The sequence below is a fragment of the Labrus bergylta genome, chromosome 5, assembly GCF_963930695.1.
Source record: "Labrus bergylta chromosome 5, fLabBer1.1, whole genome shotgun sequence".
Classification (NCBI taxonomy): Eukaryota; Metazoa; Chordata; class Actinopteri; order Labriformes; family Labridae; genus Labrus; species Labrus bergylta.
Genome location: NC_089199.1, coordinates 17,066,170 through 17,205,231, shown reverse-complemented (window position 1 = coordinate 17,205,231; position 139,062 = coordinate 17,066,170). Strand labels below are relative to the sequence as shown.

Genomic DNA, 139,062 nt, shown 5'->3' with positions numbered 1-139,062 from the left:
TGGCCCTCATCTGTGCATTGGACTATTAAACACAAATACACACATTTTTCCTTAAACAAGAAAAAACACCTGTGGTGACTGTGTCTTTATTTTAAAGCTCACATGGTAAAAATGGGAAATGGGCTTGAGTTGTATAGCTCTTTTCTAGTCTTCTGACTACTCCAAGTGCTTTTACACCGCATGTCACACCTACCCATACACACGCTGATGGCAGAGGTTGCTATGTAGCGAGATCATCAGAAGTAACTAATCCCATTCATACACATGCATACGCCGCAGGAAAGTGTCTTGCCTAAGGACACATTGGACATGTTGCTGCAGGAGCTGGGGATCGAACCCTCAATCGTTCCACTTGAGAGACTATGACCTGTAGTTTAAAAGACTAGAAAAGCACAATACAACTCAAGTCTATTTACCATTTCCTTCTCTGTGACTTTATACATCCACATAGCCTACATCTCCTCCTTTAACGACCAGTTGTAGCTGTTATCAGATGTTGAGAAAAGATTCAGAAGCGTTACAGAAATTAAGGATGGTGAAGAAAAACTTATCATAAGAGTAACATCTTCAAGTTAGTCTAAAATATATAAGAAAAGTAAAAGAAACACATATTGAGCAAATAACTCTGGGAAAACATAAACTTATAGCGTATTATTTGTGTAAAAACATTTTATTCTGAAACACGGGGTTACTGTATCCTACTTTATTTAAGTATTCTGTGTTATTAATATTCTGTCTTGAAGATGTTTTGAGAAGTCAAAACTGCTATTTCTCATTTCGCTTTTCTTTTAAGAATGGTGGTAAAATAAAGTTCAAAATGACAGCCAAAGAAAATGGTCAAGTGTTAGACAACACATCTTAACTGATCTCTCACACACCTGCTTCAGTAATAATTATGGCAACAGAATGAGAGCCTCAGGCCTTTCCAAATTTCTCATTTGCTCTCAAACTTGACCCAAGTTTCAAGATTTCAAAAACCTCTCAGCAAAGAAATTGGAAATCCTTATCCTGAACTTTGTCTGCAAGACAAAATCTCGAACCCCTGAAGAGAAGAAGACCACCTGACTGAAAAATCATCAAATGACTTTTCAGCTAAACTCACCGGCTGGACCCCCTGTGGAGGAGACCCTGCAGACCAAAGTCAGAGCTGCTGATTGTCACTCACTGTGGTTGAAAAAAAGATGAGTATGAGTTTCTGACTGAAATAAAAAATGAAGTACTCCAAATGCTAATCGTGTTTGAGTGGATTTCATCACTAGTGAAATACTTCTTTTCAACTTTCACCCTATAATATTATTGTATTTTAATCTGGTGCTTGTTCATCATTCTAACATTTTTTTTCCTACTCCACCACCATGCTGCTGCCATTCACTGTACATACAGGAAGAATGAGCTACTACTTTGTGAAGAAAAAAGTAACGCAGAATACTTTAAACCAGCATAGCCTGGTTATTTATGTGATATAACTGATTAACAAACTCAGAGATTATAAATCTGACTAATCATCATTTATTTTTCTCTCCTTTTATCTTACTCGACCTCATGAGCAGCGGACCAGTTCTAGCCCCTGATTTAGCTCTCACTGTAAGTTTAATTATAAAGACAAACCTGTTTATTCATGTAAAAGTAAATTTAATCAATCACATTTTTTTTCTCATCTTACTCCATCACAGCCAGAGCTCCTGCAGTTCCCTTGTGGTGGTCAAAACAGTAAAACAGGATGGTATACAAGGACAGCAAATTCAGCACATCCATGATTTGCTTGATGGCAAAGATAAAGCAATGACCTCTGACCTGCAGGAGTAGTATACTGATGATTTTTCTAATACCTAACCTCTCTCTCTGGACATGTGATTGCTCCAATCGTCAGTGCAAAAGATAAGGCCTGAGTCGCCGTTGGTGTAGTGGTAAGTTTGCGTGCCCAATGTACAGAGGTCCTGGAACCACACGGCACAGGTTCATATCCAGCCTGTGGCTCCTCTCCTGCATGTCATTTCCACATCTTTCTCTCTCCCTGATTTCTATCCACTGCCCTGTCCCTCAAAAACCATAGAAATTGCAGATCATTTTTTTCCTGGATTCTCTAAATTAATAGTCCATTTCGTATAAATTATTTTATATTAACTTATTGTTGAATACAAATGGCTAAGAAATATGTATTTCTTGTTTTCTTCTATTTCATAGATCTGGACTTGATCCTGGATCCCCTGTGATTGGACGTCAATCGAACTACACAAAGCATGTATGTCATCATTCTTTCTAAACCTAACTGGTTTGTTTTAAATTCAATAATGCACTCACACATCTGAAGGAGTATTGGTATTTGGTGAATTGATTTCCCTCGAGGGTGTTTGGCTGGTTGAAGATTTGAAGATGTAATCAGTTGAAAGTGTTACAAAAATGTGTAGTGGTTAAACTACTCCTAAAGTCCTCTTTTCAACAAGAAGTTACACAGAGTCATCTAGATCACTTTGTAGAACTCTGAACAGATCTATTTAAATCATTACTGCACAGAATGAAAGCATAGAAACAAATCAACAGTTCAGAGGAATCATCACAAATCAGTGCAATTCTTTATTTCAAATGTTATTGCATAGAAATGTTTTGGTGCATGCAGTTGTCCCCTGTATAAAGAAAAATAACATTTCCTCTAGCTTCCCATCATTGAGCCTGATTAAGCATCCCTGGCTGGCTGATGGTCTGATGGTTCTCAAAGCTTGTTTGATGTTAGCTGCAAAAAACCTGGCGTGGACTGAGTGAAAAAACATCCTCATGTTATCTTTGTGCATTTTACACCTGATGTTTGTGCTCTTAATGATGTATCAACCATTTCAAATTTCAAAGTTTTTCCTTCCTTGCTGTGATTCCCGGACTGTGGGAATTGTCATGACACACTTGGTCACAACTTCAAACACTTCATAGAATTTGAGTTAAGGTGTTTTTGTTTTTTACATACAGCACATCTGCTATTGATCATGACCTGTAGGATGTGACTCATGAACAGTCCACTCTTTATTGTACTATGAAAGTTTGAGTTTGTTTTGTTTCTTTATCTATTACAGTTATTTCCAACACATGTTGGGTAATACATGAAAAGTTATTGGCTCATCCTTATGAAAGTGTTTTGTAATCGTGTCTGTCCTTTATTACACTTTTTGTTTTAGCAGGATTTTGTCATAGGACAACAATATAAGAGTCAGAGTGAAAATCACAATCCCATGGGTTGCAGGCTGGATGAGAAAAATGGTGACAGTCATGCTCCACAAAAGCTTTGCTGCAAGGACAAAGTGTCTTACATAAAGAACACTATTAAAAACACAATGATTTATTCCATCCTTCCTTAAATCTCCAAACCAACAAAGCTCACTGGACACTAAACATAACATACGTCCTGCTCCTTTAAGACGACCGCATAGTGGCTGTTGAGAAATATGACTTAACTGTAGGTGGGTGGTGCTTAAATCAGCAGTGACAGTGACTGGCCATGTGAACACAACCACAGGACTCCCGGTGAACGGGAAGCTGAGCTCACCAGGATCAACAGAAAATCCCCACTGTTGCTGTCTCCTCCACATACTGACTGGAATTATCCTTTTGAGACTTTCAGATGTTTACTGTCTTTGGATTTCTATGAAGAGACACATTTGACAAAGAATACTTCTTAGGTAGATGGACAAATATTTAAGTCGGAAGAGAATGAATAGTTATTATTAAGTTGTGCAAACAATGTTATTGGTTTTCTGTGCTACACTCTAGGTTCATTTGAATTAACCTCTGGAGTCCTCACAAGTCTGCGGCGCCAGGACAAGCAGACGCACCAGCGGGTTCTCCCTCGCAGCTTTTACAAAATTACCGGAGGACAGCAGGAGTCATCGCATTGATTGACTCACGCTTTCTTCCTCTGCTGGTAAAAACAAGCCGGTGTGACCATGCTACAAAATGAAAACGAAAAGGACAAACCGCTGCAGGCGCCGAAGGCTGAACCTGAACCCGACTCCCCGGCCGACGGCCCGCAAAAGCAGCAGCCCGCTCCTCCAGCTGCCGAGGGAGAGGACGCAGACTGCGGCTCCGCTCACTTCCCCTTGCCCGTTCATCCTAAACTTGAGATAAAGCGCAACGCAGTGACAGACGATTATAAGATCTCCACTCAGGTCCTGGGCTTAGGGATCAACGGAAAAGTCCTGCAATGCTTCAACAAGAAGACAGGAGAGAAGTGCGCACTGAAGGTAGGTTACTCATGTCACCTGACACTATTAGGCTTTCAGGAGTTTATGATAAACAAGTTAGAAAACAGAAGAGTCCTCAGCTTAAATCCTCTTGTAAAAAATGCACTAGAGTAGAGGCCAGTCTTTGACTATAGCCTAAAACTTAATGATTCAATCGTTTATTTACTTTTGGGATATAAACCTGCATCTCTCTTGAAGATAAATCATCTTTCTTTATTTCCTAGATTGTCCTCTTTGGAAGTAGACATTGTTAGCTGTGCTTTTACAAACACCAAGGTGTTCATCTGTGTGAGAACTACTTTCAGTTTCTCTCGGTTGTCTTTTCCTGTTAATCAGTTCAAAATAACAAGCTGCAGACAAGTTTTTATATTTGTTGTAGTGAATTAATACATCAGTTTTAACTGAGGAAATCCAATTATCCTTCAAAACAACCAACACTTGGCTACATTCCAAGTATTGGTTTCCTATCTTTAGTGCTTTATATCTTGATGAAGAATCATGTTTGGCCTGTAATTACCAGTTGAGAACTAAACTTGTACATCTAGCTGAGATTAAAAATCTTTGACCTTTATTGAGGTCGGCGTTGTGTAACAGAGCTACAGGACTCAAACCATCACCAAGGCTTCAAGCTGTGTCTACAGACTGGTGTAGGTGCATGTCATGTACATGCTCTGCATATGTGAAGGCTAAAAGTGACCACAGCGCTGTGTTTCGTGGAATCTCAGCCTATCTTTGGAGCAGATGGAAGTTGTGGGGCACACAGTCACACAGCCACATGCTTTAACATGTTACTCTGCTCCATCGAGGCACATGGATTTTGACAGTGGCACCAAATACTTGGAGTAGTGGTAACTTGGGTACGCCTTAAATCACGTCTAAATGCAAACAAGCATGGGTCGTAAGGCTGTCACCACAGACTCGAAGATTTACTGGCTTACAGTAATCTTTCCTAACCAGGCCACAGTGTCACAGGCAGAGCTGTTGGCCCCGTCTCTGTGATAGAGACAGAGGATGAGAAAAACTGCAGCAGAAAATAGGGAGTCACAAACAAAAGGCCAAAAGGGGTAGAATGCTCGATAGCATCATGTCAGACTGGGAGAGAGAAGAACACAATTAGTGTCGGAAAACAGCAGCAGGGAGACAATGATATGTTGCTGAAAAACCTTGAGGCAACTTGGTGGATTGGATCTGAGATATATTTTTATATCATAGACCAAAGCACAAGCTTCAATTTTTAAGAGAACACTGGAGTGAACCTGATACCTGTCAGCTGATATTATCATGCTCACATGGACATATCATAGCACTCATGGTCTCAGATATTCCCTGAAATGAACTTTTTTCTTCACAGAAAAATAAAATGCAGAACATAATGCTTGGAAGGGTTTTTGAGAAGGTTTCATAACAAAGTAAGTCAAGTGGAACTCTCAGCAATGTTTGCAGCCCATGAAGCAGAACAACACAGTCGACAAGACAGCACACAACACTAAACAATTTGAGCTTGTATACGATTTTCTAGTCTTCTGACTACTCAAAGCACTTTTACACCGCTGGTCACACCTACCCATTCACACCCATTCACACACTGATGTCAGAGGCTGCTATGGAAAGTGACTGTCAGAAGTAACTAATCACTTTCATACACTGCTAGACTTTTTGGACAATGTATAATAACATTACATGTTCTCCTTTCAAAGTTTTTTGGTTAAGAAATATGCTGTCTGAGCACATTTGAATAGTTAAATCTTAAAAAGGGTCCTTAAACTTGATATGTTGGAAGCCTTTTCTTTGCTATCATGAAAAAAAATGTGTTTTTCTGTCTCACAAAAATCTGTTCAGTCATGTAATGGCCGACTGCTTTCATATTGCATCACCTGGTGCTTGACTTCAGCTTCCAGCATAGTTGGTGGACAGGAGGTCAAGGTGACCCAAGCTTAGAGAACAACACAAACCCCTCATATTTATAATTCTTTTCCCAATAGTTCTTACTGACATGCGTGCTGTTCTGAACAAGAGGCAGTGTTTGAGTGTACCTGATAGGGAATTTATTCTGCTTTATTGCTATTTAAGCTCATTTAAGACTTCCCCTGAGTTTTTTAATCTCAAGGCAAAAGGAAATAATGGAGAGTGCTGAGGAGAATTGACCCGCTCACTTGCTTTTTAATTAAGTGTTGCTCTGAGCGCTAAACGTAATGGATGGGGATAGGTTTAATCCACTTTGCAACAGCGCTGGAGAGTAGCCATCCTTTTAATGTAATGCTGTTATAGTCATCAGGATTCTTTTAACTTGTGTGACTCCTGGGAGGAGAGGGACCTAGGAGAGCCCTGAAATCTAAGCAGTCCATTTGACAACCATTATACCGCTGGAAGCACTTCTTTGGCCTGTGATTGTTGAATTTCAGTGTTTCAACCGTTGTTTCAAAGCAAGATGTACAACCTACAGGCCTATGTACAGCTTATGTTGTCAAAGTCTTCCCTTGGACTTGTTTGTGTGTGTTGTTCATCTCTGGACTGTGGAGCCATTTGATATGCTGGTGGCACAACTGGGTTTCCTGTTGGATCCACAGAGAATAAACTGAGGTGAGATTTTTCAGTGTGGTGGTCTGTTTCCGCTGAAAACTTTACTCTGATCTTATGCAGGCTCACTTTAGGCAGCTGGGGCTGAGCTAATTGGTCTCAGAGTTTTGGGCTTAATCGTCTCCATTGACTTTAAGGCTTCAGCTACTTGTTGCTCACTTCAAGTGCATTTTGTGCACTATGGAGAAAAGCTCTACAAGGTTGTCTTAAATGAAAATAACAGGAGGTCCCTCATGGCTGAGGATCTTCTTGGTACTCTTTGTACTTTGTACACACCAGTTGTCTGATGTTTTTGTGTGCTGTAGGTATAAACTAAGTATTTTTCTCACAGGGTTACCTTTGATGTTTAGGATAAACTTGTATTGTGTGTTTTACTTACTTAAAGTGAAATGTTGAAGTGTTTTGAGTATGTCATGTGAGATTTAATATTAGTTTAAGTTAATAGGTGCTTTCGGACCGCGTAGTTCTGGGGACTGTTTGAAGAGGAACTATCCACTAGGCAGTTCCCTGAGAACTTCACACCATGGGGACTTTTTTTTTCTGTCTGCATTTGCACCGCCATGGTGCTGGGAGAGTGAGGCTGGAGCTAAAAAGATCCTTCAAATGGGTTTCAAGGACCTAAAATAGTGAATAGTTCCTGCGGTCAAGAATCAATAAAAAAGGGGCAGGGTTCCAATACTTCCTAAGACTATGAAAAAGTACCTGCAGTCTGAAAACGCCTTATCAGTTTAAGTGTTAAAAGTCTATAGTAATTCTGAGAGGTTCAGACAATCATTACACACTTCATAGACCACTTGTTGTAGACTTTATGAGGGAGGCTTTATTGCTTTCAGTTGTAAAGATAAAGCAGTTTTTTTTTTAGATAAAGACTACAGCGCTCTGACGGCTGCTAATATTAAATACAGAGTAAACATGTTGGAGCAGTGACCTGTTTGTGTGTAGTAAGAGGGATCGAGGGAGAGTTGCTGTTCTGCTGAACTCATCGTCCATCATTCAGATGTGTGTGTGTGTCCCAGACTGTCCATCAAAGACACAGATCTGAATGGTTAAGAGGAGTGAAAGGTTGCGGTTCAGTGGTTTACAGCAGATTTTTTCCAATACTTCCTAAGACTATGAAAAAGTACCTGCAGTCTGAAAACGCCTTATCAGTTTAAGTGTTAAAAGTCTATAGTAATATCTTATCATCCAAGCTATGCTAGCTATTGGGTTGGTCTGAATGTCAGTCTGTCCAACCAAATACCTGTTAAGTATTTAAGTAAAAAAACGAAACAAACAAAAACAGACAGAGCACTTCCTGCGGGGGAAACTACAACGCTAGTTTCTCATATTTTCGACGACTGAAGCTACAGACCTATCACAGATCAGTGGGTGGGAAACACTCCCAGAATCTAAACTTAACGTCCGCCATATTGCTTTGAAGCTATGCTAACAGGCTCTATGGAGAAAGCTGATAATGGTGAAAAAAGCTGATATGGATGAAGGGGATTTTGTAGGTCTTGGTCTTTTGCTCGAATCGGATGTTCGTGACTATCTCTACGAGCCGCAATATTGCAGCGAGACGGCTGCTGCTATATTGCTGGATCCCGCCGGGGCGGACTGATAGTGTCGGTGCTCTCACTGTTTGCCTGGGGGCAAACAGGGAATTTGCTCCGTCTGTAGGGACTTGGGTTGGGAATCGGAGAGGCACCAGTTCAAGTCCCGGTGCGGACCAAAAATGGAAGTTGGTCTGGTAGCTGGAGAGGTGCCAGATCACCTGCTGAGCACTGCCGAGGTGCCCCCGAGCAAGGCACGAAACCCCCTCCCCACCATCAGCCCAGGAGTGCCCGCTGTGGGCCGCTGTGTGACTCTGACATCTCTCCATCTATAGGATCCTGTTTGTGCATGTGTGTATATTTCAACCTATGTGTGTACATATATGTACATTTCTACTACATATATGACCCAATGTCAATACAGATTCATGTTTCAACGGGTGAAGTATCCCTTGAAGTTTTTATTTGTCCACACTGAAACAAATTTACCTTTGAAACCTATGGTATTTCCATCAGGTTCATCTACCCTCTGCGCTAAGTGCTAATAAAAGTTAGCATGATGAACTAAGCTAGAAACCTAGGAGGCATCCATAGACTGTACATAAACATGGATAAAGCCTGAGTGACGCCACCTATTGGTTACTCAAGTGGGCTTTTGAAGCCCATTGATGGCCGTCGCCATGCTGGAAATGCAGTCTCAACTTTATTTTCAGTCAAACATAGACAGTGTAAAGAGCTCGAGCTGAGGCTTGTTTTAACCCTCCTGACAAACAGCTACAATGCGAAGTTCCCGATAAAGACATGAACTATTTTGTAAAATAGTAAAAACAGGCATTACAAATGGGTGTGTATGTGACATGGGGCTTCTGCAGCCCGCTTTAAGTGGACACTCCGTGAACTGCAGGGTTTTGCACTTCCCTATTGGCTTCATTTATCAACACCACAGGTTGCTGCTTGTAGACATCACATTAACATGCTGGATGCTACCTCAGCTAGCCTCCAGCTGACATGCCTATGTTAAGCCTGACAGAGCTGCTAATTACTGTGGACAAGTGTATTTAAAAACACATTTTTTAACAATGTATCAATCTTACATTTTATTAGTGGTTTTATGAAATAACCCTTACTTATCAGCTAAATGTAGTGGAGTTGTAGAGCGTTACCTTCAAATGCTTTAATTCTGAGAGGTTCAGACAATCATTACACACTTCATAGACCACTTGTTGTAGACTTTATGAGGGAGGCTTTATTGCTTTCAGTTGTAAAGATAAAGCAGTTTTTATTTTTTAGATAAAGACTACAGCGCTCTGACGGCTGCTAATATTAAATACAGAGTAAACATGTTGGAGCAGTGACCTGTTTGTGTGTAGTAAGAGGGATCGAGGGAGAGTTGCTGTTCTGCTGAACTCATCGTCCATCATTCAGATGTGTGTGTGTGTCCCAGACTGTCCATCAAAGACACAGATCTGAATGGTTAAGAGGAGTGAAAGGTTGCGGTTTAGTGGTTTACAGCAGATTTAGTGACCCTGCATTAAGTCCCAATAATGCTGCCTCATAAAATAAAAGAGTCCTTTAGAAGATTGACTGTACGTCCCTCTCATTCCTCTCTCTCTCTCTCTCTCTGCCTCATGTTGTCTCTGTTTGTGTTTAATCCACATAGTCCTTTTTTTATTGTAGGCTGTTCTGGTTCAGTGCAGGAAATTAAGGAAACCAGCTCACATGCTCTCTGTTCTAATTAAAGTCATAAAGATATGAATGAAAAAGCCTACACAACAGGTTCCTGTAAAACCTCTACTTCTACTTTCAACACGCTGCTGCTCTGAAGCACGTCCCCTCACTTCCTCTTTGACATTAGCAAGCTAACACTCAGCGTTGTGTGCTCTTTTGACATTTTGAGTTCACAAACAATACGATGTTTCACATCCACCTTTACTATTGAACCTGAAAGTGTACAAATGATCAGTTAAACTTTGAGAATGAAATCTGTGTGTGTGTGTGTGTGTGTGTGTGTGTGTGTGTGTGTGTGTGTGTGTGTGTGTGTGTGTGTGTGTGTGTGTGTGTGTGTGTGTGTATGTATGTCATGTGGCAATGAGTCAGCCCCTCCGTGTTTTGTACACCGGGCTTGCCTTGTGAACAGCAACACACTACTCCGTCAGTGTCACATCCAAAAATACCCACTGACTGAAGATCTGTGCTATGTTAATGTCCCCCCACCTGCTGCATGAGTGTGTACGGGTTTGTGTATATTTATCTGCTGAAGTCAAACATACATCCTGTCTTGTGACCACACGGCAGCTTGAGGACAACATGTACATACGTTAGGACTTTAACGTCTTTAGCGTGAAGACAGTCAATATTTTGCTTAGTAATAGTTCTTTGATATCATCTTTATGGCTGTGATTAGCAGATATTCTCCTTTTTTTTAGTTGTTTGTTTTGTTTATTAAGATCTCCATTCACTTCTTTGTTAAATAGTAGCTACTCTTCCTGGGGTCTCCATATCTTCATTGACAAGATTTCATAAAAACACATCCATGACATTCATACTCACAGTACACGAAAAATCATCAAATAACCAATGCAACAAACAACAACACAAACTCAAAACACTGAAAAAAAGAAAAGTACCTGGCAACTCGTTGGTGGACGTCCTGCCTGAACGCCCTCCTTTGTACCTATCCTTCTTCCTGCATCTTATCCCATCTCCCTCTATCCCATTTTTCAAGCCCTGCGCAGTTTCAGTAGATGGCCGTTCATCATGAGCCTGGATTTGCCTCGTGGCTAAATGTTGCTAAGTGCTGTGCTCATGGTGGCTTAAAAGCTGGGTCTTTGTAATATAGCAATGAGTATGGTCTTTTGACCTGTATTTTTGGAATTTTAAATAACAAAGAGTAAGGTCTTTTACCTGCTCTTTGTAAAGTGTCTCGAGATAACATTTGATTGATTGATAGATCACAAGAAAAATCTATACAATAGTATTTCTTGTGTAAATCAGAATCAGAATCGTTTTTTATTGCCAAGTACATTTACACGAACAAGGAATTTGTCTTGGTGTATTTGTGCAAAAAACATTTGAATAATAAAATATGAAAGCAATTACAATAATAAACAATTTAGATGTAAAAATATAAGAAACACAAAATGTGCAATGGAGGATCTGTGCAGTTGACAATGAAACAAACCTTACAGTGTATATAAATCTACTCAGAGTTTATAAGGAAAATAAATTTAGAGTCCAGTGGGCGTTAATGTAAAGCATATAAACAGTTCCAGCCTTCACATTACGTTGATGTTTTCTGACTGTGGGGCTGATGAGAGTCTGTGTTATGTGGGGGGAGAGGGGAGGGCAGGGACATGTTCAAATAAATACAATCTTACTTTTTTGTGAAAACATCTTGCATTACGACCATGGACTGTAAATATTACGATTACTACATGCCATCACCGCTCGATAATGCTCTGTCATTTGCATTAAACTAGTTCTACAGGGTGGCAACAAAAAAACGGCCGTCTGATTGCTGTCGAGTAGAGTGATATATTTCCATCCCCCAAAAAAAGACAGTTTACTGTAAAGTATATCTGGAGTTTTGGTTGTAATGATATTTCTAATAAAACTCATCAAAGGAAAATGCAAACTACTTTTTTTTACATGTAAGCAGGCCAAAGGCTTCTTCATTAAAGTGACTCTTGTTCTAGATGATCAGTGAAGAACAGTATAAACTGTTTTGTTCTGTGCTACTTTCAGTCTTTTCAAATAAGTTTCTGCTTTGATAGACCAAATAACTGAACAATTATTTAACTGTGATAACACTAACGCTCAGACTGGTTCTTTAATTAAACAGTCAGGCAGTAACATCCTGCAGTGCCTTACAGTAACCTGTTAATCATTTCTTGACCCTGTTCTGTTCAAGCAACATCCCATTACTCATATTGGACATGAGAAAAAAAATAGGAAAAAGGATAATTCTGCTAACCGGAGAGCAGCGAACCAGTCAGTATTCAGTTTTGTCTGAAACATTAGAAAGAATGCAGTTGCAGAATCTTTTGGTTTAGTTAAAGTTATAGAGCTCATGAAAGTACTTCATAACAGCATGTTCTGCACTGTTATTTATATGTAAGATTTATTACAACAAAGACAACATGTTACTAAAGTAAAAGGGATGACAGTATTGACAACAGTATTGAAACAGTTTGGAATACATCATACTTCATGTACAGTAGTTGATCAGTCCTGTCATAGAAATGTTGTTCATTTTTTCCCATCTTTGTTTCACTCCAGATTCTCTACGACAGTCCCAAAGCCAGACGAGAGGTGGAGCTTCACTGGAGAGTATCAGCAGGACCTTACATTGTTCGAATCCTCAGCCTGTATGAGAACATGCATCATGGGAAGAAGTGCCTGCTCATCATCATGGAGTGGTAGGGTTCACATTTCACAGCTCTACTTATAACACCTATCTGAAAACCAGTTTGTTCTTACATTGTCTCCTTATTTGAACACATCTAGAGTAATCAGGTAAACTAATGGTCACATTTTCCTATAAATAACCAAAAAATAAAAACAACGCTGTCTTTAAAAGAGTTGATATGAAGTAGATTAATGAATTCCAGCACAGAGTGATGAGTCCTTTCTGTTTTCAAATGAAGTCCCATAAGTCACAGCACTGCTTAGGTGAACTAATCATGAAAACGAGTATTTGAATTATTTATTGCCTCTTTTAAGCTAATTCCAATTCCTGACAAGTTAATGGAAGGTTCCAGTTTCTCTGCCCAGTTTCAGTTGTCATAAATTAAAAACCTCAGGCTTTGTAGTGAATAAAAACTCACAACACTACATGTTTCCTTCAACAAGAAACTGTGATCTCTACAAATAAATAAGAACACAAACAGTGAAGAATAAAAGCTGAACCGGTACCAGCCTAACATGCACCTATCATAGGTGTATGTTTACACTACACATAGACCTCCTAAAGAGAAATGGAAATTGATTAAAACCATTCTCTTTGTACATCAAATGATAATATATTATCAGCCAAACTTGGGTCTTGAGTGTGTGTGATGGTTTGTGTATTTTTGTGTCCATCTGCTGTGAAAAAGCTTTTTTACTCGTCACTGATGGGCAGAACATGTATACATGGTAAAGGTCAGATATCAGACGTGACACTCAGAGGAGACAAAGAGCAGACGCTGGCACTGACGAGGAGATAGAAGGACACAATTCCACCTGGGCTTCATGTTTCACCACAAGATGTCCACAACAATGAGTTCCTCCAATGACGGTGTTAACTCAAAGCAAGTGTGTGTGTGTGTGTGTGTGGGTGTGTGTGTGTTTGAAGTGCATACAGGTAGTTGATCTTTGTACTTTTTTTTATTGCCCTCTCTCACTTGAAGTGGAAAAAAACTCAGAAGAATTCAGAGGAAAGGGAAAAAACCACAGAGGATGAAATCATTCTCTCCTCTGTTCAGAGGAATTTTAAACTGAGACTACTGCTTCTCATCATCACATTTTTTTTTTTTTACACAGCCACTGTTTGTGTGATATTGTTTGTAGTGACCTTGTGTGTGCGTGCTTGTGTGTGTGTGTACATTCTTCCGGTTATGCGCGGGTGAGAGGAGGAAGGCAGCACAGCCCACTTCAGTCGCTTGTGCACAAAATCACACACTTTTTCTCTCTCTGTTATCTGCTCATCTGTGACCTCACCGACCACAAAAAGTACACTCTTACTTCACGAGCAACAAACACATTCATATGGGGTCAAGAAGGGAGAGTTTCTGACACTAGCGAAGACTGATGCTTGTGTGGTTGTTAAGATTAGTGAGTGAGATGATTCTGAAATGTTAGGGTGCTGAGAGAATCAGGTCAGAGGTTACTCAGTTACAGTAACATGAGAGTTTGTGTTATAAATAATGAAATACAGTATAATATGACATAAACATCGTGGTGCTTGGTGCTCTTTTCAAAAATATAAAAGCTTAAAGAACTCTCAGTTGCTCATAGTGCACAAATTTGTTCACAATGTATTGAAGAAAACTAAACAAATATATACTTTGCTTAGTTGTATTTATTTATTGTTGTTAGTTGTGATTTTGTATGCACGTTACTCGGTCAGTCTACTTTGCCCATGCTGAGTCCACTGTTGCTGAGCTGCTTGTTCTTGAAGTCTAGTCACGTTGTTGTTTCACAGTTTCTTTGCTGAACTGCTCGAAAATAAAGTGAAAACACATTCATTTTGGCATTTATAAAAGATGTCTGACTTACATTTGTTCAGTAGAAGGTGAACAGTTCAGACTGGAAAAAAAACAAAACAATTTCTCATTGAAAATCAAAACAGGAAAAGCTGAACTGCTCAGTGATAGACATTAAAAGCTTGCTGGAAATGTCGGGAAATTTCAAAACATGAGTCAAAGATAATGGTTTTCATATACAGATGATAGTAAGTGTATGAGAGTCATTTGTTCTACTTTCTAATTTGTTCTAGTTCTAATTTTTGTACGTGTGTGTCCTCAGCATGGAGGGTGGAGAGCTGTTTAACCGCATCCAGGCCAGAGGAGACCAGGCCTTCACTGAGAAAGGTGAGGACTGATGGAGGGATGGATGGTGTTCAAACACATGACAGGATGTTAGAGAGACGGAATGAACCATGACTTCCAGGAAAGAGCAGTAAAAAGCAGACATGTTAACATAAGTAACAGGAAGTAGTGGGATAGAGAAGAAAATCTTTTTACTTCCTGTGTTTTTTCCTTTGCAACGTCGGTTGTTTGATAGTGGAACTGATTCTGGTTTGAGAGATGGTGTTTTTTTTCCCCCTCTTTTCTTCCCAGAGGCTTCTGAGATCATGAGGGACATCGGCACGGCCATCGACTTTCTCCACAATATTAACATTGCACACAGAGACATCAAGGTGCAGAATGATCACCACCCCAACCTTTAACATTATATGTATTGTATACTGTTCATACATCAGGTGCGGGTTCTTAGTTAAATGTTGTTGTATTGTTTGGTTCTTCCTCTGTCTTCTAACCAGCCGGAGAACCTGCTGTACACAAATAGAGAAAGAAATGGCGTCCTCAAGTTAACAGACTTCGGCTTTGCTAAGGAGACGTCGCTACACAACCCTCTACAGACCCCCTGTTATACCCCGTACTACGTGGGTAAGTTGTTTTACATTATTATTCTTATTTACTGGGAGCTTTGACACATTTTGAATCCAAAAAAAGTTAACTTCTCTAAAGCATGTTTTTCAGTCACTGATCCCGATGTCTATTTTAGTCTGTAGTTGTTTAACTTTGATCTTTGTTTGTGTCTTGACGATAAGCTCCTGAGGTTTTGGGTCCAGAGAAATATGACATGTCTTGTGACATGTGGTCATTGGGCGTGATCATGTACATCCTGTGAGTACTGTGTGTGTGTGTGTGTGTTTGTGGGGAGGGGTTTCCACATGAATGACACTACATATTTATTTTTTTGCATTTGTATGATGTATCTGTATATAGATACCTTAACAAAGCATAGGTAAGTGATTTAAGTGTCTCACCATTTTTCTCTCTGTAGGTTGTGTGGCTTTCCTCCATTTTACTCCAACACAGGCCAGGCCATCTCTCCAGGGATGAAGAGGAGGATCAGGATGGGCCAGTATGAATTCCCCAACCCAGAGTGGGCTGAGGTGTCACAGGAAGGTAAAAATGCCACTCCAAAAATGAATGCTTACTTTCTGTTTTGTAGTCCTTTTTGTGAGTGGACACATTTTTGGTCAGAAATCCACAGCAACACAACCTGTAGTTACTTGAATATCAAACCATTTAAATGGGGTCAGAGGTTAAAACATTTAACTTTTCCTGCAATCTTACCAACCCAACAGACATCCCAACATCTGTACAATTAATCTCCTTAAAACGTGATTCACATTTCAAATCTTATTTATTGTGTGAACAGCTTCGAATACTTTCAGGATTTTTTCTGAGAGAGCTCATCATTCAAATGTTTTTCTTTGTCCATAGTAATTATTTTGGAATAACTTGTCTGTTTGATTTGTGCAAATAAAAAAAACATTGTTGAGCACAGGTGTGATTAATAGAAATAAAAAAACAACTGACTCTGCCTCTACAGGCTTACATGATAACCCAGTCAGAGTAGCTATCGTAGAAAAAATCTCAGAACATGCTCATTTATGTACTTCTGGATAGCTGGCAGTGTGAGGGGTAAAAGGATCAACAACCAGGTTGCAGATTTCTCAGTTGAGGCAGAAATTCATTTGGGCCGGCCACATACACACACAATAAATAACATAACATCAAAATGTCTTCTTTCCTCTAGCACATGTCCTCTGCAGACAAAAACAGGAGAGGTTGGGCAAACAGAAAAACTAGCTCTCCTCACAGCCTTCTCAAAAGTGACACACAACCACCAATCTGTTGATCTCACACATTAAATACCATGTTACCTGTCCTCTTTGGCCAACCAGAGAGGAGCTCTGTAATCTGTGCCAGATTGACTACTCAATCTCACCTCCAATGGTAAAGTATACAAAGTATACATATTAAAGAAATAGATAACTAATACATTCTGTTTGCTTTAACATTTTAAAATCATATTAACTGAAGTACTTTTAATCACACATATTTGTACATAAACATTGACTTATAAGTGAAAGGAATGTGCACCTTTCTCTCGGCCTAAACATCAACATTTCTCACACAGTATGCTCCATTACAGTCATCCTCAGCTGACACTTCCTGTTAGTCAAACGCTTTGATTTTAGGCTGCACCAGTTTACATCAAGTGCTGCATCAACTTTTTTTTGTCGTTTTACGTGTCTTTGATGTATTTTGCTAAGTGCAGAATTTGCAAACAGACAACATATTTTGGCGACGGTTTAGGTAAACTACAGTATCTGTTTGCCTTTGCTCTAAGTATAGGTCACTCTGGTTCATCGCCCACGCTCACTGACTGTTCCTGCTGCTGTCTTAACCGTAGGTCAGAGACAACAGCCTGCTTACCAAAGGCAGTGGCAATATGAGAACATGCTGGTTTTTTAAAATTTAATTTCACTTTTCACTCCTCATTAATCCGATTTGCTGTTTAATTAGGCCAATCTGACCCTGAGAAGAAGAAACACTTCATGATACACAAGATGTGCATGTGTGTGCGTGTCCCGCAACTGCTGCTAAAGTGATTTCCTTTGTTTTTTCTCCTCCAGCAAAAGATCTGATCCATCAGCTGCTGAAGACAGACCCAAACGAGAGAATGTCCATCACTCAGTTTATGAACAACCCCTGGATTAATGTCAGTATCTGTGTGTCTAGTATAGACATGATATACTTACAGTGTTGCTTCCTGTTATCTCTGTGCTCATATATCCATCTGTTTGTGCTTGGTGTGTGTGTCTGCGTCCGTGTCTTCAGCAGCAGTCTATGGTGGTTCCCTCTACTCCTCTCCACACCACCCGGGTTCTGACTGAAGACAGAGAGCTGTGGGAGGATGTGAAGGTATGAAGAAAGCAACACTGACCCCCTCTGGTCACACATTTACATTACAATATGTCACTGCTTAGCTGTCAAACTTCAGGTTGATGGCAAATGATAATCAGGTTTGTATTTTGTATTTCTAATCTAATCCAGACCACTCAATGTACAGGTCACATTCACCCATTCACACCACATTCACACACTGATGGTAGAGGCTGCCATTTAAAGTGCCCACTAGTTTTAACTAATCCCATCCATACACATTCTGCTGGTGTAGCAGCAGGGGCAATTCTGGGTTAAGTGCCTTGCCCAAAGACGCTGAGACAAGACCGACCATACCACTGAGCCACAGCCGCTACAGGGACGCACCAGCTATGAAATGTTACACATCAAGTAAACTAAGGGGGGGGGGGGGGCATCTTAAAAAAGGTCCAAATCAATACAGCCTACAGGGTTGAGATAACTGTGAGTCTCTTTAAAAGGGAAAGTTTAAAAAAAACAATTTGTCCTACATTTCCCATTTATTATTAGACCGTGCATGCTTTTTAAAGACCAAGACTTTAAAACACCATCGCTCAGTTTGCAGAGCTCTTTGATCCTAAATGTGGAGGCTCCGTACCCAGGCAGACGTACCCTCGACGACATAGTGGATTATTATCACATCATGAAAGCCATCTGAAGAAACTGTCACTATAGATTTTTTAAGTCTTCAGTGACAGTTATTTACATATCTGAATTGTTAGATTTTTACCACCATCTTCATAATATCCAAACAGCCAATAGGGGGAAGCAGAGGTCACAGTCTAGCAGTCAAATCAGTCAGTACAACTATATAGAGTCACATTTAATACACACACAGAGTTCAGCCTTTAAGACACATTTAAACACAATGATGCTCAGTTACCCTATGACGTAATCTTCAAATCTTTTCTTTTCTTAAGTCACTGCTGGGTTAATTCTCCAGAGCTGTACAAAATGTGTCCGATGTGCTATCACAGTTTTATCACAGTGGCTTTAAATGTGAGCAAAAATCACAAGTGGAATGTCACATTCCTTCACATCAGCTGAATAAACTAATTTTGAGCGATAAGGTCTGAAAAGCAAATTTTTCCACAATGATACGCTAACAATATGCCACTGTCGTTCAATTCTGCAACAGTTCAAAGCTGCGTTGCGTAAAAAGGTCAGAGATTGCACTCTTAACCAAGCGCTTCTCAAAAAGCACAGAAACAGGACGTTATATTCTTTCTCCATGAGCAGTAGAGATTACAACTTTTGCCTGAAGTCATGAAACATATAAGAGGAAGTTTGAGGGTTATTACTTCAGGACTGAAGCTGTAACACCTCATTGTGCAGGACCAGGCCTGACATTCTACTGCATATTGTGTGGTGTAATGTTCATATCTGCTCCAACTTCTCTTTTACTTTGACCAGGGTTGACATGCCCAAGATTTCTGCGTCTTAAAATAAAGTTTGTTCTGCCAATGTAACTTTTGCTAAAATACTGCTAACTAAGTGCTACGCTCATGATGGATTAACGCTGAGTCTTTGAGTAAGGTCTTTTTACGTGCTCTTTTGTAATATTTAAAAACAAAGAGTAAGGTCTTTTACCTGCTTTTTGTAGTGTCTCGAGATAACACTTGTTATGAGTTGATTGATCTTCCCTCAACTCGGAAAAAATGCTATCAGGATTTTTATTTTACCCAGTATACCTTTATTTTGCTTAAACTACAAATGAATGTACTTAAATATAATAATTAACAGCTGAAGAAAATTCAGCTGTACATTTTTCCAAGCATGGGCGGTTCTAGGCAGGGGCCAACAGGGGCCAGTGCCCCTGTAACACTAAGCTTGGTCCCCCCCCTGTGGCCACCCCTCCAAAAGGAAGAACCCCCCTAATAACACATACAGTACACAGTATTTGACTCAACAACCGGACTCACAATCTAAGTATTAAATACTGTTACTGAAACAAATATATATTATGGCGTTTTATTTTGTGCGCTATTATTTGGCATAATATATATATATATATTTTTTTTTTAAGCAATCATCTTTGTCTATTTTTCACCTGGGTTTAATTTTCTCCTCTGACAAAACAATTGGCCCCAGTTTAGCCCCCTCAGTAAGAGTGGTCTAGAACCGCCAATGTTTTGGAGTATCATTGATCCATTTTTTTAAGTGTGCTTTGATAGATGACATAGTCCGTGTTTCAAAGTGAAATATAAGACCGAAGGCAGAAGTCATCTTGATTTATACACGGGAAACAGCTGGCCTTGCTTTGGCTCGAGGGAAAATCTATCCACCAACACATCTAAAACTCACCGATTAACATGTAATTTCTCATGTCATGTCATTAAGTAAATCATTACACAAAGTGAACCTAATATAGTCTTTACTTGACTGCTGTACTCTGTTTGTTGTTTTTATTGTTTTTTTAAAGACCAAACAAAGATATAATAGTTTGATAACTGAGTTAGAGAAACAGGAAGGCAGGTGTTTTTCCCCACCATTTCACATTGCCAGGCTAGCTGTTTACCACTGCTACCAGTCTCAACGCTAAGGCTAAATTAACTGGCAGCCTGCAACATTCACATATGAACAGGACAGGAAGGACACTGGCATCCATCTTTATCTTCTTCTCTGCAGGAAAACAATGATTGCACTATCCAAAATGTCAAGCTATTGCTTTGAACATTTTTGCACTAATGAGTTCAGATGTCTTGGGTGTTGAAGGTTATGTCACACAATAATGTATAAAGATTGGAATTATCATTGATGTCCCCTGTATAGTATTCTCCCCTTCATTTTAAAATATACAGGACTAGTCTTCTGTGAAATAACACACATGATCCTCTCACCTGTCTGTCACAGGAAGAGATGACCAGCGCTTTAGCAACCATGCGTGTGGACTACGACCAGGTGAAAATCAAGGACCTAGACACTTCTAGCAACCCACTGCTCAACAAGAGACGCAAGAAGGCTGCTGCTGGGGGCAAGAGTGGATCCACGGTGTGCCAAAGTCAGTGAAACACAGAGGACTGTTGATGGGAATCTAGGCCCAACTGCCAAAGATGTAAAAAAATAAATAAATAAATAAAGCAGCTCAGAAGATTGAGTCAAGTTTGTGCTCTCAGGAGAGGATTGGAAGAGACCTGCTACGGACTCTTGACAGACTGAATGTTGGAGAGATGTTGTTTGAAATAAGGGGACAACAGTCAAGAGCTGGACATTTATCAGACATATCAACACATGATAGCATCTGTTTCCCCTGTCAGTGTAGAAATCAACACCTCTGATAAGTGTGGGCCTTTCTCTTTTTGATTTTTTTATGTATGTACGTGAATTTGAAGTATTGCCTGTTTGTATGCAGACATGATGTATCTGTAGTGATTTGAATGCTGTGTGGTATTTTAGGACACCTACGTACTGTAGCTATGCACTAGTGTCCACATCACACACACACACGGACAAAGCGACGGTGGTCAGACTGTGAAACTAGAACACTCACTTTTACCTGCCTTGTCTTAATGTCTCCTGTCTTTTGCTAAGTCTGACGTTCACTGTCTTTTCAAAACAATGTAGCCAACATGATGACCTGCAGTTTAAACCCAAGGGAGTGGTTTACATTGAAGCATCAATAAAATGGCCTCAAACATACCATCAAGCATCATGTTTCACTTTTTGTCACTGTAGATCATATATGTGTGAGGACACAGCTGAATGTAAGCAGTGAGGTTATTGTAGGTTTTGCTACACGGATGAGTTGTGACACTTTTCTCGAGAACTATCTTGTGTGTGTGTGTGTGTGTGTGTGTGTGTGTGTGTGTGTGTGTGTGTGTGTGTGTGTGTGTGTGTGTGTGTGTGTGTGTGTGTGTGTATAATGTGTGTTAGCCTGTGTGTGTTTACGGGGCTTCCTATAAATTCGGGCTGCGGTTTCACTTCACATTGAAGGATGAGCAAAACAACACGGTCAAAAGTTGGGAATGGTAGCAAAATAAGGGATCAGTACCAGCCTACTTTTTTGGTACCCTTCTGTTGGGGTGCCAAGGGTACCTAAAGGATCCCTTTTGTTTACTGTTCTTCTTCTTCATTGAACTTAATTAATAGCGGGCTACACTGTGTTGGGCTGCTATGATGTCTCCATCTGGCTTACACTCCGCTTACCAGATAAGGGTACGGTTGGCTGCGGCGATGCAAGCAAGATCAGGGTTTACCGTACCGAACTGAACCAAGCTGTACTGAACCAAACCGGACCGCTTGGTGGAAACATGGCTGTAACGTTACCATTGTTTTTGGGACTGTGCCTTGCATGCTTTGTGGGGCGGCTTTAAATAGCAGCTGTAGTTATTTGGGACGCAGCCATATGACTTAGTGTTCGACTGGAAAAGGTCAACATTATTATGCTTAGATTATATGTTAGTACCTTTCCCCCACTTTGATCACATGGTCCCCTGCAGTATTTAGGGAAAAGGTTAGGGGAAGCTAATCATACAAACTCCATGGATTCCCTGCTGTCAATATGGGATGTCAGCCATGATAAGATGTGGCCCAAATAAAAAGCTTGTCCTCTCAGCTGTTGTTTGCTGCTACAGATACAAGCTCTCAGGATAAGACTATAGAGATGTACACAGAGTATTTCTTTGAGAGTGGAATTTTACAGTATGTTGCAAATTACATATTTTCTCATGAGGAAGCAGTATGTATTTTTCCTTTGTTAGTCAGCCATTAAGCGGACGAGTGTAGTCATGATTACAACATGGATCTGTCAACACAAACAAGATGTTGACATAACCTTGCTTTTACACTTCCTGCTTGTGTTATTTATTTTTTTTAAGTCACTGATCCTGCCCTCTCGGGAGGTTGACAAGCTCCACAGTCCTTCACACTGACACCAAGAGAACATCTCAATACAGCAGCAGCCAACAGCAGAAGATCAAGATTCAGATGAACGGGTCAAAAATAGGTCAGTTGTTTCCGCACTATTCTCATGAGACACAGGGATGTGTCTGAAATACTTGTTTATTTGTAATTCTTGTAAGATATCTGAACTGTCCCTCTCTTGCCTGGGAAGCTTCAGTGCAAGTCCCAACCTGTGCAGTCGTTATCCTGAAGTTAAATGTTCATTATTAATGACAGCCTGACTATATAGGTCAAAACAAAGTGGTCTCTAAATAAGCCTCATGGTGTTTGGAGAAGAATGAGATGCAAATATTGGATATTCCAGGGTAATTAAAGGCGCCTTTATTGGTTATTTACATATTTGTAAAAAATAACATTTTAAAATGGTACAGGGAATGGAAGCTCTACATATGGTCAGACCAACTTATACCTCAGAGCACAAAAAAACAAAAACAGGTCTGAAATCAGTTTAATTCTGCACAGGACTATTCCATTGGTGTTTCTCCTGCTATAGGCTCTGTGATAAAGAACACTGTGACAGGTCTGACCTGTATGTTATACATTGGGTGTGCATGGTGTGCTGCCTAAGGTGTAGGTGTGAGAGGTACAGGGGTAGTGTAGGAGGGGTGGTGTTGTGGTGGAGAGTACTAAACTTTGCTCTTTCGGGAGGCATGTGTTGAAGGTCGGCTGAGAGCAACCTAACCTTCAAATGAATCTTTGTGAGTTCTAGTTGTCTCCTATGTTTATGGCCTTCACGGTGTGTAGATCATAACAAATCCCTGATGTCCCTCTTTACGCTGTATTTCTTCATTGAGTGTGTGTGTGTGTGTGTGTGTGTGTGTGTGTGTGTGTGTGTGTGTGTGTGTGTGTGTGTGTGTGTGTGTGTGTGTGTGTGTGTGTGTGTGTATTTTTTTGGTTCATTTATTCACAGTTGTGCACTTATGGGCTTTGTGTTTTACAATAAGTGTCGTCTCTATCATTGTTTGCCAACAAGGGTCACTTGACACTTTCATAGAAAGATTAGGAGAGGGTCTGAGCTTTCTTTCATATCACACTCAGGGTTTTTGAATGGAATATGATCTAAGATCTGTGACCTCAAATCATTTCTTAAATGCATAATAAAAAAACATTAAACTGAACTGTATCCACCTTTCCCTTTTTTGAGTTGTTGTTCTGCAATTTTAAACCAATTGCTGATGATCCAGTTAGCTGTTATTGCTCATAAGGGCGCATCAGTTTTCATTTCAGTCCGTTTCATAATCAGTAATGGTATGTGCCATCGAACAGTTCCTCTTTCAGACAGATGTCCACATGTATTTTCTTGACCACTAAGAATAACCTATGCAATACTCTTTTAATCTGTATGTGACTCATCTCACTGTGCTGGATAGGCCCTGGTGTTGTTTCTCAAACCCTCACTGGGATTTGTTTCTTTAGCTTAATGATCACACCTTGATTACACAAAGACAGTCACTCTTTGACATATAAAATCCTCTCTCCAAACAATAGGCTGCACTAGTGATGTTCATGTGTCATATACAGTCCACAATTATGCAGTCTGTACGGATTCTGTGGGATTTAGATTTTCTTCAAGATTTGCATTAGTCAGATAGAATAGAGACTGTTCTGCTTATTGTTTGTTGAAATGGAATATTATTAACATGTTGAGCAACCAAACAAGGAAAACAGACAAGGAAATAATGTTTGTTTGAAAAACAAGTTAAGCAAGTATTTTGTTCCTGGAATACTCCTGCTGTTAAATTCCTGTATTGACCTTACAGCTTTACATTTAGAATTGACTGGTAAATGTGTTGTAACTCAACTTGTACATGTGTGCTTATAAAGTGCACTATAAAAATACAGAATAATCCTTTATACAACTCTATGTTCATTTAATTTAAAGGCCTATAACATTTGGTGTATGCCTATTATGGTTCTAGGACTTTCTGTGGTAGTTTTGGTGCATGACTATATGCTGTAATGGATCCAGAATTAAACAGAGTCATATGAAACCATATAGCCTGACTCAGTCCATGTTATCAGCTTGTGAGGGGAGGAGGAGGATGTTTGGGGCAGGTAGGCTGCACCTCCCTCTTTCCAGTATTGGAGACAGCCTTAGAGAACACGCACATTCACAAACACACGCATACAGAGTGGGTGTGTGCACACAGTGTGCATCAGTGTGAGCGCTCGGCAGGCTGCTGCTGCTGTTGGACGCACGTACACATCGCCAGGCTGCTCCGCGCTCCATCAGACAGACGCCCATGATGAGAGGCTGCTCCAGCCGACCAAAGCTTGCGCAGAACCAGGACAGAGCGGGTAAGACAGCTCGCTTTTGACGCTCAAATAGACTGTGCAGTTTTCTATTTGGCATGTTGATCCGAAGGACAGAGAGAGAGAGAGAGCGAGAGAGAGAGAGAGAGGGTGTTTGGAAGAGCAGCCATTCAAGACGTAAACAAGCGCCGACGTGCTGCGCCTGTGTCGCTGTGTTGACGCTGCCTCCGAGACCTTTCCCCTACATTTCAACTACAGGCGATTATCTAGGTTTTTAGAGGAAGTTACCAGTCTCATCTTACACCGCTGTAATCGTAGTTTAACACTGCTGTTAAACTGTTGTTGGTGGGACGGTGGCATGTTTATTTGGATGCAGAAATTAGAAAACACAAACGTAAGCTTAGCGGAGGTTTCTTTATTTTTTATATTAGGCTGATTTCCCCACACATTGATCGTGATGGACAAGCTGTTGCAGAGGATGGTTGGCGTTTTCTGGTCTTTTTTTCTTTTTTTTATGTTGTTGCTTATAGGCTATTTTGGCTGCTGCGATGCGTAGCCAACATGAAAGTCTTAAAGACACTGAATGCTGGGTTCATGAGCTGAATATGAAGCGGTGGGTCTGCAGACTGCTTACCCGCTGATTGTTATGTGTACTGTACAAACTGTAGCCTACTTGAGGATGACTTTGCCACTATATACACGCTAAAGTCTGCTAGCTGCAATCAGAGCCTGGAGGAGGAGCACTGATCTGTTTCCTGTTCATGTCCTGGTGTGCTACAGTGTACAAGAAACCTCATTTAACCTCAGTGGAAACCATCATACACAGTCCATACAGTGCTTCAATGAAGGACTGTCTGCTGCTGTTTATGTCATGTCAACAGATTAGACAAGCTTCTTTAAATAGCCCAACAAATAATACAAGCTGTCCAACAAACTTGTATGTTGCTCAGTTTGTATGGGTTTTTCAAATGCATCCTAATGTGGGTTTGTTTTTTTTTTCCAGCTGGAAAGGCTGGAAATACAACCTAGCATGAGTAAGTGTGTCATTTATATGTGGACCTAATGAACCTGACATTATAGTCTGCTAGCAGTCAGGGAATTTGAGAAAGAAGAGAGAACTTTTTAATTATAACCTCCATCTCAACCATATTTAGGTCACAGGCCTGTTAATCTACCAGCACAGACTGAATCTAAAGCCTCAATGTGTGTGCTTCAGATCTATCTCCGTAAGGGACAAAAAACAATAATAGATGAGCTTTTTATTCTGAAAATATGTTTGGCACACCTGTGCAATGAAAGGTAATCTGACAAAACGTCCTGGTGAATGTTTTACTTTAAGGTTTGTTGTTGGGAATAAGATAGAGATACATGAATGTATCTTCTCTATCTTCGTGATAACTACTTTTTGTTGGTGTGATCAAATCTTTATCTTTATAGTAATGTCTAAGGCTGTTGTTGTACTAAAGGCACCGTGCTCATTGGAGATGGACAGAATATTAGAAACCCATTTATTCAGACACAAAATTCAAACCTTTTTAAGCATGACATCCTGCAGAGGAAATGTAGAATCTGTTACAAGGCAGCTGAGTTGTATGACATTCCAAGTGTTTCTGAGCCAACACACAAGAGTAGACTGCCATCTCATGGACACTGTCTGCTCATGCAAAAGGTGTTGCTTCTCTAAGTGCCTGTAAGTCACAGTTTCTGTGATGTTTATTAAAGAATGGCATATATATAATATTGATGTTACCTGTAATGAAATCAATAGAAAACGTGTGTGTGTGACCAAGAGATGGTAGGACTTGTCATTATAGGCCTTGTTTACGAGAGATATCTTCAGTTCTAGGATAAGTGCTGTTAGTTATAATATTAACTCTGCTTATACTCAAGTACACTGAGCCAGCCTGCAAACACCAGGACCTTAAAGGTGAGGGAGATACATGGTATTCCTCAATCCTTCATTTAATATGTGTTGTTATAGCCTGTTTCTCTGCTCTGACCTGTTAACAAATCTCTTACATAAAAGGGCCTATTGTCTGTTTACGAAACAAAACATTGTGATTCATAAAAAAAAAAACGTGATGTGCATATCTCCTTTTTTTAAACGCTCCTATCTATCCCAACATAGCAAATAACAAGGTCTCTTTGTCCCTTAACTTTCCATAACAAAGTAAGATAGAGTTTTTCTTCAGGGCAAAAAGCCATTTTCCAGATTTAGAATCAGCCCATATTTTCCAATTGAAATGCTATAGGAAAAGAACAGCAGAATCTGGGATATTAAATAATTCATACAAAATAGAGAAAACTTCTTCCTGTACTACCAGAATAGCCCTTCCCCTCTTGACTGAGTCATATTAATGATAATATCTGTGCCGTACTTAAAGTGACAATAACCCTGAATGGTTTTGTAGATAAACAGTACATTTTGCAAGCAGTCCTGTGAAATAGTCAAATTCAACCAAGGGTCATGTATTTTGCAAACCTTTGTGCTAGGATAAGGCCAAACATAACGCAATCTTTCTGCCATGTCAAACACATGGTGAAAGCGTACAACCACAGGTGTTCGATGCAGTCAAGCTGATTATGCTTCTGCTCAGGTTAAAGAGGCCAAGCTGTGCTGGTCTATGTGTGGTCACCATATCATGAGGATCATTTTTTTAACCTTATTGATTTATATGTCCCACATGATCATGCTGTGCCTCCTTAACTTGCAGAGCTGGAGAGATGGCATAATGAATCAAGCAACATTCTTAGTCATGTGTTGAAAACCAGGTTGTGCTGGTTGATCCTGCAGGCCTTTAATCCAACATTTGTTGCTTTTTTCTCAGCTGCTATTGCATAAAAGGATGGAGTATAACTCATTCTTTTACTAATAGAATTATTTTTGCACACCACATTTTTAAAGATGATATTGTAAGTACAATGAAACTGAAACAATAGCTAATCTTTTAAAAATGCACTTGCAACTTACACTCAAAGAGGTGTAACCTTTTGAAAAGGCTTTTTACATGGATTGAGCAGATCAAGCCCCAGAAAGTTAAGGGATAGAAACTTTGAGTTCATGTTATGCTGTGAACTCCTCTGTAGATGCAGAACTGTAAAAAGGAGCTGAACCGGAAGACTGGAACAGCTGTGTGAAATAATTGCAGCAAATTAATTTGAACTCAATATTAATTTGCAACAAAATGTATAAATGTGGTGAAATGAGTTCTCTCTACTGAGCCATTATGAGTAAACATTTTATAAAATAATACAATTTGTTTATAGCCGCTTTGAAGTTCATAAAAACATACACATGCATCTTTTTCTGAATTAACCTTCACATTTAATTTGTTTACATTTTCAGCTTAAGTTTCAATAAGCTTGAGTTTAAAAAAAAGAGATAATTTAAAATGATATAAGAGACCTCTGGTTTATCACAAAACGGGGTTTCCCTACAGTTCAGTAGTAGCCAAGCTCTGATCATAAATAAACCGATTTAACTTTAATCTTTGTTGGCTCAACCTCATCCTGGTGCCGTAATGCTCGAAAATACCCAGCAGCACAGTTTATGTTACTTACGGTTCAGCAGAAATATGCTGCGCCCGTACTGCTGTCATTACGGTCGAGCAAACCGGATCACGTGGCCACAGCACAGGGGAGAAAGACCGGGGGGTTTTTCTGCTGGACTATCTCCATCCTCGCAGAGCTGAGCTGATGAAACACCGGTCACCTTCGGAGCAGCATCACGGGAAAAGGCCCCGTGTTCCCGCCGCGGCCACCTCCACCTCCACCTCCACCTCCACCTCCTCGCAAGACGGAATGGGGGACAAAACACCGACAAATCCGCGGGAACTCACTCAAAATCCGCTGAAGAAGATCTGGATGCCGTGCGAAAATGGCCTTCCTGAAAAACACATTTCTCAAAGAAAGGGTGCGGTATGAAAACGTGGCGACACTTGTTAGCATCTTTATGTACAGCTATTCACCTCGTAGTTTTCAACAGGTGTGTCTAATTTATTAAAAGAGATTGTTTGTTCGCTTTTGCCGTGCACGCAGCCAGACCCTCTGTTGTGGACTGAATAATTAAAGCTACTCTGTCACCTGCATTTAGCATCATTTCACGACCTGCTTTAACCTTCTTGCTAACGCTGCCACGGTTATGAGTTCAGGTGTCTTGCTGTGCTCGCCTGCTGCAGCCATCTGGTCCACTGTGTTATATAAGGACTGACTGAATGCTCATGCAGATGAAGGCAGCTCGCATCGAGGAGAAAGGCCTGGTACTGGGACGTTCATATCATTGTTACTGATTGCCAAGTCAATCACCAGCTGTTGGTAAACAGGAATTGTGTCTCTGCAGTCATGTGAGTGATTTGCACAGCGGATGAGCTTTTGCAATTGATCTGCGTTTACAGTACATTGGTCACTTCACTGTGACCAGTGTCCCCCCCACTGTGGAGTGACTGAGAAAGGGGTTTTTGGGGTCATTCCACTTTTCTGAACTACATAAATACACAAGTTTACAGACTTAATCTTTTAAACCCTGCCAAAAAAAACTATTGTGCTCTCTCACCCGGAAAGCTGTGCAATCACACTGAGAGTCTGAGTGTTGAAACTAGTGTCTGTGAGGTGTTTCACAGTTTCTCACACATGTCCTGGTGCCACTGTGACCTCTGCTCTGCGTGACAGCTTTGTCATGGTTGTGCAATGTGACGTTTTCTTCATTGCCCACAATACTGGATTGCATGTGAAAATAAGGACAATGCAGTGTTAATATGAAACTTTTATATTATCATCCTATTGTGTAATATGCAAGATTGTGTATGTGCAGATTTCGAACGGCATGGAGCCAAACCTGAGGCTATGAAAGAAATTTAAGAAGACTTTGAATATCCATACTTTTTCTGTGAAGTGACGCACACAGCAATCACACACTGAAAGTCACATCTTTCATGTGCCTTTTATGTGTGTGATGAACTCATGACTGAAGCTACATTTTTCCTCGCCTTTCGTTGCAGTATGCATGACCAACTGTCCCACCCTGATTGTGACAGTGGGCCTTCCTGCCAGGGGGAAGACCTACATCTCCAAGAAGCTGACCCGCTATCTTAACTGGATCGGAGTGCCCACCAGAGGTACCACTTTTTAGGATTGTCTGATAAGGCAGAGCCATTTTCATTTTGTCTTGAGGTGATCCTAAATGTTCTTACCTCCATCTTTTCCACAGAGTTCAATGTTGGGCAGTACAGGAGAGAGTTTGTGAAGATCTACAAGTCCTTTGAGTTCTTCCGTCCAGACAACGAGGAGGGGTTAAAGATCAGACGGTAAGAGCGACAACTGTCCTTCAGCGGCCTAAACAAGTTACTTCACACCAGCCATTCTATACCTTTTTGTTTTTAATTGACTTTGGACAGTGCCTGGTTTTTAAATACGCCAGAATTAGCACAATAGCTACATTTAATCTGTAGATCTAAGGCAGGTACTTACAAAATGATGTGGGAGATATTTGGTAGCTGTCAGTGTTTAAAATGTTACACATACTGATCTTATTGCACTAGCAGAAATGAAAAGGTTTCTTGTCCAAAGTCCTTATTGAAGAGGGACCCTATGGGTTTTTACGTGCTCGTTATGTGACCAGGTCGAAAGACAATACATGAGGAAATGTCATTTTGTGCACTTAAGCCTGTGCTTACTGAGAAGTGAGAAAATGTCTTGAGAGGGGTACACACTACAAGGTAATCGGGCTGATTTTGGACCCGATTCCCCCCCATCTGACCAAAGTCAGCAAAGGCCCGATTATCTATTGCTCCAAAGATTATCTTGCCAGATTATCCTGTGGTGTGAGGTGTGTTAAGAGTGATTTTTACCTCTCCGATGTGCTTGGAAGACCCGATTTTAAATCAGAAATATTAAACGTGTTCAATATTCACGATCGTGGAACGGAACAATAGCCAATAGGGAAGCAAGCTGACTAAAGCAGGAAGCACAACAAACATTACCATGGTGACAACAGCAATTGTGAAGCATAAAGTTAAATGGATGTCATGAATTCAGGACCAATTTGTTGATTTGTGGCAACAACAAGAATTATATACAACGTGTCCTGTAAAACAAACCACAGTCCAACTGACAAGGGAAGGAGTTGGACCAAAATGTTTACCGTAATGGACGTACCAGCTAACAGCTAGCCACGTTTAGCTTTCCCGTCATGTTTGTATATTCTTGAATGGCGTCTGACAGCGCGAGATTACATGTTGTGATAGTCGAGACTCTGGTTGTCGGTGAATGAATGAATGAATGAATGAATGGGTCGGTGTGTGGTGTGCTGAGTTGATCGTCTCGTTGCACGCCACACACTCTGAGATCTGAAATGTTAATTGGTCATGATTGTTGTCGTGGGTGGGGTCTTTCAGATTTTCGAAATCGTGTAAGATTTTAAAAATCGTTTAGTGTGTACCAGGTCTTGTGTGATGGAACTGTGCCAGTTTGAGCTTAATAATATTTAAAAAGAATGTGGTGTCTGTTTTATATTAACAGACAGTGTGCTTCAGCCGCCTTGAATGATGTGCGACAGTATCTCACAGAGGAAGGAGGCCAAGTTGCGGTAGGTAAAAAGCTGTTCCTGGTTTAAATGTAGTCGTGAGTACCCATACAGATTACAACTCTTAGAATCGTATCCATATTTGTTCCGTCCTAAACAGGTTTTTGATGCAACCAACACAACCAGAGAGAGGAGGGAAACCATCATCCAATTTGCAGAGCAGAATGGCTTTAAGGTAACAAATCAAAGAACAGCGTGAAGTGCATTAGTTGACATTCACATCAAGCTTGATTCCTTCCCTCTTGTTCTTCCCCCAGGTGTTCTTTGTTGAGTCTGTGTGTGAAGACCCAGACGTCATCCAGGAGAACATAGTGGTGAGTGTCTGGAGTTTATCTCATTTGTTTGATCTTAAGAGGCTTATTTCCCGTTTTTTTTATTTCTCACACTCGCCTGCTTTTTCCTGTGTTCAGCAAGTGAAGCTGGGGAGCCCCGACTACACCAACTGTAACACAGAAGAAGCAGTGGAAGACTTCATGAAGAGGATCAAGTGTTATGAGAACTCCTATGAGACGCTGGATGAAGTCTTGGACAGGTGAGGTGAAGCTGGGCTCCAAAATGTTGTTTTAAGAACAGTCAAAATCAACAACAAAAAAAAACAGCAATCATTAGTTAAGCAAATTGACCTTTTTTGAAGCACATTCTGGTCTTAGTTTAATAAACAAGATTGTAGAATTATCTGTCAGTTAAGAAATCTGATCAGCACCAACTTTTGTCGTTAAAGCCGCCATTCTGTAAAATGGTCTTTTCCCAGTTTTGAGCTGAATGATTTATGTGTCTGTGTGTATCTCCTCAGGGATCTCTCCTACATTAAAATTGTAGACGTGGGTCAGAGGTACTTGGTCAACAGGGTGTTGGACCACATCCAGAGCCGGATCGTCTACTACCTCATGAATATTCACATCACGCCACGCTCCATCTACCTATGTCGCCATGGTGAGAGTGAGCTCAATGTCAAGGGTCGAATTGGAGGAGACTCGGGCCTCACACCTGGAGGCAAAAAGGTATATTTTTCATAACAGAGATAGGTGTATCTTTAGAGCTGCTTCTTTTTTTTTTTTTTCTCTTACCAAACAAAACAAAAGTCACATTTTGCCACACACAGAGTTGCATGTTCCACATGTTTTTCTCCATGCAGTTTGCTAAGAAGCTGAGCAACTTCATCCAGTCACAGGTCATTAGCGACCTGAAGGTTTGGACCAGTCAGATGAAGAGAACTATCCAGACGGCCGAGGCTCTCAGTGTGCCCTATGAACAGTGGAAGGTCCTGAACGAGATCGATGCAGTGAGTGTCACGTGTTTGACTGCTCATGCGACTGTTTTCTACAATGTGTGCTGTCAGCAAAGCTTAATCTAGGTGTAATGTCATTTTAGGGAGTGTGTGAGGAGTTGATGTACGAGGAGATCCAGGACCACTATCCTCTGGAGTTTGCTCTGAGGGACCAGGACAAATACCGGTATCGGTACCCGAAAGGAGAGGTCAGTCAGTATGGTTATGTAAAGGGGGGGAAGTGAGATATCTCTCTCAATTTTGAGGTTGCGTACGATGGTTTTTTTCTGTTAGAATTTGAGTTTTTCCAATTTAGTGTCGGTCCTCTTTTTGTGATCAGAAGGAAACGCACTCTGTCACAGAAAAAGACGTAACCAAAAACACAATTAAGAGTTATCCAGATGGCCAACGTCCAATAACTCTCTGCTAATGAGTCTCAAAATGTACCGGCAAGCCTCTAAAGACGGATTTGGCCAAAAAACAGAACCCAGTTAGTAAAGACTTCACTGTAGTGTGTGTGTGTGCTGTGGGTTTGTTTACTGTGTGTCTGAATGTCCTCTGGTGTGTTCTCACTTTAAGTCCATCCCATTACCTCTCCATTAATCTAACACAGGAAGATGGATACGGGCATTAGTTGCTCCGCAGGCAGACGCTGCTGTTAATGTTTGGCTCTGGGGAATATGGTGAAGCTAATGTTGGTCTAGATGGCGTAAATAGATTTTTTTTTTTTTCCACCTTCTAAAATGTGAATGTATTTACCTGTGATTGATTATTCACCGTGTGTAAAGAAAAATGTACTGAATGGAGGTTTTAGTCAACAGAAGCGTTACAGCTCTGGCTCTGTTTTATGCCACCTTCAGATATAAAGATGATTTCTCTCAGGGTTGCTCTCACATTAATGGATTGATTTAAGATGAAATAATCTACCCGGCCTCTACATCAAGTATATTGTGTCGCAGTCAAACAGCAGTCTGCATCTGTCTTATTTGTTTCTTTTATGACTCAGTCCTATGAGGATTTGGTGCAGCGCTTGGAGCCTGTGATCATGGAGCTGGAGAGGCAAGAGAACGTGCTGGTCATCTGTCACCAGGCCGTCATGCGCTGCCTGTTGGCTTATTTCCTGGACAAGACAGCAGGTAAGCCCTGTCACAGAACCTCATGTTTAAATAAGGCAATTTAACAGGCATACACAACGAAACACACATGCTGTTTAATTCACTTCTTAAGAGCTTATTCAACAGAACTGTGGGAAATGTAGGAGGTCACTTACCTCACAAAGTAGATCACGTTAACTGAGGGAATAATGTTCTCCCATATATGGTTAAGACCTGCACAAAGAAACATTCAGTGAGAGTTTCTGTAAGCCTGAGGAATAAGAGTAGCTTAATCTTCACTTATATATTTGATAATGTCTGTTTTGAAAAAGGTATTGGATGAAACATTGTCTACAGACATTTTGTGTTTCACTGACCTGATCATAATCATGGTTTTCCTTGGATCCCTTCTATAAAAATACTTCTTTGTAGTTTATCTCTCATGTTTTGTTTATTTCAATATATTAACTCTTAATTTCCCATGACAATAAGAAACAACATCTTCCACCTTTTTTAAATCTATATTATTCTCCCTGTCGATGAGTGAACTTGCACATGAATTGAAAAGTCAGCAACTCTCGTTCATAATGGTAAACCATCTCTCTGTAGTACAGCCTATGAAGAGTGGCTTGTTCAAGTGTCTGATAGCCTGATGAGTGTGCTGTGGTGTTGACACATTAGTGGTTAGTTAGTGGACACATCTGACGCCTCACTTTGCAGGTTCATGTTTTAGGTATTTTGATAAGTTACTTGCTTTAAGAATGTAACATGGTATGTTGCCAGATACAGAACCCCGATGATGGATGCCTCCTTTGACTACTAGAAAATTAATGTTTTCAAATAAAACACCTCAGGAGTGTTAGTTTTCAAAGTGAGTTTCATGAAGTGTTGTTGTGCTATGTTTGCCTTCCCACAGAGGAGCTTCCGTACCTAAAGTGCCCGCTGCACACCGTGCTGAAGCTAACGCCGGTGGCCTATGGTAGGTGTGGTCTCCTGATTGTATATAATGATAGTAGTCTGAATAGTTGTGTGAAACACCTCTTTGCCAACTCAGCTGATGAAACCAAACTTGTGTTTGAATGCTCAGGCTGTAAGGTGGAGTCCATTTGCCTGAATGTGGAGGCTGTCAACACACACCGAGAAAGACCAGAGGTGGGTATAACAACAACATGCAAACATACACTCAATCGAACTGACCCACTTACTGCAAGGTACAATGGTACAGGTTTGTGTTTCAGCCTCTGGTGATGAACTGTAAGTGAACATTTGTGGCAGCATATTCTGTACAGGTTTTACCCGCATTCTTTCTGATGAGAGCTTTTCATAATCTTCATAATCGCCGTTATGAAGAGAAAAAAAAACTGCTCAGAGCAGGTGTCTGTGATGGATTATGTGTGGAGTCTATGTAACCATAGGATTAAAGAAACGAGGCTAAACGACACACCCTTTAAATAAATATGCTTTTCTGAGTAAATGATGTTCCAGTGTCTCAATGCGAATGTCACCTTTAGCAGAAAGTATAAAGACTGTGGAAACACTGTTTTTGTAGGTGTGTAATGTGATGCGTTTTGAGAATGAAGGATCAAATGTTTACTTGCATTAGACTACAGATAATCAAGATGAAGCAGACATGTAGCCACAGTCTGTCCTTACTCATTTGCAGCATCGTGCTCTCCCAAAATTCACATGGATTCATGAAGACGGAACAAACTTCTTGTGGGCACTGGAACACTGCAATGATAGAACAGCAGGAATCGAAAGTTAGAGTCTAGTTGTCCAGACCACTCGTGAGTTCTCCTCTTAAAGCAGGTACTATCATCTGATTGTACATTAAGTCTCGGATGGACAACAACAAAGGAAAAAATACTATCTGGGTTCACCTTGTGCTCTTGTCCACTAAACGATATCCAGTTTACTATCTGCCTGAATCAATGTGAACGAAGCGTTGGCCTAAGCCATGCTGTGGCATGTTATGCTCAGTTTGAGCCAACTTCAAAATTAACAAAAATACAGTAAAGATAAGTAATCGGACCTTAACCAGAACAAATAATTCAAGCTTACAGGTTAAGTTTAAGAACTTGAGAAGATTATTCATAACCATGCAGCCCCTGCAGGTTCTAAAAGTATGTCATGTTTTGAAGCTGAGAATAATCTGTTTGAAGTGTAAGCATGCCATGGTTCAGTTGAGATCATGTGACTGACAACAGCAAATTAAACCATGTGAACAAAACAGCATCCTCTTAATAGTATCCTTCTTCCCGATTTGTCCGGTGTGTTGACAGTTGACAGTTGATATCATATATCCCATGTGTTTTGATTCCCTCCCCCTCTCTGTGCTTTTTGTTTTATCAAACAGAACGTAGAAGTGTCGCGGATGTCAGAGGAGGCTTTGCTAACTGTGCCAGCTCACCAATGAGGCAGTGCCCCTCACCCCACCCCCGACCCCCTCCTCCATTCCCCCTCTGTACGCACACTCTACCAAACTGAGCATCCCTGCATTGAATCACTCCTCACTCTACGTCGTTCTTGTGTTCTGTTCGTCCTTAAATTCTATTTTTAAGAAGTGATAATGGGGATAATTGACTGGAATCCAGTTAAGAATTTTGATTATTAATCCTTATATGGCACAAATCTCGTGTCGCACATGTTCTCCAATTTTTGGAGCTTGCTTAAAAAGCAGATTCTTGTTCTAACTGAAGTGTCATCCAAACTGTGAAGCAACGAAACTCCAGCCACACCCGTTTTTTTTAGGTTTTTTTTTTTTGTTGGAGCCGTGATTAAGTGTAGTTTATTGTCTCATCCAATCTGTCTGTGAAGTTGATTTAGCTATTTTATCTTAACAAGTGTCTGTTCAGTTCATTTTTCTGTTGGAAGAAGTCAGGACACAAAAAAATCTCAGTTTCACAAACATGCACAAAAACCAGATTGTTCTTATTTTTTATTTTGCACACAGAATAAACTTTTTATTTCTTTTCAGCATGTCTAATTGTACAGTTGGTCTCTGGTTTAAAGGTGTCAAACACTGTCTACTAATCCCAGGAGACTCTGAAGTAGAGACACACTTTTTTTTTTTGTTTTTGTTTTTTTTTCTTGAGCAATGTGAAGGCTCTTACAGTGTATTTATATCACTGATCCAAAACAAGAGAAGGATTAATCTGTTTAATGTTTTAAATAAACACTCTTACAATTCATGTATCCTTTAAAACTCTTCTTGTGCATCATTTTAGCAGGTTTGAAATGAACGCTTTTCCTCTGTAATGTTGGAGTCTAGATCTCGGGGGGTGGGTATATGCTTTTACTGTGAAGGACAGTCTTCAGCTTACGTAGGTCTAGCCCACTGAGCTGGACATCCATTACTCATGTTACTCATGCAGATCAAAAGAGTCTGCATATTTCCTTCCTGTTCTTACTATCTACTGATCAGATGTGTTCAGTGTACTTCCTGCTCACTCTTCTGTGGAGCGGTTTGCTCATTCATTCATATGCAAAGACTCTGCTGGGATGCATAATGAAAGTGCTGCCATTCATCAGCCTGAACAGAAGTCTTACTGTGTGACAAACACACATTTCCCTCTGGCTAGAATAACAGTTACTACAAAATGTATGTGTGTTATTCACAGCTGGAAATACTTCAATTTTTCTCAAAGGCGTTATCATTAAAGAGGTTATGCAATGTAAAAAATGTACCAAGCCTTTGTTTATATAGCACTTTTCAAAAGCAAGAAGTGCTTTACCATTAAAACAAGCAAATAAATAGTCAAAACAAATACAAAAAAATCTACAAATAATAAAACAAATAATTTGGTTCACCAGCTCATGGTGTGATGATAAAAAACACTGAAAAACGTGCTTAAATCACAAGCATCTGTCAACTGTTGGTCTGCTTTTTGCATCTTCATTCAATTTAAAATGATCTCCAATTTGGCAAAATGTCTCCAGAACCATTTCATGTACATTGCATTAACAAGTTGGAGTAACAGTAACTGCAAGAACAACGGGATAAAACAAAATAACATTGTGTAGCACTTTCCTTTGTTTATATTTGGTTCCTATCCAAATAAAAGCTGGTGTTTCCTCTCTTCGTGAACGTGTTGGCACACATTTATGAAATTCCCCTGACACTGATGTGTTTCCCTCTGCAGAATGTGAACATCCATCGTACCACTGAAGACGCCCTGCAGACCGTCCCTGCTCACCTCTAACCGCCTGCTGCAGCTCCACCTCCATTCTCTTCCCTCTTTGGACGCACTCTGGTGTTTATTCACTTTTCCCGTCTGCACAGCCTGCTCATAGTGGTGACTGCCTGGGTGATGTGCCTTGTTCTACCCCTAAAACATCTCCACCACCTTTTCCTCGTGACTGTCTTTTCAAGGAAATTTGAAGGAGCCCAACCTGAACACGTGTGTGAGGGCCTTTTTTCCCAAAGCTGCTCAATGTTTTCACTGAGCTCAGCAGGTCCACTCCATCAGTCAGGTGGTTGTCTTGCACTGAGGGGATTCTTTACACCTGACTCCTGCGTCATTGTGTCTATTTTCACTGAGGTGTCTTTATTTGTGCAACAGTGAACCTGGCATTGAAGCTTATAGTAATATTTTAGTGTATTAACCGTGTGGTGCCATCAAATGACCATGTGACTTTCTGCTTCATGTGTGGTGTGGTATTGGGTTGTGCAATCATTGTTCAATGTGAAGGTGTCTTAATAAGTTATCATGTGCAATGAGATTTATATCTACTTGTAAAGAAATACTAAAATATGACTATTTAAATAATGAATACCTGAACAAACTGGCTTATTAAAGTGTTCTTACATGAAGGGAGTGAAGCCACTTTCATTTTATACTTATGGGTTAAATAAAGTCTCTACGAAGGATTCTATCAACAGACCTTTAGTTCATAATAAAAAACATAGTTAACACTTTTTAGTGAAGAACTTACCAGAGGCCAAAAGAAACATGTAATATCAGCTCAAAGATCAAATGTACCTCCCTACTCAACTACAATAAAGATATTTTTATAAACCAACCTGTCTGTATCTCTCTTACTGTGGGTAGACTCATTTCATACATAACAGTTTTCACCCCTCCCCCACCTAAAAAAAGAAAAACGATATTGTTGCACATATCAGAAAAAAAAAGTTTGAAGTTAACTTTCGGTTGCCTTATTATTTACTGTTAAGTGTCAAAAAGTGAAGGAAAGGTGACTTTTACATAATTACTGTTAAGGTGTAAGCTGAGCAGTGTGATGATCCTGAGCAGTGTGCATTCAAAGGTGACTTAAATATCTATCTTGGCATTGCCATGGCTAAAAATGTGGCCACAAAGCTCCTCTTCGACTTCAACCTGAGCTTAAAAGTGTAACAGTGGCAGAGTTAAATAAAAGTATTTTTGTAAACATGTACCCCAGAAGCAGGTGTGTTACTAGTTTTAATGAAAAAAATCAACATGCACATCCCTTAGGGGGCACTGGGTCCAAAAACACCAAAAAGGTAAGGAGAAGCAAACAAGATCTTCACACCAAGAAGCTCCCGTTTGAAGGATTTATTAAAAAGTGACGTTTTAGAGTCAACGTGCTCGTCCTCAGACTTGAAAGTGTATTCTCATAAAATACACTTTCAAGTCTGAGGCTCGAAACGTCACTTATCAATAAATCCTTCAAACGGGAGCTTCTTGGTGTTGCTATTTTTTGTCTAAAAGAAACCACCTCAGGAGTGTAGTTACATTTAAAGGCAATACAGAACTGTAAGCTAAAGTTAAACCATTTGGTTTTAGTTGTAAATGTGAAGAAAGACTGGTCAACAAAGCAGTCACACACTGCCTGCAGTGTCAAGGTACCACTTCCCCTCTCTCACAGATGAAATAACACCGTAACTGTAAGTGCTGACTAAAATCAACTTCCTGAGACGCAAACCAGATCCATTTATAGAAACAAGCAGCAGCAGCAGAAACGTACACCTTGAATCAGAGAGAGCGGCAGTATTGAAATGAGAACACCAAAGCTATAAAACAACAGAGTTTTATTATCTTTTGTTATTTTCTACATGGGATTTGGTGGTTTGTTTTCAGACAGCTCTTGCTCCGTGTCCTTGATTTGACCACAAACAGACTCCCTTAAATGGGGGTTTGAACAGAGACATTTTGACATTTTGAAACAACAGTGACAGATCACACACTCTCACATACAGAAACATACATACACCTGGCCGTTCTGTTTGCATCAACACAATCTCAGTGCCCCCTGTATTCATGGCTATCAACATGATTAATACTTTAAGGACCCGCCTTTGTTGGGGATTTGTTCTAAATGGCTGAAAATGAAACTGGTAAATATTTCATTATATACAGTCACTGATATTCATGATTACAGGGAAATACTTGAGACAGGTGCTAATGGTATCCTCAGATTGGTGATATTCCGCTCATCTTCTTGATTGGCTGTTTTCTCCTTTAGTCCTCCACTCCTGGGCTGATTGGCCCTCGGAGCCGTTTCCCAGATTGTGTGGGATCATGGACAATGCCGTCCTCAGAACTGTGGAGAGAAAAAAGGTCAAATTAGAAAGTCGAAGTGGATTTTTCCGACATGCCAGTGAAGCAGCTTTGAACCCACACAGCTGAGAAGTTTCTTACATTTTTCAGGAATTCCTCTGCAACAATACGGGCCCTGGCATTAACGGAAAGTTTCATCTCGCTGATCTCTTTGTCAATCTCTTCCATGAAGTGGATCACATAGTCCACCAGCTTGTGTTTGTACATCTGCTCCGTGTGGAAGTTGGTAATCAGGAAGCTAATGTCATATCCCTGAAATCACAGTGCAAGAGAGGAAGTAAGAAAATAAAAGCTGTGACAGAAATATCACTTCATGGCGTTAATGCGGTCAGGGAAAATGAAAAGTACATTGGAAAGAATGATATGCAATGTTTTTATACAAGTCTTAGTCCATCTGTGCATTTCAAAGTTCACACTTTTCCTCATTTACATCACTGTATATTGATTACCATTTTGTCACTAGTTTTTTCTTTTCCAGTGTAAACAACCCTCATTAGCCTTTCACGACTCACCTCTACTGGTTTCCTCCTCAGAATGAAGAAGTTCTCCGCTCTCATCATCATGAAGCGCATAAACTTGTGGCAAAGGATCTTCTCAATCTCATCAGCCTGCAGAGAAACAGTTTTTTTTTTTTTTAAATACACATTAGACTGTTAGAGAAAAATATGAACAGCCCAAAACAATCCAAACCCTGCTGTTTAAATCACCTGTTTGACAGCAATGCTGACTCTGACCGAGTTGATGGATCCCTCAATGAGAACCTTCTCCTTGTCATTGCGGCTGATGACCACAGGCTGAAGAAGCAGCTCTTTACTGCTCCTGTAACCACAACAAAATGCTTCCATCAATATGAGATCAGGCCAGATGACTTTTCGACGCATGCGTTTTGTCAATATTAAAGTCTAAAGAACCGGCTTACATTTTTAAGGCAAAACCTTGATAAGGGATTAGGAATACACCTGCAAATAGCTGCTGCAAGTTCACACACGTCAGTGGCTGACACTGTGCAGCCTGCTTGAGAAATTTTCTCCCTGCTAAAATGTTTGCACAAGTCCACACTTGTTTTGACAGCCAAGGACGATCTGCAAACAGCTTAAGGGCTCAAAAACAGAAGGAAGCAAATCCAGTGGGACAACCGGAGAGGCTGCAGAGTCCAAACACACGACATAAAACCTACCTGACCTCCACTTCTGGCTTGTTGTGACGCTCCACCACCTGAGAGGAGAAGTTCTCCAGACAGAGGGCCGCCTGCAGGGTCGCCCTCACAGCGTTTAAGTAGGGACGCAGAGTCGCTGTCTGGGGATAGATAACAAGTTCTGGATGAGTCCCACTACATTAACACACTACACTTAATTGTGTATTTGGTTTTTTTTTTAAATCAGAGTCCATGAGCGAACTGAACCTCCCAGTCCAGTTAGGCTGACTCAACCTGTGGGGGGGGGGGCAGCAAATGAAGTCAGGTTTGATCAGGAAATAACATTAGCTGCATGAAGGGACACAGTGGCTACCTCTCAGTTACACATTCATACCGTGCACATAGAGCCATTTCCAATCAAAAAAAAGAGAAAGAAAACACGATCTGTAGATGCAAGTTATGATTTATTACATTTAGATGAATGATTTGCTTAGATAAACGTCTGCTGGTTGGACCGAGATTACAGCTCATCCAACCAAAAATCACTGTGCCTGTCCTAAACACATATACTAAGATTACTCGTCGCATAATAGTAGAGCTTTGGAAGATCTACCACACAATAATGTGGAAAAGGGGCCCGAGAGAAAAAAAAACAAGACAGCTCAGCTCACTTTAGTTTCTGCAAATCGTGTTAAGGATGCCCGTCCTCTAATTTCACTGCAGCCCACCAGAAAGCCAGACTGTGAGCAACACCGAGCTCATCTTGACTTGAGTGTAGCCGTGGTTAGCGGAGGTGAACGACTAAATAATGAAAAATAAAGATATATTCAGACGAAGAGACTTACCATTTTTCAGCTGTAGAAGACGGAAGTTCCTCTGCCACGCCTGGGACTCCTCTTCCGTAAATCCTACATCGCCGAGTACAGACAGGGTGCGCTTGTTTTATCTTACCCTTCGCTCGAGAAAAAGCAGATGTCACCACACAGCATCATTTCTGCCGTGTCGCGCGGTTTGCCCCGCCCGGTTGGAGTTTGTGGGAGCTGAAACAAGCGTGCACTAAGAAGCGTCCATCTACCTATTTGAATAGGAGCTTTCTCATTCAGTTGCCGTTTGTTAAGGACTTGTTTTCATCTTGCGTTGCCCATTTTTTAATAAAACTTCTAGAAAACGACAGCGTAACATAAATATGATCCAGTGTAATAGCCTTATTCCGAGTTAAGCTGTAGTTATTTTTTATAATATACCTCGGCACAAAATGGTTTGTTCCGATGAAACCATTCTAGAAAGCGGGTAATAATTTGACAACTTCTCTATTTTATTGACAAAATGATTATCTGTAATGCTTCATCCCAACTGATAATGATTTATCATTTGTGTTTTCTATGTTAAATTTACATTTTGTCAATAACATGACTTGTTTGTTCGACTACGGTTCACACCCCCATCAATTAGAAATGGTTTCTCCCATCATGGACACCATTCACTGACGGTAAATATCGTTGCTCCTAAACATGTTAGAAGATAAATTTGGTCTACATGTACATGTCTTTCGCCTTTAGGGGTTTCGAATCGCCTCAGTGTTACACATTTCTTGTACAAAATCGTGTAATTACCTTGTGCGACATAGAAAAAAGGTGGAAATCATCTTTGCAGTTTGGGCCCAGCTTGTGTTGTCGGTGCGTGCGTTCATAGACTGTATACTGTATTTATATGAGAGACACAAACTAACAGACACCGTTTGGAGACCGCTGTGTGTGTAAATCTAATCATTTCTTATTACCCTCTCTTCTTTATTAGACATTGCAAATCTCTGCACAGCAGCATCATGAGCGAGTTAAAGGACTGCCCCCCACTGAAGTACTATGACTTCAAGCCGGTTGAGCATGTGAAGGTGTGTCCCCGCTACACTGCTGTCCTCGGCCGCTCAGAAGACGATGGCATCGGCATCGAGGAGCTCGACACTCTGCAGCTGGAGCTGGAGACACTTCTGTCCTCAGCCAGCCGCCGGCTCCGAGCCCTGGAGGAGCAGAGACAGGTAGGACAGAGTTTGGATCCTCCCTCCTACATTCCTCTTTACCATGTGGTATGATGTTTTCATCCCAAGTTTGTTGACTCCCACTTTAGAACCCATGTGAAACAAAAGGCCTCTGTTTACATCAACTTCCTGGATGGTTACTATTGCTTTTTTTTTTTTTTTTCCTATGATGTATCTTAGATCCTCACAGACTGGCAGGACAAGAAGGGAGACAAGCGTTTCCTGAAGCTAGGAAAAGACCCAGACCCCGCTTCCTCCTCCCGCCACAAACCAAAGAAGCAGAAGTTGGAAGGCAAAGGCAGTCATGGGCCGGGTCCAGGTCCTGGCAGACCCAAATCCAAAAATCTGCAGCCTAAAGTTCAAGAATATGAGTTTACAGATGACCCGCAAGACATTCCTCGCACTCCTAAGAATGATGCACCCAACAGGTCAGCAGTAATTAGTCTTTGTCACGTCTTCTTTGCTACTGAAGTTAAATACAATTTCAGGGGATCCTTATGGGGGAGAAAAGGTAAGACGTTTCTACGGACCCATGACTGACATGGGCCAGAAAAATATCAGAACATTAGTTAATTCTTTATTAATATTAAAAATCAATTTATTCATAGGGCCCCAAATCCCCGATAGCACCAAGTCTCGGCATATTATTAAAATGATGACATTGATATTTTTTATTTCTCTGGATTGTAATTTTGTCCTTTTTTCCAGATTTTGGGCATCGGTCGAGCCGTATTGTGCGGACATCACAAATGAAGAGATACGATTGCTAGAAGAGCTTCTGAAACCCCCAGATGATGAAGCGGAGTATTTCAAAGTACGACATAGTTCTCCATGTACTTGTTATGTTACACCTATATTTCTGTTTTTTCATATTTCTGTAAGTTGTTATTAGATGTGTTGAGCTTTTGGTACTGTCCTTGTTAAACGTAGATACCAGCACTGGGTAAACACTACTCTCAGCGGTGGGCTCAGGAAGATCTGCTGGAGGAGCAGAGGGAAGGAGCACGAGCCAACGACAAGAAGAAGAGCCTCATGGGGGGGCCGCTGTCTGAACTGGATGCAAAAGGTGGGAGAACACTGAAGCGTATTAGAATGCCAGACTGTACATAACGCATTAGCATCTCTTATAATCTTTCCCATGTTGACTGCTTCAGATGTGGATTCTTTGTTGAAGAAGTCAGAGTCCCAACATGAGTCCCCAGAAGATGGATGTCCCTTTGGTCCCCTCACACAGCGACTGCTCCAGGCTCTTGTCGAGGTTAGTATGTTGAGGACTTACTTGGAGTCCAGAGTAACAAATGATACAACTTCCAATTTGAGATGCACCGATCGTAATTTCTCTGGCCGATTTCCGATTTCCGTTTTTTACCTGGTCTGACCTGCCGATATCGATTTCTGGCCAAAACTGATTTTCTTTCTTCATAGCACTTAAATTGACAGTAAAACCAAATGAAGTGTGGGACATTTCTGTATTGTTCATTATAAAACACTGATTGTAAAGTAATTGTTACTATTCCAAAAAATGTGAATATTAAATGCGGATAATGAAATCCATGTATAATTTTAAAAGATCGTTTAATACCTTTTTGATTGCTTTTACTTTACATATATAGAAACACTTCAATCATGAATAATTGCATATAAATACAAGAGAATACAGGTAACAAAGGGTTGACTCTCAAAATGTTCTAGTGGAGATTAGTCTGAGTGAGAAGGAGAGATAGATGCAGCATGATGCAGTTCTTAAGATTTTTTGGAATAGTAACAATTACTTTACAATCAGTGTTTTATAATGAACAAAGAACTGCATCATGCTGCATCTATCTCTCCTTCTCACTCAGACTAATCTCCACTAGAACATTTTGAGAGTCAACCCTTTGTTACCTGTATTCTCTTGTATTTATATGCAATTATTCATGATTGAAGTGTTTTTATATATGTAAAGTAAAAGCAATCAAAAAGGTATTGAACGATCTTTTAAAATTATACATGGATTTCATTATCCGCATTTAATATTCACATTCTAGAAAGATTCAAACAGCCATTATTATCACTCTTCAGCCTGATGTTTTGTTCTAACTCATTGATAAATCAAATAATAAAAACAGCAAAGTCTCTCACTGCCTCAGTGAACGCTATTTGTAGTTGCAAAGAGTTTTTATCATGTAGGCTGGGCCTAATACTATAAATCTATAATATTTCCTGCAAATTCTTCCTTCTCACAGGTCGTCAAACTTTTACATAATGTGCTTGTACACTGAGGTAATACATCTCATGTATACACTGCCGACATGTCAGCTTGGTTTACGTGTGGCCCTCCCTCGGTGTTTGTGTAGCTGTGCGTACGGCATGAAGCGGCTCGTGCGTGAGTCTTGAAATCCGCACTAAATGGGCTACACGTGTTAGGACTGACCGGTTTCAGCCGTGCAGGCTAAAAAAATCTGCAGATTCCAGTCACCCACCGATCTATCTGTGCACCTTTAATCCCAATAATGCAAAGTGTCTGATGACTGAGTTAGAGCATTTAAATGAACTGAATCTAAAAAATGTTATCACAATTAATTGACAAATGTGTATCTGTTCTCTTCCAGGAGAATATTATATCCCCCATGGAGGATTCTCCTATCCCCGACATTGCAGGGAAGGATGCTAATGATGGTGCTGGTACTTCTCCTCGAAGCCAGGGAAAAGCTTTTAGGTATTTGATAAAAACACGTTGAATGTGTGAGATCTGAGAGGCATCTAAAAGTAATAGTTCCTGTAACAGCTCTCCACATAGTCCGGTTTCTATGGCTTATACCACTTCTATGTTTCTATTTCCCCCTTCAAGTGTCCCTCACACGCGCTCTCTGGAGGCGAGGATCAAGGAGGAGCTTGTGGCTCAGGGGCTGCTGGACTCTGAGGAGCGTCCTGGACCAGGAGGAGACTCGGAGGATGAGGTCCTGGCAGAGCTGCAGAAGAGACAAGCAGAGCTCAAAGCCCTGAGTGCTCACAACAGAGCCCGTAAACAGGAGCTGCTCCGGTGAGGACAGATCAACTAATACTGTTACATATTAAGTGAAGCGTAATTTAAATAAAGTCTGATGCATGATCAGCTGCTGACATTGACTCTCTGCTGTTTCCTCACAGGTTGGCCAAAGAGGAGATGCGTAAGCAGGAGCTCCGGCAGAGAGTCAGGGTGTCTGACAACGAGGTCATGGAGGGATTTCGACGAATCATGGCAGCCAGGCAGAAGAAACGCACACCAACAAAGAAGGAGAAGGACCAGGCCTGGAAAGCTCTGAAGGAGAGGGAGAGCATCCTCAAGCTCCTCGATGGATAGGGAGAAAAACTGTTTTTGTCTCGTTTATTTCCAGAAGAAACACTGAAAAAAGGCACACAATGACACAGATATGGACAGTTGTGACAGCTGTTACATGGTCAGTGAACAGCTGTATCTATGAGGATGTATGATTCAGTTTAAAGCAGCTTGATTTGAGTAGATGTTTCTGTAGTAGTTTTTATGTTGTGTACAGCCGGATGCTCATTTGATCAGCAGTATTGAGAAAGCATCCGATTTTTCTCCTTTTGTTGATTTTTTTCTCTCTTTGTTTTTTAAATATTCTTTTGTATGTTTAATATTGTAATGTGAAGAAAACAGTTCGCATGGGTTAATAAATCAGTGCCCCTCAATCTAAAGTTTTTTTTGTGTGTATTTAAAACAAACAATCCAAAGGTGATGCTGAAATGTATACTATAGATTTTAATCACACGAGGAACCTGAAAAAGTTAGCAAACACACATACATCACTTACTGCTGAGTCGTAAATAAACACTAGATATGATGCACAAAGACCAGCAACACTATGGCTCCCAAATATATACTTATATGGGTCCATGTCCCAGTGCAGACCATAACATGGAAGTTGGTCTATTAGTTGGAGAGGTGCCAGGGCACTCCCTGAGTACTGCCGAGGTGCCCTTGAGCAAGGCACCAAACCCCAAACAGCCCTGTTGCGTTCCCTGAGTATCAGTGTGTAGCAGCCCCACTCTGAAATCTCTCCATTAATGCATGTCCACGGGTCCTGCTTTAGCAAGTGTGTATTTCAGGCCTATATGTGTTAGTAGCATGTCTCTCAATAACAGAGTGTAAACTACAGTTTTCCTCAGGGATTAATAAAGCATGTAAAATAAAAACATTTTTATTTCAGTTTAAAATTATGTGATGTAAATATTGATCTTAAACTAAGGACTCAGATCCCTCTTAATATTTGTCTAAGAACAGAAACAAGTATGGAGACCATTTGCTCAGAAGCTGGTGGTGGGGTTGGTTTATCTGTAGGTTCCACTTCCTCCACTATTTATTAATGAATTTTAAAATGATTGGATTGAAAAGTCTGTACAGTATTCCATAATTTACCATTTTTCATGTATATAGCAACAAAGCACAAAAAAGGCATCTCATGACACTTCAGATGTTTGTGTCCTTGTTTGGAGATCAAACAATCTGTAATGAGCGAGCAATTGGCAAAGAAAACTTTCTTCTAACAGACAGACATCGCAAGCAGACAGACTCTTTACCAAATTACCATTTGTTCTGACCAGATGGGCTGTGGAAGAGGGATAAAGAGAGACAAACAGTCGAATAGAAAGATATAGAGACTGACAATACAGTTTTATAGTTTTCTTATTTAAAGAGGCTACACAAAGGAGCCTTAAAATCTATACAGCGCAGACACCTTTTTATTTTGTTTCTCATAACATACATTTTTCCAGAAAGTTATATATATATATATTTTAACTTTTGATGTCTTAAAGCAATCCATTTGAGTATGTATTTTCATATTTAACACATTGTGTAGTTGGGGGTCATTTTCCAATTCTGTGAAAACATTTTTAGTGTCATGTCATGCCCAACTGAAAAGCATGCTCTTAACTGAGTAACCACTAGGTGGCAGTCATTTTCTTTAGACTGACTTGACCCGCAGGTTTTCCACAGCAAAGGGCCCTTGTTTGACATTGACCCAACATGGTCAGTATACTGGGTCCTGTCTTCATTTGAAGATATCCCCCTCTGATCTTTATCCCAGTGTTAAGGAGAGTGTGAGTGTCACACTGTGCAGCTGTTCCTGGGGGCCGCTCGGTTCACATTACAACAGTCAGTCAGACACACTCCTAACACCAACTTATAATACATGCCTGGAGCCACAATGACACTTTATCTTTGACTTGAGAAGAAAAAAAATGTTTATATTTATCTCCTTGCTTAAGAAATAGATATAACAGAACTTTTTAAATATTCTGATACAAGACAGCAACTACCACAAACCTTAACAACCAGGAGTGTAGGCCATTCTTACAAGCTAGATGTATAGAAGTATGATTTAATTCAGTTGTGCATACAGTGTTTTTTTTTATTTTTATTTTTTTTTAACAAAATTAGCTGCAATAGAAAGAGCCTTTGTGTAACATGACTTGATTTACATAATACAGCTAGAACATGTATTCAGAAATGCAGCGCTTCAACAAAGACCCATATTCGTCATTGAAACCTCCTCAGTCTTGTCTGGTGTCCTCCACGCAGATTCATCATGCCGTCAGCCCACGTGTGTGAAAGCTTTTAATAACATGCACTCCTATTGAATCGTTGTGCAGGTGAACGAGAGGCTGAATAGAAAGCTGTGGCGGCCCCTCGAGGCTGGGCGTATCACACACACACAACGCTTTTGTTGCATTTGTTGTCATTAGACCTTAACTGAAGGGCAGGTGGGTTTTGTTGATACAATGCTCATACACGCTCAATGATGCCCGTCTGCTGTTTGCACATCCCGTATTGAGCTGTTTTTGAAGAGCTAACTAGACTCCCTTTTTAACAAACCAGGTGGTGTTTCCTTGATGGACCTATGAGGCGGTAACTTCAGCCTCGGCTCCACTTGTTCACCTCACTCGCTCTGTGCTCTCCTCATGTGAAATTCAGCTAAGTGGTGAGCTTCTTCACTCCTCTCCGTCATAGCCTGTAAACCTTTATGGATGTTTAAGAAGACCGCTCTCATCTGGAGTGTTTGGGTAAATAACTTGAACTTTAGTACTTTGGAAAAAAAAGGATGGACAGAGGCTGCATGTCTGGAAGCTTTGTCGACATCTCCTCAGGCAATAACACAAAGACAAATAGAGTATAAATACAGAGCTATCGTGTGGGCAGGCACACACACACACACACACACACACACACACACACACACACACACACCCACACACACACACACACACACACACACACACACACACACACACACACACACACACACACACACACACCCTTGACACTATCACTCTTCATCTGCTGGTTGGGGGATTTCTGTACATAGACTCTTTGTGTTATCAGTTTGTACGAGCAATGTTTCTTTCTCTGGGTTCTCTCCTCCTACTCCACCTCTGTTCCTGCGTTCCTGAGCTGGCACTTAGCATGGACTGAGTGAGGCAAACACACACACACACGCAGAAACACACACACTTAGGGGTAAAGGGATTTAACATAACCCCCGTCAGCTTTCATGCTTTTTTTTTTTTTTTTTAAATGGTGTGTATGTGACTGAGATACAGAGGTTGTGACAGCTGTCGAGGGCGGCTGTTTCACTGAGAAGACCCTCTGTCCAGCCAGGCCACGCCTCAGCTCTCCTCGCGCACAGAGACCTATTGTCTTCAGCTTCCACTATTGTGATGTCATGGCATGTCCTTCCTCAGAGAGCTGCTGTCGCTGTTGTTGTAAAACCTCCTGTTTGAGGCACAAACACAAAGTCTCACATACCTTGAACACTCTTGTGTGCGCACCTTTCCGGCCTTGCTTTACCTTGGTCTGGTTTGAATCCCATTTGCTTCTCATTTGCATGGCAGTTGATGCTCTTCTTGTATTGCTCCTGAAATTGGCAGCTCTTATGCAAATCATTCTGCCTCTTTCAGCCCCACCTGCCTGGGCTTTGCTAATCAGTGAGGTGAAGATAAAGATTCTTGAATCCCTTTTTAACTCTGCTTGTCTACGGGGTATTTTGTTTATGATAAACACAATCAGCAACAGATAAGCTATTTATTTTAAGTATGAAAGGATAGACACAGAGACAGACTGTTGTTGTCCATACATTGTAAGGGTATAAGTTCATACTAAAGAGTCTATTGAGGTTGGTGGTACTTTGACTTTCCATCTTGCGACACCAATAGGTCAAAGTTATACTCATTCTGTAAAACATCTCAACATCATGGTGGTGACCATGTGTAAAATGACAGCTACTAAAAATAAGCACCTTAGCACTCCTGGACATTTTGCCATGCTAGCATTAGCATAATTCTCAAATGGCGTTATCACAGTCACAGATGTTTATGACTGTAAACCATTAGTTCCTGTTATAAAGTTTGATAATCCTAGCTATAATGTTCATGATATTGTGATGATTGGAGCCAAATATAAAACCAATTATATGTGGTGAAATCAGGATTAGGGGCTTTAAGACAAACATGAGGTTTGATGCTTATCTACCAAAGCCCTGTACAACTGAAGTTACCATAATGAGTCGTTAATACTAAGGTGAGCGAGTCTCAGCCCATGTTTGCTTAAGGTTTTATGAGTCTTTTTTAAAAGCTCAAGCCATGCCAAAATTCACAAACAACCCCCGTCTAATGCCAAAGCTTTTTCTCTTTATCACCCCTGCCTCAGACGCAAAGTCTCCTGAGGGTGGCTCGCTGCCTGGCCTGATTTTAGGATCAGACCTTTGGGGCTGCTCAGCTTCGATAGAAATGTGACATGTAATGTTCCCTGTGAGTCCATTATTCTGTTACTAAACATTTTCCGACCAATAACAACCTACTTTTTTCCTCATTTACCTCTTTCTGTCAATTATTTGTACTAAGGTAAACATGTTATCCTGCTTCCTGACAGGGAATTATCATTAAGAAGTTAATGTTTCACAACCTACCTGTGATATAGCGGTCTGAAAATTGTCAACCTACTCATTGAGGAAAAGCTAATATCGTTGGCTGGAGCTTAAGAATATAGGCTTCACCTTATTATATTACATGTTTACACATTCTTCTGTGTCGATGCTTTTCAAACAACTTCAACAAAGTTCACTATTTCCTGTCTGTTTCTGTTCAGAACTGCTGGTCCAGTCGAGCCTTTTTCTAGTTTAGCGTACGTTAGCTTCAATGTCAAATTAAGATATTTACTGAATTTCTGTCAAAATTCAAAAATCTGTTGGGGCTCCTGTTATTGTTTTAGGGGTGCTGAGATGAAATTCAGAGATTCTGAATCACCCCTAATAAGGGTCTTACATCACATATGCTCTGTGCCATTAGTGTTTAGCTACACTTTATTAGAATCACCAGGCAATAAGTTAGATAAGACAGAGAGCGTTAGGTGGATACGAGTGCACAAACAAAGTGCTGTTTGTCACTGGCAGTAATTATGGACAGAAAGGGTCATAGCTGTGCTTCCCTTTGGAAATTAGAACAGATAGCAGAGGTATGTGGAGGGGCATAAGAGGACTATGTGTTTCAATTCAACAATTTCTGCCACCTCAGACTCTCAACATACTCACACATGTGTAATCTCTCTATGTTGTATATTGTTGTACAGTTGCAAATGTAGAACTCTAAAATAGTCAATTGACTTGTATAGCATATCCCCTTTTGGAGACTTTCTGACCACTCAAAGTGGCTTCACGCTACATGTCACATTCACTCATCCATAACACATTCACTGACTGATTGTAGAGCCTGTAAAGTCCCCAACTGTCCAACAGTACTAGTCACACGCATTTACACACTGGCTATGCAGCACTTTTGGGTTTAGTGTTTTGACATTTTCCAAGACCACTTTGACATGTGACTTTAGGATTGAACCCCAAACCTGCATTTGAGAGATGACCAACTCTACCACGAGCTACAGTGGACAATTAATCATTTTAATCATTTTAAAGTTAAGGATTTAATAAACGGTTACCTACATATAGATCCCTCACAGCAGCTAATGTTAGCTTTCAACCAACTCCTGGCCAATATTATATTAGTTAACTTAACCTTCGGCAGCTTAACATATTGTATAAGATATAAGGCCTTTTCTAACATGTATCAGTATCCAATGGTATTTTTAATTGTTAGATTTGGTATCAGCAAACGTTATTGTCTTATGGTGGCTAATGAGTAAGCCAATATGTTTTCATTTGAAACATGGTCAATTGTTCCTTCAGATTTTTACGAATTAATCATGATGTGTTGACATTTTTGGAAGCTGGAACACAGCAGTACAACTTGAAAAAAATCTTCCCACCAAGGGAATGTCAGGGGAAAACGGTTGCTAAGCTATGGTTTATCTCAGGTTAACTCAAGCAATGTGACTGGAAGAGATCTGACTGGTGGTTTAGGGACACCATAGGTCCCCGGTCTCCTCCAAATTGGGTTGGATGATAACTCCTTTCCTGGGACTTCCTCCCGGCATTAAGATGTTTGGGCAGAGAGCACATCACCAAATCTGTGAATTATAGTCACTAAGCAGAGAAGGAGCCACAATGAAAAATACATCTCTCCCCACCCACCACTTCTCTGCCTACCCCCCTCTATCCTTCTCTTCTCTACCCTCTCAACATCTCTCTGTTGTTTCCTCTACTCTGTTATTATCATCCAGATCATTATCAGGCTCACTCTCCCCTCGCTGCGATGGAGAGGAGGGCCTGCCGCCCACATGGCGTTGGTGAGAGATTTTTAACAGCGCTAGCTCAGAAGCAGGGGGGAGAAAAGCGAAGACAAGAGGCCCAATAAAGTCCATCTAAATATAGAGACAGAAGGCCTTTTCCCCTTGTCCTTATAAAGAGCTGCTGGTGAATCCAGGACTATACTCCTTGCTGTATAGAGAACTGATCTCTCCCTCTAGGATCAGGAACAGAACTGCTGGTGCGTGGAAACACACATTCATGCACACAAACACAGTGCTTCATGAGACAGAGAGGACAGGCAGCTTAGTGAGTTTTTTTCTTTACACGAGAGGGGAAATCATGTTTGGTGGAACATACTAAATTAGGAGAGGTTTGAGGAGACTCCACAAAGAAATGATGGGAGACACAAGTGATGGGGGGAGGTTCCCAGTCTGAGAGTTCAAGACATAAGAGGAGCTTAGGAGAGAAGATAAGGATGGATTTGTGGCCAAAAATATCTCAATAGAAATTAAAGTGTAAAACAACAAATCTCAGCTGGCCTTCAAAGATCCCTCTTTTTAGCTCAGTTAATTTTCCACTCCAATCTTCACTCCCTTTATAGTTGCCTCCCCCCCCCCAAAGCTATACCTTTCTTATGTTTCTTTAAACTTGATTTGATTGTCACAATATCAACACCAGGTTGTAAATTAAAAATGAAGCAGCCAGTTAGCCAAGCAAAGGCCTAGCTTGGCTAGCTTTGCTAGATTTATGCTTGGTTTGCAAAATCCACTTATAAGGATCTATGAAGCTCTTTTTTTATGGTTTACATAGAGACAAGAAAGGAATAGAAGATAAAAGAGGACAGGGATTGAGGAAGGAAGACATGCAACAGAGGTCTCCAGTTTGATAACCTGATCTCCATCCTTACCCCTATCAAACAGAGGCTCCCCTTCGGCTCACTAATTAACATTTTGTGTCTTTCCTATATCATGTCATAATGTTTGGTGTTGTAATTTCACATTCTAAGGACGACCTCGAAGTTGTAAACTTTGAGTGGAAGATATGAAGAAGGCAATTTATAAATGTAGTCAAATTTCCGACACTTATATAATTGATTAAGCAAATAAAAAAGTGTGTTTGTAATTGGCTTCTTGACTTATAAATTGCTAAACCCAACACAAAAGTAACAAACTAAAGCTTGTAATTGATTTGAATAAGCCAGTTCCTGTCTTGTAATAAAGGGTGACAAGCCAAGTCAGAATAAGATGAAGTTTCCCTGTTCTTCCCGTTCTGCCAAACCTTTATGCCAGACACTTTCTTGGCCTGATATATTGTCTTTAACGGTTCTCAGACAGTAGAGTCAAGAAAAGTCAACATGTAGTCACGGACCGCGGCCAGGATAAAGTTATCTGTAACACATCATCAGCTAGCTTTTCCTGTCTGAATTAGAGAAAATAAATGGTTATTGGAGACGTGTATTGGTTTTATAAGCTTTGGACAGAGTCATGCTAGCCGTTTCAATCTATTTGCAGTCTTTGTGCTAAGCTAGGCTAACCGCTTGCGCCCTGCAGCCTTATAGCAACAGGATGGATTGACATTAAACGCAAATAAACAGAGTTATTAATCATTAGTCCAAAAAAATTCAATTACTTTCAATATATATTTTTGACCTATTAATCTATTTAATGACACATCCTTTTCCTTTCCAGAGTACCATCGTGTGTATGCAGCTGAATTTTTGGTTCCTTACAGAGCTGTAATAGAAAAAGAAAATACAAATCAATTGTAAATGTTAAGGCTGCAATCATCATCACAAAGGTGACCTCCTCATAGGACTTTCCAACTCGTGACATATTCACATATCCAACAGCTGCGTCATTAAAGTGACTAATGTGATTTACTCATACATGCACTGTTGCTGTCTGTCTGACAGTTCTGCAGTTGTTCAGCCACAGCAGTTGCACAGCACCATTAAATAACACCACACTGTCTTTACAGGTCACACATATGCACACATGCAGATAAAATGTGTGTTGCGCTCTGTGTGAAGCAAACATTTTCACAGCTGTCCTCCTATGCCAGCGGTGACAGCAAAAGTTCAGAAGTCAAACGGGGGGAAAAAAAGGTTAACTGTGTGTTTTAAAATCCTCTCTTACACCTGTCGCTTACCAACCCCTGCAGTGTGAATGTTTGTGGCCACACATTAAGACATTTGTGGACACACACATTGAACAAGCACACAGTAGCTTCAAAGCTTGCTCGGCTGAGACTGTGCTTTAAAGGCAAGCACAGAAACCCTGAATCATAGCACAGACTCACACACTGAACATCAGCACGTGTTACATAAGAGCTCCTCTTCCACACAGACAACTCCACCGCACAGTCTGACAGAGTCAATGTCAAACTCTGCATGAAAGAGAAATGGGGATAATTCGTGCATGGCCTTTTGGTTGTTATGTGCAAAGCTGAAGTGGATCGATCTGTGTGTGTGTGTGTGTGTGTGTGTGTGTGTGTCTTTGACTGTCAGTTTGTGGTCATAAAAGCCCCACTGAGAGAGGAAACTCAGCTGTCAGTAGTTGTCAGGCATTGGGCCTCTCCCCCTCTTTCTTCGCTGATCTTGTTGTGGTTAACCTCACTCACCCCCCCTTTTATTTTCTCCTTTCCAACTCTTTTCTGCCCCCCAACAGCGGCTGGCTGGGTTTTGAGGTTGAGGTGGAGGCACTCGTTTGTACAAGCATGTTGGCCAGAGATAAGGAAATATGGCCCAGGACCAGCAAACCTCCCTCGGGGCTGCATATGTAATACACACAGACACACAAACGCACAGCAAAGAAGTGTCTGGAATATTGTAGCCAAAGGTCAAGGCATTTATTTTCTGGTATGTCATTGATACTCTAAACTTCGACCTTTCCTCACCCCGGGATTTAACACTTAAGTTGGCTCTGTCTCATCCTGCAACCTTTTTCTACATTATTTGGGAGAGTGTTTGCTAACACTGCAAGACTGTTGGGGGCATGAAAAACACATAAGGAGAATATGTTGGGCTGAAATTGTCCATGGTATCTCAGCTAGACTTGCTGTTGTGCTGGGCTGTGTTGTGTTGTGTGGGAGTGGGTTAGGTGCTGCTCACAATGAGTGTTTCGGTGCTATGGCTCATTATTACAGCACAATCTCGATGAAGCTCCCTGGGCTCTGCTTCAGTGAGACAAAGTAAGATCACATTACAGAGTGAGAGACTTGGATTATTGGAAGGAAGACGCTTAGTGAAAGCAACCACTGCACACTTATATGAATTCAGAAAAAGGCGCACAAACTCAGACAGTTCAAGACATGAACTGTAGCCCAGATCTTCATTGTGCCTTATTCAATGAGATCCACAAAAACCACTTTGCTAGACTCAAGAGGGAAACCTGTTCCAGCTATAGTTTTATCTGTGTTTTTTTTAAGTCTCACCAGCTAATTACACTCTCTTAACTCCCACTCACTTTGATTTACCCCCCCTCCCCCCCACAACTATTAGACCTGCATGGGGCTATCTTTTGAGGGTGTGAGACTGGCCTCTAGGGCCGCCATCAGAGCAGCTGATAGGATACCTTCCTGCTGTTAGATAAGCAACCTTTTCTGGCAGAGAACTGAAAACTCACACTGATCTAGAAATATCCTGTCTATAGCTTGCCAAAACTCCCCCAGTTCTGGTTGTTCTATTTGAAGTAGAATTTTCTTTGACTTGTCATACCAAGCCCCCAGCCTGTAAAAATGTATAGTTATCATAAATTATATGTGCAGAATATGAGAGATAATTACAGTCTATCTTGGTCTGGTATTATCAGTATCTTATTGTGTAGTAAACTTTTGTACTTTGTTTTAACCTACAACCTTTGCCACACTGACTGTTGTGCAGCAGAATGCGTTGGATACAGATTCTGAACTCGGTAATGTTCTTTTTTTTTTTTTTAAATCAAAAGTCTGCATCCCTAACTTAGCGGTGGGTAATTCAGCCATCAAAAAAAATTCTGTCATGAAAGAGAGGGATGTTTATAGGGATATGTTTTGTCTCCAGCCTTACTGGCTTATCCAGCTGAATTCTTAGACGCTCATTTGAATGATTAAGTTGTTCAGCTTGTTCCGCGTTGGTAAACCTAAATCTCAGCCAAGTTTTGAAGCATCTGTTAAACAAAGAAGACAATGTTGGAACTTTTTAGATTTCAACCATCCCCCCTCCTCCTGCGCTTATTGTTGGGTAACTTTTGAACATGCCATCCATATCAGCCATACCTTCTACGGTCTCATTCCTTTTTCAGTGGCCTCATCACACGACTGGTTCATGTTTAATCACAGCAACACTCTAACACTAACACTACCAACAGAAAGGGTTTGGGACTCCATAAACGATTGTTGCTTTGTGCTACAATTCTCCTTTTTCAGCTAATCTTATTTGTTCTACTTTTGCTAGTTAACCTGGGATGTAATACATAAACAATGTAAAAGCTTGTGTAGGCAACTCTGGAGAAACAAGTGACGTTAAATAAGCTTTTGAAGGTACCCCCCCCCCCCCCCCCCCCCCCTCCATCACATTGTTTTAATTGCTTACAATATAAAACTATCATTTGGCATTTTTGAGCGACTAGCTTGAGCTTGTCAAAAACTCCTTTCAGGCACTATGAGTGCACATAGATAGGCAGGTGTACATGGGAAAATAAGCCATCCAGTCATGTAACAGACTTATTACAGGCCTTTTTTCTTTTTTTTCTAGCTTCATATTTATTGATTACTGTTGGGCTGTAAAGAGATTTAACAACAAACAGCTTTCAAATATAATTGGCAACGTTAACTTCATGCATTTTAATTGAATACACTTTATGAAAGTAACTTGGCATGCATAAAAAAAAAAACCAATACCCTAACTTCAACATGAAGATAATGATCACTACAAAGTATTTTCACAGGCTGAAGTTTTCATGCCATTCAGCACATTACTCAGCATTCCCTCTGCAGACCAGAGCATGTTATCTGAATGGGTTATTGGAATGAGAGTACCCACGGGAAAGAGCATGTGATGGGTGTCTGGGGTCTGGTAAGAGTCTGGGTAAATATAGCTTGTATTTGAGGCCTATCTGACACTACAATGCCAACACTCCATGGACACAGATAGAGCCATGTGGGCCTGGAAACCGACAAAGGACGATAGACAGGGTCAGTCAGGTGTTGGATGTTTGGCTTGGGTTTAATAATACAGCACTTTCATGATGACTTGATAATGATCCACAGAAAACTATCTTTCACAAATTAAAGATGTCTTTTAGCTTCAGGTAAAAATGCATTACTGACAACTTACATGTTAAAAGAAATAAGAATGAAGGTTTACATTAGAGTAACTCAGGGCAACTCAGAGTTGTCTTAGAAGAGGCCATGAAATCAAGAGTTGTTTTTGCCTGGCTGAGATAAAAGTTGAGCTGATGTCTGATAAGGTGGGACTATTTTTATGATAGTTCTGTGGAATCCCTTGACGTCAGAGTTGCACGACAGCGAGAAGCATGCGGAGAGTGAGATTTGACTGAACTCACTTGATATGTGCATGTGAAAAAGAGATCACGAGAGAGAGAGTGTGTGTGTGTGTGTGTGTGTGAGAGAGAGAGAGAGAGATAGAGAGAGCGAGAGAGAGAGAGAGAGAGAGAGTGAGTGTGTGTGTGTGTGTGTGTGTGTGTGTGTGTGTGTGTGTGTGTGTGTGTGAGAGAGAGAGAGAGAGCCCTAATGATGACTCAGCATAACAAGGACCTAGGCCTGAGTGACCTCGTTCATCAAGCTGACATCAGGCTCTGTTTTTTTGCTCTGGTGTGACTCACAAGAAGAACATGAAAATGAGGAAAAGATAAGAGAAATAAGGGGGAGAAGAGGGAGAAGAGGGAGAAAATAGAGAAAATGTGGCATGCTGAGGAGAAACAGGACCACGTGCCCTGATATGGGAACAAAAAGAAGGGATGTTAGCTGAAGGCATGACAAGCGGAAAAGTCGGGAAATGAATTTGTGAGTGTGACCACAAACAGAGAAAAGGGAGGTGAGATAGTGAAGGATAAACAGTGACAGAGTGATGAGAGGAGAGGGGGACCAGAGCTTGCTGCGCCTCAGTAACAACCAGTAAACACAGCAAAAGCAAGGACATCAGTTCTGTTAAACGCACTGTTTAGAAATCTCTGACAAGATTCAGCTGTAAAAACTACAGCCATGTCTTTTGTGTTGTCATCTTTTACAGCACGTTCTAACAACACTGGTGTGGCTTCTATCAGGCGTTTAGTTTAAAGCTTTACTCGTTTAAAGCTGTTCTTACGTTTCAATTCAAATGCTGAACAAAAACATACTTTGCTGACATTACTGAAAAACAAAAGGCAGAATATTTAACACATTTACTTCCACTGACTTGGTTTCCTCCTTTATGCATTCAAGTCAACTCATGAAACTCACTCGACGATGTCTTTAAGGGTTAGGGTAACACTTGTGTTTGAAAAAAACGAATTGAGTGAAGCTTAAACAGACATTCACCACACATAAACAAAGACCATTCCAAGAAGCTAAAACCATGACCAATCGGATGAAAATATCACATGTCATATGTTTGTGCATCTGCTGAACTAATAACATTGCCATCATCTTCAGCTGTTCGATTTGTTTTAGTACTTCTTAGCAAATGTGAGCATGCTTACAAGCCTAACTAAGACGGTGAACATGCTACAAAATGAATTCAAGCTAAACAGGAGCATGTTGGGGTTTGTCTTGGTGAGTCTGTTAACATGTCGCAATTTGCACAAAGTATTTCTGTGCCTCAGTATGATTCACAGAGCTGCTAACACAGAGCTGCTTGAATGTCTCCAAACGTCATGGGAGTATGTTACTTTATTGTGGGCACAGCATTAAAGTTTTTGGATCAAAATCTAGCGATCAGGCATCAGAGTAAAAACAATCATGTGAACTGAACATCACTTAATACTAGCTTAAAGGGCTGGGTGTGGGTGTAATTAAGGTCTAATTGGATTGTAATCGAGACAACAACCACAAAAAAACATTTATTAAACTCAAGGCCACATCGTAGATCATTACTGAGGGGTTGAATTACATCCTGGGTGAGGACAAAAAAAAAAGAGATAATGGATGTGTTTTTGTTTCTCACAACCTTGCCTGCTTTTTGTCTCGGGGCCTTTGAGGGGTTTTAGAAGTGACACATCTTGTAAAGTAGCTGATGTACGCACAAACATGTAGAGACGCTGCTGGGAAACAGAACTAGCTGAGCTTGTTTAGCAGCGTGAACAAAAAAAAAAAACTGTTACTTGCCACTCTGGTTGAGAGAAACTTCAAATATACTTTCTGACAAACGTCATGTGTTTTTTCTTCCAGACAGCTTGTGAAAAGAATGATAGCAAGCATGGAGGCCTTAGGGAACACCCTGCACCCCTGGCAGGTGGTGGTGTTGTAGCTTGATAAAGTCCCCCCCCCCCTCCTCTCCCCCTCTCCCCTGTGAAGGATCTAACAGCACACACAACTTTGATAACAAGTACGCACACATTTCACTGCACTCTCTGACCCCAAAGTATCTTCACAGCAGGATCTGACATTGTTGTAAATACAGTTGTAATGCAAACAAACACACAGTAGACACACATCATTTACGTGGTGGTGTTTTAAACTCCTTGTGCAGCAGTGTTAAAAAAAATAATCTTTGTGCTTATGTTTTAAAATCAAACAAAGTCTGGAGAAATCTTCAATTACAAAGTCTTTATTTTTATTTTATTTTTTTTACGTATGGCTTCTTTGAAGGGACTGTAAAAGACATTTTTATTGAAAAAAGAAATCTAGAATTTCTGATCCAACCGGTCAAAGATTCTACAAACAGGTATCGACTGAAGTTGCTGTGCACCAAATCCATCGACATGGCAACAAAATGAATACAACACCTGTGAACCTGCAGGAATGTCTCTGCAGGTTGAATGACATCAGTTACACAACTAGTCAGAGTAACAAAAAAAGGCTATTTTAGCTTAGTACCTCATATAAATACCTAAATATAAATATTGTAAATGTACTTGATGACATAAAACATTTGCTGTACATGAATGTCCTTTCGGGCACAACAGTTTGTGAAAATCTCAGTGAGAAAAAAAAAAAAAAAAAATACACTGGTGTTTGAGCCCAGTGTCAGCTACCTTATAACATCTATACACAGCGCTCCTGGTCCCCATCGCCCACATACTGCATGTGATTATCTACATCCATTTGAAATTCTGAAGACCCAAGTGAGCCAGATAAAGTCACTGACAGCTGAAAGGTCAGTTATGTAGGACTGTCTGCACTTGGTTCTGTGGTGGGGAGAGCACACACAAAAATCAGGATGTTCAAAAAGAAGTTTCTTTTTTTTTTTTAAGGCCTCTTTAATTAAAAAGAATTTCTAAAAAAAATAAATGTGTAGTCCTGACACCACAGTCGTAAATCATTGAGGTTAAATCTTTTGTTGTCCTGTGTGGAACTGAAAGCTGCAGGTTTGTTCACACTGAATGCTCTACCTCACTGGGGATGGCAGCAGGATGGAGGGTCCACAGAGAGGCCGCTTTCTGCCTCTCCAGATCACCCAACCTGTCTTCCCCCTGAACCCCATCTCCGACTCGAACCCCCAGCGTCCTAAAGCAGCAGTTCCCTTCAACTCCCGACTATGGAGGCAGGAGGAAAGCGTATGTCCCACAAACCTCTCAATGTACCTTGGACACACATAACTTCCACTGATTGAGCCAACAACATTGTAACATTGATAATAATAGCATACAAACAAACATTGACAATAACATTAATACAATAATAAATGACGATAGAAATAATAAAAATAATAATAATAAAAAATGAAGTGTCAGCTTCTGGAAGCCCTTGGAAGCGACCACATACTTTATGCTGCTTAGCTTCCCCACCTGAACCAAAATGGTCTACTTCCCACCCCCTATTTTCTTTGAACCCTTTTACCAATGAGCAAAGGGCTCATCCAGATCGCATAGTGCAATAGTCCCACCCTTTTTCCTGAACGCCCCTGCTAAATATAGCTGGGGGACCCCATAGGGTGTTTGCCATCCTCTGTCCAAAGGTCCGAAACCAATACCCATTCCTCCTCCTCCTCCTCCTCCTCCTCCTGCACCGCTCCTTCTACTCTGCTTCCTTCCCCGGCTCACTGCATGCGGTCCGGTTGGATGTGCTGCTGTGGGGCGTAGTGCAGGAAGGCTTGGCCAGGTCCAGTGGCGGACGAGAGGCTGGGATGGACGGTGGCCGGAGCTGTAGCGGCGGTGGCTTGGCCAGCGTTGGCTGTGGGGCTGGTGGCGTAGCTGTAGCCCAGGAAGCCTGCTGGGGAGGCAGCATACGGGTACTGCTGCTCAAAGGCTGCCTGGGCGTACTGACTGTAGGCTGCGCTGTAGTCTAGGTAGGGGCTGCTGCTGACAGAGCTGGACACCTGAGTGGGCAGGACCAAGCTGGGCTGCACAAAGGCTTGTGGGTAGACGTATGGCTGGGCCATCCTGCATACAGACACAAAGAGCAAACAGGGGGGTTATTACCGAGAAATTGAAGAGTCTGGCTTCCATTGTTTATATTTCTCCCAGGGGACGAGCCTGTTGGGAGTATAAACTCTCTGTAGGTGTTCTGAACTTAAGAGAGCTCTTACGTCGATATCCACTGTTATTAAAGATAAAGTAGACATGAGGTAGAGAAGGTTAGGCAGCGAAGGTGACGCAACCCTCCGTCTGTTTCAGTTAGTAAAACCTACAAAACCTGTTAAGTAGGGCCTCCTGAGGTAGAAGGGCAGGGAGGAGTTGGGGGGGGGGGGGGGGGGGGGGGGGGGGTGATAGAGTCAGCCGTTACTGACAGGTTTTCAAGCTCAGGCATCAGCAGAGTGTTTTAACAGCTGCTGCCACACACACACGCACACACACACACGATCAGCCGAAAAAGGGAACTGCATGAAAGCATGTACAGAAGTTGCAGTCTGCTACTTCTCACTTGGTATGTAAATCGTTCACAGGCTATCACAGGTGATGATGCTAGCTTTGGGGGTTAATGGTGGCGGGGGAGCTCATCAGGGCTGGATGCCGGGCTCTGCCAGGACTCAGGAGGCCAGCACTGAAGCTGATTAGAGTTGTTGAGGTCTGGGGACTTTGCCGTCTCTCCTCTTTCTGTCTTTACTTTGCCACTTTATTCACAGAGGAAAGGAACAGGGAGTGGGCTTTAGGAGTATCTCTCCTGGGGTTGTCATCTTTAAGGAGAGACGGTTGTGGCAGAGATGTAAAGGTCCTCTTCTTTTATTAAAGGACGATGTAACTAATATTTTGGTGAGGAGCTTTTGTCGTTGTTTCCACGTCTTTTGTAGAAAACTTCTGAAGACATGCACCCGGAGATAAAGACAATCAAGTCAAAGCAAATGTCACCTTGATGTAAGGTATTCAGCTGTCACTCAACACTAAAAAAAAATATTATTTTCATGGACTTGTATTTCAATTGTAGTTTTTTTTTTTTCTCCATGAATCAGAAATGAGAAGCAGCCATGAGGTCAACACAGCAAAAGATGAAAGCATGCATGGATAGGGAAGTCATCACACTCTCCAACACACTCACACCCCCCCACCCCCCCATCCTCTCCTCCCCACCCATCCACCCACCCACCCACCCACACACCAATTACCACTGCAAACCCCAAACCATGCCATAATAGGGAAAGAGTCACACCACAATCAGAATAACCTCTTCAGTTCATATCACACAAAAGGGGGAAGATAAAAAAAAAAAGGCACTCCAATCCATCACAGCACACCGCACTGCACTCTCAAGCCATCACTGGCACCTTGGAGAGGGGGCTGGCTGAGGGTGGGAGGAGGAGGCTGGGCAGATATGTCTGTTAGACCCTCCTCTGGACTAGTCCTGTACTGTGGGCATCTTCTGATCCTCTGCTGGTACCACGGTCAGCTGACAGCACAAGAGCAACCATGGCAGAAGGTTGAATAGGAGGGAAGTGATTATTTTCAACATTAACATTAAGGTCTTGTTGATTCAACAAATATGAGATTTAATAAGGAAGCATTAGGGGTACAGAAAGAAGTAATCTCAATGTTCAAAGTTGTTTCTGCAAATCTGTCAAATTTTGAATAAAAAAAATTAAATAAACCTCCATCTAGGATAAAACATTACAAACAAAGCTGAGGACAACATAAGTTTAAAAGAAAAGCTGCATGTAATTATTTATTGCACCATAGGGATAAAATGTCAGACTACAGTGTGGAAGTGAGATACAGAGGCTCACTAAGGCATCTGGTGAGTGAAGACAAAAAAAAAAAAAAAGAAGTGATAGCCATAAAAGAAGACAGCAGCAGCATGTAACCAGTAGGCATAAGCAAATGAATGCAACCCCCACCCATGGGCGCAATCTACACTCTGCCCTCTCAGTGCTATTGAGCTACTCACAAAGAGGCATTCAGTTTCACACACAGCTTTCAAACATGACCATACATTAATGCTGTGGGGCATATGCGCTCTCACTCGCATCACGTATAATGAGCCTGCCTTCTCCTTGGCAGTGTGTCGCCACGGGCAGTTTGTCGTAATCTCAGTTTACAAGTGGAATAGAAAATAATGTAAAATAATAGAAGCCTAAAGGGAGAGACAAAGCACTCCTGTACTTTATCCTCGGTATGTGTGCAGAGATGGAGATTTTAGATGGTGGAGGACCAAGTGAAGTTAGGGATGGTAGCAAGCTCCCGGGGGCCACAGAGATGCCAAGTGGATTGTGGGACAGTGGCAAGGGAATGTGGATGACGGCCAGAAGATCATAGGTCAGCTGGTTTTGTGCTGACGGCCAGTCTGTGTGGGTTTGACATAGTGCCACTCTGCGGATGGCAGGCCTGGACTAGAGAGGCAAGCTCACTAGAAAAAGACTTAATGAACATAAACATGACAAAAACAGGGCAGAGTAATCATGGACATGAAGGCCTCTTAATGAGTTCATGTGAAAAGCCTGGGCGATATCACACCGAGCAGCTAAATATTTCCACAGGATAACACGAATGACCTTCAGCACATGACTCACAGCAACACAAAGTGTGAAAACAGATGGGTCTGAACTGGGTGGGGGGGGGGGGGAATTAAACAACACCTCACAATAACCTGTGAGAAGGCTTCATATTCCTTCCTTTCTTCTTTGTTAGAGGGGACTGTGAAAAGTCTTTGATAGCAGGAGGGCAAAGGGTGTTTTGTTTGGCACCTGTAGAGGTGCGTTTCCTTGGGAGCACACAGCCTCATTAAGCATTAGTCCCAGAATACGACTCTAGATACCCTCCCCCTTCAATCTCCTCTTTAACCCCCCCCCTCCCCCCTCTTGGTGTCACAGAGGTGTCAGTTTTCAGCGTCTCTATCTGACAAGCTGGTAGTGGCACAAGTTTAATGGTAGAAATTTAAGTGGACACCAGTGATAAAAGCAATCAAAAGGGAAACATGTGATATGGGGGAAGCACAGAGGAAGTGGATGTAGTGGAGCAGGTGATGCATGAGAGGAGATGAATCTGCAAGCGCAATGAAAACTCCCCGCCCCCCCTTCCCCATCAAAACATTGTCCTGGCCTCAGTGACCCCTCTGGGCCTTACAGCATCTGCTGACCACAGCTTTACACACAGGGCCGCAGTAAGCCCAAACCAGAGTCCCACAGTAACACGCTACATCCCAACACTGCTTCAAAATCCTACTTCAGATGCTTTCCTCACACCATATGTTGTGGAAAGGGTCTTGGGGGGGGGGGGGGGGGGGCAGAGGGTCTAAAAGAAAAGCCATGTGTGTGCCCTCTGCATCTTAGGGAGGCCTGCGTCTGTCACCCAGCATATAGAGGAAACTCAGAGGCAGGCAGACAGGTGCTCCATGCGCCTCTCCAAGTCTCTAGAGTGGTGGTCATGGGAGATTAAGGGGGTGTATAGAGCTGTAATATGAGCCAGCACCTGTCAGGCAAATCTCTCAAAGCAGCACTGTGCTCCACATTTTAGACCCCTCTGGGTTTTCTATGCCATCCATGCTCAGTGTGGTAGAAGGAGCACAGATCAGGGAGGGACTTTCCAATGTCCTCTTAAGGTCTTGGAACATGATGGGACATGTCCCTAGTGGACCATGTGGTCTCTCTTTCAGACACAGTAAGACGTTACAGGGGAGTATGGCTGATGATGTGTAAATCTTACAACATCCCAAAATACCAAATATTTCTTATTTTACCCATGTCCCTGTGGAGTGCCCTGGGATTTCCACAAAGCTCTAAATATCCACATGCTCTGAAGTCTTAAACTGTATGGGACAACTAGGGGGTAATTCACTGAATATTAACCTGGAAATAATGTATCATTCATGGTTACTCATTACAGTTTCCCTAGTCATGTTTATAGAAATATCTTTTTTTAAATGATTGCGCAGGATTCATTGACTAACTTTTACAAGTCTGATTATCAAAATAGATGTTGATCACTTTTCTGACTGTCAATCAAACAATGCTTGTTGTGTTGGTAAAGCAGGTACTGTTTATCAGTTTGTAACTCTAACAGCACTTTATGTCAAATCTGCACACATAACCACTTTGTTGTACTTTAAAAATGAGTTCCGTTTGTTGTTTGAATCTTGCAGACAGATCTTTGGTTTTGTGTGTCTGAATGGTGTTGAGGGATGATCTGAGGGAGCTGCAGGGGGTGAGGAGAGTCATTACTGCAGTGAAACGCTCATTAGCTGCTCGGCAGACCATGGCTCCTAGACGCTACCCAGGCTGTTTCTACAACACAGCCACTTCGAGGAAGCGTTCTCAGTGACAGAGCCCACTCTGGCAGGTAAACAAGAGGAGAGGCTTCTGACAGAGGCCAAAAAAAAAAGAAGTGAGTCACACAATCACCTCTGGAATGCTCTTCTATTACCACAGAGATGTGAACCATCTCCCAGCCCTACAGAACTCAGATATGCTAATAGACTACTTCTGGAGTTGCATGTGGACATAGAAACTGACATGTACTTTCCAGAGGCCTTGTTTGTCAAAGGACTAGTAGCCTGGTGGCATCCCACATAGAGAAATACAAGAGAATACAACAAGCGCCCACTCCCGCTCACTTACCCATACTGCCTCTGGATGAGTGCTGGGTGAATGGGCTGCACTCCGATGGATATGCCTGCAAGATAGGAGGCCGGCTGTCAGACACACACACACATTTGCATTTACAGAGGAGGACCAGAGAACAATACACAGTGAGCACGGAGAGACAGAGGCAGGGTCTGTTTCAATCCTACCTCGGATGGAGAACACTTACAAATGCTCAAAAAGACACAGAAAAACATGCCTGGTTTTTAATGAAAATATCATTTTGTATCTAAAATAAATCAGACAAATGTGGATGGTATGGATGTTCTAACTGAACTTAAACAGACTGTGATGTAAACTAAATGGTGGTGAAGTGTCTTTTTAACCCATCAGGTGATAGAATAGTTCAACCAATGGTTATTTTTACAGTCTATGGTTCATACGAATGATGTCTCAGCCTTCCCAAACAAACAAACACATATTAGATGACATAATGGTTGCTGAGCAGGAAGGAAGCACATTGAACATATACACAGTAGATCTCACCTGTCTGTATGCTGCGGGGTTTAGCCCCCAGGTAGGCCAGGTTCACGTTGGCTTTCCTGCCATCGATTATGGGGTTGGGATCCTTACATGCTCTCTCTGCAGCTCCTCTGTCTGTCATCGTTACCTGGGGATAAAATCAGAATCGTCAAATAAGTCTCAAAGGAAATAACATTAAGTCAGATGAAACAAACAAAGTGCTTCGCTTGACGCCCCAGCTGGTTACAAATTAAACACTCAATAAAAAAAAAAAAACACTTGAACATTTGAAATGAATAAAAAAGGGACTTGGTCTCATCATAACCCCCCCCCCCCCCCCCCCCCCAGGCTTTCTGCTGTTAAGATTCAGTGTCTCTGAATACGAAAGAAAACTACAAACAAAGCACAATGAAGCTTTGAAAACTGCCAACAGCAGCAGCAACTGGCCACTTGACTGCCACTCCGCTCCGCTCAGTGCGGAAATATGGATCTGGGAAGAGCAACAAGGAGCTTATCCAATTAGGAGCTAAATATTAAGGAGATCGGTATTAGTCCACCCCTCCTCTCTCCCTCCTGGCATTAGACGAGCCCTTCTGTTTTGATTTGCCACATTTTGCCAACTCAGAGGGTTCAGCCACCTCGGCGTGTGGACTGAGTGGTGAATGTAGGCCACGGCTTGCATTGTTAAAGAGGACGTTTTTAAAAGCAGCGTGCCTCTCCATAGTGGAAGGATCCAGAACAAAGCCCCAACCAGGGCCTGTGTTGTGAATACACAGGAAGGAACGAGACTAGAGTGTTTACACTGGAAAGAGCCCTGCTGTGTGTGTGTGTGTGTGTGTGTGTGTGTGTGGGGGTTCTACTAATCCACCTCTGAAGTGTGTTTAGAAAAAAGGTGTGCTCAGCTTTGGGGCGCCTCCCTCCCCTCCTGCTGCTGCCAGCTACCTTTCCAACTGAAACGCTCAGAAAACAGAATTATCAGGTTGCCTCACGCAACAGAAAATGTATGCCTTTTTTTTTTTTTTCCTCCCGGGCAGCACCCACAGCAGCCTGAGCCTGTTTAACCTGAAACACAAGACTCAATAAGCAGCCGTTTGATTCCAGCTAGACTCACAGGACCACTTTCCTCAGAGTTAAGGAGCTGATGTGTAAACACAGAGAGCAATTGTCTTCAAATTCTGGCTTTAGAAGTAAACACGCACACATCACAGTTTTCCATTCCTTCTTTGGCCCGACAGTACATTAGTGCTGATATGTCTTCCCAAGGTTCTCGTAAATATTTGCATTTCTTGTTCTGCTTCTGTGTTTTGTGTCAAAGAGAGAAGGAATATCTTTACCTGACCTAGAACAGGAACAGTTTTTACAACCTTACCCGAGTAAGTTTATGTTTCATGAACATCAAAAGTATTTAATGAGGCTTGGCCCATCCTACGTCTAAACATGATAAGAGTCAGAAAGGGGCTTCAACATGAACTTGTAGTATAAGAGAGAGCCAGTTGGTTGATGCTGGAATTTCTCTAAGCAGCCAAGATGTGATGCAAATCATGTGCTACAGCCGAATGCTCCGTTCTTTGACAATGGAGGGCCGGGTGTGCAAGGTCAACCACCCCACTGCTACAAAATAACCATATAAAGCAAGCTAGGAGTGCAGACTCCCTCTCTCTCTGTCTTTCTCTCTCTCTCTCTCATAAACACACAGACTATTCTAAAGCCATAAGCTGGGGCTGCTCAGGGGTGAGTAAAGGGGGGGGGGGGGGTCATTTGGGGTTCTGGACATCATTGACATATGCTGAAATATAATCTTCTTAGTTACCCATCAACCTGTGTGATCCCTCATTCTCATTAAGCTAAAATAACTGACAGCCAGGCGGAAAAAAAGAAAAGGAGATGCTGTGCAAGTATGCATGTCAGCTTCAGTGGGGGTGAATAACCTTTGACACATATCAGACAGAACATAAATGACTAGTATGAATTAGTCATATTACTTCCCATGAAACGAGAGGGGGGGGGAGAGGCACTCACACACAAAAGGCAATTCTTATGCAGGTCTACACTAAAAACAAGTGAAATGAAATATAAACAACGTAGCATCATTACAGTAGATAGCTAGTCTATAGTGAGGGGTCGACAGGGTTTAAAAGTTGTAAATGAGAGATTGCTGTAGGTCCAGTTGTTGACATTTCTGTAGGTTTTATGGCTGTCCTGCATGTACTCACAAAGCCGTATCCTCGGGATTTACCGGTCTGTCTGTCCGTTATCACAACAGCCTCGTCAATGTCCCCGAAGGCCTCGAAGTATTTTCTGAGTGATGCATCGTTCGTGTGGTACGGCAGCCCGCCGACAAAGATCTTGGTAAAAGTTGTGTCTTTTTGCAGCGAGGTCGGATGCATGACGTCCAGGGCTCCGTTCATGAACTGATGTAGAAGCATTGGGCAGCCGGAGTAGCCTACACTGAAATGTCTCTTAAGCGTTTCTACAAGGTCCCAGCATCAGTAAAACTCAACTTTATGTCGCTCTATTTTGTGTTGGAGTTTCCCTCCCGTGTTATCCTGCAACCAGATGTCAACTGCGGCTCACACCCGAGGAAACTCCTCCACACCGGTTGCTTCTTTTGACGCCGAAAGGAAATGTGCCGGTAGGTTTTATACGCCACGGCTGAGTCCACGCCCACACATAATGTTTGACCAATCAGCCTACTCACTGAGTGCCAACTTGGGCAGCAGCACCACCCATTGGTCCCCCTCCCCCCTTCCCCGGCGCTGCTCTGCGCTGCACCTGCTTTTGTCCTTTAACAAGCACAAAGAAATAGACTACTGTAGGACAGAAAGAGCGGATCCGACCGCCACATGGTGTTGTGTGCTACTGTAATGAGGAAGTCATTATCTCGCCTCAAAATCCCCTTTTCAAGCATTCATTTTTCTCAAGTTTAAAGTATGCTCATTTTACCATGGCCTGAATTCATAATCTTTAGAGTGCACATAAATGCTTTACAGAAAGCAACAGATAAATAAAGTTGTACTGCAGCTGGCTCGAAGTGACAGCTCTAACTTTGTTTAAAGCCTTTCAGTAGGCCTCACTTATGATTTGTTCATGCTACGTTTAATCTTCACTTTAAACATTTCCTTATACAACTCCAGGCCAGTCACTACATTGTTACTGTCATATGATTATCTGAATGTATTTATCTTACAACAGGTAATTAGATTTAAAAAATAGTGATTACCATACGTTTTAGTTGGTATGAACATTTGTACTACTCTTAGAGGTAATATCGAAGTTCTACACTAGGCCTACAAATCTGTCTTTTTCTGGTTTAAGTATTATGTGAAAAATGTCTCCTCACATGAAACACCACGCCACCTCTCTTAATTTCCTTATGAAAGCACGTGCACATGCAGAAGAAAGGAGAGTGTGCAGAACAATAAGATACATGATTGCTTTCAGTTCCAAAAATATGTCCCTACATGCTACCAACAGCTTTACAAAGGAAGATCTGAGCGTCCCAAGCAACAGCTCAATCCTGTAAGTTAAAGGTTTCCTTATTGCTTCTCTGTCCATACAAGCCTGCTGGGGTCTATGGGAGCAAGTGACTGAGTATTTTTAATTTTTTTTTGTATGCAACTTGGTTAATTAGTTCAAAGGAACATGGTAGTTTAACAGAGCCGTACAGGAGACAGTTTAGTGTAGAGCACTGGTTCCTGTGTCACCCCTCGTAAGCTTAGAGGAGCCGCTGAGCTGTGGCTGCGGTGTTACCTTCCCGCCCACGGTGCCTTGGAGTTCCACTGTTAAGTATCAAGGGTCAGGCTAACAGTGAGGTGATACTCTAATGACCTCAATAAAAAGGCTTTTAATTCACACCCTGTCCTCTATGGACTGGTTCACCTTTCACACATGGCCTTTGTAGCTGTCCATGTCACCTCATTCATATCCTCTTGGTAAAGCCCACCCATTTCCAGCTGTGTGTTCCTATCAAAAAGACTTGGATGAAGAACCCCACTGTCCTGCTTTGATCTCATTTTGCCTGCCAGGACCTCCTTACAGGTAGCTGCTGGGGTAAAAGTACACCAAAACAAAAAACACTCCCCCTGCTGGCTGATTTGCATTAAGACAAGCAGACAGAACAGATCATATGATACATAAGTTGTCTTAAGTTTATAACTTTGATTTTGTGATGATTCATATGTCAGAGACTCACATAATGAGTTTTACAGCTGAAATATTAGAGTGGTCAAGTTCATTGTTTGCATGCACAATACCGTCCAATAAATCCTTAGCAACAACTACACAGCAGACACATTGGATGATCTCTTTACCTACTTACCCCCGTGACTTGGAATGATGTTGTTGACGTCTAACATTATGCATTTCTTATTTATTTTACATCCCAGTCTTATCAATTGACCTAAACCACAGTGACAACATCATAAGAGCATCAAAAGTCTTTGGAAAGCTGTAAAAAAAATGAAGAGCTGGACACATTTAAAAAAACAACAACAACAACAACGAAACATCGAGGTGAATGAAAAAGAAAGCCCTCCCATTCTATGATGACCTCTGCGACCAATTGTCACACAGCTGTCATCAATGCCAGGTTTGGTGGACCCCTCTGATTGGTCCATGCACAGTACGCGGCATTGGTCCAGGTGTTTGTCGAAAGGAAGGAGTCTGTCCCGAGCGTATACACACACTAAAGCAGCAGGTCTTCCGCATTTCCCCCCAAGAGATGCAACTTGGCACGATGAATCTACAGACAAGAGGAAGCAGTCAGTCACAAAGGACAATTTACAGTGTTTTGTCTTGTTTATTTCTGAAAAGGAGTTTAGTATGGCCCCTCCTGCGCAGAATAAACAGTACAATATCACTCTAGAGCAAAGTCAAATCATCCCTCACAGATCATGATTGATTCTCTCTTCATTATTAGTTACATATGTTCCATTACCCTGTTTCCTGAATTGTTTCATAGTTATGTCCAAACATCTAGTAGTGACAATCTTTAAATACATTCTTATGTCTTCTAATACACTCTGAAGCTTTACTTCTTTCAAGCTAAAAGCTACAGCCAGCAGGCTTCTTCCCATGGGCCCTTTCAGCAGAGACCACAGAGGCCTTTGAAAGAAGACTCAGGTCAGTACAGCACTATTCCTTTACAGAATGGCTACTCGAGCAGTAAACAGCAATACTGAAATCTGAATCATATCTATATTCTATGGCCTCGTCCATGCACACTAGTGTTCACAGGGTTTAAGGCCCCAGTGCGAGTCACAAAAGCATTAAGCATCGTGCAGCCCCCGTCCGGTGACCGTGATCTCCAGGTTTAGAGACAGTGACTGCCCTTCTCTCACCATTTCTTGTTCCGAGGCTTCAGCTCCTCTGCAGCGTTCCTCAGGAAGATGTAGTTCTTTTTCTGGGGGTTGTAGTACTCGTGGCCCTGAGGGACAGCACAATATGACAAAAACATGAGTGAAGGCCAGTCTAAGGTCTATGCAGACAGCATGTACAGAAGTGGACACCTACCTTCGACCAGTCGTAACTAGAAGCATACGCAAAGATGTTGCCATTGCTGTTGAAGCAGCAAGCCGTAATGGGCTGGTCAAGCTGCTCTGAGGTCTTCAACTTGGTACGGGCATCTTTGTCCCAGAAGCTGAAGCGCCCGTCTGAGCCTACAGTAGCCAGTGTGCCATGGACAGGATGGAAAGAAATAGCATTCACCTGATGGGAGAGAAAGGAAACTAGTAGGTGAAACGAGAGGAAACAGAATCACAAGGCTGGTTAACGTTTTATATTAACTTAGTGTAATGGCTGGATCTGCAGATTGGTTCAAATTTGCCTTCTCTGTTCCACTATCCCTCTGTATTGTCTGATATAATTCATGTTTCTAAATAAATAATTTAATTGAGTTACAGTACGTCCAAAAGGCGGCTGCACTCTGACTTTTGGATGACACCTCATTTGGCCAATTATGACCTTCCCTTCACTATTCCCAACCTATTATAGCCAATGAGAGCACACGTTTAAGAAAGGCAACATGGCCCTGTTCTGATGTGTGTATATCTGTGTTTTGAATTTCCTTTGGGATCAATAAAGTATCATTAATCAATCTATCCGGCATATTACACGCAACTGTGCCGATGACAGACTTTTCTTACTACTTATTGGTTGTATTGTTTTCAATATTTTGTTTTATTTTTATTCTTTGTTAAGCGTCTTTGAGTACTCAGATAAGCGCGATAAAAATGAAATATGTTATTATTATTATTATTATTATTATTTCTTGAAGCCAATTAAATTCTAAACATGTGGAAATGCTGCAACTTTGGTTATTTCTGGGATTTTTCCCCCCCAAGGAATCTCGCCCAATTAGGGAGCATTTTCCTTGCTCATCACACATTTTGGTCTTCTTTGTAAATGTTCCAGTATGAACACAGACCAGACTTGAGGTAAATATGCAGCAATGTAACAAACCATATGTGTGAAAATGCCATAAGAAAGCAAATTACACTAATATATCTTCATCTAGGCATTAACACGATTTTAGATGTTTAACACCACTAAACACATTGAACACTTTTAACAGACATGATTCAATACATATATAACATGTACAAAGGCACTTCACTTAGTAGAACTACATCTACCTTTTCTTTCCATGACAAGCAAAATGCTGGCTGTTAAAGAGGTCCATTAAAACACTCTCAATCAAAAGCTCTTGATAATAAACGTTACTAAGTGGTATCATTTGCTCATTTTACATTCAATTATGCTAAGTAAATCCTTTATAAGAGCACCAAGTGTCAGAACAACTTACAGCATAGATGTCCTGTGGAGTGGTTGTGTTTGTTCCATTAGACCTGTGGCACTTAAAGGTGAAGTTGTCTTTGGCTCTGAAAGTGGCAAATGAATAGATTCACCATATTTGGATTCAGGCTTTTAACATGAAAAGCAGTGTCTTTGAATTTGTCTTCTAAATAAAATAATTACGTCAACGTTTTAACTTTCACCGCATTCAAGAAATACGCATGGCTTAAAAAAAATAAAAAAAAGATCTTAAAGACACTCACGGGTTTGGAGGGTTGATATAGTGGATGGCCACTCGGCCCTCAATGCTTCCCAGTGCAAAGCCTGTTGGCTTGTTCTGCTTGTCCTTGAATATGGCAACACAGCGGTGCTGCAGGACCAGAGCAGAGGAGTACATTAGAGCATGTCCATACACCACACTTTATATTAAGCCAAAAGAAAAGACTATTGAAGACATTCACCTGATGTTTGAGAGGAGAGTCTATTCTGCGAAACTCAGAGGGCTGGTTCTCCAACTGGTACACGATCAGGCCTCTCTCAGCTGTAGCAACCACAGCCATGGGGTATACCTACAATTAACAGCAAGGGAGGTTCAAAACAAGTCTATAAAAGAAAATCCACACAATTAATTACTCAGCAAGTATCAAAACTAATGACATCCAACTTACAACATCTGCACAGTAGGACCTCTCTGGCATCTGCAGAGACATCATGGGGTTGGGGGAGCGGGTGTCCCAGAACTGAAAAGAAACATTTCAATAAGCTGTCATGTTTCTCACCCACAATGTTTGATGTGCCAGTCTCTCTCAGCTCGTTGAAGGTTATTGTCACGATTTAAATAAGTCTGTGTGATTACATAACTAAAAGAAATGTGTGTGTCCATTAGATAATTACAATTAATATACCAATGAGCTGTTTTTAAAGTATAATAATAACCCACATAGTTTAGTCCTTTGGCCCCGAAACACATGAGCTTCCTCTGGCAAAAAAGACTTGAACCTGACTGCAATGTTTAAAGACTGCATGCTGCATTGGACAATAAAGTGTGAGCACATACTGCCAGTAGTTTATTAAGATTTACCAGACAACCACTACCATGAAAAATTATTTAATTCCCAAGCATTTACAGAGCTGTCAAATTATAACGCAGAATATAATAAGAATATGGGCTGTGTTGTGGCAGCTGATACATTTTCAACTCATTGTCAAAAATTGTCTCTCTTAAAGCAAAGACTAAGGGCGCACTCACACTAGCAAAGTTGTCCCGGACTTAAACTTAAGCTCAAGCACGGCTTATTTTGAGTCATTTTAATCAGATACAGCCATAAATAAATTAAAACAATAAAAGAGACGTGTGGTCGAGTCCTCATCCACACATCGGAGAGAACATAACGAAGAACATGACAGCTACTTTGTGGCTTATTTTGAGTCATATTAGTCAGATACATCCAGAACACTCTGGATTTCTCCATAATGAAGGTTGTCAACGTTGTGTACCAGTGTGCTTGTGCATGAAGTGTCCCGTTCCAAAGCACCCTTCTCTGAGCGTGCCATGGCCAAGGAAGTGTACCGTGCTTGAGCACATTATGGAGCACTAACACAGGTCAAAAGAACTGGACTTTAGGAGTGAAGTGGATTAGGCAATGGTATGGATTGCCAGTGTGGCCCTAAATGTCTGTCTTCGTAAGCACTGTCAGATGTGTCGAAATGGCTGTTGTACCTTCAGTGTTTTGTCCCAGCTGCCAGTCATGATACAGCTGTAGTTTGGGGCTTTTATCCAGTGGATGGATTTAATCGGACCTTCATGCTGTGAAGAAAAAATGGGGAGAAGTTATAATTTTCCTTGTTCTTCCTTACGACCACAACATTTATCAGGGCGTTCCCATCCAACCTGTGCAATCTGCATTGCTTGATTGCTGTTAAGATCCCACATCTTGGCTGTTTTGTCACAGGAAGCAGTAAAGACTTTACTCCCATCCTGGTGAAGGGAGTAAAACATCATTCATTATTACGTGTCCCAGTTGGCAGTAAATATTACGGGGGGGGGGATGTACAGTATGATGAGACCTACATCACTCCAGCATGCATCCAGCACTGGACCTGTGTGCATCTGTTGGGCTTTGGGGACAGTCTGTCCATTGTCTTGCACCTCCCAGCACCGCACCTGTGGCAAAATGATACAACATGGTGTAAGAGTGTTACTAACTACTATCATAACTAAGTACTACTTTCATGAATACGTACTAACTTAATGATGATGGTCTCCATATTATTGATGATGATGATGATGACGATGGTTTTTGTTTGATAACGATGACTTATAAGATGGTTTCTATACTGATTAGAGCTCTCAAGAACTGCCATCAATGTTGTGCTTTGCCTCTGGTCACTTCCTGTCAGCACCTGTGTGTCCAATCACACTCAAAGCTGATCGTTTGCTCTTACTGACATTGTTCCCTTTTTTCTAGATCCTTGCTTGTGTTGTACTTACTCTCTGATGTACGTCGCTTTGGATAAAAGCGTCTGCTAAGTGAATTGTAGAATTCTACTATTATCATCAAGGATAAAGGAACCATTCAATGAAAGATAAGCCTGGTGAATTTATCTAATCACTTTCTATTACAGCATTATTTTATCCATTATTTTGAGTTCAGTAGGTCACTCCACTGTTGTTTACTGCATCAGGACAAAGCAATGAACTCACATCATTTGCCCACGATCCTCCAATAAGGAAGTTTCCTGGCATGGTGGGGGGGCTGAAAGCGAGGCAGCTGATGCTGTCATCTGGCGGTGAAGTCACTTCAACATCCTGTAGGAAAGTGCAGCACCACAGAAACGTAAAGTAAGCTGTCAGGTTAACAGGTAAAAACACAGATTGTAAATTGACGATCACACTCGGCTGGTTTACCTTCATGGGATTGTGGCTGTCTGTAGTCGCGTTTCCAAAGACCCCAGTCCCTCCTGCTCCAAACCCAGTGTTTGTCCCAAATATACTCATGGTGCATTAATGCCCGATGGAGGCCTAGGAGAGGGGACATCATTGGATTGTCATTTTCAAAGGTATCTATGTTGTCAACAGCCCAGTAGAGGAAGCAAGTAACACCATGAGAGAGAGTAACAAACATTAATGTAACACAAGCTAGATGTTAAACTGATGACAGTCCGTCTGAAGCTCAATGATTTAGAAACAGGTTACTCTAGATATAAACAAACCAGTGAGACAGGAGCAGTAATGAAGAAGATATCTACGTCATCAGCTGCTGCCTCCTTAACCTCAGCTCACTCCTGCATACAGTATACAGACTGTTTAACTGGACGTGTTTCAAATACGTTTGGGGGTATTACATTTTGTAATCAGTACTTTTTTTTGGATCTGAATACACATATTTATTTGTTTATATATATATATATATATATATATATATATATATACACACACCAGCTACCGTCAGCTAGCTAGCAGCACCTTACTGTGGTCACCGGTAGCTAACGTTGCTAATGTTACATTAAAAACCAACATTTTCCAAACAGCATATTCAACAACAATGTATATTCTTCCTAACTTGGCGAATATACATACCACAGAGTTGTTGAACTGTAGCTGTAACCTGCTAACGATGTAAATGCCCAAATAATTTGGCGCAGTAGAAATGTGGCGCTTGTTCCCTCCTACGTCGCAGTTTGATGACGTTTTAAACACGGTGACGGCAGCATGCAATATGAACACTTACCGCTAGATGGCGATGCGCGACAGCGAGTCAGTCGACTGAGGACCACTGCTCACAGGAAACAGGTAGTGTCCATAAACTTTTTAAATTATATTATATAATATTTGTCTGATTCCATCCAGCTAGTTACAGCTCAGGTGATTGTTTTGATAGTTTTGATAGTTTTGATAGTTTTGATAGTAGGCCTATTTTTCAGCTTGGCAGCCATGCATCCTAACCATAGACTGTAAAAATAACCATATGGGCTATATGAACTAACCTGTTAGTGGCTATACTGCCCTACAAAGGCAGTAACTTCAATTTTTTTCAAAAATGAGTATTGTATTATTGTACAGGCAATGCAAAGGCAGAGTACCTTAACTTCCAAATAAGGGTCAAATAAGGGTTTTTATGAACATTAATAACCTCATTAAAAAAGACAAAGAATTGCCACATTTCCAATATTCTGCCTGCAACTCATTTGGCTGGACAACAAAAAGACTTTAAAGTCATTTTTCTCAGTTCTACACTCGAGTTAAGGTCTTTTGCCTTTGTAGGGCAGTATAGGTAAGTAATAATGACCTATTAAGTACCAATATTATTGACTTGTTATAGTTATTATACTAGTCTGAAAATAAATGCCACTCTAATAATGTTGGATTAATGTAAAGGTGGGCTAAAGCAAAATGTTAATAAAGTCTTTCATCATTCTCAGTATGTAGGCATAAATGTGGTATAAGAGCTGATGATTCATTTCTGCCTGAAATGTAGAGTAAAAACATTAAATTAAGAGAATAACAAGACCTTTACTTTAAAATGCTTTAATGATAAATGTGGATTGGTCATTTACAACAAAAATTTCAGTTGCCCTTTTTGCCTTTTGCATAACCTTAACTTGACTTTTTCTACTCTTAATAAAACCCATAACGATGCAGATGCAGAACAGCACGCAGGGCTCTCACTTTCATATTGACTTGCAAGGCAGCCTGTAGATGTAACTTCATAGCAAATGAATATGAGGTTGATCAATAAGCAGATGATTTTTAACTAATAAGAATGTAATATAAATATACAAGAATATTTAAATCCTGTGGCAGTCAATATAACACACTGCACAGTATAAACTCCAGAGGGAGGTGTTATGAATTATTTCTAATGGACTGAGTTTGCTAAGCAATTAAAAATATTATATGTTTTAGTTTAGTTTAATCGTTTATTTGAATCAGGGACAGTGTACAAAAAAAAACATTAGTCTCAGAAGAGATGCTTTGTACCAGATTTAGCTAGCTAGCTAATTTCCATCTGTTGTCCCTGGGCAGATGATGGCAACAGCAAAATACAAATCAACCAGTCACACACACACACACACACACACACACACAAACACACACACACATTTCATAAGAGAGAAGAAAGACATAGAACAATTTACAGATATTAAAACGTTATGTACAAGTTTCCCTGAGAGATGTAAAAGGTTGTCGAGATGACACATTAATGCTGACAAGACTGGTTACTTAAAATTCATTTTTTGACTTCCTGGGTGAAAGTGCAGAAGTTTGTGCAAAGTTTAAGAGTAGTTGGAAGACTATTTTATTCTTTAACGGCTTTAAAAGAAAAAACAGATTGTGCTAAAGCGGAGCCACGTTTAGAAATATTGCAATCTCCGTTAGAGGCAGACCTTGAAGATCTGCTTATCAGCTCAGAGTGAAGTTTCAAAAAGCTTTTCAATGGTGGGGGAGCAGCATCATGGATTATTTTGTTCACTAAGCGAACATCGGTATAAAAAATTAAATTCTCAAAGCTTAGAATTTTATATTTATCAAGAATATCACAATGATGATACTGTTGTGGTTTCCTGTCCAGAGTTTTAAGGGATTGTTTATGAAGTGACCTTATGGGTTTTAAGACAGTCTTGTTTGCTTGAGACCAACATGATATACAGTAATGAAAGTAAAAAAAAAATCATAGCATTCAAATACATTTTAGACGCTTCGACTGTAAGCGAGTTCCTGATATGTCTAAAGTTGGCTATGTTATATTTAACTTTATGGCACATCTTTTTAATATGACTTTTAAAAGTAAGGTTGTGGTCTAGTGTAACACCCAAGTATTTAAACTCATCAACCTTTTTTATCATTTGCCCACCTACAATAATATTTGGAAAAAACATATTTTTGTGTTTATTCACAAAATACATGACCACAGTTTTGTCAGTATTAAGAGTCAGACATGAATAACGTAACCATTGAGATCATTGATGTATGCGCTAAACAACAGTGGTCCTAAGATGGAACCTTGTGGCACTCCTATAACGCAGGCTTTTAGTGATGATGTTTTATCATTTATCCGTACGCACTGAGAGCGAACAAGTAGGTAAGACTGAATCCAATTAACAACGTTAGCAGAGAGTTTAAATTGAGACAATTTGGAGATGAGTACTGAATGATTAACTGTATCGAAAGCCTTGCGCAGGTCAAGAAATACAGCACCCACCACCCCTCCTTTATCAAGGCTACCTTTAATGACTTCAAGGAAGTAGCAACATGCCGTTTCAGTGGAATGATTTGCTCGAAACCCAAATTGCATAGGGTGCAGTAGATTTTCAATATTAAGATGGGCTACAAGTTGTTCAGCAACAACCTTTTCAATAACTTTTGAAATGGTAGGCAATATACTGATGGGACGATAGTTGCTCACTTCCTGTCTGTCCCCTGATTTGTGAACAGGAGTTACAATAGCAGTCTTCAGAGTGCTAGGGAATTTGCTGCAGCTAACAACAACTTTAAAACATATTCCAGTTCAAAATAGTGGCAGAGAACATATGGGCATGCACATGGGTCGATTTTAGGATCAGGCCTTTAGGGGTAATCAGCTCCTAAAAACATTGTGACATGTAGAGTTCCTGTTCAATCCTCCTGCTTAAAAACTCACCTCAAGAACAAGAAATATTTTTCTCAATCTGACATTTACAACAATAATAGTAAGTCATGAGTTTTACACCGTAAGGAGAGGAAAAGAGTAAGAATGTTTTTTTGCAAACGTATTCAATTTGCACAGGTTTTGTTGTTGTTGTTATTATTAATAAGGAAATCTGCATTGTCAGTAGCGATGCAATATTGTTGATTGTAACTATACATTTGTCAAAAGTATAGCTAACATATCAAATTAACATATTTGCAAAATGTTTGTCAAACTTCAAAAATCTGGTGGGCTAAATCTGGTGTTATTATTTGCCGAAGCTCCCCTAGTCTAGAATGGCCCATGGACATGCACCCACTCTGCTAAAGAGTTCGTGAGTAAAACAGATTTGTCAGTCTTAGTTAGTTTAATAGCATAAAGGAAGTTTACAAATGTTTGTAGTTGAGATAGGGGGGCTCTTGTGACGTTTACATGAGTTTCTAGTGATGAGCAATGTAGAGTGACCTCTGCTGGGAAAGAACCTCCCAGTCAGTATATGTTGCTCATGGAAATAAAGATGTGTGGTTTTTACTCATTTATGACAAAATCAGATGGGCCGGATACGGAGACAGAACATGAAAACACGAGAAACAGAAAATGACATCAGTACAAAATGTGATTTCATTTAACTTGTTGTTGAGCTTCATGAACTGATCCAGACACTGTTGTCCTTAAACCTGAGTTAAGAACATGTATTTCTGTGGTTCAGAGTTGAATTCTTGCTTTGTTATTCATTGCCCACCCTTACCCCCCACCCCCTTCTCTATTAAAGTACTCACTGTGGAGCACTGTGGAGGGCTTTTTCATTGGGACTATTGGCATGTCCCTTCATGATCACTCAAACCCCTCAATTAGGGTAGGCCTGAGTTTATTGTTTGAGTTCAAAGGTGCCTTCTTGGAAAAGAGGATTAGGGGATTTTCCCTCTTTACCTTTAGACTCACCTTGTAGCAGTGTTGTGGGGTCTAAATGTGCACGATGATGAGAAACGGTAACAGTACATTTACACATTCATATCTTTAAAAAGATAAAATGAAGGAGGCTACATGGCCTTTCGAAATCAGAAGCGGGTGATGATAACAGATAGATGCTTGCAAAAGAAGGAAATTCAACCTGTGGAAAGGTGTGCTAATGAGATGTTAATAATTAGCGTCCTCTTTAAGCGGTGCTCAAACAGACATGCCCAAACAAAGGACGCAGTGATGGGACACTTGGTTAGAGAGATCAACACGCCACTCATTACCAAGATAGATAGAGGGGTGTGCGCATTGTTAGGACAGTGATCCATCCATATTCTCACCCAACTTTTCACCCCCGCCCTCCCTATCTCTCCCAATCTTTCCAGTCCCCATTCTGAAACCCTGCTGCCCCTCCCCTGACATAGCGCCTCAATAAAATCCAATCCCTGGTTGCCATCAAGAGGAGCGCACAGCACCAGAACAGTGCGCAAAAATAGAAGATAGGCGAATGAGACTCTGAACTGATAAAGGGGGTATAGTTTGTTCAATTTGCCAAGGGACATCCTTTATTCGTCTTAGTTCGAGCTGCACTTGATACTTGGGTAAAATGTTAAGAGTATTGGAGACGTTATTGATCCTCCTGATGTGGGGTTACTGCGTTCTGGCCACGCAGGTCTCCTTCTCCAACTTCTCCATGGACAACGAGGTGCGCTCAAGCTTCATCCAGCGGCGGCTCCGGAGCCAGGAGCGCAGGGAGATGCAACGGGAGATCCTCTCCATCCTGGGGCTGCCGCACCGCCCGCGGCCGCACGTCCACACCAAACAAAACGCTGCGCCGATGTTCATGCTGGACCTATACAACACCATATCCACAGACGCACAGCCGCCCGGATATTCTTACTACAAGCCCGTTGTACCGACCCAGGTCTCCCCCATGGTGACCCCGCAGGACAACCGCTTCCTCGAGGACGCAGACATGGTGATGAGCTTCGTTAACATCGGTAAGTTTACAGTCTGATTTTATGACTAGCCAATTTCCTCTGCCACAATTGGTAAGTATATAGCCTGCATTTTAAAAAAAAAAAACGCCTCAAGATACTTATTATCACTAATATAAGTAATTACACAAGCTTTAATTTGACATTTTCCCCATGCAGAAAAAAACAAAGTTATTTGTAGAATGTCTAAACAGTACCACTTACAGATGTTTTTCTGATTGAATCAAATTAAGAGTCAACATTAAACATCTTTCACAGCAACTACAACAGATAGCATTATCAGTTTCGTATGTGTGTGTCACTTGTGTGATCAGATTGTGGCTTTTAGGTCACTTTCTTACATTAGGTCTAGCATTATGCATTCCTAGCTGTAAACGTTATGACAACATGCCTGTATCGGATTTCCCCAGAATCCCTTCAAAGCTGTGGGGGAGCAGCTTTAGCGTGGCATTGTTTCACATGACTGGGAATTGAACAGTCCTTTGCAAATCCCAGGGGGAGTGAGAACCAGTTTGACTTCCATTAAGACACAAACCGGACCTAAACATGTTGCTGTGTAGTAATCGCTGCAAGAGCGTGTGCACAGCAGTGCATTCCTGCATTTATGTGTCCATTGGTGTGGTTGTTTGTTTTGGGGGCATACATCACAGGGGTCACAGGTGGGAGTCAGGGCTCACTTGGACATTATTGTATTTATAAAAGGCAAATCCGTCTTTGTTTCCCCTGGGAAATCCTTCACCAGCTCTAATATCACTGGTGAAGCAGCAGACCTTGTGGTGCCCTCGGCTTGTATGCAGATGTGGTGACATCTCAAAGCAGTCCTCGTCTTTTTCTGCTCTTCTCCTGCCTCAGAGCTCACAGGAAGGGGTCTGGGTATCTGTGAGGAGTTTGTTCTTCAAAGATGGCTCTTCAAGAAACCTTCAACCTTCCTGCCATCGTGTGTCAATGAGATTGAGCCTTTATAAACAAAGAGTCATTAAGAATATCTTCCCAATCAGCCTGTCAATAGATAGTAAATGCAAAACACTTGAGGGATAATACCCCCCCCCACACACACACACCCAGTCGCAACCTCTTAAACAACAGTCTAAAGCTAATGATCTCTGGAAACATCATCTCTGAAAACTCTTAGCAGATTTCTGTGGTTCCACATCACAAGAGTTTGATTATAAAGAGGAAGAACAAAAATAGAGGAACACAAAGAGTGTGTATTATTTTCCCTAAAGCCCACCACAGCCTCCTGTGCTGATGATTGGCAGAGGTTTTCGTTGGGGCTCCCACACTGAGCTGGAGTGACTCTATCCTGGTGGTCCCTGGATGATCGCTTCAAGACCAAACTGGATTATGGTATTTCCCTTCCAGGGACCACAGCTTCCAGTGTGAGGCAGCGCTGCTTCAAAGCTGCACAGCCACTTCTCCCCCAGAGCACTGGGCTGTTTGCTGCAGGTGTGTGTGGCGTAAAATTTTGACTGTTCATTTAGACAGAGCAGCCTCATTGATCTAGTACAGTGGAGGGAAATTAATTCATTAATTCAAATGTTGAATGGAATGAGAACAGGCAGTTTTTGAGAGACTGTGTCGTTACATAAATGTCTACACACGTTCAAAAAATCAGGTTGTAAGATTGCATTCCTATTTCAGAATCAGTAACAGGATTCCCCCCCCCCCCCCCCACACACACACACACACCCTACATTGAACACAACGTACCTGAAGTGCATGGTAAAATGGTCAATTAACAGAAGTGTCACTGCATCGATTACAATAGAAGGAGTGCAACACCAAAGTCTGAGCTCAACTGATTCGTAGAATGACCTACTTAAAGTCCTTCTTTTAACACTATTTGAGTTTTGGTGTAGATATTGTTGTAGTGTACATCTATAAACCTCCCATGTTGGAAAAAAAGAAAAACATGGTCTGCCTACTTTAAATGTGCTATAGGTTAATGATAGCTCTGTGGCTGTGTGGCCCCTCAGCGTGAGGAGTAATGTGAAGTGCCTGCCAGAGGGAAGTTTGCATATCTGAGGTCTGATCTCTGCAGCTAATGGTCCCTAACGTAAACAAACCGAGTCCTTACAAGCAATTATTGCTTTCATAAAAACACCCCTCGATCCTTTCCAGCATTTAATTGCGGTCGAAAGAATGACTCGCAGGGTTCAGAATGCACTTCTCTTAACGACCAGAGGGGTGTGTGTGTGTGTGTGTGTGTGTTCTGGTTCTGTTTCCAGTGTTAGCGTGCTGTGTTTAGAGTTGCATGTGCACTGAAACAATAGTGGACCATCAGTAGGAACACAAAAGTGATGTCATGATGATGTCATAGTGTATTACATTGGGCAGGATGTGTCAAGGGGTGGGTAATCGCTTCCTCTCGCCCGCTCACCTTCAGCAGAGACCTCCACCGCTCTCTCCAAGGACAAACACATCCACCGACGCTGAAATAACACGACACCGGATAGCTTGAACGAGCTCTCGGGTCTCTGTGACCACTGTTCCTCTGGAAAGTCTGAGTATGGGAGAGTTCCAGCTGGCCTCAGGGCGGGTCAGAAACCCTGCTGTGCCGTCAGGATAGTTTGTATACTTCATCCTCTCCATCAGAAGGAAGTGAGCACAGTGCTGTATGGCAAAATGATCAGGGAGGTGTGGGTGGTACAGACTCTGGTAGTTGTGTGTTTCTCTTTACTTTATGTAAGTGTGTTTATAAAAGCACACTGGCTGCTGTGGTTTTCCGGGCAGTGCCTTAACGGGTCTTTTCTTGTGGTCGGCACATGTGTGCAGTTGAAACATAGAGCCAAACTGAGCCTGAGTGTGTGTTTTTTTTTCCTCCCCCCACATTGGCACGTATGGCAGACTTAATTGAAGTGATATTTAGATCAATCACTTCACTTGAAAAAAGCCGGAGTTTTCCTATTTCGGACCCAGTGCTGCTGAGATGTGGGCAGAGTGACACGCATCAGAGGAGCGTTTAAATCAGTGACAGTTTTGACAGAAATGTAACCACTGACTGGTTTTCCATCTGATTGTACTCACAGTGGTTTGCCTTTTCTTCAACTGTATAAACTTTCCCTTCAAATGTCAGAAGTATTATTTTACCGTGATTGACATCAGACAACGATAAACCATCCAATCAAACAAGTTAAATAATCAGGGATTTTGAAATGGAACATTTTGATTAAGCCCGTCAAATCATCAATGTGGAGTTACAGGTATTGAACTGGATGGCATTCTCTTTTTTTTCTCTCCCTGATAGTTGATCAGGATCAGGATCATCTGTTCCAACAGCACAGACGAGAATTTCGGTTCGACCTTTCCCGAATCCCAGAGGGAGAGGCCGTTACAGCAGCCGAATTCAGGATTTATAAAGAATTCATCCAGGAAAGCTTCGAGAACCAGACGTTCAGAGTCAACGTGTACCAGGTCCTGCAGCAACCTCCAAATAGGTAAATAAGTGTTTTCTGCAACTGCACATCTCAAAGTTTACAGGAACGAGGCCGTTTAGTTGCACTTCAGCTCACCCATGGTTATTTCAGACGAAGAAAAAAAGAAAATGAAGAAGATCTAAAATTTGTTGAGACATTTCACTTAAAACAAAAACGTCCCCCTCATGGTGGAACATAAATTCTGAGAGAGCCCCGAAGTCATACCGATGTTTAACTTAGGGGGGGGGCTCTCTTTCCTTTTTCTTCTCAGTAAAGAGGTTGTATTAAGTGTGGCTTCAGCCCCTGGACTCAATGAATGTCTGTGAAGAAATAAAAAATACCATCTCCATCCATTGAGTCATGCTGCTGTAAAAGCTTAAAGTTTATCAACAAGGTGAATTTTCAGAGACACCCTAAATACTTTGAATAAACCAAAATACTCTGCATTATTTTTATTTTATTTCTCCACTTCAAAATGTTTCCACAGTAACTGGTTCACTTCATTATTATTATTTTTTTAACAAAGGGGCATAATGCTAATAATATGGTGAAGTACCCTCATGCTACTTTGTTTTTGTGTGTAAACTGGTCGTGGGGCTGTATGAGCACACACACATCTGTCTGCATTGGCTGTGCCTGTCTTCATTTCCCAGCAGGTTATTTCTGCTGATGTAAGTGTCGGCACTGAAGCTGCTTTCACAGACATTAGTGTCAATTATAGAAACATAGTGGTTCACTCCTGAGCCAGTTACTCTCACACAGTCGGAGCAGGACAAGCCCTGAGAGATCTGCATTTATAACACGCAGCTCCAACCACAAATAAAACTCGCAACCCTCAACATGTCAGTTTACCATCTGTCTTTCACACTGGTGGTTAGTCTGCCATGTTCCGGTCTGTCTGTCTGTCTGTGTTTTTATTTTTCTGTCAGCCTGCCAGCTTCTGTGCTACACTGAGACTTGTTTCACACCAGGAATGATAAGACTCCACACATCCCTCTTCTATCTCACTCACCTCTCTCTGTTATAACGTGGTTCTTCTGCCCACAGTATAAAATCCCTCCTCCTCACAGACCCTCTTGAGTTTGCCTCTCAGGGAGGCAGAAGCGAGCAGGAAGAATCATGTTCAGCCCGTAGATTTAATCAGTGGCAGTGGGGCTGATGAAAGTGTTAAGGGCAACACCATTGTCATTCACAGACACAAAGGCCGCTCCACACAGATGAGCAGACGGCAGGACTACAGGCAGAAGTCTGCCTGAGGGTCTGAAACTCTGTCTGTAAACACAGCCATTGTCTGTGAGATCTGAAATCTGACCTTAAAACAGCACATACCAGTTTAACTGTAAGATATTTACTAAGTTACTATGTTCTTATTTGGTAACAGCTGATTGTGGTGTGTGTGTGTGTGTGTGTGTGTGTGTGTGTGTGTGTGTGTGTGTGTGTGTGTGTGTGTGTGTGTGTGTAGAGGGGGTACGTTATTAGTGCATTCATTTAAAATAAAAAGTAGCTTAGTGCTGGCCCCCCATTAACAGCATAACCATTGTTTCATAAAGTTTTGAGGCAGTTATGCCAACAACAAAAAACAACATTACAGTCTGCTAAATCAGTGTTAGGTCTCTTTCTCTCTTTTCTCCTAAAGTCCTTTAGAATTCATCCTGGGAATAATATAATATAATGACAAACTTCTTGTGCCCATTCTCTACCACAGAAAACATTTGATCTGAAAGTAACCTATGACATTAGTTATGTCGAGGTGGGTTTTATATTTGGTTCATTTGTGGTCACAGACATCAACACTTCAGCCTCGTTAATGACTTTTCTTATTTTCTGCCTTCAGTCTTGGCTTTTAAAAACAGTTGGACATAGTTAGGTGTCTCATTTGGCTCACAGACAACATACCACTGTTTTCATAAACCTCTTTGCTGCCTTTCATTTTTTTCATTCTTCATTCGTCCGAAACCTAAAAGTGTGTTGTTCCTACATTGTTCAGAGCATGGCCATAAACACCCTCAAAAAGCAGGTTAAAATAAAGTACCTTATCGTCATTTGTAATCCAATGGACTGTTGTACACAGCCCAACCCACATCAAACAACATGACCTGTATTTATCTATCAGAACTCTATGACAGGAGCCTACATGCAGTTTTACATTAGCGTATAAAACAGTAATTTTATGTAACTAGAATCACAGCCAACTGCTCTCTTGTGTAAGCCTGAGTTTTTTTTTTTTCATTTCAGAAATAAAAGTCAATTTAGCAAAAATAAATCACATGCCAGCCACATTTAATCAACAAAACTTTGTCAAACTTTAGTCTACGCTTTTGGAAACAAATTTGCAAGATGTAACTGCTGGGGACTTCAATGTTGCATCAAGGAAATATATGAGCCTGAGACAAACAGGCACTATAAAATGTTGTATTTTCATACAGTAGTGTAATGATGACACACTTTCCTCTCCTCAGTGAAGTGGAGCTCCTCTTGCTGGACCAGCGAGAAGTGTGGGCTGCAGAGGAGGGCTGGCTCATCTTTGACCTCACGGCCACCAGTAACCTGTGGCTGTCGGACCCTGAGCAGAACCTGGGCCTACATCTGGTCCTGGAGGACAGCCGCGGTAAGTCACTGCCACACATTCACTGCGACATCAAGCACACAGTATACGTCTGGAGTCATGAATAAAGGCTGTTTAAATCCTTAAATAAATAAATATGTAGATGGTTCTTAGAGGGCTTAGCCTGTGATTGTGGTTGTCATATTAGAATTAAAGAATGATTATTCTGCATTGACCGCACACAGATGTGTGTTTTTGTCCTCTACAGTTTACAGCAGAAAATCTCATACTTTGACTCACTGTCTCCCTCTTTAGGCCAGAGAAGGAACCCCCTGCTGGCAGGTCTGGTGATCGGCAGTGGACCTCAGGACAGGCAGCCTTTCATGGTCGCCTTCTTCAGAGCCGATGAGGTGCGTTTACGCAGCATCCGCTCCGCTCAGGGCCACAAAGGGCGCCATTCTAACCGCTCCAAATCCCAGAGGACTGTTCAAGATGCACTGAAGGCTGTAGAGACTGCAACAGGTACCTCAGCCCTTTAAATAAAGTCATTGTTTTGATGAGTTGAACCAAATTGCACTAAATACATTGAGTCCTTTGATACTTGTCTGAAGTCATGTGTGCATGTTTTTCATTTCAGATAACCTCAGCATCTCTAAAGAGGGATGTAAAAAGCACGAGCTGTATGTCAGCTTCAGGGATTTGGGATGGCAGGTATAACTTCAAACCTTCATTTGATCTCATAAGATATAATAATAATTCGATATGGGATGATTGACTGATATTTTCCTGTTGTTTTCCTCTGATCAGGACTGGATCATAGCACCAGAGGGTTATGCAGCGTACTACTGTGAGGGAGAATGTGCCTTCCCTCTAAACTCCTACATGAATGCCACCAATCATGCTATTGTGCAAACTCTGGTGAGTCCTGAAACACTCCATGTTCACAGACACTTTCACTGCGTCCCCTTTCAAACTTTGTGATGATGGAATTGTACTTCTTCCAACCACAGGTGCACTTTATCAACCCGGAGACGGTCCCAAAGCCCTGCTGTGCACCTACCCAGCTCCATGGCATCTCTGTGCTGTACTTTGACGACAGCTCCAATGTCATCCTCAAGAAGTACCGCAACATGGTGGTCAGAGCTTGTGGCTGTCACTGACCGCCTCTTCCCCCCTCGCGTGAGCTCTTTCTATCCGGATGGATTCTCATTTAAAGGCAGAGAAGTGGAAGAAGAGACAAGAGATTGACTGGCTGGTTCCTCAGGGAGCTCAGAGCTTTAATCCGAGCTTCCCACGCAGTATTAACTTTTACAATGAACCAATTAGAGCTGTTTGTCACAGAGAAAGGTTGAACAAAGGGTTTCTTTGTTTTCCTTCACGTGTGACTTGCAGACGTACACTGCAAGGACTCTGAACAGCGTGGAGCGTTTCTTTCAGAAAAAAGAAAAGAAAAAGCGGGGTTCTCTAATGTGAAACACGTCTCTACCGACATTTCAATTTTCTTCACACCATCAGGTTTCAGAATAAAAGCACCTGCATGGAAATGTGCATTTTGAAAAATGATTTCACAGCTCATGAAACTTGAAAGCCACATCCATCTGTTGAACGTCGCACCTTGTCTTTTGGAACAGATGAATATACTTCTGTCCTGATGAGGGGGAAAAAATCAGTGCTGTCCTACAAACATCACTGGTGTTACGCTGGTTATTCAGCAGGACAGGGTCAGGTGTAAGACATCCGGCAGCTCATGCCTGCACTGCTAAAGTAGAGGAGGTCATTGATTGACAGCAGAGACTGTAAATAACAGTGTGTGTAACTGAAAGGCTGCCTGATGGGCCTGATGTTTCCTAATGCAGACGCACATCACTTGGCCTGATGTCAGTGATTCATCCTATGAGACAGACATCGGGGTGTTCACCATCATCCCAAACTGCAGAACTGCAGTATGTGTCACAGCAGAGCTGCAGGTTGGCAAAGGGTAGCTGAATTTTTTTTTTCCAGAATAAATTAAATAAATGGAAGCTAGCAAAAAGCAGGTTGGTGTGTTTTTTTGGCCTCAATAATAGTCTGTACAGTAACCTGTGAAGGAGATAGTAAATATTTGGTATTTAACTGGTTTCATGTTTTTGAAAAATGAAGAAAAACTTAACACAACACATATTTATTCAACAGCGAGAAACCTATTTTACATATTGTAGTCCCGGTCCATGTGTACGGCACCATGTCTGTGACATCATCATTGGTTTTTTTTGGTCTGCATGTGTTTGTCTCTTCCACATGTGTACTTGGTTACTGCTGAGTTATGGCACGGTACGCATGTCAGAGATTGTGCCTTTAGAGTACTTTGAATGGAGAAAATATCTCCACTCTGAGCGATGGGACAGACTTTTAAAAGAGTGCATACAAAAGCAAAGCAACGGTATACTTTAAGAACATTTTGGAATTCACACTGACACTCACAGAACTTCCATATTACAACACAGCCCACGCTGTTTATACAAAGATATCTATTGTTTTTTAAATAGAAAATAGAGGTAGAGGCGTAAAATTAAACATCACTGATTCAATCAGTAATATTTAATGTCCAGTCATTCAATCAGAATTGGTGTTGATTGTCATTCGGAAACAATCATAGAGCTGGGGACTATATTATAAGGAGCTTGCATTCATTGGAAATGAAATGAATAATTTATGATCATAAAGATGTCTTACATAATACAAGGAGGAAGATGGATAAACTTTGATCAGCATGGGCGGACCAGAGCGAGTTTCTATTGTGTGATTACAGGAATGTAGGCTGATTTTGTCAGCACCAGAAAGGATTTGAAAGCTCTGTTAAAACGTCGGAACCTAATTCTCTGAATCTAAAAGATCCTTTTCAATTCAACTGAAGCTTCTCCCTGTGGCTATAAAGATGTAAACTTTGGTTTCCCACACAAAAAACACAAGATAATGTGAGACATCTTTTATGAAATAAAAGATCTGAATTCTGTTTTGTCACAGCCTTTGATAAGCTTCAAAGAAAAGTTATGTTTAACAAATATACTCCGAGGAATCCTGAGATTTAACCATGTTATCCCTCTTCAGATCTTGCTCCTTTGATTAGGAACGACAATCAAACACATCCAAATGTTAGAGGAGGTAGAAAGACAGCAAATGTGGGCTGAATAAAGCGGAGCTTCAAAGAGACAGACTTGTTTCCTGTTGATAAAACAGAGACTCTCCTCCCTACAGACAGTTAGTCCTTGGACCTCCCAGCTCAGGGGCAGAGTAGTGTCTCCTCCTGACTGCCTCCGCCTTCTTCCTCGGCCCCCCTGATGGTCGCCCTGGCTCTGGAGGAACCTGTGCCTGTGGTGCCTTTAGGGATTCACACCTTCCCTCTGATTTCCTGGGGGAGTTTTTTGGCACCAGGGTGGCTGATGGTGGAGACTGGGTGGCTGAGACGGGGGTGAGAGCAAGGCAGACGTCCCCCACACTGAGCTGTCGGCACTGCAGGCCACAGAGACGAGCGGTCCTCTGAGGACTGCATGACGACCAGCCCCGCCCCCGCACAAAGAAAGGGTACTCCACATAGACATCCACCAACTCCTGCAGGAGAATGTTTCGTCATTACAGGAAGATTAAGACACAGAAATGAAGCTCACACACTTCATCACTAGAGGGCGTTAATGATCTGTTGGTGCCAAATTTCCAATTTCAGTTGAAAACCTAAACCTCTGACCTACTAAATGGTTGACATGCCTCTGTGTTGCAGGTCAATGAAAATCAGTTCATCTGGAAATATGAAGCAACACACTTGAAGCATTTAGATACATTACTAGTAATGTCACATACATGAGAGAAGAGGGATATTTTGTAAAATAACTGTAAAAACATGTACCTCCCTCCCTTCCTTTTTATATATTTTGTTTAATTATTAAGATCCATCCATTTTCTTCCACTTATCCGAGGTCGGGTCGTTGGAGCACTAATCACTCAGACTCTAATAACTCAATAATTTCATAGTTTACATACACACACTACACTTAGTAGGGTTAACACTTCTTGGTTGTGGTTTGTATGTTTGTAGTGGGAAATGTTAAATTTGGCAAGCCTCGTCATCCCTAAAAATTCCATAGTTTTTGCCTGATTAAAAGCATTTGAAAGAGTTTATGTACAAGGATAGATAGATACTATGTATTTTAATATATTTCACTCCATCTGAATCAGTTGTATTTTAAACTCTTGGAACATAAAGTTTAACGATTGGACAGCATCTCCCATATCACTTCTAAGTGACAGTAACTGTCTGATGTATAATGACTGCTATTTTCTTACATGTAAATACCCCACATTGGCTTTTTCTTTACCTGGGACTGCTGGCTATGAAGCAGAATGAGCAGACGTGAGATGGAGGAGGAGGAGGACGAAGGGGAGATGCACTGCACCGTGCAGCAGCTCAGGCACAGGTCTGGACAGGCCAGTGATCCAAGCAGGAAGTCCTCTGTCTGCAAGTGCTCCACCCTCCTCAGCCGCCCGTCTCTGAGCTCAATCAGAGAGCCGGCAACAAAGTGAGGGAGCAGCCAGGGAAACTGGTTAGAAGAGGAGGAGGGAGAGGAGGAGGGGGAGGGGGAGGAGCCCTGGTCAGAAGACCTAGATGCATCCTCCTTCATGGAGGTGAACGTGATCCTTGAGTTATTGTCAGGGGAAGCTCCTATAAAGGAATGTCCAGGGTGCTTAACAACTTTTGTTGATTTGTGCAACACATCATGTTGCGTTGACAAGTCCCGGGATGGAGACTGAGGTGTGCTTGACAATGGGGAATTTACTTTTTCAACCCTGGGAATAAATGCAACTTTTCTGTCCCTTCTCCTCAGATATGGTCCTTTATTCCTCCCATTACTCTGCCTCTCTGTGTTTACATTTTTCTCGCTGATGGCCTTTAGCTGCTCCCATCCGCACCCTCCGGCAGCTCTTTGGAAACCATCATTAACCAGATTAAATCTCGAGATGTGGTGCGGATGGACTGGGTGGAGTGCCGGTGCAGGTGACAGGTGGTTGTGCTGCTGATAGGGGTGAGTAAAGTCCCATCTCGGCTGCAGGGGGTTAAAGTCTCTCCACTCTGCCCAGCCATGGTGCTCCCTGAACGCAGAGAGGATGTGCGGTTTGGACCGGGTGGACGTGTGGGTCTGCATCCAGGGCTGGTACAGAGCAGGGACCCGCCTCGGTACAGGCTGGAAAGGGCTGCTGTGTTTGGTCTTAAAGTCACTGTGGTTCCTATAAGGGAAGGGGGCTTTGAATGTTGCAGCATCACACTGCTGCTGGTGCTGTTGCTGATTGGGCGGAGATGGTGGTGGTGGGCTTGGTCTTTGGTCCCTCTTCTTGAGTGGGAGGCTGTCCCTGTCTGGGACAAACGCTGGGTTTTTAATGAAGCTCATTGGCTCACGCTGCCTGTCACTCACACTGGCACTGCATGTTGATCTCCAGAATCTGACGAGGTATCGTGATCACGGGACACAGACACCGACTAGTTAGGTCAAAGGTCATTGTAGTCTGAAAAGTAGAAGAAACAAATATTATAGCACTTGATTTCCTTTCAAACAACCTTTAGGAAATCAAACTGACTCTCTCTTCTCTGTCTGTCAGTTTCTCCACAAATTTCTCAATAAATGACAGAGCTTGCTCTCTGTCACTGAATGTGACACCCGCTGAGATCATTGCCTGTAAACGTCCCCTCCACACTTCAATAACAACTTCCTCCACTCGCTTCAAACGGAGGCTTTCCAACCACAAACTGCTATATTTGATGGGCATTTAACAACTTCTTTGTGATAAAAAAAAATAAAAAGTAACTATGGTAACAAAGTGCTGCACTGTGCGGTTGTGTGAGTAGTGAGGACAATGCAAAGTAAATGGTTGGGGGTGGGTGTAAAGTTAGATGTTAGATTCATCATGAGGCTTTTGGTCAGGTTTTTTATGGTAATTCTTTCATATAGAAACATAAGAGAGAGAGAGAGAGAGAGAGAGAGTATTCGGGTATTTTATGGATGCAGGTGTCAAACACACAGCATGATTCTTCTCATGGGACTAAAGTGATCTGAACACCTCGAAGCGGTTGAGAACAATCATCCACCTTAAATGCATACACAATAGTGAGTCAGTTCATAGACAGGGCTAAATATAAGCCCCTTGCGGCCACACACATTCACACACATACACACACACACACACACACACACACACACACACACACACACACACACACACACACACACACTAGTGTCTCTTATTACTCAGAGACTCGTTGTGTTTACACAAATTGATGCAGAGAGGTGAAGACTTTTACGACCAGTCAATGCAAAGTTCATCTCAATGCCCTGCATTATGTCATCATCACAGCAAGCATCGCCGCTGAATGAACCTCTATGTCTAACCGGCATGTCTCTGATATGAGCTGCTTCTCTATAATGTGTGTCTGTGTGTGTGTGTGTGCGTGTGTGTGTGTGGGGGATCAGACAACACCCGCACACTGACATTCCAGTGCAGCATTATACCATGAGACACAAATAGATAAGTGTTGTCTGCGAAATGCCTGCAGTGTAAATGCAAATTCACTCAAATGGCCTGCATATACATGCTACTTAGTTACTCACAGGTATGATCAGATCATGACCCAAACAGGCCCACACTGTCATGTCAGACAGGCTCAATAACCTTATGAGGTGATGAGTTCACAACCAGGAAATGACATGAATGCACAGCAGTGTTTGGTGCGTTCAGTGTCGTCATGATTATGATAATCTGCAAAGACGACAGAATTTTTGCATATCAGTAGTGACAATATTGCACTTAGTGAGCTTGATGTTTCTATCTGTGTTGAGATAGTGCAATAACAGGCACATTTTAACCTGCGGTGCTGAATCCCACAGACTGCAAAGAGTTCCTCAGACATGCATTTACTGTCAGACTAACGCATAAATCATAACTGGAACATGCTACATGAATCAGGAATATTTTCAGAGAAGCTCAAGTTGGAGACTTACTTACTGTACATGTTCCTCCATCGGTTCCTCCGTCTGTTTCTCGGTGCATCCATCTTCCCAAAGCATGTCCCTCAGTGTTCACAGACACTGCAACACACTCTCGCACACCTGTCTGGCTCCCTGTCTGCAGGTGCAAAATGGTACAACAGAAGAGACTGATCATAAGCATCCAGACAAGCTCAACTGACTGTCTGTCAGACACGCTCTCCTCCTTTTCTCTTCTCTTCTCCTCTTCCTCTCTCTCTCTTCCCTCCTACTCGCTTTTTACATTTTACACTCCCACTCTACTTAGTCAGTCAGTCCTGTTAACCTTTCTCAGACACATTTGATGTCTCTCCCTCATCCTCTCTTACTTTCTTTCTCTCTTGCGCATCTGAACTTGTTCACCCTGCGTTTGCTGCTGAGTAGCACTCTCAGCCTCTCTTCCATTTGTAATCACACTCCTCTTCCTCTCTCTTTCTCTCTCTCCATATTCCACTCCTCTCTCCCTCGCTCCGTAGCTCTCTGATGTTGGGTGTATAATTAGAAATGAGACTGCTGTGCAACTCCTCAGCTGATGGTAGGCGTATGACCGCCTGATGGCTCTGGCGCTTTGCCTGGTGTAGTGAGGGCGGGAAACCGTTGCTTTAGACCGGCCATGGACTCACACACATGAGCAGAAAAAAAAAAAGGATTGCAACACATACATTTTGATATCACATGTGCAATCTACACACATAGCTTATTTAGCTCACTGTCTGTGGACTAATGATGTTTCATCCTGAACAAGTGAGACCCCCAAACAACATGAATGCTGTGAAACATCCAGTAATTGCTTATTTGTAAGTGTTCAAAGGTTAACTTCAAGTACTCCAGCCAATCCTCTGCAGAAAAAAAGGCTTTTTTTCACAATTGTACAGACAACATAAACACTGTGCTCTCACCCACGCCATGCTGCTTGCTGCTCCTTTCTATATGTTCCTCCACTCTTTCTCCTGTCTTGCTTTCTTGCCTCCTGCTTTCATCTTGTTTTAAACGCACAAGAAAGGAGGACTTGGCTTTTTGCTTCATGGCTGCCTCAGTAGCACAGCAGTCCAGGTCTCTGCTATTGATTCTGCAGGGCCTCAGCAGGTGAACCCCCAGTCATGAAGCAGCCCACGCAGAATTTAGTTTGAGGTGAAGAGGATTTCTCACTTTGAGTCACAACAGGCTTCCTCTGCCCACACTCTCTCTCTCTATCTGTCTCTCTGTTATTTTGTTCTCCTTTTCTTGTCCTCTGATGTTCACACACATGCACATGCACATGCACACTCACACGCACAAACACAAACATATACCCTGCAGAAACTTCACAGCATGGTAAGATGCTACATCTCTGGCTCAAGCAGCAGATCAAGTTGAAACCATAAAAACCACTGACATTTGCTTACTGTGTTTTTATTGCTAAAAATCACCACTCGCTCCCACCACTTTCCAACTGCTACATGACAGCCTGTATTTGAGGCTTCACCCTTTAGCCTGCCACAGTGTGAGTTTCAGTGTAAGTTTTTCTGCTCATGAGTTTGTAAAGAAAAGCCATACATTTGTGTCTGTGTTATAGGATATCGTGCAATGGTTGTGAGAAAAACAAATATACTGAAAAGGATGTACTGATACAAAATATTTACTGTTGAGTCAACAAAATGATCAAAGAGGATCAACATGTTTTCTAACTCTGTGTTGTTTCTCACAAACAGATTCTTGTAATGACTCACACCCTGCAACTTAAACTTCCTTCAGTTGAAGCGCAGAACTCTTAAAAAAACCCCTTTGAAAATGTCGATGAAGTGTTTTGGAAACAAGATGATGATGATGTAATGCTGCTTGGTGGAGCCTCTGCATGCAAATCTTGTGTAATCAGCAGGTCCAGCTTGACAGGACAGCAAGTACAGTAATGTCCACTAGGTGGTGTCCAGGACCAACAGATTGTCTGATAACAAACATCCCTGACTCTGATTCTCATCCAAGTAAATAACGTATTTTAAGATATATAAGGAGGTTACGATGAAACTTGAGTTTTGTTTTTGTTGGTTTGGTTTTAGAATTTTGACCTTTTGTGATATTTAACATCAGAAGACATGAGGAAGGAAGGGGGAATATGATGCAACAATGGTCCTTGGACAAAAACAGAGGACTTCACCGTATATAGTGGGATATTAGACCTTAATGAGGCATCTGACATAAAGAAACTATACAAATCAATTTCCACACTGTAAGAAAAATTCCTTCTTAATCTCTCAAAAACCTCAGTTGACCTCTTCATGTATGCTGTTCTGTTCAGTTAAGAAAATTGTTACATTGTTGAGGGAAAAGCCATTAAAGCATAATGGATCACACCAGAAGTTGAACAGTTTTTGATCAAAACGACTCAAATGATCAAACATTATGTAAAGGGTTATGAGTTTATTCAATGTTTACTCATGATCAGTCACAGATTTTGATGTGAATCCACTTTCTTTCTCTGTCTATTTGTGAAAAGTTAATACAATTAAGATTTTGTTTGGTTGCACATTGTTTCCATATTTAAAAATAGTAATTGAAACTCATTCAGAATGTTACATTTCTTAAGGTTAGAATAGTTTTGTGGAGTTTGAACTTTCAAAACCCTTTAATGTTGAGAAGCATAAAAGCAATTATAATGATGATTATAAAAAAAATAGGGATACTTCTTTTTGCGTTGGTGTAACATCTGTCTGTAGAAATCTCCTCCCTGAGGGTGAGACAGAAAAGAGAGATTTTAAATGTTTAACTGAAAAAAGAAGACAGGAAACAAGAGACAGAAAAGGAGGAAGGGAGGGGGTGGGGGGTGGGTGTGAGAAGACAAAAATAACAAAGGCATGTGTCTGTCTCTCCTTGGTATTTTCCACTCTGTTACATAAAATCCCTCCATCCCTGCGTCCCTCTTCCCAATCCCTTCCTCCCTCAGCTCCTCCCTCCCCCCCTGTCATTGGTCAGCTGGTCGACTCCACAGAGCCTCCAACTTATTCCCTCCTTCGCCAAGAGTCTCAGAGCGTCTTCCGAGGAAAGGGGGGGGAAGAGTGGAAGGAGAGCAGCAGAGAGACTCTCAGCATCAGTCACTGTGGAGCACGAGAGCAGGAGGGAGATGATCGGCAGCCTCTCTCCTTACCTGCCATCACACACTGATCATCTCTGCTTCATTATCTCTGTTTCCTGTCTCCACTCTCCAGCAACATGAGCTCCTCGTCCGCCAACCTTCACAACAAACTCCTGCCCTGTGAGTCCTTTCTTCGAACTTTTATATATTTAGAGGAAAGTTGTGTTTATATTAAGCTGGATATTCTGAGATTTGTCACACTTTTTTACTTTTATTTTATTTTTTTTACAGCTTTTACGTTCAGAGCAGGACATTTGAGAGTAGAAAGTATCGAACAGATTTAGTTGGGGTCATTTCAGCACATATTGAGCTTTATGGGCCAAAAGCACAGGAAAGGTCACAATTACATCACCATTTCTGTGATTCATTTGGAAATAGATGTGGTTTAACACACCTTTCAACAACTTTACAAATTTAAAATATCACCTTTCAAATATATATATTTTTTAATACAGTTGGTTTGTTGTGAAGTCACTGTACAGTTCTTAAAAAATAAGCAGGAAGGAATAGTCAGATGGTTTCTTGAAGTGTTCACTATTCATGATGCACATTTATTGTTTTCCATGCTCCATCAATGAGGTAAAAGTATTGTATTTGTGTCTGTACCCGTGTCTGTGTGTGTGCGTGTGTGTGTGTGTGTGTGTGTGTGTGTGTGTGTGTGTGTGTATGTGTGTGTGTGTAAGGTTCAACATAAAAGCTGCAGTGACAGTTCAGCCAATGTGTTTTTTGCCGTTGTGTTGCTGTTGCTTGAAGAGAGTGGTCAAAGTGCTGTTCCAGGCGAATATCAGACAGGAATGTTGAATCATCACCCTGAGTAATGCTCGCTAATACCAAGCTAACAGGTCATACTCTCCTCACACAGAAACAGGGCTGTAACAACAACCACGCACACACACACACACACACACACACACACACACACACACACACACACACACACACACACACACACACACACACACACACACACACACACACACTAAGCGGGCTTGGCTTGAAGCCAGGCTCCATCCTCCAGATCTCTTACTTCTAATGGGATTGTGCCTGCAGATCTGATCAGGGTCTGCTGACTGCACCGGGTTTTGCAGGTTGCTCCACAAACACACAGACCCAGATCTCGGATTGGACATGCAGCACACAGACCTGTAAGTGAATTAGTCCCAGTGAGATCAGCTTGTGATTTCACGAGGCTAAAACGGATCAGGGCTGGGACTCTGGAGAAGATGTGTCCCATCTGTTGCTCTGCCTGCAGCCTCTGTGCCTCCACATTACACTCCGTCCCATGATTACTGTGGGAATGTGCCAGAGAGTGGCACAGAGCCAAGCTGCAGTGACAGGCTGACCAGCTGTGTGGAGCAGGTTATGGACAAAAGGGTGTAGAAGAAATTGTTTCTAGTCGCTGTTTTTTCTTGGTTCAATCCCCTTAGACATGACCCAGATCGGACTGAGGAGAAGACTCTTTGTAAATGAGCGGATTAGAGGAGTCAAGATCCATATTATATATGCTCTGTATCTTGAATTGATCAGACTCTGAGGAATACACACAGAATATATCTGCGCTGTACTGCTTTCTTGTCACCAGAGTTTTTGAGCAAGAGGGGATACAGTGGATAAGGACGAAATTGAACACACTGGAAAAGACTCAAAACATCTTTTACCTTCTTCTTTTTCATTTAGTTTGATACTATTCTTTTAAATAATTAGTAGCTTTAGGGCATGAAGGACTGAATATCAAAATTTGCAGTAAGATTTGATTTGCCTTTGTTAGGGCAGCAGACAGCGGTGTAAACACAACGTTTGCATAACATGTCCCCAAAAACTGCCAATAGGCTAAATTCAATAATCTGTTTGTGACCTCTTCATGGATGCACCCACTTTTAGCTCTGCTTTCCCAAATACAGGGGCTTAATATGCATAATACATAACCACTTCTGCTGAAACCAACAACTTCAGACCCTCAAGAATAAAGTCATGGGCTAGACATAAACATAACAAAGAGTGTATAGAGGCTCTGTAGAGCTAGAGGGGTTCATTTGGATGGATAAATCAGATCCCATTAAATAGTCATTGAGTGATCCTTTTAAATGTTTTTATTATATCACCTTTACTGACTTAAAGTTAAAAAAGAAAACGTTATTTTCCACACATTACTTTATTGAAGGACAGTCACCTCTGATTAAATCAACTCATTATTGTCTCCTTTATCAGAACTTCTCATCTGCTAAGTCACAAAAAATAAAAATAAAACCACTCTTCTCTCCCAACGTCGACACACAAGAGCCCAACTGGACTGGGAAATACTTGTTGCTATTATAGATGGTTGGGCAATCTAATGTTCATGGAATGTAATTTAAAATGTGTCTATTGTAGATACCAGCATGCTGAGGCACCAGCAGGAATGTTTGACTGATTTTAGGTTTGATAATGATATGATCATGGCAAAAAAATATGTCACCAGTCCACCCTCAATGTTTTTGAAATAATTGTTAACGTGCCTTCAGAAAGAGCAGGAATGTTAAGAGGATCATTGCCTCTCAATGTGAGAAAAACTCAAATGGTGCAAATACACAGATTATTCTGCCCTGTGGCATGTCAGCACTAAGTTGACCATAAGTGTGTGATTATTCTGAACAGCCTTTCATGGATGACTGAATAAGAATCCCATCAATTCAGCAGTCTGAGCTGTGAGCCCTGGGGACTCGACCACCTCCTCTCATTAGTTCTCTAACAAATCCATCCTCTCACTGTTCAGCTGAATCCTTTGAGTACTGCAGGCAGAGAAAACACCTCCAGGCAAACACTGGGAGTTCACAGCCCAACACAGAAACACAGCAGCTACTGATGATATGATCAGACTACTGTCTAATACATACAGCACAAAAGCACCTGCTTTGTCAATTCATCACTTTTCACTTCACTAATGGTGTGCCGTCAAAGGTAGGAGGAAACATATCTCTATTTAAGAAAACGAAAGGGTGAAAGCTGCTCCTGCTATATTAACATTCAACTAACAAAGATTATCAGACAATGTCTTTGTGAAGTTATTCAGAATTTAACTCAACTCTAATCTGCAGTCCCCTTAAAATATGGAGCGTTTCATTTGTTTTCATGTTGTTCTTTCGGTGATACAGATGCCAACTTTACTGTCATTGTCCTTCACACTGTTAGTGTCAATGGAAGACCCCACTGTATGCCACCAAGCATCACATGTCTGATCATTACCTAGCTAGGGAACAGAACGCAAATAAGATGTAGCTTTACGCGGCTAAAGAGCCTGACATTACCATCAGGAGTTGGTTGAGACCAAAAACAGTGCTAAAAGAGAGTTCATGTGGGACTGACATCTGTTGGCTATGAGTTATGACTTAAAATGAATGCTAATGTTGCTTAAACATTAAGTACAACTTTTAAGAAAATAAAAGATCAATGTAGTGATTATGGCATGAAAGTTTCATCATACAAGATACATCTAAGTAAATAAATCCTGACATTCAAAACAACTGAAATACTTTATATTAAATTACATGCATTTGAAGACTCTATACACCCATATTGACCTATAGCAGCTTTAAAAATGACTTTTCACAAGTTCATGAAGTTTGGTGACCTCATGTTTTGCCACATTAGCTCCAGCCAACTTTAACACAAACAAAGTTATAACTAGCCATGACAGAGAACACCTGTTATGACAAAGAGGAAAATAAAATCAATCTTAGGAGGAGTTTGACATATGACGTACAACAAATAAGAAATTCAGCTTTAGTGCAGTTTAAGTGCAGTGTTGCATTTTCCCCCACAGGTTTTGTGATCGTAATAGCACAAAGTACAAGTTTAATCTCTCAGGCCACTCAATAAATCCTGCCTCAGCCTCAATAAACAGAGGAGAGAAGTCTGACAGACTGTTGGGTTTAACCAAACATTGCTGCAGTTCTACAAGCTTAAGTGAAAATAGATTGAGACAAATATGTGGAGAGGCTGTCCTGATTTCCCAGGGAGCTGTGTGAACGCTGAAGCATGTGACAATGAAACTGGGGAAGAACATTTTCTCTGTTTGTCTCGCCCTCTTGTCAAAGCGCCTATAGACAGAGAGCAGACTGGGTCAACTGTATGGATGATTTTATTTCTTTAGAGACTACTAGAAATAATGTTCTTTCATTCAACAAAACAAAGTGATCAACACAGTTTACTTGCACAGATGTTCTCTACAGATTAAGTTATTTATTAGTATATCAGAGAATTATTGGCTGATTGGATTGCTTAAATACTGTTGTTTTGGGATAATTAAAAGTATATCTGAATAAGAGCATTTATTCCAGTAAAGCCAAGTGTATGACAGTACTTAGTCAGCTGGTGACGCCTGGTGTGTTAATCATGACAATGTGTTTGTTGGCAAATGGAGGGCAGTAGGACAGGACCCACAAACAGTCTAATTGTCTGGAGGGAAGGAAAGAAAGGGTTAACGCTGATGTCACCGTTGTCCCGACGGACTGGCCTGACGGTGCTGGACACTGCTTTGTCCCGGCAAAAACAGCCTGATCGAATATGCCGATGAAAACACACGTGCATGCACTGAAATGTAGACAAACACACATCAACAGTCTCCATGAATAATTCACTTTGCAACTGGAGCCCAGTAAAAGGCAGCTTTTCGGAGAGAAAATGGGGAGTGCAAGTAACCAAAAATAAATGTGTGAGACATAAAGAGGGGTCCATTTTACGAGCTTGCTCATGTCCAACTGTCTAGTCCACTTTTACTTTATCAAAGATACGAGTAAGAAATGTGAGTGTTTTGAGACTGAAGCCACTAAAAGTATAAACAGTAAACCAGGAGGAGCAGCTCATGTTGTTCCAGCAGGATGAAACTTCTACCTTTAGCCAAGCGGGGAGACACTGATAATTAGTGTAATAGGCGTAGCAAAGAGACTGATGCAATAACCACCAGCTGTAGCGTGTTAACAGCCGGCTGCTGCTGTTTTGGTCAATTTTTAGCTGGAAGGCATGAAAGAGACTCTCAGGAAAAAAAAAAAACCAAGACATCCTCTTTTGTTAATTATCCTGTGCAGAATTCCTTCTCTCTGCCCGCTCCATCTCCACAACCTGACTAGGCTCACTTTAAGCTTTCCTCACACATCCTCCTCTTCATTTTTAGCCTTTTTGCAAGTGTTTCTGTCCTGCCTGACCTTTTCTCCCTCACTCCTCTCGCAGCTTTTCTGTGTTTACGTCCACTCCCTCCTTCCAGTGCACTCTCTCGCTGAGTTGCAGTAGGAAACCGTCCATGTGAAATGATACGTCTCTGCACACAAAAGCGGTAACTAAGGGCAACCAGTCTTTTTCTAGTGGCATCAGCCGAGACAAATGTTAACTCAGATTTTCAGGTCTTCACTGGTGTTGAGAAGTCCGGACTTTATCTTGCATGAATAAAACCACAAAGTATGTCACAGGAAGGGGGAAGAGGAGTTGAACAGGCCTTGAGATATGGAAGACAAAAATGTAGTAATTCCTCGAAAAGTATTAATTTGAAGTTTTATTTATTTATCCCATTACTTTAAAAGCTCTGCCCATTTAAGTATTATGCTGGTGCTGGATTACTGTCTCTTGTGGATTCAAAATTCAATTGAAGAAAATTAAAAACAAACTATTTTTTTTGGACTCCATTCTGAGGATATTAGGGAACAGGAAAAAGTAAATATATTATTTTTGCTTTAACTGAACTGAACAAGTTTCAAGTGGTAATACTTATTCTTGACAGTCTGACAGTAATGGTTGTATGGCTGGGCCCACACACAGATGTATTAACCACCACCAGAGCCATTTAAACAGTGATGACCTCATCCATTTGTATAAGGAAACCACTTCTCAGAAAAATCCCTAGTTTGGCTTGGATAAATGGAGCCCAAGTGAGAGTCTGGCAGACTGCTCTGTAATCACAGCAGAGGAGGAAATGATGGTTCCCACTGAGGTTTCTGTTTAACTACTGTTTTGCTGAAGGGGTTACTGACAGATATGTTACCCAAACTAACAAGTGTAAAAACAACTGGCTCATCTGGAGAGGCCCCTTTCCCTTCTCCATTTCTGACCTTCTCTTTCCTGTCACAGGGGAGTCTCTGAGCTCACATTTTCAGAGCAGTGAAGGGCTAATGGCAGCCTGTGGGTGACACCGAGCCCTCCCATCTTTTCATTTAGCCTCCAGATCAATGTGTGAGCTCTGCTATTTGTGCAGTCTGTGCTTCTAAAACAGTCATTTAGGCTCTTGTCTTTGAAATGTGACAGTGGAAACAGATAAAGAAATATGCTTTGTTTAGATAAAACAATGCAGTCACACTGAGTATAATAGAGCATTGGAAACCCTTGTATCATCATGTAGTAATGATGATCTACTGGCAGCTGTGCAAGGTTCTTCTAGGAAGCCTGACTCATCATGACACAGTTTTCATAGAAATAAAAAAGAAGCAATTTAAGAAACATGCTGGCCAGAAATGATGTGACTTGGCTGAAAATAAAAGGCTGAGTTTAGGTGAATTCACTCTCTGCTACTTCCAAAGTGATTTCCTGTGAATGGCATCGTGTCTGAGGAGGGCTGGCCGGTCCTGTTCTCCTCCATCTCTGCCTTTGTCCCTCTCTGAATGGGCCCTTTCTCTCTCTGCCCCCTGAGCGGAGGATCTGGGTTTGTCTTTATGTAGGGAGGCAGAGCGGCACACACACACGTCCGGTCCACTCTGTCAGACGTTCTGCATGTCCAGCTGGTCTCTGACCTATGACCTCTTCTCTCTCAAGTCTCTGAGTACTCTGAGGAAGGAAGGAAGGAAGGAAGGAAGGAACACACGAACGAAAGGGAGATAAATAAGAAAAATGGAGGAAATGGAAAAGATAGACGATATAGAGACAGGCATTCATAAAGGAAGATAATCCCTGATAAATGATAAAAACAGCGGCCAAGAGTAAAGGAGAAAAATAAGAGACAGTCAGACAGATGGTAAAAATGTAGGAAAAGGGAATAAGATAAAACAGAAGCAAAGAAAAAGGCTCAGTCAAGAAAGGCAAGAGACAGAAATAGAAATTGAAACAGAATCAGGGATTGAAAGCCTATAAAAAGACAAGGACAAACTGAGAGACAAAACAAGAGAGTGCAAGGGATTGAAAGATTGAAAAAATACATAAAATTAAATAAAAGATGACAGGAAACAAAATGGAGAGAGAACGAAAGTGAGACACAATACAGATAAAGATCATGAACTAAAGAAAGAAAGAAAGAAAGAAAGGGTATCATTTGAAGCTCAAGTCTGCAGGTTGTCTCTCTCTCTCTTTCTGTCTGTGGAGCAGCCACAGGCCCTTCAGTCATCTTGTGGTATGAAACCAAAGACTTTGGGTTGTAGCTGCTGCAGACCAGACATGTGACTTCATCAGCCTTGGGCACTGCGTACAGGCTTTTCTTGTGACAGAGGACTTTCCCGTGTGAGCTGCTCTGCTAATCAGAGGTCAGGGGGGTCGTCTCTGGCTGGGGATTTCGCATCGATCAAGGTGATTCAGTGGAAAAAAGAACTGGATAGGGAAGCAAAATCAATGTGAGGATATACATCTGTAGCTAACCTTTAGCTCTTCCACACAACCCTCAGCCTTTAAGTAGAAACAATCAATAATGTGATCAATCACTGTTTAACTGAGTAGCGAAAACTCCAGTAGAAACAATTTGTTTAAACGTGTAGCCTGTAAAAATGAAAAACATAACTTTCCATGAAACAGGTTGAGTGTAATAATGCTTTTTTGGTTTTTGAATGTATTCTACTTGAGAAAGAAAAGGCAGGAAAATCAGTCATCTGGTACAAATCCAGTGTTTTGTTCAACATGATGTCCTTGTCTGGTCACATTCAACAAGGAGCTTATTTTATCCACACTCCCATGTCCAACAGCCAGCTCTTGATTGTTACTGACGTCCTGCTTTGTCAGCGCTGCTCCGTTCTTGTGTCTGATTGTGTAACATTGCGAGAAGCCAGGAGCATTACAGACTCACAACCTCAGATGTCTGCACAAGGACAGAAATGCTGCAGTGACACATGACATGTAAGTGACTGACACAAGTTAGACAACTTGTCAAGTTAACGAGTCAGAGAATAAAGGCAACACCTCTGGTTCCATTGCATCCATTTTCATGTTGTTGTTTCGTACTCAAATCACCACAGTGAGTCCGAGACTGTCACAGACATGCAATGCTAAACTGGTAAACAATTTTAATCTCTTAGTAAAGACGACTTAATGATTATTCAAACTAACTCAAAATAACTCTAATGATGTCATCAGGTAAAGTACAGCCAGGGTTGGAAGATTTAGAGCAAAGCCTGTGTTTTGAGGCTTTGGAGTTTTAAAGATAGTGACATAAAACTAAGTGACCCTTTGATTGGCCGATCTGATGGAGAGGAGGCCTCTTCCACAGACCCTCAAAGACACAGTCTGCTTACTTGTCATGATGCCTCACTTATTGTTGTTGGAGTATACATTAAAGGATGAAATGTAAGTGTAGGCTTCTTGTATTTTATGACTGCTTTCAAGTGCAGGTAGATTCCTGAGTTTAATAAATGATTAGCCCATATTTTGGGGTTTTGTTTATGCACACATACTGTAAGTCCCTGTGCTGTCAGCAAGTCCAGTTTTGGCCTGAGAGTTATCCTCTACTTCTCTTCCCCTCTAAAGCTGTCTGACTGAACCCAGAGCCAGCGAGGTCAGTGTACCCAGGAGGCAGGCTGTCAAACAGGGCAGAGCAGAGCTGAAGTGACAGGCGTGTGTCCATCTGTCCACACAGACGTGTGCCTGGTTTAAACTTGTGGGGGGATAGAGCTGATGATAGAGCTGATGCTGCACTTCAACCTGTAGCTGCTTTTAGGCAGCATCTACATATTTTTGGATTTATATTGCTTGCAGATTTGCTAAATTCAGCAGATATTTTTGGCTGCAGATTCTTCGTAAGACAGGTCGTATTTATGGGAGACCCTTCATGCCGTCAGAGTTAAACAGAGAATCTTGAGTGTCTCTTTCTTTCCTGGTATTGTCAACATCCTGAGCTTAATGTCTTTCTGTTACACAGTGGTCTATTTTTAGAACTGCTTTGACTGTTTCTCTCAACAGACCAGATAATCTTCAAATTATTCCCAGTTTAGTCAGGGCTTCAAGGCCTCATCCAATTACTCCAATCCCTTCCTACAGGTTGTAATCGCTCTGTAAAGGGAGACCCAAAGCGTGTAACATTTTATTTCTGGGTAGAGGGATAAACAGATGTAACTATAGGCCTATGAATGATGGCAGCCGATGTCAGTTCAAACTGAGAGTAGTAGTGTGTGACGAAGATGCAAACCTTATTACTGTTAAAATATTTTTTAACATACCTCTTATTCTAATTTAACAAGTCATTGCAGAGCTGAAGAGGTGATGGTAAGCTAGTTCAGTTTTGCCAACTGACAGAGCCAGGCAGTAACGTGTTTTCTTTTGTCTTGCTTAGCTAACAGGCTGCTATCTCTAGCTACATATTTGTTTTCGGTCGATCTTTCCTGTAGTGGAAATGAGCCACTGGAAGTCAATAAATTAGACAGCATCACCAAGGATGTTTAGGGCTCGCAAGCTAGCCAATATTAGCTTATAGCCTACATTAGCAAACATTTTGTATAGCATCACAAGTAGGCTATACTAAGTGGATGGGGTCCCCACTGGTGGGCATTCAAGTCAGCACCCAAAAATACAGCAAAAAATGGTCAAATTTCATAGAGTAAGAACAGCACCACCAAATCTTCATACAAAGTTAATTTTTGTGTCAGCAAACTGTGCCTCGTGCCCAATAGGACATGAATGCTTTAGCACGTTGAGTAAAGAAGCTGTTTTAGCTCCTGACTTCTCATTTGTAAAAGCCATCAAACTGAATACTTTTTGTCTCGACTTTTTAAATCTTCTTCTACATGGTTGTTTTATTCAACATTTTAGATATTGTATGAACTGCAGAGATTTGACAATGTCTTCCCAATCCAGATGTATGTGTTGTCTCACTCTCAGATAGTTTTGCTGGGCCCTATCGCCTCTCGGCTCACCCCTCTTGCTTTTCGTTCCTTCACTTGCACACATGCACTCAGCTTTATTAGCAAGGTGCTGATGAGAGGGAAAACAGGATTGTAAGGTATCTTAAATAAGATTAACGTGGCGAAGACCTGACAGCTTGCTTTTGTAGATGAATCAGTGTAACAGAGCTGACTGAGTAAATGTGCGAGCAAAATCAACAAGACTGTCAGTGACAAATAGGAGCATAAACTGTTACAGCTAAAATATCAACAATGACATTAATCTCTGTTTTAAATGTGACTGACTTTTCACAATGTCTCCGTGCTCTATTAAATCTGAACAGACAGTCACAATGGAGTGCCTAAAAAGGGCATTCCTCTTTTTTAACAGCTAAATGTCTCCCCCTCCTGGCTGGTCACATTGTCCCTTGTTGGCCTGTAAAATGGGCCTTAAACTATTTTTCATTACACAGCATCAAAGAATTTCCCTGCGTGGCATATCTAACTCCACATAACTGTAGGGTGAAATCCTCTCAAGTGGTGTTTGTTGAATTAAACTCCAGGTAGACTATAAGGTGAAAATTTGTACCTGAGCTTGTATCTAACTTCCTGTACATGTGCTTTAAATGTTAGCTGAGACGGAGCGTGGCCAGAGGCTTCCAGATGTAGACTCAACACAGCAGCTCAAGATGAGAGAGCAGCAGCGTTTCTTCGAGGAGGTCTTCCAGCATGATGTGGACGTCTACTTGTCCTCAGCACACCTTTGTATCCGAGACTATAAGAGACGTAAGTCTGAGTGGCATTTTGAATGAAGGAAACGACACCTTCATACAGTATGTGCATAATTCCATCTCTTTCTCTTCCCTCTAGCTCCAATTGGCAGCATCTCATCAATGGAGGTGAATGTGGACTTGCTGGACCAGATGGAGTTGACTGACATCGCCGACCAAGACACCTTGGACGTCTTCTTCAGCTCTGGGGGAGAAGAGGCGGCTCACACCTCTCCACTGCCAGGTATTCATAGAAATTGAACAGAGGTTACAAAACCAGCTGCACAATTATTTTGTCACTTACTCACTTTGTTTGCTTTCCTGTCAAATTCATTGTTCGTTATGTACGTATGTCAATTTAGGCAAAAGCATCTGCAAAATAAAGTTGTAACATTGTAACAACATCCTTGACAAATTCTTATTTGACTCACAGTCCAAGGAAACAACAACAATGTGGAAGTCATCAGTAATGGACTCTTTCAACACGTCTCTGAGGACCTTGACACCAAGCCTCGCTTGTCCTCTACGTCTTCAAACTCGTCTTGCGACAGTCAAACAACCAACGCCAATGGGAGAAACACTCCCGTGGTCAGGTCAGATGATGAGGAAACAAACACCGGCACTCTTAAACGAAGAGAGAAGGTGAAAAGTCAGACTCCCTCATCATCTTCAGACAAAGCTCTCTCTTCTCTCCAGGTCACTACTGTCTGAGGGACGAGGCGTTTGGATGTGATTTGATTAAAGACTGTCTTCCAAACACTGGTTCTTCTCACTGCCTTCAACCTTTCCTTTGGTTTATAAGTTGAAGGTTGGGTTCTGTGTGTGTGTATTGGAGGAAGGAACCATGAACTGTACATAGAGAGATTTTTCTGAATTATTCTTACATTCTTCATACCCTTATTTTCAGCTTGTTTTAATGGATTCCTTCTCCATTTTTTTTTTTTACCTCACGACTTGCAGTTGATAAACAATGAATTTTGTACAGTGAGGGAAGGAAAGAAATGTAAAGAAGTGAATGAAAATAAACAAAAATAGTTGGATAATGTTTGTCTTAAGATGAATTGTGAACAGAAAGCTCATGTTACTAAATATATTGTTTCTGAAATCAAAACATTGTCCTGCCAATGCAACTTTTCTGTTAGCTCCAATTCTAGACCTTTCACAACTTTTTTCTGTTTAACAATAAAGTAAGACAAAAAAAGTGTTTATAGGAATGAACAACGCATTTTCTGGTTATGTTAAGCTGCTCAATGCTTCAGGGGAAACTACAGCCTGAACCTGACGGACAGCGTCATAAAAATCTAGGACCATCAAATGGACGTTAAATCATTGAAAACATAAGTGAGGGGACATTGTCTTCTTAATCATTTTGCAGGGGTGGGGTGGGGTGGGGTGGGGTGGGGTGGGGTGATTGTCAAGCAGTTATTGTGGCTGAGTGGTTTTGTTTCAAAAGCCTGATCTTATCTGCGCACGCTTCGCTCAATTCTCAGGAAAACTTCTTGCGCAAACAGTGACGAAAAAGGTTGAACATTTCTTGATGAACACACACACACACACACACACACACACACACACACACACACACACACACACGCACAAACACACACGCACACGCACACGCACGTGCACACACACACACACACACACACACACACACACACACACACACACACACACACACACACACACACACACACACACAAGTGGGTGTGTACAGCAGGGAGGGCAGCGTCTCGTCTTCATTTGCTCAAAAGTCAGAACAGCAAACACTTTACAGTCTGGTCATCTGAACAAGCATCATGCGCTGCTTCTTCCTCCTGGTAAGTTTAAAACATCTTCAAACCTCGTTGATGTTACTTTCATTTTTGATTTACTTCTCTTCTTTTGTAATTTGCTATTATTGGTGTGAAATTCACCTTTTTAATGAATTTCACAGAAGGGTTGGGTTTAGTCAGAAGGTGCATAAGTTCAGTTCAATTTCAATTCAATTTATTTGTATAGAGACCTTACTTATTGCTATATTACAACAACCCAGCCTATCCATCATGAGCACTTTAGCAAAGCAGCAAAAGTTGCAGTGGTAAGAAAAAACTGCCTTATTAAAAGGCAGAAATCTTCGGCCGGATCCCCGGCTCATGACGAAACAGCCTTCACAGGCCTAGACTGCGCCGGGGTTGGAAAGGGATAGGGAGAGATGGGATAAGAAGCAGGAAGAGATAGGGAAAGGGAGCAAGGCGGGTGGGGGGAGGCAGACCATCCATCAGTAATCCGGTGGGGAGGGGGGGGGGGGGGGGGGGGGGTTCACACACCAATGATGTTATTGTTGACTTACAAGGCTTGGTAAATTCCTAGATGAACAGATTACATTCAAAGGTAAAATCCAACCAGAGCATGACTGTCCTGGTGAACAGAACTGATTTTCAGGTTTGGTCGGCTGTCTGTTTTCAGATTTATTATTTTCCAAGCGCATTGTGCTCAGAGCTGCTGAGCCGCCACAGGAGGACCTGGATCATCGACTCCTTCACCATTGAGGAGGGGCATAAAGGACCCTTTCCCTATGTTTTGGGCAAGGTGAGAAATCCACTGAGTGAAAAACACAATAGTTAAATGAGTTGTTTTACTAGAAAACGATGAATTTTTTCAATCATTCATTTGAATACAAATTCATCTATTGATAGACCCTTTGATATATATGATGTATACAGTAACCAAGCTCATCCTTTTGTATGCAAACCTGTGAAGAAAGTAACTTTTTTATTTTGTGGTCTTTGTCTGTAAAGAGCTGTGTCTTGACTTTTACAGTTTCTTCAATCTTTATCTCTTCTATCCAATAAAGTATCTTCTTTTTGAAAAATTTAAATTCATTCTTCACTTAACAAAAGTGTCCGGCTCCTGAAGGCTGACTATAAAGTGTTTGGTGTTGTGGTGTAGATAAAACTCCAGAAAGAGAAGAACTATGACGTCTCCTTTGAGCTGTCTGGGCCGGGTGTGGATGAGGAGCCAGAGGGAGTCCTGTCCATTGATGAAGAATCGGGCAATGTGTTTGTCAACAAGCCTGTGGACTACGAGACGCACAAAAAGCTTAAGGTCTGAAACATTATCCTAATCTTACCTATACAGCGGTCTGGTTATGTTTTCATTACAAACAGCCAAAATAAGTACTTCAGAGTTATTTGACCCACTGTTCTGTGGTTGGTGTACTTCAGGAATGAGATTATATTCTTGGCAGTAAACAGTTTGATTTTACATCTCACTCCTGTAAAAAAGATTAGTGTTTACAGACTTAGGCCATAGACAATGAGCCTTAAACGACTGAGTAATCAAATAAATATCTGTCAGAGTTAGTCTTTGGCGTGGAAATTCTCTTCTTATACAACCAAAACAAATCAACAGGAATTTGGTTGACATAATGGTCTTAGAAAAAAGACATTACTTTGCAAGAAAGTATCTCAGAATGCAGAAGCTTTATATTAACCTCCACTGAGTTTGAACTGAAGTTAGGGGGTACAAATAGAGGTAATAATCTTTGCAATAAAAAAATGTACATGTGAAAATGTATGTGTTGTTTTAGGACCGCCTCAGAACATCTGTATCATCTGTAAAAACAACAGCAACTTCACCATACATGGTGTTATGTCTTCATACTGTCTCTGACTTTAAGGTCTCTTTTTTGATCCTTAGGTGATAATGATGACAAGGAAGGCAGATTTTTCTATTGACACTAAATTAGGAATTGATATTGAAATACTGGACATAAATGACAACCCTCCACAGTTTGATGTCAATCTGTATGAGATCGACGTCCCAGAGGAGAAAGAACAAGGTAAAGAATATAACAACAGCAGATCCCATATCTCTTTTTTTAATAGGCTTCATTTTTAAATCTAGCAGATTTTAATGTTTGGTCGTTTCCCATCAGGCTCAGATCTCCTGAGTATTTCGGCCTATGACCTGGACCAGAGCGGGACACCAAACTCAGCAGTTGACTATAGAATCAAATCTGTGTCTCCATACATTTCAGACACTGAATTTTTCCTCAAAAAGTCTGGAATAATCTCGTTCAAAGGATGTTTGGATCACGAGGCAAGTGTACCCTTTGTTAGCATTTCAGAATGTGAGATACACTGTGTTTTAAATGGCTTGTTGTACATGAGTGTCAGCATTTTGAAATGTCATGTAAGTGTTTAAAAAGTGCATTACGGGAAGTACACTGAGCTGTAAGGATGTGTTTACTTTGATATTGGGTTCATCTCAGTAATATTCAACTTCTTGCAAATCTTCATATTTAATCAACTTCAACTTCAAATAATCTTATTTATCTGTTAGGAACTTCAGGTGTATAAAAGCATCAGTGTGTACACATTTAAAATGAAGGACAGCATAGCACAAGAACAAACCACACACCCATTTAGCATAATGCATGTTGTGCAAAATAAAGAAGCTGCTTCGGAAATATAATGCACTTATTAATGTAGAAGAAGAAAAAAACCTATACATCTGACACTCTTCCTTTGTTTGTGTTAGGCTACAGGAGTTTATACACTGTTAGTGGAGGCCAGGGATAATGGTGATGTCATCAGTCTGTCCAGTTCAACCACTGTTCTCATTCGTGTCCAGGACGGCAACAACCACCTCCCGAACATCAGCGGACAAACAGTAGGCAGATAGTTTGGCTACATTGCACAGTTTCTGTAGATCACACAGTTCATCATGCTTCTACATGTGTGTGCACTAATCACCCCTGTAAACTCAAACTGTGCAAATGAGTGAAATGTTCTGTGCTATACGCTTAAAATAATCTCTCCACATTTTTCATAATGACAGGCACATGGGGAAATGGTGAACAAAAAGAAAACAATATAGGAAGTCATTGTTGTGCCATTTTTTCCTCTTTTAAAATTGTACAACTATTATAAATTTCTAGAGATTGGCGGATATACATTTTAAATGATTGTATTTAGACAGGGATTGAATAAAAAAAATGTAATAAACACAATGTAAAAACTGATAGAATAAATAAGCAATAAGTTAAAGATTTAAAAAGGGATCCACACTACCAGATTGATCCTTGACATTGATATTAGAAATGTATTAAAGTGGTTGCAAATTATGTCAAACCGCCTTTGTCTGTAGTGTTGGTCCTTGGTTTTCTTTTTTTTTTTAACCATTTCTTTAAGTTAACACTGCTGAAGAAAGGCATTCATCTTACAGCCCAAATGTAAATCCCTATAGCTAAAACAAAATAATTTACAGCAATTAAGATGGTTGTCTGATTTCTCCAGGAGTTATATATAGGGGATCATCCATCAAAAAAAAGAAGACAAAAACTACATGGTGATACAAGGAACATTTACTACAGATTCATCAAATTTCAATTTTCAATGTTAAAACTAACACAGTTTATTTACCCAGTTAATTTTACACTGGCATAAGACAAACTCAGGTGAAACATGACATTCTACATTTTCTGCCCTGACCTCTGCGCTGTGAATTAAACCAGGGCTCTGGCAAAGTAAAGGAAGACGAGATTGGGGTGTCTCCTCTGCTCCTGCATGTGACGGACAGAGACAGCCCATACAGCCCTGCATGGAGAGCCAGGTTCAGTATACAGGGTGACGAGAAAGAGAACTTTAAGATCGAAACAGACCCACACACCAATGACGGAGTGCTGAAAGTAGTAAAAGTGAGTGCAGTTTGACCACATGCTTTACATTACAGTGACATCCAACTTCAACATGTAATTACTACATGAATGTTTGTCCCAGTATGTTTGCTTACTAATTATATTCTCAAATGTTTTGCAAATAACAACTGATAATTCAGTGCAATTACTGCTTTACAATTTTAGCCTTTGCGCTATAAGGATGGAGCACAAAGGGTGCTTTTCATCTCCGTGGAAAACGAGTCCCCATATTTCTCCTGCAAAGTGAAGGAGAGGACGTCTTCAGGCCTGTGGAAAGTTGACGTGACAAAAACTGGTGATCCCAATAATCCAGCTCTGCTTCATTCTGTGAAAGTTGTGATTGAAATCGAGGAAATCAACCACCCCCCGGTGTTCACTGAGACTGTCAAAGAGACCAAGGTGGAGGAGAACATTCCCACAGGAATCTGGGTAGGGAAAGTGACAGCTGTAGACCCCGACTCCAGTCATGCAGGAGAGTTTGTGTAAGTAGGAAGTTTATTTAGTTTACATGTCTGAGCTCTTATTTGGAGTATCCTCTGTAAAGCAATTGGTATGCTTTTCCACAGGTATGAGGTAGGACATGATCCGGCTGGCTGGGTGACAGTGGATCCCCACAAAGGAAGCATCACTACAGTCCATTCACTAGACAGAGAATCTCCTCATGTTGTGGATGGGGTCTACACTGTTTTACTACATGCAGTAGATAAGGGTAAATCTTGAGTGGAGTGTATGGAGCTTGTTTAAGGCAAAAATAGCCAATTTGCAAAACACAAATGTAAATGAAAAATTACAAAGACCTAAAATATAGAATGTATCATAACACTAAATAAGAAATATAAAATAATTCAAATATAATTTACATTAATTCACTTCAACAGAGCAAGATGTACTTAATGCAATCTAATACAGCTTCCTGAAACAAACGTGTCACATGCATTTTTTAATACTGTAAATTGCATAAATATGGACGATAAAAAAGTGCTGACTCCTAATTCTCAAGAAATCTTAAGGCCAAAATAGAAAATCTAGGCCCATGCTAGTTGCAATCTCAAAACAGAGTGCATGCTCAATACTTGTGTAAAGTCTTTTTTTTGAAAAGAATGAACCAAATTGAATCTCAGTTCTTGACTTCCTTTTTTGTTTTGTCAGGTGATCCACCGATGACAGGCACCGCAACACTTAACATCTGTGTGACAGATCAAAATGACAACGTGCCTCAGCTGACAGACTACAGGTTCAGCGTGTGTGCATTTGAAGGCCCGACCACCACCAACATCACAGCCTATGACCTGGATGAACATCCCTTTGGAGGGCCTTTCGTGTTTGAACTGCTGGGGGACGTCGATGGAAAATGGAACCTGAATCCCTTCAATGGTAGAACCAGCGATCCTTAAGACTGAAATATGATATATTAGGCTACCTTAAGATGGTATGAATGCATGAAAATATCAAAACAAACATTTCATTGTGGGATTATTTCACAGGGTACACGGCTGGTTTAGTAAAGGAGCATGACGTGTATCCCGGTAACCACACAGTGGATCTGAAGGTCTCGTCCTTGCAGGGAGAGTTTAGTGTTTACAGCCTCAAAGGGACTGTGTGCGACTGTTCTGTGACGCCTAATTGCCGGAGCCACGGAGACGCCTCCACAAACACTGCCTTGGGTGCTTTAGGCATAATGTTTGCCTCACTGTTTTTACTCCTGTGTAAGACACTACATCCTCTTATCAGTTCTACAGAATGGTGGAATATGTACTGTAAAATCATAATTCATTGCTCTTCTCTCTGACAGTCTTTCTACTGATGGCAGTTGTCATTTCCTGCAAAAATGAGCTCATCCCTCTGCAGACCGAGGAGTCCTCTGGAGAAACCCTCATTGTTTCAAACATTGAAAAACCAGGAACAGACTGCAAGGTCACAGCTCAGAGACATTTGCAAACAAAACATTTATTTACATAGTTGTCTTCATGCAAACTTCAGTAAGAGTTTACTTTTCTTTCAAGGTTGAAGACAGTGTCTTGCGGGTGTCCATTGATAACATGCGTCAGAATGTGGCTTACAGGCAAAGTCTGCATGGTGGAAAGCAAAACACACCGGTCTTCACTAAGGTGGGGACTGTAAGGATTTAAAAGCAGAAACTTTCTCTGGTTCAATTGCAAAACTTGAAGAACTTGGCAGATCGTAAAGCATTCTTTAGATTTTTAAAATAGTACCCAGTCTTTTACAAGTTCAGCCACATGTTAGTGAATACCATGCTTAGGAAACTAAAGATTACCAAGTTAAACGGAACTCTTACTCTCTTCTTTGTCTTCATTAGCAAGTTCTCCACAGAAACTCTGGATATCAAAGAACTAAAAATCGTACCTGCCGTGTGAACATAAGCCAGGTATGCACTCATTGAATATCATTTATCAGTCACAACCATGATTGTTTCTAAACTTTCATTTTCATCCATCCTCAAATCTTAGACATCTTGGAATTCTCTAAAAGCCAGAGGTTACAGCCACAACCAACAGGTAAATTAAGAGTTGGTTTGATTCAAAAGGTTCAGAAGCATTGATGAAGAAACCGTATTTATGTGAACTTTCTGCTGTGCTCAGATTGAAGCGAGAGGCACAACAAATACCTTCCTCAAAAGAAACTCGAGCTTTGCGTCAGATGCAGTTCTCCTCGCTCTGCTTCATAGGGTTGGTTACACTTTTTTTTTTTCCACCATCATTAACACCTGGAAGAATAGAATACACAATGTTTTTACTTTAGTGTTTGACCTCTCCTTGTAGAGGCTCTCCTCTCTCCAGCAGGCAGAAGAACATGTGGACTATCAGCCTCACCTCTATGCTGATGAGGGGGACTTGGACAAGCTCTCAGAGCTGGAGGACATCACCATTCCTGACCAGGATTCATTTCACAAAGCTTTAAATAACTTGGGACCAAAGTTCAACGACCTGGCTTCTATTAGCAGGGAATCAAACAGGAAAAAATGACTACATGTTTGTAACCAAATGATTGTTGTTAAGCAGGGAATCAATGTTTTCTGACTGTACAGGCTGTGGTTTTAAGGTTGCTTAAATAATTCTGTAAGGTTTGTCATGAAGCAAATTTTGGGATTCTTTGTTTTTCCTATACGATTACTTGCAGCTGAGAAAGTGATGAAAGTGATTTGGTTATTCACACATTATTTAATAGCAAATGTTAGAGTCCTCCACAGTTCTCCTTTTACAATCAGGGAACAAAACAAAGTACAGCTGTCCTCCAAAACCATATTTGGAGTTACATTTAACCATCAGGTAGACAAGAATTGAATTCAGCAACCAAACTAAAGTACATGCCTAATGGGGCCTATTCCAAAGACAAATCAAACCACTACCAGTGAATTAATTTGCTTCCAGCTGTTAAAGTAAAGACATTGCTCTCCCAAATCATAGAATAAGTTCAAATTTCCCTAAATGCAATTTTTGGTAGAAAAAAAAAAAAAAAGAATATTTGCCTCAAGACCTTTAACTGGGGAGAAGGGAGGTACTTTTTAAATAAGTAGAAAACTACAATATTTACAGAAATTATAACAAAAATATATATATTCTCACACCCTCCCACTGCCTATTTTTGGGAGGGGTAGTTGCTCAGTTGTGCTCTGCCCACTGCGTCCTCGGCCCCTGAATCCTCTGCCTCTAAGGAATCGCCCGGGCGCTCCAAATGTTTCCATGTTCAACTTTTTCTCCTCAGCCCAGGTGGTTTTCCTGTAAACAAACACACACGTAAAATATATTGTAGGACATTGCAAACCCCTGAGGAATCACAAAGACAAGCACAAAGTGTTAATCACCTGGGCTTAAGGTCTGATGAGATGTTGTCGAAGAAGCATTTGGCTTTGTCGTAGTATTTATCACCAAGTGATTCCTCCTCCTGCATACCCTGGCCATCCTGGGCCTCTCCAGACTCCACATTTTCAACTGCAACAATTACATAAATGTATATAAACATATGAATTCAAAAGAGGTAATATTGAATCTATTGTAACTAAATAAACATTTACTGAAATACTCATACCTACGACCTCCTTTGTAAGGTCATCTTTAAACTGAGCATTTGCAGTTTCAAAATCAAAATCAGACTCAAACTGCAAGGTTGACGCTTTTGAGTTTTTCACGAGAAGTTGACCTCTGCTTCGGTTTCTGGTCCTGCGGCTGCCTGTGTGTCATCAACAGAAAAATAAACACTACAGAATAACAGCAACAAGTTATATATCAGTTTCATCTAGCCTCATATTTACTTTTATAGTCCATTTTGACAGATACATATTCAAGTAGTTTGCATTTTCTGATGCATGTTGTAGCTCACCAGAAGTTTTCTTAAAAAGTATGAAGACAGTGCTTCTCTGTCACGCAGCTTTTTAAAAATGTGATACCTTGTTTTTGTCTCTGTTTTGGGTTCTCAATGACTTTGTTTTGCACCTTGGCTGCACTTGGCTGAGTTAGTCCTCGACCTAAACAGAAATGAAGTATAAATGTTAAAGAGGTTTCATATTTCTGAGCCGATTTTTTTTTTTTTTTTTAAAGAAAAAAAACAAGCTATAGGAAAGTTAGTTTTTTTTTTTTACGTTATAGGCTACAGTTAGTTTGCTCACTGGTGGGTAAATTCTCCTTCAGAACCTGGGAACCAACCCGGGCAGATCGCTGGCCTGGACGAGTCTGCTGTCTACCCTGTGGCTGGGTTACAGTCTTCCCTCTTTTCTGCGTGGCACTGACCAATGGTACAGTCTGGACAGCTTGCTCCACCATGGGGGCTCTTCTGGGTGGGATGCCATGAAGTCCTGGTAGGGAGGTAACACAAAACCATTTTGAAGCACTTCACATACTACTTGATGAAGGCCTGGATTTCACATTTCAACTGTACCTAGACCCAGTGCTGCATTGTACTGCTGGCTGAGTAGAGAACTAGCAGCCAGCTGGTTGTAAGTGGGCATCATGTCTCTGTATGGACTCCAACGTGGGTGATAAGCAGCAGAAGGGTTGCCAATAGAGGACTAAAATGACAATTTAGCATTAATAAAACGATTTGGACATATTTCAATTTAAGAAAAACAACCAATAGGCCTACGGGAAGAAAGCACCCTCCCTCAGCCACACACCTGTACAATAGCTGGGTCTCGAGGCAGTCCATGGTGTGGTTTTGGTGGTTCGGACACAGTGATGTCTTTGATGTCGCTACCTCTGAAGATTATGTATTCATAAATTTCATCTTTGGGTGGCACTGGTCTATCTGTGTGCCGATCTTCTGTGCCAAAGGACTTAACTGTGGGTAAATGCAGTCAAATGGAAAAGGTTCAAATACCTGCCAACTTTGGTTATACACCCCAAAGGCCTCTTAATGTAGCAATAACTGTCAAAAAAAGAAAAGCACATGTTTGTTCGACAGTAGAGACCTCCAACCTACCTTTGGCTAAAGCGACCGTGGACCTGTCTGTGTCGACAGAGGACAATATTCCCTCGTATCGAATTTGTGCCTTGGATATCAAACTTATTTTACTGCCGATGTACGGGGTTCCTCCTCCAGCACTCATGTTTGCCGTGAAAATATGTTTGCAAAAGCACCGTCTGAATCACCGATCGTAGAATAACAGCACACGTGAACTAATTACTATGTTCACAATGACCATGCACCTGTGCGCTTTATAAGTTGCCAGTGACGCACGTGTAAGACAGGGTTAGTTCATTTTTTCAGCCGGCGTACACCGAAATAAACACGTTCAGAACTTTCTAGACTACAATAGCTAGCCTCCTTGATGATAGAAGTTAAAATCGGAATGAGCCAGATGGCTACGTCTTGTAGGCTGTAGGTTATTATTTTCTTCTCTTTATTTTAGGGAGACTTCAGCCTATAAAAATGTTACAAAAAATAATATCTTCTGTAGGCCTATTTATTACAAAATATTGGGATGCTTTAATAACACAATAACTCTTTGCTCACATAGCCTACTGCACATTTCTAACATTAAAAACACAATTTGGACTAATGTTTAAATTATCGAATTCACATTAAAGGTAAACATACTTTGTTTTTATGTTGCATAATTAACTTTAAGTCGGCGCATATGAGACTTTAACCGCAGTATAGGCCTACCCCATGATTGCTGACAGTACGGCACAATATTTCCTCTCTAAAATGAGGGTGGGGCGCCCTCAAACGCCTTATTACAACAGCAACTTCACTTGCTGGCCAAAAATACTGCAGCCATCTTGTATAGCGAATCGACAGGGATTAAACTCTGAAATTAGGCTCGTTAGCTTGTTGTAAAGCAGGGTATTGTTGGACCTATAACCAGATGGTGCGACTCTGAAGCTGAAAAGTTATCGTGATTGTAGAAACACCCCGGGAACAGTGTAGCATTTGACGAAAACATTTCCCCTAAGGTTTGATGTTGTTCCTTCTCAGGCATCCCACGGAATGACAGCTGTAGCCATTGGTACCGCCTTTTAGCATGTGGAACAGCCAATCACAGCTCGCCAAAATCCCTGCTCGGAGCCGCTGAGTTGTTGTGCGCAGGCGCAAGTCAGTTGGTAAGTACCTCACTTCTCATAAGCTCACAGGAGTGTGAAGATGGCGGTAGGCTTCGGCCCGCTGGGTGAGCCTTTAGTGCATACAGAGGTGAATAAAGCGGTAATTTACCATAATGTGCAGCCTGTAGAGTCACAACTGTTGTTCTTGTGTAAAAACAACCACTCCAGTAGGCACGAGAAAGCCGGTAATTACATGGCTATAGTTCCGGGACAAGCGGGTAGAGCGAGCTAATGTCCAGCTGGGACTTGGTCCAGACGGCTGCTGAAGCAGGTACGCTGTAACTACTAATATTACTTTCCTCTTTGTCTCTCCGAGTAAACACGAAAAGCAGACAGCTGAGGGGGAACTGCAGTTGATGTATAACAGTCTTGCCCCATCACATGATTGTTTGTGGTACTTCTGAACAAGTTGAAGTGCAGGGGGTCTCATTATAACGAGGTCCCCATGGTTCAACTATGGATGCATCGACGGCCAGCAAGGACCACACCACTGGACACGACCCTGGCAAAACACTTGTTGTTAGTGGCGGTGTAACTTCTCTCCCTAATGCCCGGGGGGAAATAGGCTCATACTCGGTTCAGACTTTAAATGGGAACCAAACTATGAACTCGCACAATTCAGGAAGCGCTGCCCCTCTTAGAGGGGCGACAATGACGGGTGTCACTGGTAGCACTGGTAGCACTGGTAACGTTACTGCGATATCTGCTATGAACAGTGGACCAGTGATGTCAAAAGGACTGACCGGTGCGTTAATGCCCCCTTCATCAAACAGTGTAATTCAGACGCCCCTGATGAACTCGCAGAGTGTTGTCGCTTCACCTCAGCCTGTAAGCCAAGCAACAGGAGCCACTGTGGCACTCGTCAGGCCGCCTATGCAAACTGTGGGATCGGGAACAATGAATGGAAACAATAATGCGAGCCCTGCTGTGGTTGCCAATGCAACAGGTCAGACAGGTAACAACATACACATCCCGCTTGTAAACAACAGTCAGCCGCCTGTCAACGCAGGGTCGCACATAATCAAGGCAGAGCCCCCAACAACTATAGTACAGTCTGCACCGCAGCCGGCTGTCACTCCTGGAGCCGTCAGCGCTCCCCGGGCTCCGGTGACGGTAGCTGGCTCTCCAGCCGGGATCCGAGCCCTGTCGCCCCAGATGTTGGCCCCAAGGCTCCCCCAAACGTCCCCGGGACAGCCAAGTATAGGCCTACACAACATCCAGCTCCCCCCGGGTGAGTGAAGTCAAAACTTTACTTCAAGTATGCAGTGATGTTTCCACGTTTGACACATTGGTTTCATATTCATATATGCCTCTGATAGGTCATTATAAGAATAATAATTGAAGGCTATTTGGCATGTTTAACATTGTTCATCCAATACAGAAAACAGTCAAATGGGTTGTGTAAGACTCATTTTAGGTTTTGCTTGCACCAGATTCCTAACTCTAAACAGTTAATTTCATATGGTATAAAACATTTTTTGTTTTCTTGAGATTAAACGACAAGTTGATTAAGGTTTACCTTTCTTCCTGATGTAACTGTAAACGTTTATTAGAAAAGCATAAACAAAATCTTTTTTGACCCTTCTTACAAGTTGCAATTTAATGTAATAGTACAATTTAGTAAACTTTCTTGTGATATGTATCTCTTGGTTTAGGAATGATGCTTGTGCGCAGTGAGAGTGGACAGCTGCTGATGATTCCTCAGCAGGCTCTAGCCCAGATGCAGGCCCAGGCTCAGGCTCAGGCTCAGGCTCAGGCTCAGGCTCAGGCTCAGGCACAGGCTCAGGCACAGGCACAGGCACAGGCACAGGGAGGCATGGCACCTCGTACTGTGACACCAACAAGCGTGCCTCCTGGCCAGGTAAGATCACACTGTGATCCCTAATAAGAACTTTCTTTTGTATTCTCGCACTTTAGTGTCATGGTCATTGCCTTTACATTATCAGCTGTTGAGTAGAATAATAGATATGTTCAAATGTAAAGCTCGTGTATTTTTGTGGAAACAAGTGCTCATGTGTGTTGTTATGATGTATTACTAACCTTTATATATAAAGGCTGTCAAATGATTGCAAATTTTAATCGCAAATAATCGCTAAATTTCAATAGTCAGTCTTGATCAATCGCATTTTTAATCGCATGTTTGAAATTCCACTATTTCACAATTAAAAATAAAATGTTGGACAGTACTCTACTTGCTGGTTGAATTCAACCCTGCTTTTATTTTATAATTAAAAAAAGGAATGTCTGGTAGATCGAAGGTTTCTTCGTTTACTTAACCGCAGAAGAACAAACTCATGACGGATCAAAAACTAAATGAGAACAGCTAAAAGGAACAGCAAAAAAGTGAAAGGTTTGATGTCTTAAGCTGGACATTACTTTTGACTCGTCAACTGAGCTGTCAAGGAGTTTTTCAAAGTAAAGTGCGACATTCAAAGATGCAGCAGTGTCGTTCTTTCCATCACTGTGACTACAGGGACACACTGCAGAGGCTTATCCACGTCGGCCTGCATGAGAATAATACTGATTTAAAAAAATGAAATGCATTAATGTCACACCTTAATTAATCACCGTTAACTGATTAATGCCAACAGCCCTATATGTTATCTATATAAAGCTTTTTATTTATGTCCTTAGATGTAATCAGTGCACTTTCTGGTTTGATGAAACAATATGGTGCATATTATGTCGTTCTCTTTGCTTACTGTTAGGCTCCTGGAAACGCCATTATTAACAGACAAGTGGCTCCTAGCACCATCATGCGTCAGGGCTGTCCAACTCCTACGTCACTTGCTGCGACCACTACTCTTCACAGACCTCCTATTCTTCAGGTAACCCCTGTCTGTTGATGACAAGTCATTTCGTATTATGATTATTTGGCTTGTTGTGCATTCTCTTGGGTCTGTGACTTGTACAGGCTGCTGCTAATGATATGAAGTGTCTCATTAAGTACTTCAAATAAGATCGGCACAATGTCTTTTTTTTTAAGATTTAGATTTTGGCTTTTGCCTTTAGGACAGATGATACAGTAGGAAAGCAGGGGATAGTCATTAAAAATAATAAAACAAGAATTCTCAGAGAACTTTATAATATGGTTCTTTGTTTAAGGGAAATATCTGAAATTATAATCATGAAATTCCACTTTCTTGTTAGAGCTGAAGCATTTTTATAAGCTTGTTACAAAAGTTCAGTCAAAATGTCTCATACATTGTAGATGTGACAGAAACATATTCAACATTTGAATTTCTTCACAGACACCAGTTTTTCTTAAAGTTTGCCAAAAGAAATGAACAAAGCTGTTGAGTATGGAGTCTCATTTTGTAGCTATAACTTAGATGGCTGAACCGTCTCTTCATAATGAACATTTAACCAGCCGTTATGATTGAAGCTCATGTTTGCACACAGTGATCTGCCAGTGGCGTTAAGGCATGTCATTTGTATCTGACTCATTTTCTCCTTTTCCTGACTGTAAAGTTTTGTGGTTTTTTTTCTAGATGTCGGTTAAAAATGTGTTAAAAGTAGCACCACTGAAGTGCATACCTCTTTCTTTGTATCTTAAACTTAACACAATGACGATATTTTTGGAGAAAGAGCAATAACTGAAATTAAGCGTCAGAAAAGCTCACCTGTTAACTGTTTTGAAATGAATTTTATGTTATTGAATTTTGAAAAAAAAAAATGCATTCCCATACTTTGCTGTGATGACTTGAAAAGGGGGGTTTGTAATCTTTTAAAACCTAAATACCACATTTTTATTGTGATGTTTGTCTTCACAGAGCTCGGTCGGGGCTGCAGTACCAGGAATGACCCCCAGGACTGTCAGCCAAACAGCTGGGACCACAATTACCTCAGTAACAGTGAGCAAAGTGAGGAGAGCTTAGCCCAAAGAATCACATAGAGCTGAAGAACATTTATTGTTACGTTGTACTGCTTTTAAACACTCAGCATTTATACTCTTAAGATAGAGCCCGACCGATTCATCGTCCAGCCGATAATATCAACCGATATTAGCATAATCAATTATTTTCAGCTAATTTTATCACAGATATGCGCCGATATTACTAGATTTATTCACCGGTCAAATAGCATTTTATTATAGTATCATTGTATGACACCAGCAGTTCTTTTTCACAAGCAGAGGTTGCTGTATGGACTACAACAAGCATCATCACCCTCCAGAGTGTCGAGCTGTGATGCACGTACATGCGTGTTTGATAAACTGCATTTTAGAGATCAACTCAATAAATATGTATATCTATATCTAGCTACAGATTGAACATAGAAGATATCAGACAATTTATCGGTACTTGATTTTTTTTCTCCCCCAATATTGGTATCGGCCCCAAAAATCCCATATGCCGGTCGGGCCCTAGTCTAAGATATAAAGAAGGCAAAGCTTGCTCTAGTGCTGAACATAGTTATAAATGAGCCTTACTAATCTGAGTGGTTTGTGTTCTTTTGGCAGGAGACAATGGAGAATGTGAAGAAATGTAAGAACTTTCTGTCTACATTGATCAAGCTGGCATCCACAGGGAAGCATTCAGAAGAGACTGCAGCCAGTGTGAGAGAGCTGGTCAAGGACCTGCTGGTGAGGGACCAGTACATCCAGGAAACACACATGAAACTCTTAAATGCTTATTCTGTTCATTTTTGAACACTTGACCAAAATGCTGACAAATGAATACATCATATATAAATACACTATAGAAGTATTACCTGTTTCTGAGCATCTGACAGCTCTCACTCCGACCTCTGTGTGCCTTTATGTTTTACTAGGAGGGGAGACTGGAAGCTGAAGAATTCACTAGCCGTTTATACAAAGAGCTAAACTCCTCACCCCAACCTTACCTTGTGCCTTTCCTTAAGGTAAGAACGCTCATCTATTGTCATTGATATACAGCTGAGCAAATATCAGTAAAGTTTTGTGATTTATATTTTCTTGGACCACAGTTTCTTTCAGTAATTCAAAGCTTGATCCAAAAGGCAACTGCACTTGGTTTAAGGTCTTGAAGATGTTCCTCATCTCCTCTAAAAGGCTTCGTCAGTTCTTTTCAGTCATCTTTGTCCTCCTGTTCGTCTTGTAGAGAAGCCTCCCAGCACTGAGGCAGCTCACCCCAGACTCGACAGCCTTCATCCAGCAGAGTCAGCTCCCCCAGCCCACCTCAGCTCCAGCCTCGTCCACTTCACCCACTCCTAACACTGTGGTCCTGGGCAGCCCAGCCCCTCGCCTCGCTGTCCCAGTCAGCAGGCCTCAGCTCGAGCCAGGGACAGTCAACAAACCAGGACAGACCCCCTCAATGGTAAACTCAGTAATACATATCCTAGATCTATTTCTCAAAACTACAACTTAAAGTGGCATTTACATTAAATATAATCCATAGTGAAGATTTCCACTTCAATAAAACATCAAAATACATAATAATCACAGAATCTTCATTCAAACTGCAGGTTCTCCAGCCTCAGCAGCAGAGAGCCATGCTGAGACCTCAGGTAACCTTGCCAACGACCCCCATGGTGACTGTCAGGAATCAGGCCCCTGGACGCATCATCGTGGGACAGCAACAGGTCCAGCTCAAAGGGCTGCAACCAGGTAAGGATGTCAGTCTAACAACACCTCTGTTTGTAAATGTATGTTTGTCTTTCAATGAGTGATCTGTTGTATTTTTTCTGATTTCGTGTCCTGCCAGTACCTGTGAGACCGGAGGGGCCCCCTGTTTGTAAACAAGCCTGCTCTGCAGCATTGACCCTGGCTCAAAAGAACAAACTGAGAGAAGCAGGTGGAACTTTCAAGTAAGAGAAAAGCACACAATTCATATAAGATTGACCTTAAATGTTGTCTTATTGTTATGTTGGTATCACTTGTGGTTTGAAAAATAATAAAAAAGAAGGTTTTGTTTTGATCTCATTGTCAGCATACTTTTATAGCATTTAGAACGTTATATGCAGCTGGATATGAGTTCATTGTGATTGCTCCAATTTCACACCAAACTCTGCCACAACTATGTGATTATGTCTGCATTCACGTTCATCAGTCTAATGATTGGGTTTACCTCTCTGCATTTTTTATCATAGAGATGAAGATGACATTAACGACGTGGCCTCCATGGCTGGAGTGAACCTATCGGAGGAAAGTGCTAATATCCTAGCAACCAATTCTGGACTAGTGGGAGCTGTGACACATTCCTGTAAGGATGAGGCTTTTCTCTCTTGTGCCGTGTTACAGAGGAGAATGCTGGAGATTGGTAAGACACTTACAATGTTATTGACTTCATGACTTCTATTTATACACCTTCAAAAGCCCCAGGGTGACTTGCTGTTTCTCCTCCAGGCAGGAGGTATGGCTTGACAGATCTTGGTGCTGAGGTGGTGAACTTTGTCTCCCACGCTGCTCAGCAGCGGCTCCAGCACCTGCTGGAAAAAGTTTCCCAAGTGGCCCAGCAGAAAAACGTCCATTTCAAGGTTTATTTCAAAGTCCATAAAATATTGCTAGTATAATTTTACCTGTGATTGTTGTTCAATGGAAACACGAACCATATTCTATCTGACAAATATTTAAGATAATCTAAGATAATTCCACTTATTTGAAATACAGTCAATACTCCTCTGTAATCTTTTGGTCTTTTATGTCAACATTTGTCACATGACTCTCTCTCATCAGGAGGACAACAATTATGAGCAGAACAGTGATGTTCGCACTCAGCTGAAGTTCTTTGAGCAGCTGGACCAGTTAGAGAAACAACGGAAGGAGGAGCAGGAGCGAGAGATCCTGCTTAAGGCAGCTAAGGTATTGTTGGCATTGAAATTCATTTGCACTCATTCTTAATTGTATTTAAAGGTAATGTACATTTGAAGTGAGGAGCGAGCTTCAGTTACCTGGGCTCAAATAGACTGGAAAGAAGTAACTCAAACAAATGCATTTGAATAAAATACATCTGGATATAACTCTGAGATTGAAGTAAGATCATATTAAACTATCACAACATGCTCTTTGTTGTCTTGATGTCATACGTTTGGCAGGCATGTCAGTTCTAAACAGATGTCATCATTTTCAAAGCTTTTGTGTTATTATCTTGAGGTATTCTGATTTTATTTTACTTTTTAATGTCTTGATTAAATTGATTTGAGCAGGTATTAAATAAATGTTGGTTTGTTTGACCTGTGTTAAGTGTTTTTAACCTGCAGCTTCTCTACACAGTAAAATTATATTCAATTGACAAAAAGTTCTCTGCCATTGATACTACCCCGATGCATGTCATAATGTTACTCGTACAACTTGTAACAAATAGTTAGATAGATAGATTAATCCTTTACAGGAAATTACAGTGCCACAACAGCTTCAAGACAGACATAACACCACACATTTCATAAGATAGCTTCCATACTTAATAAGTTAAAATAATAATAATAAAAAGTTATTTTTGTGCATTATAAAACCTTATAGCAGCTGGTATACAAGACTTTCTGTATCTCTCAGTCTTGCACATTGGTGCAATCAGTCTCTGACTGAAGGTGCTGCTCTTGATCACCTTCAGGGCGTGGAGTGGATGAGTGGGGTTGGTCATTATTGAAACCAGTTTGTTCAGAGTTCTGGCCTCTGCCACCTGCTGGACCGTTAGTTGCTCAGCACCGACCACTGAGCCGGCCTCCCTGATCAGCTTGTCCAGTCTGTTTTTGTCTGCTGTGCGGGCGCCTTCCCCCCAACAGGCCACAGCAAAAAACAGAGCACTGGCCACCACTGAATGGTAGACACTGCACAGCAGGGGTTGGCAGATGTTGAATGACCTTAGCCTCCTTAAGAAATACAGTCGACTTTGTCCCTTCCTGTACACTGCCTCCATATGACTCTTCCAGTCCAGCTCACTGTCGAGCTGCACACCAAGGTACCTGTGGTTGGCGACCACCTCCACCTCAGTGCCCCTGATGGTGATTGGTGTTGGTTGAGTCCTCCTCCTCCCCCTCCTGAAATCCACAACTATCTCCTTCGTTTTTTGGGGTGTTGAGATGGAGGTTATTGTGTGCACTCCACTCCACAAAGTTGTTTATTGTGTCTTTATACTCCTCCTCATTGCCCCCTCTGATGAGGCCGACAACAGCTGTGTCATCTGAAAATTTCTGCAAAAAGCAGCAGTTGGTGTTGTATTGGAAGTCTGCTGTGTAGACGGTGAACAGGAATGGAGCCAGCACAGTTCCTTGTGGAGCCCCTGTGCTGCTCAGGATGGTGCTTGAGACATTGTTCTGTAGGCGCACGTACTGCGGTCTGTTTGTTTTGAACATGTCAAAAGAGATATAACTTTACTTCAAGTATTGAAAGGGGTGGGTCCCACTAACATTAAACATTAAATCTATGAAATCAGGGAGAGAGAGAGAGTGGAATGACCTGGGGTGGATTTCAAACTGGACTACAGCGTCTGTACACGGGGCGACGTGTGCATACAAACTACTCATCCATCAATGCCCCAAAAGTCTGAAAGTTTTTGATTTAATTGAAGAACATGATACTCATGCATAAGTGTTCTTAAGCTTTGAAACATCTGCTAAATCCACAGTGTCTCTGGTCTTTGGTCTTTCTTCTCTGCTAACATCAGTTATTAATGTGTCTTCTTGCTTTTGGCCTTGCAGTCTCGGGCTCGGCAAGAAGACCCAGAGCAGCTGCGTCTGAAGCAGAAGGCGAAGGAGGTAGGTTGAGAAGAGAAGCACAGTCAGCTAATCTCTCTTTCTGTTTGTCTATAGGCCGTGTGCTTTATGTTGTTATGTGTGCATTGTCCAGATGCAGCAGCAGGAGCTGGCTCAGATGAGACAGAGGGAGGCCAACCTGACGGCACTGGCAGCCATCGGTCCAAGAAAGAAGAGGAAGATCCTGGACTCTCCATCCTCCTCTTCTGCAGCTGAGGTAATGAGTCACAATAAAGTATCTTTCTTTTGTCATCCTGGGACAGCATATAAGTTAAACACCATGCCCCTTTTTCATCTTCACAAGTTACAGTTAAATTGAAAAAAAGAGTACTACCTTTTTCTGTTTTCTTTTACTGTCTCTGCTGACTGCATCAATCACACTAAGTCGATCTCACACCGTGCTCAGACAGTAACCTGCTGTCAGTCATCTTTGCTTTTCACTAACCTGCAAAAAATCACATAATGGAGCAGTTCATTAGTTCCGGCAGAGCACATTGTCGTCTGGTTGTTATAATTAGAGCTCAAATTTACAATAAAGACACCTGTCACATTCAATAAATACAGTGAGACAAGGTGACAAACCTTTCCTCAGCTGCTTCATGCCTGGTCCTTCCTGCTTCACATCAGTTATTTACTGAGTGAAATGATTTCTCCTTTGAACGTCATTCTTTGGATATAGTCAGTGCACGTGTTGGGCTCTGCTCTGTGTATTCAAAGTGTTTAACAGGTTTTTATGATTTCCCCCTGAGTCTCTGGCATCTCTAACTGTAGCACCTGTTCTTTGAATTATACATTTCTAACCGTTGGCTGCAATAAATGATCATCTATTTTAACAACTGCTGACAGGACTGGGGAACAATTAGGTTTATATGAATTACTAATTTGACAAAGGTTGCACTTAGTTATAGTCAATATCTGTACACTGACAGCAATGCTGCTTTGAATACTTTTTTTGTTCCTTAAAAAAGAAATGACAGAGTTGTATTCAGTTCTTTAAAGTATATTGATAAAAATCACAACAAAGTTACACAAGTATGAATGGTAATGCCACTATACTGGCATGTTTTTGTTCTTCACATATTTGTATTTGTTTGTAGAATAAAGGCCAGTGTCGCAGGGCTTCTGAAATAACCTGCACAGGATTTCTGATTTGAAAAAGGGCCTCTACATGTAGTTCTTCATGGTGAAGAAGTGGATGTACAAAGAAAGATAAATTAATAAATGAATGTGTATTGATGATGCATCCAGAATACCAACAACAGCTTCAAAACACAAGTCTACATAACTTTTTTAAATGCAGCTCTCCCGTAAGAGTTCTGTCCATAACATTTCAACTTCTTACTCGACCCTGTAAGAGAAAACAGATTTAGTATCCGTCACTTTGGTATTTTGACAGCTCTATGTTGTTCATTGATCCAATGGTCCAAAGTCTATCCCATCATGTACAGGACAATGAGGGTGGGGTGGGGGGTGGCTCTCTTGGAAAGAAACATCCATCCATTATCTATACCGCTCTTCCCATTTGGGGTCGCAGGGAGCTGGAGCCGATCCCAGAGCCGACCCTGGGCTGTTCACCAGCCAATCACAGGGCTGACATACATAGACCAGCCACACTCACATTCACACCTACGGGTCATTTTAGAGTCACCAATTAACCTAACAGGCATGTCTTTGGACTGTGGGAGGAAGCCGGAGTACCTGGAGAGAACCCACTCATGCACAAACTCCATACAGAGAGGTCCTGTCCGACAGGGATTTTAACCAGAAACCCCCTCAGCGCTAACCACTGCACCACCGTGCAGTTAGCTTACATGTCCATGAAATTAAAAAAAATACAGAAAACATAGACATCACACTCCCACCCCTACCAACTGTCTATCTCAACTCGTGGTTATATTACCACCATTAATCCATTACTTTATGCTAGTTGGACCTTCAACCATTACTCACCTCCTGTGGTTTTAGTTCCTTTGTTTTCCAGTCACTGATGTAATCTGCTTTGGACTGTGTGAGGAATGCAGAGCATGCAGGAGAAACTCAAACAGGAGAACGCTAGCTCTGCACGGGAAGGGGTCACTCGCACTCAGTCACTCTTCGGCTTCTTATTGGCTGAAATGATTTAAATTGGAAAGAATAAAGATCTGTGGTTTCATGTGCATGCAGGCTTTAATTGTTGACTTTGTTTCTGTGGCTCCCGTTGTGCAATAAAAGTGAACAAGTACTTCAGTACAGTTTTTAATGAACTCGTGCTTTATATGAGTTTTCCATTTGATTCTACTTTCTTGCATCTTAGAGGGAATCATTTTGACATTGTACTCCTCTTCATTTATGTAACAGCTTTAGTCTGTGGTTTTAAAATGGAAAATGCACAAAACAAATATAATGCTTTCATTGTTTCCCAACCGTTCTTGTTTATAGCCGCTTCATTCAAACGCTGATTAAGTTTCATATATTTAGACCTTTCAAATGTTTCACAAAAGAAAAGAGAGGTTTTTAGAAGTACATTTAGCTGATATACTTTCTATATATGCATGTATAGGCTATTGCTTGTGCTACTTTGAGACTGTATTTTTACATCTTCTGTTTCCTCTCTTTCTCCCTCCCGTCCATCCGTCATCCTGCAGGGATCAGGATCAGGTCCTTCTGTGCCTGGCGCGGCCGGTTCATCAGGCTCCAGACCAACACGGCAGCGCATCACACGTGTCAATCTCAGGGACCTGCTCTTCTGCTTGGAAAACGAGAGATTTACCAGTCGTTCCCATTTCCTCTACAAGGGCTTCCTGAAATAGGCTTGATGTCAGAGAGGAGAGGAGGAGGAGACGAGGGGAAAGTGTGTGGAGAGACCAGCCACTCCCACCACAGAGAGTGCTAAAAAGACTCTTCAAAATGAAGAGGAGGAAGGCAGAAACTTGGCACATTTCGAGGTCTTTTGGATATACATGATAACCTGAAATACTGTAGTAGCCATAATAGATGGCCTCTCTACCTCTCTTCTCAAATAATGCTCATCTTTCTTTTCAGAGCAGTCTTGGACTGATCCTTTTATTTACTCTGTACACCTTCTTTTTCAAGAAAGTGTATAAACACATAACATGTTTTCTGAGGATGATTTTTTGTATGAACAAATGACCTATTGTACAACTAAGCACTGTCACACAGTACAGTTTATTTTCTGACTCTTTGTGTGCATTAGGTTTTTAAAGCAATCGACAAATATATTCTAACTTGTTTGAGTCCACAAACTTTTTTAACCAACTAATGCTTTTATTTCTTGTTCTGTCAACTGAATACGTTTGAGCTTCAAACTGTGTTACCTACTGAGTTGCCTTCCTAACTATGAATAAGCCATATAGCCACCCCCAAGCAATGAACCCTTCTGTAACTCCTGAAGCAGTCTCTCCCTCTCTGTCATCTCCATTACTAGATTTGATTTGTTTTTCAGCATATTTATTTACTTAACTCAAGCTCAAATGAATGTTTAGTTATTTATTTTATTTCATGTGACACCTCAGTTGTTTTGTGTTGCTAACATTCAAAACACGTGTGCATTACAAATGTGTTTGAAATAGTTTGTTGGTTGTAGAGGTTTGGGTGCACGGATAGAGGTATGCACTTTGGTTTTGTTTAATCAGTTAATTGTTCTCCCACTTAGTTTGACATGAATTGATTTCTAAAACTTCAGAAAGCGTTTAACCTTTATTGCTATACCAAACATACACCTCCTGGATACTGATTTCTATTTTTGTAGCTTCCCACCAACAAATTTTTACTCTTTTAATAGTGACTGACAGTGTCCTCTGACTTGAGAAACTGGCGTTTCTTCCTGTATATTTGTAAATGTTACACCTAAAGTTTTACACCGTTTTGTATAGAATTGAGAATCTATCAATATAGCATTAAGAAGAAAGGCATTTTCTGTATTAAAAGTTTTGAAATACTGATTTTACAGTAACTTGTTTTGTTTGGTGCTCAAGTCGAGAAGTTTTTTGTTTCCTATCATTTCCACTAGAGGGCATCAGTGCCTCACTAGAGCCTCTGCATAAGACAAGCGCGTAGCACTGAGGAGATGCTTTGTATGTGAATAAGCTAAATGCCTTTAATTCATTTTTACTTTACCTGTGCGCAGATGATTCCACTTAATCTTCAAGCATCTGCAGAGCCACACGTTCCTGTGTCTCCTGGGTCTATACTATAGGCAGCTATTGAGCACAACTCCCATGAGCAGAGCAGAGTCGTCAGAATGAAATCACACTCACACAGTCTGCCAGCCTTCTGTGCTGTTCTTTGTAAGGCGGTCTTGTTTGAGTCCGTCTCCATTATCACCCAAACGCACTGTGCTTTGGCAACAGCTGCAACATCAGCTGCTAACATACACCAAGACCACAGGCTGGAAATGATTAGGCCATTCTGCCTCTGGGACAGAAGCCTGATGTTACAATGATTGGGAGCAGCTTTTGTATCTGCGTCGACCAAAGAGGAACAATAAGTGCAGATTGGAGCAATGGGTGTTGATGTGCCACAATCACATTTCTCATAATAAGAGTACATCTGTGAACCACTAGGTGGCTCATTTGACCACATTACAACACTGCAGCAGCATGGCCTGAAGCTGCCCTCTCAGGTTCTACTTTCAAGTTAACACGGTTGGTAACATTGAGTTGACTCTCTGTTCATTTTTAAAACTGCTCAGCAACTAAACTAATACACACTACTAGGCCAACCTGTCAGGCACTTGATCGTTTGATCATATTGAAGCATTGGTGCTTTAGTGAGAAACCTGAGCCAGACAAAGCCTGGCTCGCTGTTACGAGTACAGAACCAGCATGGTCCCACAGTCCATCATGGCATCCCTGTCTGGCGGTGATTCAGGTACAGCCTTGCCCCCGTGCCATGGCCCAATCCAATATTTTTCCTGGTAAATCCCCCTTCCACTCCTCAACACTGCTGCTCTTTCAGAGTTAAGTCCACATAAGCTTCCACTTGAGTGCCAGAGGCAGAGCAACAACAGAGATGGTGCGGTTGCTTAGCGACGTTTCAGTCACTGCACCTGAGGGTGTTGGGTAAACACCCTGAGCCTGCCAATAGGGAAAAAGAGAGAAGTAGCATCGATGCTTCCTTCTATGCAATTTATTAAAGGGGGATGCTTTTAATTTGTTACATTCACTGTTGTAATTTTTGCTTTCACCTCTGGGTGACATTATACAACAAATATCTAAGGCATGTCTATTTGTGTCTTTGTGTGCGTGCCTGCATGCCTTTGACTGTTCTTCTGTACTCCCAAACTTTTGTCTGATTCCGAGATGGGAATTGACGGCTCTGATAGTGCCTCTCAGCAGGGGGTTCCTCTTGCACTTTTATGATTAGTCTCTGGTCTGAAATTCTTTGCTTGTTTACGCTCACAGAGGGCTGAGTTTTAATGATGGTTAGAGGCGTATGAATGCTCCCCCAGCCCCCATTACTTACATGAACCTGATTGTTATGATGTTTATTAAGGTAACCCCCCCTATAGCTGGATGAATAAGAAGGTTGTATCCGTCTTATTGATATTACTTCGCAAACCAGTGAATAAAAAATTCCATTCATAATCCTGCCTTATTCATGCTGTGGGACAAATGCCATACTAAAGTCTGTTAATTAATATGATCCTTTTCAACGCCTCCTTGCATATTGTTGATTAAGTTTTGAGCTTATGAATAAAAGTCTCTCAAAGGAGGGACATAAGAATGTGATTTGAATGAACTGATGTGGCAAACTGTGATCCAGTCGCTGCACTTTATCATCCATTAAGATTCGCAAATCCAGTAGCCTATAACCACTTTTATCCTGAAATAAAAGATAATGGTTTGAAGTCTTTCCTGAAGAAACAGAGCCTGATATATGACATGCAACAACAGTTCATTAGTTTACACCCCCCCGCCAGTCTATTTCCTGAGCACCCGTGCCCTTGTTCCACTCAGGTTAATGCTGACTTTAGGAGTCTTTTGTTATAGGGTCAGCCGGGGCACTTTGCTTTGGCCTGGAGATACTATAATAAGACCAGTGTTTATGACCGCTGCTGAAATGGGTTTGTAAGCGTGGCTGAACCGGCAAGGTATTGATGCCGGGGTTAATAGTCCTGTTGGCCTTTTTAATGGAGCTATATCAGGTCAAACAGCAGGCAGTGTCAGCCCACAGGAGAGGACCATCTCCGTTTAAAAAGTCAGCTCTTATATGAGGCTATACAGGTTCCAAAATGTGTCACATGTTAACACCTGTGATTCACACCAAACAGTGCATTGAGACAGACAGTGAAACAAACAAGCTAATGTGCCAGACTTTAAATGGCAAAGTCGGATTTGGAAGTCAAAACAGCTTCCCATTCAAACCCTCTGATCTTTTATCTTGCACTTAGATTGGTGTTTGTGTATGTAGGTCTAGTGTAAAATTCAAAGTGTTCAGTAGTACAAGTGGAAGCTCGACTATGAAAAAAAAGAGTCTAAAAACATGCTAACTTTAGCATGGCAGCATTCTCTCAATCACAATGCTAAAATGCTGATGTGACAGTGTTCTTTTCATCCCAACAAAGTCACAGTTTGAGTTAATCCTGTTACAGGACCAAGCTCACATTTGCCAAAGGAGCTGGGACCGTATTTAGTAGTTTACTCTTGCATAATGAGGGGAAGCCTGAACATCTGCAAAACATTGAGTAGAGGTTGAGAAATGTTGCTGTGTAAGTGAAAAGTTAAAGTTTAACATACTGACTCAAAAAAAAAAAAAAAAACTGCCAAGTCACAAATGGCCTTATGGTTCATCCTGTGTACACGATGAACATCTATACCAAGTTTCATGAGAATATTGTAAAACAGTGTCTTTAGAAAGTCTTAGGTACTTGACTATTTCAGAATGAGAATCAGGAACACAAATACTTTATTAATCCCAAGGGGAAATTTGGAAATTTAAGTGGTGAACTGACTGAAAATTGCTGTTCATCAGTCAGCATTGTAAGCATGGCTTAGAAACGGTCACTTTCTGGACGCTGTCGGCCAAGTGGTTTAGCTAGCAAACCCCATGAAGCTACAGAGACTGAAGTCCTCAAGCTAGCGGCCCAGTTTTCGAATTGGCCCTGTGGCTACTTTCCTGCATGTCATTCCCCACACTCTCTCTCTCTCTCCTGGATTTTGTGACTCTATCCACTGTCCTGTCTCTCCATTAAGGCACAAAAAGGCCAAAAATAAAGCTTTTGAAAAAAAGCTCACTTTCTGCTAAAAACGTAACCATGCTTATGCCAAGATATTTACCTCACCTTGAAGCTCTTCTCAAGTTCGGAAAAGACAGAGATGAATAATGTATGAAAAGTGTCACCTCTTAAGCGGAGAATCTCCATGAAACGTATGTAAATGATGCTCTTGAAATGTTTATATACATAAGTCACACATATTAGAACAGAGTCAAGCTGAGACTAATCGGCTTACATTGGGCACATGGCCAGATAGGTTGTCTTCCCTCCTTGTCTTGTTACTATAATATCATCATTACATTTACAAGACTAATTCTGTTACACATGGTTGGTGGTCATTTATTTATTTATACTAATGACTGTACTATACATCCATTATTCATGGTAAGGGTAGCTCTGTCTTCCTGCAGTGATGCTGACAGGGTGAATCGGAGGGGTAGATTGGAATGGAAGCTTGATCGTGCCTTGAAGGACACCAGAGACCGACTTGGCTGTGAAGGAATCATACCCTACCGTTTAAAGGTGTAGCCAGCGTCCCGGGGAAGGCACTTAACCTGTGGCTAAGGTAAGGAATTACATGCAGTTGATTAGAGCAGCCGCTCTGCCCAAGGATGCAGCTTGAATTTCCAACTGCACTCTAGCTTATAATCACATCCTGGAGTCAGTCCCTACAGAGAGACTTAGCATC

General features: G+C 41.4%; 12 protein-coding genes across 24 annotated transcripts; 7 read left to right on the top strand and 5 right to left on the bottom strand.

Annotated features, from left to right (window-relative positions):
- The first annotated feature begins 3,466 nt into the window (after window positions 1-3,466).
- Window positions 3,467-21,459, top strand: LOC109983920 (MAP kinase-activated protein kinase 2-like). 3 transcript variants are annotated; one of them, XM_065955024.1, is made up of 11 exons: window positions 3,467-3,665; window positions 3,757-4,226; window positions 12,614-12,753; window positions 14,843-14,907; window positions 15,157-15,236; window positions 15,360-15,486; window positions 15,651-15,726; window positions 15,887-16,011; window positions 17,532-17,617; window positions 17,737-17,820; window positions 20,674-21,459. In XM_065955024.1, the coding sequence occupies exons 2-11, from the start codon at window positions 3,930-3,932 to the stop codon at window positions 20,827-20,829; spliced, it is 1,236 nt and encodes a 411-aa protein (XP_065811096.1). In that variant the 5' UTR covers window positions 3,467-3,665; window positions 3,757-3,929; the 3' UTR covers window positions 20,830-21,459. The 3 variants fall into 3 exon arrangements, with proteins under 3 accessions (XP_065811096.1, XP_020489522.3, XP_065811095.1); XM_020633866.3 differs by having other exon boundaries at window positions 3,467-4,226; window positions 17,740-17,820; XM_065955023.1 differs by having other exon boundaries at window positions 3,467-4,226.
- A 142-nt stretch (window positions 21,460-21,601) lies between these two features.
- On the top strand, window positions 21,602-38,938 carry LOC109983899 (6-phosphofructo-2-kinase/fructose-2,6-bisphosphatase 4). Of its 6 annotated transcripts, XM_020633834.3 has the most exons (15): window positions 28,613-28,888; window positions 29,973-30,089; window positions 30,182-30,278; window positions 31,492-31,558; window positions 31,656-31,730; window positions 31,813-31,869; window positions 31,966-32,087; window positions 32,349-32,556; window positions 32,691-32,837; window positions 32,927-33,031; window positions 33,829-33,958; window positions 34,833-34,895; window positions 35,004-35,068; window positions 36,273-36,380; window positions 38,059-38,938. In XM_020633834.3, the coding sequence occupies exons 1-14, from the start codon at window positions 28,672-28,674 to the stop codon at window positions 36,330-36,332; spliced, it is 1,530 nt and encodes a 509-aa protein (XP_020489490.2). In that variant the 5' UTR covers window positions 28,613-28,671; the 3' UTR covers window positions 36,333-36,380; window positions 38,059-38,938. The 6 variants fall into 6 exon arrangements, with proteins under 6 accessions (XP_020489495.1, XP_020489494.1, XP_020489492.1 ...); XM_020633839.3 differs by lacking the exons at window positions 28,613-28,888; window positions 38,059-38,938 and adding an exon at window positions 21,602-22,765 and having other exon boundaries at window positions 36,273-37,111; XM_020633838.3 differs by lacking the exons at window positions 28,613-28,888; window positions 36,273-36,380 and adding an exon at window positions 24,804-25,020.
- A 974-nt stretch (window positions 38,939-39,912) lies between these two features.
- LOC109983901 (actin-related protein 2/3 complex subunit 4) lies at window positions 39,913-42,557 on the bottom strand. The gene is made up of 6 exons (XM_020633842.3): window positions 42,439-42,557; window positions 41,636-41,754; window positions 41,166-41,277; window positions 40,971-41,066; window positions 40,540-40,710; window positions 39,913-40,441 (listed from the first exon to the last, which is right to left on the bottom strand). The coding sequence occupies exons 1-6, from the start codon at window positions 42,439-42,441 to the stop codon at window positions 40,436-40,438; spliced, it is 507 nt and encodes a 168-aa protein (XP_020489498.1). The 5' UTR covers window positions 42,442-42,557; the 3' UTR covers window positions 39,913-40,435.
- A 474-nt stretch (window positions 42,558-43,031) lies between these two features.
- On the top strand, window positions 43,032-47,300 carry tada3l (transcriptional adaptor 3 (NGG1 homolog, yeast)-like). Of its 2 annotated transcripts, none has more exons than XM_020633841.3 (9): window positions 43,032-43,082; window positions 43,391-43,628; window positions 43,809-44,056; window positions 44,337-44,442; window positions 44,559-44,694; window positions 44,783-44,886; window positions 46,220-46,326; window positions 46,459-46,650; window positions 46,758-47,300. In XM_020633841.3, exons 2-9 carry the CDS (start codon window positions 43,419-43,421, stop codon window positions 46,948-46,950), a joined length of 1,296 nt encoding a protein of 431 aa, XP_020489497.2. In that variant the 5' UTR covers window positions 43,032-43,082; window positions 43,391-43,418; the 3' UTR covers window positions 46,951-47,300. The 2 variants fall into 2 exon arrangements, with proteins under 2 accessions (XP_020489497.2, XP_020489496.2); XM_020633840.3 differs by lacking the exon at window positions 43,032-43,082 and adding an exon at window positions 43,114-43,269.
- A 13,736-nt stretch (window positions 47,301-61,036) lies between these two features.
- LOC109983913 (RNA-binding protein 38) lies at window positions 61,037-70,551 on the bottom strand. Its single transcript, XM_020633857.3, has 4 exons — window positions 70,127-70,551; window positions 67,938-68,061; window positions 67,428-67,482; window positions 61,037-62,826 (listed from the first exon to the last, which is right to left on the bottom strand). The coding sequence occupies exons 1-4, from the start codon at window positions 70,337-70,339 to the stop codon at window positions 62,484-62,486; spliced, it is 735 nt and encodes a 244-aa protein (XP_020489513.1). The 5' UTR covers window positions 70,340-70,551; the 3' UTR covers window positions 61,037-62,483.
- A 1,484-nt stretch (window positions 70,552-72,035) lies between these two features.
- On the bottom strand, window positions 72,036-78,442 carry rae1 (ribonucleic acid export 1). 2 transcript variants are annotated; one of them, XM_020633845.3, is made up of 13 exons: window positions 78,286-78,442; window positions 77,614-77,727; window positions 77,410-77,514; window positions 76,777-76,869; window positions 76,597-76,683; window positions 76,426-76,512; window positions 75,374-75,445; window positions 75,167-75,274; window positions 74,969-75,075; window positions 74,716-74,791; window positions 73,425-73,619; window positions 73,253-73,338; window positions 72,036-72,654 (listed from the first exon to the last, which is right to left on the bottom strand). In XM_020633845.3, coding segments are annotated over exons 2-13 (1,107 nt in total). In that variant the 5' UTR covers window positions 77,704-77,727; window positions 78,286-78,442; the 3' UTR covers window positions 72,036-72,653. The 2 variants fall into 2 exon arrangements, with proteins under 2 accessions (XP_020489501.2, XP_065811094.1); XM_065955022.1 differs by lacking the exon at window positions 72,036-72,654 and having other exon boundaries at window positions 73,249-73,338.
- A 4,338-nt stretch (window positions 78,443-82,780) lies between these two features.
- LOC109983936 (bone morphogenetic protein 7-like) lies at window positions 82,781-91,335 on the top strand. Its single transcript, XM_065955021.1, has 7 exons — window positions 82,781-83,331; window positions 86,576-86,765; window positions 89,204-89,352; window positions 89,605-89,811; window positions 89,927-90,000; window positions 90,097-90,207; window positions 90,300-91,335. The coding sequence occupies exons 1-7, from the start codon at window positions 82,938-82,940 to the stop codon at window positions 90,447-90,449; spliced, it is 1,275 nt and encodes a 424-aa protein (XP_065811093.1). The 5' UTR covers window positions 82,781-82,937; the 3' UTR covers window positions 90,450-91,335.
- Window positions 91,336-91,434: 99 nt separating this feature from the next.
- LOC109983862 (uncharacterized) lies at window positions 91,435-97,403 on the bottom strand. Of its 2 annotated transcripts, XM_029277328.2 has the most exons (4): window positions 97,235-97,403; window positions 96,316-96,435; window positions 93,639-94,821; window positions 91,435-92,877 (listed from the first exon to the last, which is right to left on the bottom strand). In XM_029277328.2, the coding sequence occupies exons 3-4, from the start codon at window positions 94,704-94,706 to the stop codon at window positions 92,518-92,520; spliced, it is 1,428 nt and encodes a 475-aa protein (XP_029133161.1). In that variant the 5' UTR covers window positions 94,707-94,821; window positions 96,316-96,435; window positions 97,235-97,403; the 3' UTR covers window positions 91,435-92,517. The 2 variants fall into 2 exon arrangements, with proteins under 2 accessions (XP_029133161.1, XP_029133160.1); XM_029277327.2 differs by lacking the exon at window positions 97,235-97,403 and having other exon boundaries at window positions 96,312-96,865.
- Window positions 97,404-99,338: 1,935 nt separating this feature from the next.
- Window positions 99,339-111,454, top strand: LOC109983922 (dysbindin). The gene is made up of 4 exons (XM_020633867.3): window positions 99,339-99,564; window positions 110,112-110,264; window positions 110,349-110,492; window positions 110,682-111,454. The coding sequence occupies exons 1-4, from the start codon at window positions 99,522-99,524 to the stop codon at window positions 110,957-110,959; spliced, it is 618 nt and encodes a 205-aa protein (XP_020489523.1). The 5' UTR covers window positions 99,339-99,521; the 3' UTR covers window positions 110,960-111,454.
- A 462-nt stretch (window positions 111,455-111,916) lies between these two features.
- On the top strand, window positions 111,917-118,937 carry cdh27 (cadherin 27). 2 transcript variants are annotated; one of them, XM_020633789.3, is made up of 17 exons: window positions 111,917-112,068; window positions 112,697-112,819; window positions 113,180-113,335; window positions 113,930-114,071; window positions 114,168-114,331; window positions 114,773-114,904; window positions 115,749-115,931; window positions 116,097-116,413; window positions 116,498-116,640; window positions 117,081-117,305; window positions 117,416-117,637; window positions 117,724-117,845; window positions 117,935-118,039; window positions 118,249-118,317; window positions 118,400-118,447; window positions 118,532-118,618; window positions 118,712-118,937. In XM_020633789.3, the coding sequence occupies exons 1-17, from the start codon at window positions 112,048-112,050 to the stop codon at window positions 118,913-118,915; spliced, it is 2,463 nt and encodes an 820-aa protein (XP_020489445.3). In that variant the 5' UTR covers window positions 111,917-112,047; the 3' UTR covers window positions 118,916-118,937. The 2 variants fall into 2 exon arrangements, with proteins under 2 accessions (XP_020489445.3, XP_065811091.1); XM_065955019.1 differs by lacking the exon at window positions 111,917-112,068 and having other exon boundaries at window positions 112,548-112,819.
- A 153-nt stretch (window positions 118,938-119,090) lies between these two features.
- LOC109983876 (protein LSM14 homolog B) lies at window positions 119,091-122,009 on the bottom strand. The gene is made up of 8 exons (XM_020633790.3): window positions 121,365-122,009; window positions 121,060-121,223; window positions 120,825-120,954; window positions 120,556-120,741; window positions 120,337-120,414; window positions 119,979-120,119; window positions 119,755-119,881; window positions 119,091-119,668 (listed from the first exon to the last, which is right to left on the bottom strand). Exons 1-8 carry the CDS (start codon window positions 121,489-121,491, stop codon window positions 119,512-119,514), a joined length of 1,110 nt encoding a protein of 369 aa, XP_020489446.2. The 5' UTR covers window positions 121,492-122,009; the 3' UTR covers window positions 119,091-119,511.
- Window positions 122,010-122,320: 311 nt separating this feature from the next.
- Window positions 122,321-135,099, top strand: taf4a (TAF4A RNA polymerase II, TATA box binding protein (TBP)-associated factor). 2 transcript variants are annotated; one of them, XM_020633875.3, is made up of 15 exons: window positions 122,321-123,719; window positions 124,144-124,349; window positions 125,197-125,316; window positions 126,262-126,351; window positions 126,951-127,073; window positions 127,262-127,351; window positions 127,570-127,785; window positions 127,934-128,075; window positions 128,173-128,275; window positions 128,558-128,727; window positions 128,814-128,944; window positions 129,144-129,269; window positions 131,105-131,161; window positions 131,253-131,375; window positions 133,783-135,099. In XM_020633875.3, exons 1-15 carry the CDS (start codon window positions 122,945-122,947, stop codon window positions 133,945-133,947), a joined length of 2,637 nt encoding a protein of 878 aa, XP_020489531.1. In that variant the 5' UTR covers window positions 122,321-122,944; the 3' UTR covers window positions 133,948-135,099. The 2 variants fall into 2 exon arrangements, with proteins under 2 accessions (XP_020489531.1, XP_065811090.1); XM_065955018.1 differs by having other exon boundaries at window positions 127,570-127,794.
- The last annotated feature ends 3,963 nt before the right edge of the window (window positions 135,100-139,062 follow it).

Bases quoted from the DNA above. Each gene is read 5' to 3' on its own strand.
- LOC109983920 (XM_065955024.1), top strand. From the start codon at position 3,930: ATGCTACAAAATGAAAACGAAAAGGACAAACCGCTGCAGGCGCCGAAG. The intron at 4,227-12,613 runs GTAGGTTACTCA...GTTTCACTCCAG, and splicing joins GAGAGAAGTGCGCACTGAAG to ATTCTCTACGACAGTCCCAA. The intron at 16,012-17,531 runs GTAAAAATGCCA...TTTCTCCTCCAG, and splicing joins GGCTGAGGTGTCACAGGAAG to CAAAAGATCTGATCCATCAG.
- LOC109983899 (XM_020633835.3), top strand. From the start codon at position 28,672: ATGAAACACCGGTCACCTTCGGAGCAGCATCACGGGAAAAGGCCCCGT. The intron at 31,731-31,812 runs GTAACAAATCAA...TTCTTCCCCCAG, and splicing joins CAGAGCAGAATGGCTTTAAG to GTGTTCTTTGTTGAGTCTGT. The intron at 34,896-35,003 runs GTAGGTGTGGTC...TTGAATGCTCAG, and splicing joins GCTAACGCCGGTGGCCTATG to GCTGTAAGGTGGAGTCCATT.
- LOC109983901 (XM_020633842.3), bottom strand. The intron at 41,278-41,635 runs GTAGGTTTTATG...TTGTGGTTACAG, and splicing joins AAGCCAGAAGTGGAGGTCAG to GAGCAGTAAAGAGCTGCTTC. The intron at 40,711-40,970 runs GTGAGTCGTGAA...CTGTGATTTCAG, and splicing joins TGAGGAGGAAACCAGTAGAG to GGATATGACATTAGCTTCCT.
- tada3l (XM_020633840.3), top strand. From the start codon at position 43,130: ATGTACATGTCTTTCGCCTTTAGGGGTTTCGAATCGCCTCAGTGTTAC. The intron at 44,695-44,782 runs GTGGGAGAACAC...TGACTGCTTCAG, and splicing joins GTCTGAACTGGATGCAAAAG to ATGTGGATTCTTTGTTGAAG. The intron at 46,651-46,757 runs GTGAGGACAGAT...GTTTCCTCACAG, and splicing joins CGTAAACAGGAGCTGCTCCG to GTTGGCCAAAGAGGAGATGC.
- LOC109983913 (XM_020633857.3), bottom strand. From the start codon at position 70,339: ATGCTTCTACATCAGTTCATGAACGGAGCCCTGGACGTCATGCATCCG. The intron at 68,062-70,126 runs GTGAGTACATGC...TTTTATCCCCAG, and splicing joins AATCCCGAGGATACGGCTTT to GTAACGATGACAGACAGAGG. The intron at 62,827-67,427 runs GTAAGTGAGCGG...GTCTGTATGCAG, and splicing joins CTCATCCAGAGGCAGTATGG to GATGGCCCAGCCATACGTCT.
- rae1 (XM_065955022.1), bottom strand. From the start codon at position 77,703: ATGAGTATATTTGGGACAAACACTGGGTTTGGAGCAGGAGGGACTGGG. The intron at 76,513-76,596 runs GTTGGATGGGAA...TTTTCTTCACAG, and splicing joins AAGCAATGCAGATTGCACAG to CATGAAGGTCCGATTAAATC. The intron at 75,275-75,373 runs GTAAGTTGGATG...TGTTAATTGTAG, and splicing joins GGTCCTACTGTGCAGATGTT to GTATACCCCATGGCTGTGGT.
- LOC109983936 (XM_065955021.1), top strand. From the start codon at position 82,938: ATGTTAAGAGTATTGGAGACGTTATTGATCCTCCTGATGTGGGGTTAC. The intron at 89,353-89,604 runs GTAAGTCACTGC...CTCCCTCTTTAG, and splicing joins GGTCCTGGAGGACAGCCGCG to GCCAGAGAAGGAACCCCCTG. The intron at 90,208-90,299 runs GTGAGTCCTGAA...TTCCAACCACAG, and splicing joins ATGCTATTGTGCAAACTCTG to GTGCACTTTATCAACCCGGA.
- LOC109983862 (XM_029277328.2), bottom strand. From the start codon at position 94,706: ATGAGCTTCATTAAAAACCCAGCGTTTGTCCCAGACAGGGACAGCCTC. The intron at 92,878-93,638 runs GTAAAGAAAAAG...ATTCTCCTGCAG, and splicing joins TTCATAGCCAGCAGTCCCAG to GAGTTGGTGGATGTCTATGT.
- LOC109983922 (XM_020633867.3), top strand. From the start codon at position 99,522: ATGAGCTCCTCGTCCGCCAACCTTCACAACAAACTCCTGCCCT. The intron at 110,265-110,348 runs GTAAGTCTGAGT...TCTTCCCTCTAG, and splicing joins TATCCGAGACTATAAGAGAC to CTCCAATTGGCAGCATCTCA. The intron at 110,493-110,681 runs GTATTCATAGAA...TTTGACTCACAG, and splicing joins TCACACCTCTCCACTGCCAG to TCCAAGGAAACAACAACAAT.
- cdh27 (XM_065955019.1), top strand. From the start codon at position 112,601: ATGAACAGATTACATTCAAAGGTAAAATCCAACCAGAGCATGACTGTC. The intron at 113,336-113,929 runs GTCTGAAACATT...TTTGATCCTTAG, and splicing joins AGACGCACAAAAAGCTTAAG to GTGATAATGATGACAAGGAA. The intron at 117,638-117,723 runs GTAAGACACTAC...TCTCTCTGACAG, and splicing joins CTCACTGTTTTTACTCCTGT to TCTTTCTACTGATGGCAGTT.
- LOC109983876 (XM_020633790.3), bottom strand. From the start codon at position 121,491: ATGAGTGCTGGAGGAGGAACCCCGTACATCGGCAGTAAAATAAGTTTG. The intron at 120,742-120,824 runs GTACAGTTGAAA...CCTCCCTACCAG, and splicing joins CAATGCAGCACTGGGTCTAG to GACTTCATGGCATCCCACCC. The intron at 120,415-120,555 runs GTGAGCAAACTA...ATTTCTGTTTAG, and splicing joins GAAGGAGAATTTACCCACCA to GTCGAGGACTAACTCAGCCA.
- taf4a (XM_065955018.1), top strand. From the start codon at position 122,945: ATGGATGCATCGACGGCCAGCAAGGACCACACCACTGGACACGACCCT. The intron at 128,728-128,813 runs GTAAGACACTTA...TTTCTCCTCCAG, and splicing joins GAGGAGAATGCTGGAGATTG to GCAGGAGGTATGGCTTGACA. The intron at 131,376-133,782 runs GTAATGAGTCAC...GTCATCCTGCAG, and splicing joins CCTCCTCTTCTGCAGCTGAG to GGATCAGGATCAGGTCCTTC.